The sequence below is a fragment of the Phalacrocorax aristotelis genome, chromosome 2, assembly GCF_949628215.1.
Source record: "Phalacrocorax aristotelis chromosome 2, bGulAri2.1, whole genome shotgun sequence".
NCBI lineage: Eukaryota > Metazoa > Chordata > Aves > Suliformes > Phalacrocoracidae > Phalacrocorax > Phalacrocorax aristotelis.
In genome coordinates this window covers 115,344,095-115,465,990 of record NC_134277.1, presented here as the reverse complement: position 1 = coordinate 115,465,990, position 121,896 = coordinate 115,344,095, and the positions used below count along the sequence as shown (strand labels likewise).

General features: G+C 41.9%; 2 protein-coding genes and 1 long non-coding RNA gene across 3 annotated transcripts; 2 read left to right on the top strand and 1 right to left on the bottom strand.

Annotated features, from left to right (window-relative positions):
- Positions 1–6,476: 6,476 nt before the first annotated feature.
- On the bottom strand, positions 6,477–59,225 carry YES1 (YES proto-oncogene 1, Src family tyrosine kinase). The gene is made up of 12 exons (XM_075084779.1): positions 58,986–59,225; positions 24,489–24,761; positions 20,052–20,151; positions 18,807–18,905; positions 15,680–15,783; positions 15,343–15,492; positions 14,992–15,147; positions 14,554–14,733; positions 12,071–12,147; positions 11,566–11,719; positions 10,857–10,988; positions 6,477–10,067 (listed from the first exon to the last, which is right to left on the bottom strand). Exons 2-12 carry the CDS (start codon positions 24,751–24,753, stop codon positions 9,859–9,861), a joined length of 1,626 nt encoding a protein of 541 aa, XP_074940880.1. The 5' UTR covers positions 24,754–24,761; positions 58,986–59,225; the 3' UTR covers positions 6,477–9,858.
- Positions 59,226–59,279: 54 nt separating this feature from the next.
- Positions 59,280–72,024, top strand: LOC142053323 (uncharacterized). The gene is made up of 3 exons (XR_012659175.1): positions 59,280–67,583; positions 68,143–68,193; positions 71,108–72,024. It is a non-coding gene; the product is annotated as an uncharacterized LOC142053323 (long non-coding RNA).
- A 31,601-nt stretch (positions 72,025–103,625) lies between these two features.
- Positions 103,626–110,156, top strand: ADCYAP1 (adenylate cyclase activating polypeptide 1). Its single transcript, XM_075084777.1, has 5 exons — positions 103,626–104,377; positions 104,626–104,733; positions 106,698–106,832; positions 107,345–107,440; positions 108,268–110,156. Exons 2-5 carry the CDS (start codon positions 104,633–104,635, stop codon positions 108,452–108,454), a joined length of 519 nt encoding a protein of 172 aa, XP_074940878.1. The 5' UTR covers positions 103,626–104,377; positions 104,626–104,632; the 3' UTR covers positions 108,455–110,156.
- Positions 110,157–121,896: the final 11,740 nt, after the last annotated feature.

The window sequence follows — 121,896 nt, the reverse complement described above, 5'->3', positions numbered from 1 at the left end:
CTGATAAACAGGGCTAGGAAAAATCTTTTCTTTCAGAAATGCCAGAGGTCCGACAAAATGACTCTGAAATGTTCTGACCAATTCCACCCCTAAGCACTGTGCAGTTGCTACAGTTTTCCGTCCTGCAAAAAATAAGCTTGTGCAGAGTCTCCAAGAACTCATCGATGCCTCTACTTTATTCGATATTTTAAAGCTAAATATGTGTGTAAATTACTGCTTAAAAACTGAATTTCCTTCTGTGACAAGGTTACCCACCTAGTTGACCAAAGGAAGACAGTCAGTGTAATCTGTTTGGATTTTGGTAAAGTTTTCAATACTGTCTCTCAGTATCTTCCTGGACAAAACGTCCAGCATATGGCTGGATAAACACGTAATGCAGTGGGTGAGCAGCTGGCTGATGGGTTGGACTCAAAGGATTATAGTAAATGGGGTTACACTGGGCTGGCAGCCAGTCACTAGTGGGGTTCTGCAGGGATCCATCTCAGGGCCAGTACTCTTTAATCTCTTCGTAAATTACTTGGATGCAGGACTCGAAAGAATACTGATTAAGTTTGCTGATGACACAAAACTGGGAGGAGCTGTTGACACTCTGGAGGGCAGAGAGGCCCTGCAGAGAGATCTGGACAGACTGGTGAGCTGGGCAGTCACCAACTGTATGAAGCTGAACAAGAGCAAGTGCCGGATTTTACACCTGGGGCACAGTAACCCTGGATGTACATTCAGACCAGGGCATGAGAGGCTGGAGAGCAGCTCTGCAGGGAGGGACCTGGGGGTTCTGGTTGACAGCAAGTTGAACATGAGCCAACAGTGTGCCCTGGCAGCCAAGAGGGACAACTGAGTCCTGGGGTGCATCAAGCCCTGCATTGCAGCTGGTCGAGGGAGGGGATTGTCCCGCTCTGCTCTGTGCTGGTGCGGCCTCACCTCGAGTGCTGTGGGCAGTGTTGGGCGCCACAGGACATTAAGGATATAAAGCTACTGGAGAGTGTCCAGAGAAGGGCCACGAAGTTGGTGAAGGGTTTGGAGGGGAAACTGTACGAGGAATGGTTTGTTGAGCCTGAAGCAGAGGAGACTGAGGGCAGACCTCATCACGGTCTACAGCTTCCTCACAAGGGGAGGAGGAAGGGCAGGCGCTGGTCTCTTCTCGCTGGTGACCGATGACAGGACTGGAGGGAATGGCAGGAGGATGTGCCAGGGGAGGTTTATGTTGGGTATTAGGAAAAGGTTCTTCACCCAGAGGGCGGTGGAGCACTGGAACAGGCTCCCCAGGGAGGCAGTCACAGCGCCAAGCCTGACGATATTCAAAAAGCATTCAGACAACACCCTCAGACACATGGTGTGAATTTTGGGGATGTCCTGTGCAGGGACAGGAGTTGGACTTGATGATCCTTGTGGGTCCCTTCCAACTCCGGACATTCTGTGATTCTACGATTTCCTCATAAGGTGTTCTGTTTCTGGCAGTGAGATAATGGCAGTTGTCGTCCAGCTGTTTCAAGTCCCCGAGATACAGGGCTGAGGCTGAAATCTGTTTTTTTCCAGTCCTACATACTACTACTCAATGTCAACATTTATTCCCAGCAAGGGTTTTTGTTAGGGTAAATCACAGGCAAATCATGTCTAGCAAACTGCAGAGTGTCAGAGAAAGGACAAACACAGAATGAAGGCTCATGCCAACCATCATGTTCTTTAGCAGCAAGGAATAAAGAAAGTCTAAAGAAATATGACACCATCAGTCCAAGTCTCTGAGGTCTCCCCCGTTTGGGGTATTTGCTTGAGATCTGAGAAACCAGTGTCTGAACCTCAGTTTTGTAAGAACCTTTTTGCGTGATTTGGGCTAAGATGCTTGTCTAGCCTGTGTCTCAGTTTCTCTGCTGTTCCTACCTGCACTGTGGGAGGAACATCCCATCCCACTTTCCTTGGATGTGATGAATCATGTACTACAGTGGCTGAGATCAGTCATGTATCTAGGCAGGTTGTACTAAGCACATTTCACTCATGATAACAGAATAGTGTTCAGCATCTTGTATTATAACAGACCAGGTGATACACAGACCCCAATCTCAGGCTGACTAAAGATAATTGTTTATCCTTAAAAAAGCTTAAAATAACTGAGTATGTATTTGCCAGATTGCTAAGTGATTTTTTAAAAAAATGTAGACTTTTCTGTAGGAGACAATTGCAAAGGTAGTTTGAAGGAGGAAAAGGCATGATATAATCAAACCACAGGTTTTGTGGGTGTTCAGCTGGTTGCTTAGAGGGTTTTGACATATTCAGCAGTGTCAGTGAAACACCGCACTTGAGTGGCAAAGGAGGAGTCACTCCTTATATGGTCTAGGGCACTGACTGGCTGAAAGGGCACTAGAAGTCCCTTCTAGAGCAGTGCTGCAAACCAATCACATATGGAAGTTACATCTGGTATGAGAAGGGAGCAACGAGAACTGCAGAGGAGCTCACACATGTGCCCGCTGGGCGCTGCTCACAGAACACCATCAGAGCCGTGTCCTGCTGTAACAAACCACTTTGCCTAAGAAAAACCTCCTGCCTGCCTGGCCGTGCGTACTGTGGTGTCTGAGACACGGCAGCCCAGCAAGCCGGGAAGGCGGATGCTGCTGACAGTCACTGCCATCCTCAGAGGCTGAGGTCAAGCAGTTACCCACATGTGGGCTGTCTGTGTGGTGGCTAGCTGCACCCCAAGGCCACCTCAGCTAGCCCCAGGCTGGGCATGCCAGGGGCTGGCAGGGTTTCCCAGCTCAAGCTCCAATCTGTCTGCACAAAAATATTGATACACTGGTTTTGTGGCAGCCAAATTGCTGTGCAGGGCCCACAGGGTTTACCCAGGTTTTTCCTTTTTTTTTTGAGTAGCTCAGGTGTTCATTGTGGGGCATAATGGGAAATTACTGCAGGCTTTCCTTAGGAAATCATGCCTCCATGCTCAAGGCCAGGAATTGAGGTTGGTAGGTGATGCTAAAAGCTGCTCGTCTGAAAGGAAATTCCCAGTAGACCAAACGCTAGATTCTGGCTGCTGCTTGGTCACAATCTTCAACTCGATCCTGGATGAGTCAAAATACCTCTTCTCCCCTTGCCTTAATTTGCCATCCAGAGATAATGAAACTGGTCTCATTTGTGAAGTGTTTGGGAGTGAGAAATGCCATATATTAGGTAATATTGGGTAAGAGGGCAGATACCTTGGAAACCCTGAAGGGAAATGCTGTGTATCAGATTTCTGCCTATTGCCTGCCATAACAGTGTCTGTCCTGGGATGAAGAACAAATGAGGGTTGTGCTATTTTGTTGATAAATCAAAAGCATTTGCACAAGGCAGGCTGGCCTGTCAAAGTGGATGTGTATCCCACTGTCTGCCTGAATGCCTTTTGTCATCCCCAAGCTGCAGAGAGGGTCATTCCTTCTTACCTTAATGGTCAGTTGAACTCAGGGGCCATATCTATTGCTGAGTATACACACACACTTGCTCTTCAAAACACTTAGTAGCAGTCTGAAAAGCCTCGGGCTGTTCTAATGACAGTGGCGCCAGAGATTATATTTAGCCTATTAGTAATCTACTTACCATAACCTTAAACCCACTGAAGCTATTGATTGAACTTCAGTTTCATATGGAAAAAGAAATCTCCCCTTGCAAATGGTAGTTTGTTGATAAAGGTGGCAAGAAGATTAAATGCGCAGATTTTGATGCAGTCACCTTAAAAAATAACATTGAATTAAAATGTAAATATGGAAACTATTTCTATTGTACTTGCAGTCTTTTAGAACAAAGAATATACATTTACGCTACTCATAAACCAATTTGAAAGACAGAACCATTCCAGAAGTGAAGAGGGTAATATAGAATGAAATCAAAACTCCAGTGAAAGTGATATGGATCTGACCTTGCTCTAATAAGGCTGCTCAATTTGTAAGGCATCTTCCATTTAAAAAAGAAGAAGAAAAGATATGATATGTAGGGCTACTAAAGGCTTCTAATCTTTAATTCTGTGAATTCTCATATGTGTTCATGCTATTACTGCACAGGCCGTCAGTTGTGGTGAAGAGCGAGCACCTAGGGTAGAACTGAGGGGAGAGGAAGATGGGTAGAGGGATGTAAGGGATGTAAGTAACCTAGTCACCAGCTTCCACTCTTAGAAGTGTGAGCCAACATTCTTGCCTTTTCTTGGCAACTCTTCACGACAGAACGACAGACTTGGCCTCCTTGCAGGACTGAACAGGGGCTGCAATCTAGCACTGTTCAACGACACACCTCGAGCACCTCCCTGAGTGGCATATTCCACAGTTGCTGGAGGAGCATGGAGCCATCCTCACTGTTCTCAGGTTGAAGCAGTCAAATGATCAGATGTTCTCCTTATTTGTGGCACATTTAAAATAGGAGCCACGCTGAACTGAGATTTATCCTTTTTTTGCTTTTGAAATAGCAGAAATTATTCCTTACCCGGCAAACACAACCCTGGTGCTTCCAAACACTGAGGCCGAGAGAAGGATCATCAGCCACGGAGCCCCTGGAAGGCTGCCCCAAATGGGAATAAATGTGGGGGTATTGAATGAATGGTGAATGAAGCAGCTGGCACGAGGGAAAAGTGAGTTGTCAGCACGCGTGGGGTTGATTTTCAGGGGCAAATGTAAGATGCACCGATCTATCTATTTCCCAGTATCAGTAGCCTCAGGTAGAGACTCAATAACCTAGCAGCAGGGCACACAGGAGAGGGGTGAAGTGTTCCTACTGGGAGCAGCCTTTTGATAAAAAATAGGAATTCTTTCACAGCAGTCAGCTTCAGTCTTGGTACATCACTGATTCATCAAGAGTGCTTGTATTCAGGTTTCTCTTCTAAATTTCCAGTCTGTTCCTCAGACCCTGCTGAGCTTAACTAGGTAACTGTCCTCTCTCCTTTAAGAATAACAAACCAAAAGCAACATGAGAGCAAACACACGTTTCTACTCACTTAAAGTAAATGAAATACTCAGAGAAGATGGACAATGTTCTGTAGAAGTACACAGTGCTATGAATACTTTTATCCCCCAACAACAGTGGTTATTGCAATTTGACAAAAAATATGCCTTTAAATTAAAAGAGAATGTTAAAAAAACCTAACGCACTACCTACGAGAAGCACATATTTGCATGCAGAACTAACAAGGAAAATAAGCTCAAAGAGTAGGACCAGTAAAGAACATGGGTCCAATGGGTAATGCCTGAACTCTGTTAAGTTCCTAGGCATGCAGTACCCACCTGGAGAGGTGGGAAATCCAACACAAAATTCTACATCCACTAGGAAAGAAACACTAAGCTACTTGCCAGGGTCTGAAATGCCATCAGTCTGGTTAGGCTTTCTGTTATAATTTTTTTTCCCTAATAGGTGATCAAGGTTCACTCTTACAAACGACAGCAGAAAGATGCTGGGGACTCCCCAACAAATATGAAGGTGCTGTGCTAGGAAACAGCCAGGGTGAGCTGACCAGAACTACCACAGAGCACAGAAGCAGCACTTGGCATTAGCCTTGCTCCATTTCCACTGCACACAGGGAACAGATGCTCCTCAGTTCCCCTGCGTTTCTACCTCCTTTTCAAAATACGATGGAGACAACAGATGACACCTGCTATGCCACATGCCTCAACTTGCTTCCCTCTGCCCTGTGAAGGAACGCAGAACTTAGTACCTCAGCTGGTCACCTCCATCCTTCTGTCTCTCTCCCTTTCCCTCCCCTAAGCTAAGGGAGAAGCAGGGAAGCCATTGATGTTTCTCCAGCTAACAATCTCCCTGTAAGCATCAGTAGGGAAGAGTGCAGAGAAAAATGGGAACACGGCTCTTCAGCAAATGCTTAAGCCTGTGGCTGTGGGTGAAGTCCTGCACTAGGCTCTGCTCCCCACTAGCAACCTTTTAACCTCTCACACCTAACAACCACCTGTAAAGATACGGCAGCAATCCAGGATTGTAGATCAGAACCCAGGTTTTCCACTCAAGGCCATTATAACAAAAGTAAATACAACCATCCCATTCCCATCTACCGCCTCTTCCCACCCTGTCTTGAAAAAGTGTCTGCCAGAGATGCACACGGTGAGGGTTCCCAGCCCTGCACTGGCTGCCGGCTTCCTGCAGTGCCTTGCAGTCTTGCTCCTGCATTAGGATCAGGCTGAGGTAGGAGCAAGATGTGCTGCTGCGAAGGCACCTACACTTCTAGGCGTTTGCACAGATGAGCCCAAGCACCTGCTGCACGAGACAACAACTCTGGGATGAGTCGCAGTTCTGGACTTCAGCAATTATCCACCCAGGCCTGCTTATGGTGTCCAAATCAGTTATTCAAATTTAGTCCTAAATTCCTTAGCAAGGTGTGAGAATTTGAGTCTCCTGTTTGCAATGTACCGCTTAGCTTAAGTGATTGCTCCTGGGGTTTAAACCCTATGTGACTGCACAGCTCTACAGGAAGTCTTGTGTGTTGGAGGAAAGTTGGCACAAACACAAACAGCTACAGCACCTTCACAAAAAACTTAAAAACCGGAGACGTTTATTGGATCAAAATAAATAACAAAAGTGGGGGCTCATTAAGTTTAGTTATATTCATTTATATTCATTCCAGCTGTGGATAATGTGTTTCAGAATAAACAGTATTGTAGATGACTAGGGGTAAGATAGCATTCCGGCTTGTTTCTACCCATCAGGTAAGAGAATTTTTATTTATTTTTTTTTTAAGGAAAACAACCCCAAACCCAACAAAACCCCCAAAAAACTTTCCAAGGCTATTTTTCAGTGGTAAGAGCTACCCATAAGCCTAGTGAAATGACAATTCAGTGGTTGCAAGGATAAGAACAAATAAGGTTCTGTTCATACTGCTTTATGCTAAAAGAGGGATGTATTTTATCTAAATAGTAGGATTGTATACATTTTTATGTTTGGAAGTTTACTCAAAAATAGTATGAAAATATTAAGATACTACAGCTTGAAACAACACGACAAACGATCTGCAGGCCTAGCATGCAGAACAGGTATCACAAGGTTCTGATGGACAACAGGGAGAGTACAGATTACCAGAAATTACATGATCGTTCTCATTAAAAATAGCAAAACATTCATTACATTACAGGAAATACTAAAAATACAGTAAACTTTGTGGTTTGTAGGTTCTGTAAAAGAACGGGTTTAGTGCTGTATTGGTTATTATTGAAACTCAAACGGTACTAGCTCCTTAATCTACAGCAGCACTGTATATACATGTCAGGATTTGTGGTTTGAGCTGTACTGGTCATTGAAACAGGTAACATTCAGTGAAGGTGAGATAAAACATCAGCTATCACACGAACAAACGTATAAAATTCCCTGAAGAACTGCACAGAAGTCAACAGTGGCTGCTAATACCAGATAAAGCAAGAGAGAGGAAATGTGTTTGCCCTACAGCGTGGCAGCAAACGCCAGCTGAGAGTCTACGTTGGACTTGCTCTCACAAGAATTCCAAGTCTGTTTGTCTGTCCATCACGGGGGCTAGTTTTAAGTCTAGACAGAATCGTTTTAGCCTACTGCTGCCAAGGACTTCTGAATTGCTCTAGAAAACGTCTCCCTTTTCACAGCAATAATGCGCCGTGAACTCAGCATCGTGTATGAAAGTACATTAAAACAGTTTACAGAGGATAAAAATACACGCAAAACTCATGAAGGTTTTATTCCCCTCCTTTTCCCCTCAATATGAAGGCTACTCTGCTTTAGTCCCCCTCCCGCCTTCCCTCCCCCTCCTCAAATAAGCAGATGCAATCAAGGAGAAATTTATTTTGAACGAATTCTGCAAAACAGTTCAACAATGCCATACTTTATAAAAATACTTAGTTACATAATTAAACTTATTACTATTTATATAAAAAGTGTGAATGTGAATTTTAAACTCTGTTAGGGTAAGAACCACATCAAGGTCTTCAGGTGAAACAAATAAATTTTCATAAACATACAAACTCTTTTGGAGAAGTCTTATAATACACAACCATTTACAATGAACACGTTCATTAAGTTAGTGTTTTATTCCTTTACTATACAAGTGTTATTACAATGAACTGTTCCATTCAGTAATTAAAAATCCAAACAATGCCAGTGTAATTTTTGGCATTTTTTGTTATAACTATTAATACATAAACTCATATGATTGTGTTATTAATTTTAAAATATTTAGAAAAATTAAAATTTCATTGTATTTTTGGGTTTTTGATTATTTTTGTTTGTGGTTTTTTTCTTTTTCTTACATAAAGCCCTTTTAAAATTTGATAACCACAGATGTATAGGTGATAAGCGATGATGAGGGAAAATGAAAAATGATGGCACTGTTCTTACAAAGATCTGTTTGGTAGATGGATTCAATGAAGTGTAAACCCATGAAGAAGGTTAAGTTTAGTACCAGAACTATATTACCAGCTTTTCTGAAATTCATTCGTTGGATAGCTTTACAATGATAACATGAATTCCGACCTGGTAGCTAAGTAAGAGTTTAGTGTTTCAAAATTGAAGTACATAAGCTTGATCAGAAATTCAAGAACCTCATGCAAGTTGTTCAGTAAAAGACATGATGTTATTGCTTGATATGTCAGTAGCCAAAGAAAATAAATCTAGGTGTAGTGTCAGCTGGGCTGAATGCCAGCAAATTTCAACGTCACTATATTTGGACAATATTAAATATATTTTATCCCTTTAATTTTTAAACTTTCACATTTTCTTTTGTTTATTTTTAGTTAAATAATTCTGTAGGAAGGGCAGAAATGGGAAGAGCAACTACGTGTAAGTGTGTCTTAATAGTCAAGAAAAGCAAAAGTGCAATCAAATCCCTGAACTAGTGACAGCTAGCATTTGTGGCACCCACCCTCGTTAACACATGTAAGCCAAGTAACAACAGTACCAAACCTGTCTCTGAAAAAGGACTAAAAAGTGGCCATTTACCAGCTTCAGTCTTGCTTTCCTGGTGAGCTTTGTGCAGGTAGTCTTTCCATATGAAAGCTCACTGTTGGATTGGAGCTTAAAAGATTAAAGGCTTTCCACCCCTGATTGTATTACATAGCTTCAAGTTCAAATATCATCATACCTTATCAACACAATTTTATAAGATATCACCTCCTTTTCTGGTTACCTCCATTATTCTTAATTAGCTATGCAGAAAGAAAAAAAGAAAAAATCTCTCATGCTACTTTCCAGTTATATTAACGCAAGTATTAACACAGTGCATTACGCTCTCTAATTTCACTATCGAGGTCTACCATTTAGATCAAGTTTGTCATTCACTGTTCCAATTTCCCTTTTAACCTGCCTACCCTAATTAAGTCCATGCAAGAGGAAGCTTAAAAATCAAGACTATATATCAAATACAGTTGTACCACCTTTTTTTTGGGGGGGTGGGGGAGAGTGGGGGGCGTACACATGTAATTTTGAACACAGGGAGTTTTACAGAACTGGAATAGAATTGCTTGGTCCCACAAAGTTCTTCTGCTTTAAAAAACATCTTACCCCAAGATCACTAATTCCAGACAATTCCCTTTTCAGTAGAATGATTATCAAATGTTGGGAAAATAAAGGATTTGAAACATTGGTTTTTCTGCTATTGTTCACACCAACACTCATTTTTCTACCCCGCATTTTTGGTAAGCTTCCTTTGGACCCGGAAAATAAGTTGGGAAAGAGGAAAGAAAAAAAAACCAAAAACATGTCATTGGTAAATTAGATTATAACACTTTAAAAGTGGTTTTGTGCAACTGCATTATGAAATTCCAGTTTGCCATTAAGAGCATGCAAAGTAGCGAAGATTTTCTTTCCTTTGATTCCTTATAGATGTCAGGAATTCCTTGCAAGTCTTTTACATTTGGCAGATTTGTGCACGTTATATAGACTGGTGGCTTATAAATTGTCTCCAGGCTGGTACTGTGGTTCTGTAGCAGTAAAGTAGTCCTCCAAGAAAGACTGTATATATTCAAATGTTGGTCTCTCATCAGGGTCCTTCTTCCAACACAGTTTCATTAACTCATGGAGAGACTCTGGGCAGCCTTGTGGGCAAGGCATCCGATATCCACGCTCCACTTGTTCCAGCACTTCCCGATTCACCATCCCTAAAAGGAAAGCACGTTGCTCTGAATGACATTACGCAAAGGACAGCTTCCCAAAGTTTTTCAGGTGTCTCCTCAGCCGCAACGCACGTGAGTCGACCATAACGGAACCTTTAACGAACGCACTTTATAACGAAAGAATTTTTTACATTTTGCATTAAATACACTTTCTGAAAATTACTTCTTTACACTGGTAATTCCTCAATACCTGGTCCTCCTTCCATTTATATACTTTCTCATTTGTCTACTTTCCCACTCCCTTAGGCCTGTCCTTTCAAAAGGGAGACTCAAGCACAAATACCTTCTGCCTTGCCTTAGTTTCCATTCAAGGACCACTTCATTTGAAATCGGGCCAAGAAAAAGGCATTTTTTACCTAACAGAACTGCCTTACAAATTCCAGTCACGGCAAAATATCTGACAAATTATATTCCATATGTTTAGTTTCAAAAACTGGTCTGGCAGGTTCACTCTACCGGTGCTCACTGTAGCCTGAGAAAATGTCAAAAGTAGAAATTTCAGACAGGAAAACATAAGGATACCCACTGATCTGAAATGAACCATGAGTCACATTTGCAAATGCTATTATCTTAAAATACTTTAAAAAAATATATAATAGTTAATCTGTAAATAAAACAAAGTAGCTTTATGAACAAAGGAACTAGTGAAGCGTGACTAAGTTTTTGTTTCTGCTTGTCAGCTGCTGGCTCTGAATGAAGGCAAAAATACAAAAGGTAACTTCAGAAACACAGAACACAATAAAGAAAAGAAAAATTATTAAATTTTCCTCTTACCTGGATATGGCACTCTCCCCTTTGTTACCAGCTCTGTCAGTAAAATTCCAAATGACCACACGTCTGACTTGATTGTAAACCGACCGTACAATGCTGCTTCCGGAGCGGTCCATTTAATTGGAAATTTAGCTCCTACAAACATTGCAAAGACAGATACTCAGATCCCCCTTGCTTATGCATCACATGCTTACATTTTGAAATATTTTTAAAAGAATACTGCACTCAAAAAATTTTTACAGTTTGCTTTGTTGACAAAATTGGAGGTGGGTTAGTATTCTGCTATTTCAAACTGGAAAGCAGTTTCAAACTAGGGCAGCAACTACTGGCTGCGATTTTTGGAAACACTTAAGACATCTGGAATTCTTAATTAAGTATGTTTCAAAAAGTGGGATGATCTTCAGAATCTGATGAGCAACCTCTCTAGAATCTCACCTCTTTTCAAACTGTAGCAAAGTTGTACACAGAAAAAAGTAATTTAAAATATTTTTTGAAAAGATAAGCAAATAGCTAGATAATTTTGAACATTAAAATGTTTACTAAAATTACAGTTAGGCAAGGGAGACACCTAAACATAGCTGTGAAAGCACACTTACATGCATAATACTTATTCATGTGGACAGAATACACGGATACATTCTACTAAATGTAATTGTTCTAAGTAATTTGAAGGTAACTGGTCTTATTTATTCAGTAAGTGCATTGGTCTTACCTTGTCTTGCAGTGTACTCATTGTCCTCTATTAACCTTGCTAAACCAAAGTCTGCTATTTTACACACAAGATTGTCTCCCACAAGAATGTTAGCTGCCCGGAGATCCCTGTGGATGTAGTTCATTCTTTCAATGTAAGCCATGCCATCAGCAATCTTAAAAATAAAGTTTTATTAAAGATTATTTTTCATGACTATGTACATTTATCCCAAGCATTATGCTGTACCCCTTTATTTTAGCTCTATTTTCATTGTATAAGTGTAGGAAGTAGTGCATAGCAAGAGCTTGTGACAGCACTGATGAGAGTGTGTCTGGCTATACAGTATTTGCCAGCTGGGAACTGGACTGTTTCTTTTTGACAATTTACAAGCCTACAACAGAAGATGTAAGGCAGAACAGCTCACAATAGCCAGAGCATTTGATATTTACATTTAGTTGATATCTCATATAGTTTCAAATCTCTTCTCTAAGCACAAAATACAGTTTTCTTCGTTTATACAATGTACCTGAGCAGCCATGTCAACCAGCTGTGGGAGTTTTAAGTATTTCCCTTCTCCTTCTTTAAGGAAGTCTAGCAAGCTGCCTGTAAAAGATGACACATTTGGGGCGGGGGGGGAGGGGTGGGGGGGGTGGGGTGGGGGTGGGGGCGGGAAGGAAAAAACCCCAAACCATTAATTTGACCTGAAAACAAAAATGAGAATTTTTTTCCTAGACATTATGATTTATACATTCATCTTCCAAAACCTGTATTTGAAAACCTACCATTTAACAGAATACATGACTCAATGACTGTGCCTGTAGCTGACTCTGCCCTAATAACTAGTTAGTGCAAGTTTTATTCAAGTGTTTTAGAATCCATTTCAATAATCCAGATAACTGAACGCTAATAAAACAGACTGCCGCTTGATGACTGCATGGCAATATGTATTCTTCCCAATATTCCTGGTACTGATGCCCTTCTTAGTTGGACTTTTTCTTCCCACAGTGAGATTTATAATTTAAAAAACAAAAAACCTCCTATCCGTTACTTAAGTTTTTCTGCCAGCTCCAATTATATACTAGATAAGTTATTTTGAAATGGTGGCTTTTATTTTGCTGCTTTTTCTTCCTTACAGGGGAAAACAAAAGTATCTTCCATTCTTTATGATATATTATCTTCTCCCATTCACATAATGCAATCACGTCCAGAACATTACAACATAAGTAGTATTTGAAATCAGTTCCAAGGGCCTGCACTCCTTTTAAGACAAAATTTTACCATGCATGCAAAGATTTCTGTCTCTGACATAACAGCTTTCCCTATAGGTGTTATTATGCCATAAGGGTATAGGAACATGATCTCTTTCTTAAGGAACTGGTGAAGGCTGATAACTAATCAGTCTCATCACAATCAGAATTACAATGACAAAATCACAAGTTTGGTGATGGTGTGGGAAAAAAACCAACCTAAACCACTGAACTGCAGATCTTGCAGTAGATTCATGGCTGTAGCGCCTTGAATTGGATACCTCTGATGTGGCTTTAGTCACTTGCTGTATTTTTGCATTGAAAGTAAAAGCATGGCAGGCCAGACCCACACGGCTGCTAAGGTTTGTTGTGTGCATTTGGACGGACTTTTTCCCATCTTGGTTCATGAGCTCAGAGGGCCGAAGAGGAGCAAAAGATTTCACACTGACCTCCAGTAACCTGTCCACATTGGAAAAAATTTTGGGTACTGTGCAGCTCTTACCCACCTCTTTTCCTTGTAAAAAGGGAAAGAAAGAGAGGAGGAAAAAAAATTTGTTCTGCTAACTTTAAAGTATGCACCACCCAAGAGGTTTTATGTTTTTTGGTAAAAGTTTTTCAAATTAAAACAGAGGCTTCCAACGGCATTTTGAATCCATCACTTAGACAAACATGCAATTGCTTTTCCAATTCTTTACTTCTGCTTTTGCAACGTAACATCCCAGTTCTGGTTTAGTCTTTACTTTTTCCTAGGCAGAATGCTATAAATAATTTCTTTTTCCTGATTGCCTTGCCAAAACCTGATTTCTGAACAATGAAAACTGATTTGGCATGGCAGCTTTAAGATCTGACAGAGAGACTGTCTAGTGTTATTTAGGAACAACAAGAACACAGAAGGAACTTTTTATATTTTCTATTTCTTTCTAGCTTTTCAAACTTGTACAATGCTTAAAAACCCCACCTAAACAGGGGAAAAAAACCCCACATATTCGTGACACAGTACCCTATACAAGCAGCCACCCTTTTGGTCTTGTAACATTGTTTCTATTTCTTACCAGGATAGCAAAATTTCTGTCAGGTGAACAGAAGTCTGTATTTTCTAGAACTGGAATAATTTACTTGAAAATCTGCTGCTTCTTAACACTAATATGCTTATGATGTTTATTTCTACATTCAGTCTAAAACTCTAAATCTCTTTTTCAGAAGCAGAGGGATGGGAAAATAATATAGAGCAAGGGAAGAAGGATAAAAGACCAAAACCAAGGAGATAAAGGAGGGAGTTTGGAAAAAAAAACCTCAACCTTTTCCAAATTTACTACTACACCGCTAGAAAAGAAAAACTAAAAAAAAAAAAAACAAAACAACAAACCACAACAAAAAACCACAACCCCAAAACCCAACTGACTCTGTCACTGTGTGCACTATCTGCCTACAGGCAGGCACGTTCTCATAATAGCATTCCCAGCTCTACTATCCAATTTAAATGTAACAGGCAGTGCCCACTAAAAAATGAGGAGAAAAAACCCCAATCTTGTACTTGGAAGATTGGCAAGGGTGACACAGATGTGCAAAAAAATCATGCCTCCACTCACCATTTAAATCAGAACTGCTTCAAGTAGGTCAAGTGTTGCTCATTTTAATTTAATCAAAAATACCACTTATACTCTAGTCAGCTTAAACCTAACATTAATTAAGCATTTAATTTGTTGCTGCGGTCTTAAATAATATTTTAAATGTAGTATCTTCACACTCTCCTGTCACACACCTTTTGTCATGAATTCAGTGACGATGTAGATTGGTTCCTCAGAAACAACGGCATATAGCGGAACAAGTTTGTCATGTCGTAACTTCTTCATGATCTGAGCCTCCTGCAGGAAAGCTTCTGGCATCATTGTACCAGGTTTTAATGTCTTGATTGCTACTTTTGTGGTTCCATTCCACGTTCCTAGAAAAACAAATTGGATTTTATTCTCCCCTTTAATAGTAAAGAAATCTTCTGCTGAAACTGTTCTGCTGCTGCTTTGTTAGCTAACAGTATAATAATAAATTAGAACTGTATTGAATATTGTTTTTACCTGTGACTGTAACTGGTACTTTTTCTCTTCTTTATCCGATAGTCTTTTCAGGTACCAATACTGATTTACTTAAAACACTATTAAAACATTCACATGAACAACTGAAAGGTGTTGCATTAAGCTCTTACCCATCCATACTTCACCAAAACATCCTTGGCCCAACTTAACTTCCAGCCTCAAAGATTCTCTAGGAATTTCCCAGGCATCTTTCGCCAGTCCCTGTGTTTGCGGTTTCACAGTGGGACACACAGTTGTTAGCTTATGACACAGCCCATCGGCATGTTCTGGAAAATGGAAAAAGTAAGCTTTGTCATTAAACAGGGGTAAGACTAACAAAACTAACATCCTAATGTTGATAAAAAGAACGAGTTTGAAAAAAAAAATTTATAATTGTGAATTCAAAAAATAAGCTATATATACAATTTTTCTTCCTCATGATAGGCACAAGATAGCATTGGGACACTAGAACAAGGACTTACCTCTGTAGTGTTTCACCAACTTCTGTAGAGACTCAAATTGTGCTCTGGTTGTGATATAGTATCCACCATTGTCAAGTTTTCTGATTTTGTAGTGTTTCACATTATCTCCTCTGACCTCATCCCAGTCACGTATGGAAAGGGAGTAAGCACCTAGGAAACAAGTCATACTTGGTTCTTCACCAAAAACTTAAAACCATATTTAACATATCTCCCCAACTATCGTTATACACACACATGCATACATAAAATGTGACAGACATATAAACAGTCATTATGTCCACCTTGGAGGGGTGTGGGGGAGATGGGAGAGAGAAGAGATATACATAAATATCTATACCTTTAGTGGTTTCGCTCTCCCTTACTAAGAAAATACCACGCTGGTTCCCAGGATTTAAAAGTAGCCTTTCTGCATCTTTCCTGCCCATCTTACCAAAATACCACCTAGAAAACGTTAAAGGAAACACGTAAGTAAAAGCTTCTTATGCTTTGGTAATTATATAAATACAAGATTTAGAAATCTCAAGCACTGACTGGACTACTAATATCCTAAAGCAGTTACAGATCAACAAAAGTAATGACATCTGTATAATGAAAAGATTAATATGACTTGTTTCTATTGTTTGCAAAATACATGTAAAGAGGCCTCGATCTGCAAATACTGTGTTTTTCTGATGGTTTAACAACGGACGTCAACAGTAGTCATCATCTTCTAGTTAAGAAGTTCACAGGTCAAGCTGAATTAGATGACAATGAAATACTGTTAGTAGCACATTCAAAACACTGCAGCAGCCGAAAGTACCTTCTCTAAGAAATTTCAGCCAGATGTTAAAAACCAATATTTAATGCAAGTGGATGTGTATAAATATCATCAGATCACAGGCTCATTCAGGTTGGAAGGGGCCCTTGGGAGGTCTCTGGTCCAGCCTCCTGCTGCAAGCAGGGTCAGCTGTGAGATCAGACCTGGTTGTTTAGGATGTTCTCCACTCCAGCCTTGAAAACCTTGAAGGATGGACGCTACACAGCCAACCTGGGCAACCTGTGCCTCTGCCTGGCTGTCCTCGGAATAAAAAGGGTACTTCTTATATCCAGCTGGAACCTCCCCTGTTGCAACTTCTATTGCCTCCCGTCCTTCTGTACCTCAGTGGAGGGAGCACTTTTTTCTACCGATCATTTAGAAACAACCCTGTGGTAGGTGTCACTTGTCTCTGAGTAACGCCCCATCTTTGTCACATCGTTCTGATACAGAAAGTATGCAGACGTTTTAAAACGCCTGTGTTTTCTTCTTTCCTTAAGTTCTTTCACAAAAGAAATTTCTTTTTCTACGCTCCTGAAGTTGCTCACCCTGATGAACCCCCCTGCACACAGATCTGTCCTCAGCCAGTGATAATTTTAAGGTCCACCTCCCAGCGAATTCCCAGACTTTGGAATAACACTTATGTCTACCTATATTTTGTTTTGATTGTGTACCTCAGAAGTCACAAAATGATGCAAAGTGTAAATTTCAAACATTTTCATTTGGGACTGTCATAGCATCAAGCAAATCTGGCTTCATGAGTGTAATGGTTTTGTGGGTGAAAAGGGTAGGTAAGGAGTGATCATTTTGTTGGCCTGCGAACAGAATGGCCTGCGCAATCACTTGCACAGGAATTTGAAACTTATTCTTACTTTTTATTGTATTTGAAGTTTGACTGTTTAAGTAGATATGCATAGTAAGAATTGGCTACCAGAGTTACCTACACCTGAGACAATTTGAATGTAACCTATAATCTTACTGACGCAAACTTGAACCCTGGAAATTACTTCACATGAGAATGCCTCCTACCCAGACTACTATGACAATTTACAAACTCTACCATGACATGTTAGTTTATTTCATTACCTATAAAATAATAGTACTTGGGGGTTTTTGTTGTTTATTTTTTGTTGGTTTTTTATCTTTTTAATTTATTTTTATTTTTAAAATGAGCTTTAAACATTTATATTATGACATAATTCTAATGCCACATGGATAACATGGATCCTGTCACACAGAGTTTTTGATATAAATGCCTTCAGGCTTAGAAAAGAGCACTTAAAGAAAATCCTAGCAATCTGGGGCTGTGTATTGCTTTTGCACTTGCAGCTTCAATTGTGATCATAACAAAATCTACAGACACTATCAAAGCCCAGGACTAACGAACCAACTTTAAAGCAAATGAACTCTATTCCAAATGCTGTAGTTATATTTAATAAAATTAGCACCAGTTCTTTAAAAGAGTTTAAAAAAAAACCTTCCTCACTCATCACACCTCAGTCTTACCTCTAGGCATCACATAAACCTGTGACAAATCCCACCAGTCCATTTTGCCTCTCTTTAGAAGCAATGCTTTCTTTGCAGAAACATTGCATTCTTAGTTTGCAAAGGGCTATCATTTCCATTCTACCACTACTGCTGCTGTAATGACAAAATGCTTTTATTGCATAGTTAAAAAAAACCAAGACAAAACCCAACAAAAACCCAAACCTCAACTTTTTTTTCAAAGAATCTCAAGCCAATAATTTTTTAAGCAGCTGAAACTCAAGGGCATAAAATAACAGTGCGTCTTTGATGCAATCACTTTTCAATACCAAAGAGACTGGTGAGAGCAGCAGCAAGATGCTAAAGTCTCAGCTTGAGATTCAGGAAACATCTTGGAAATCGGGCACTTTTCCCAGAAGTGCAGTAGCAAAAAACAGAAGTGCCCAGATCATGCATCAGGGAATTGCTTATTGGCAGTACCATGCCTGTATATTGAAGCAAGGGCTGCGGAACTCTGTATTTCTAGTACCGCAAATACAATTAATCCGTTGGAACAAGCATCACCTGAAACTGTACCCCAACCCACAGTCCCCACAATAGTTTTATGTGATTCTGTAAGTGGTCTGGGATATTTGTAAATATATGTAGGAAGTACTGGTACTCAAAGCAATACAATTTTCCCAATTCATAGTAGTCTTAGTGTGCCTAACAATTCTGTCACCAAAAAAGTTGTTATAGATTAATAGATTAGCAATAACTATCCACACAAATGTTTTTTTAGAATGTAAGATTAGGTGCTACCAACGATATAGCTGATCCTGAATTAGCGTTTGGCAAAAATATGGATGAAAATCTAGAGTTGGTGGTATGTGAATTCTTTAACCAGAAAGCCTCCATTTTTGCTTTATGTGAAATTCCTATCTTAATTATCACATTCTCCATGCTTTTTGCTTTAGCCCTACATATAGCAAGCAGGCATAAAACATTTGCATGAGTGTCCACCTCACACTTAGTAATAATTATACCTTTGACATCATCCAAGTAGCACTGCTATGTTTTAATTAGTAGTATTATCCTACTTTACCCTTAAATGTTACATATACTGGATTAAAGGAATAGTATCACCACAGGGTACAAAGTATAGAATAGCTAAATAAGAACAGATTGACAGGATACAATGTCTTACTCTTCTGCTTGAATGGAGTCTGCAGGAGCTACATAATTGCTTGGGATGTAGCCCGTTTTTCCCGTAGCAATGGATCTGGCTTCCCACCAGTCTCCTTCCCTGCAATGAAACATCAGTCATCTTTTCCACATATAAACAATACATCATTCCCTAGCATCTACAACATCCTCACATATGAAAGGCAGGTTAAATTTAGGTAACGCATTATTTTCATTACAAAGGCAGCTAAAGGAGTTTGTGCTGCACATAAATATATTTTTCTTTTCATTGTAAAGCACCACGAGTGCCTTTTAGTTGTATTTTGCATTTTAAAGATTTGGGGTTTTTATTTGTGGTTTGGTTGAGGGTTTGTTTTTTTTTTAATGTAAAAGGAATTTATCAATATATGCAAAATGTGAACCTACAACAAAACGTTTTATGGCAGAGGTGTGCAAATAAACTTCCCAGTTCTGTAGCCTTCATCTGCCTCTCCAAGATCATTCTGCCTGTACGCTGACAGTGAGCAATAAAGGCAGCAGGAAGCCAGCTAATAAAATTAGAGAACTGGACGAATGAAAACTGCTACATGTATGAATTAGAACTATCACCGCAGCCAAGAACTGTGTGTGAAGAGATCTCCAAGGTGAACAAATTACTTCCTTTTCACTAGACTTCTAGAAATCAGGCTGTAATACTGTAACGCTGCTGCAATTGAACTAGAACATCAAACTACTCAAAGTATCTGAGCACAGATTTACCGTGGAGGCCAGCTAGACGCACTTCCACAGCGAGATGCCCCTGCCTACTGGCAGTGCACTTGCCTCTGACATTTGCAGTGCAGTGCTGCCAGCTGCACCCGCCTCCCCGTGAGGTATGGAAACCCACCAGAGAGAACCTGCAAGGTACAGGGCCTGGGATGGGACAGTACGTGTCTCCACCTCTGCTGCCCCGAAGGCGGTAGCTGTGCCTCGCTGGAGCAGGGAGCGGAAAGATGCCAACCAACCAGCTGAGGAAGAGAGGCTTGGGGCCTCCAGTCACTACAGTTCCACATCTGCATCCAAACCCTGACCTCAGCCTGAAGGTTATTGTCTTACCGGTGCCAGTATTTTAACCCCGTGCTTGTTGAACACTGCATGCATTCGGGGAGGGGGGGCATGGAAATCAATCTACTCTTCACTCAAATAGGATGCAGAGATTTCAAGAAGAGTTGAGGATTTATTTTTTCCCAACAACCACCAAGTGAAGTCTGTGAATGAGAACACTTACGTGTTATTTATTATCTGGAACCGTTCACCTTTCTTAAATGAAAGGTCATCTGTAGTTCTAGCTTCATAATCATATAAGGCCACAAATACAGTAACACCACCTTAGGAAAAAGAAAAAAATGCCATATAATATAGCAGTAACAATACTTGATTTAAGGACTTGCCTGTGAAACAACTCACCAATTTTGATTTGGAAGCATCTAAACACTCTGGGTTACATCTCATTTTGGAATCTGGATGAATAATCAGCTCATTTCTTAAGGGAGAGGAAAGCCTATAAACAGACACCCTAAAAATAAGCTTCCACACCACAAAAGACAGCTAGATACATCACTGGAAGTGCATTAATAATTAGAGCACTGATCTACAGAAACCTGCACAACACACCAGCAGTAAAAAAAGCTAGCTTCTTTATTAAGCTAGCCTCTTATTAAGAAATGCAATTCTAGAAGATCCTACACCACCAAAACTGTGAAACATCAGCCACTAATTTTTACACAAGTAGTTTCCTGTTGAACTTAGCTATAAATAAGCAATGTGTTCCCCAACTTTCTGAGGTTACACATCAAGATCTACTCAAGGAATTGAACCAGAAATAAAAGTATTCTGTTGGGGACAAAGACATTTCTCTGCTTTACGACTGATCATTTTTTTAATTCCATCATATCTCCCCACCAGTGAAGCAGACGCTTTCTGAAGACGATCCATAAATGTATTACTCTAGAGAACAAGATATGTGCAGGACGAGCAGCTGCACTCCTCCAACCCTAAGGAATTTGCTTCTCCATCCCACTTTCGGTATAGGGCACGTTGCTGAACATGTATGTCCCACAAACAGGATACATGTGTGAGAGATGGATGGTAGGGAGGCTCCTATACTTAGGTTAGGAAAACTTTTTTCTGTACTTAAAAGAACTAATCTATAAAACTTGGCTAAAAGAGAAAGAGGGAAAGGAGAACAGGCTACATGAAATGTACAAGCTACAAGCAAAAATAAATAACTATGCAGTTAAAACAGAAAACTGCAGACGGGCAATTCAGAAAGACTTTATAAGCTCTAGAAAAACTGTTTCACAGTCTAATGCACATTTAAGAAGCCTAATGATAGCCAAAGAAGTAATTTATTTTTAAATGTGTAATACTACATCTCTAACATGCACATATATGTGCCAGGATATACATGGAAGACCACTAACGGAAACAGGTTGCATCTAATTTTAGATCTTACAATTACCATGACAGTGATCTGAAAGGAAGAATACATAACACAGCGGGTATTGTCTATATCTAATATTCTTTTGCAGTGTACACTTTCTGATGCAAGAGCTCCTAATCACTTAAATATTTTCATTTGATTTAGAGTCTTCCTGTGATTACAGTCTCTCAGCAGGCCTCAGCTGGAAATGAATTTATAGTTCCTCTAGGAAAAACAGAACAAAAAATCCCCACAGGAGGTTAGAGTAATTGAGGTTTTTTTTTTTTTTTTGAAGTGTGATTTATGAACTGAAAATGAATTAGAATATTCCCTAGAAGTTCCTAATCTAAGTTAAAAATCAACACAGTTCTACCAATTTTAGCCTGCGTTACTATGTTACTGCATTATTTTGATGACACAAACCGCTACACGGAGAAAGAAAATTGTGGGGATACATACTATATTCACACAAACAGAAACCAAATGTTATGGAAACAAACCATCCCCACAGAGTTTTCAGCAGATGAAGAAAATCAATATCCTCAAGTAACAATATCACAAAAGTTTTTAACTGCATATAAAGAAACTGGGAGACTCCAAGAACTTTGAAACAAACTGTACAACATCTAGAGAGATACTAACATGGAAACAAGAGAGATTAATTCCTCTAGACAGTGTAGCACTAGCCAAAGTAGTGGATTCAAATGTAAACTGTGCAATATCAAAATTATTAGTAATCATGAAATTTTGTGTACTCTATTTTTAAAGAAAGGATTGGAAAAGCTAACATATAATCCCTGGAAAGTTTTTATTTCAATACTTTAGCTACCATAAAACCTCATTTTAGTCTCACAAGGGTTATTTCATAGCAAAGAATAATAAAATACTTAAGAACAGCATCCGCACAGAATGTTTTAAATAAACAGATATCACAATTGATTTTTGAAGTCTCTTGCAGCTGTTTTCTTTGTGAATCACTGCAAGATGATCTAGTTTAGCTGTTCAAGCTATCTGAGGTCATAACATTTCCCTTAAAGGTTATCCTTTCATTAGGTCAGCATTTCTATCTCTAATCTAGGACTGGTTTACTTTCCTGTTCAGCATGAGGATTACGGAGCACTAGTGCTTACACAGCTTCAAGGAAGACAAGAACAGCGGCCCATTTTTCTGTTTTGATTTTCAGTAATGTTCTGGGAATTCTAAGCATCTGGTGACTGAGAATGTGTAATACAGAAGCAGTGTGGCTAACTCAGATTTATTCTCCTTTTCTGCTCTAGAGGAGTAAAGGACGGCTCAACTGTTTTCAGCCTCACTATAGGCCACAACGACAACCATATCATCCTCTTGTCAGACATCACTGATGGACTGGATAAGTACTACTGACACTTATGTCCTGTTTGACAAGCCCATCTATTCTGCTCTCCTGCGATACAAAGGGCCACAGAATGTGATCCAGTGTTTTATTCATCACAAATACAAAAAGCTTACAGCCAGATGAAGCTTGTCATCTTACTTGTTCACAAAAACAGCCAATTTGATTGATCTAAAAATCAGTACTGAATGTACCAAACAATTGCTGGCGCATTTTATTTATTTATTTACAAAGTGCATGTGTTTGCAGATAGGCTGGTTTTACAAAATGAGGAGAAATAACTACATACGCAATATCATTTTACCTGATCACAAAATGATGGGAGCGTTCACCCAAATAAGCCTGCCTGCTGGTAACTGAACTCACACTCATAAGATATTAGACTATCTTTTAATGAAAAATCTCTTCTGTTGACTCTGGTCCAACATATAACATGCTTAACTACCAGCAGGAACAGGGACAGGCAAGTGACCCTTCTGGTCTCTGCAGCAAAGTATTTGTGGTACCTGGCGGGGGGCTACGTCCTTCATGTCTGGTAATACCCAGGAGTGCCTCCATGCACTGCTGGAGAATCCCATGTGAACAAAGAACCAGATCTAATAAGAAGAAATACACAGAGGTTCTCGGAGGAGATAAGCAAGATCAGCTTTCCTCAGTGGAGCCAGCGGATAAAAAGAAACACTGCCCTTGTTTCATTTCTGCATATGTTCATCCAAAATGAGGATTCAGAGCTGACTCAAAAATTTTGAGACAGGATAGACGTTAATTTTAATTATTTGGTTTTTAATGAATTTCCCAAAAGGAAATATGAGGTAATCGTTACCTGACCAATTCATATTTGGTTTCCTGAATTGCTTAATGTCAAGGTCACAGTGGGTTTTCATGGATCTCAAATTTCCTGTGTTTAGAAGATTTTAAATGACACTATAATGGCATTTAAGCACTGTACTTGTGCCAACATTAGAGGTTTGTGGGAAAACTAGAAATAGGCTAATAAGGAATTATTTACTGTGTTTTTGAAGTGTCTGTGCAAAGTTTATTCTAGAATAAATTATTCTTTCCTCTCTCTGAAAAAAAGAATAAGTTACAGCTCAAAAATACCCAGCAAAACTACTGAAATCAGCCATGTGCACAAAATCGATATTTTTTGCAATGAAGTTTTAAGATTTTTGATATAAAGGTGGTTTTAAAACATCAAATGCGCGTGTTGCTTTAAAATGTTCTATCTTCAGAGGCTTTACATCTCAGCCCGGAAAGTCTCTGCACCTGGTAAATTCTGTTTTTACATTTTCAACTTTGGTTTTAATATGACCACCAACAATGAGAATTCTGCTCAATATGTTCATATAGTAAAGCACACAGAATATACTGCATATCCTGTTTAGCTTTATAAATGAACAGATTCAATGTTGCATTAATAAGTAACTTACAGCTAATCAAATAAGTCTGAAGAATCAGTTTAAAATACTAATTTCCTGAACTTGAAGTTTTTCGTTTTGCACCTCTCTCCAAAAGTTTAAAGCCATTATCACATGTGCATCTATCTCCAACAGTTTAGAACTTAACACAATTTTATCAACTATCGCCATTACTGCCTTTAGTAAGCCTTAAATCTCTCTGTGTTGTGATCGTAACCCAGCCCCCAAAAACAAGAGCCAAAACACCGAAGCCCCAGTCACTAGTGAGTATAAGCTGAATTATTATCTGAGCAGTAAGGATACTGAAAATCAGAGAAGTCCCTAACATGCAATTTATTTTAAATTTGTAATTTATTTCTGTGTGGCAAGGGTATTTTTTTTAATATGACTGTCAGCTTTAATAATAATAATAACAACAACCACAACAACAGCACTGTTTTATGTAACACTCACCTGTTAAAGTACTAGGATATGGACTTGGCACAACTGAAAATGAAGATGATGCTCCCCCAAAGGGTGTCATTCCTGAGGGCCCTCCAAAAGGAGTCATGGAATGACTATTAAAATTAACTGCTGATCCCTTTACTGACGGCGACTGTGTTGCTTGGCTGGAGTCTGATCCATAATGGCTGACATGGGAAATAACAGGTTCTGGAGTATTATCAGGTCTGTATTTCATGGCTGGACCTTTATCTTCTTTGCTTTTAATGCACCCCATGGCTGCTTCTGTGAGAATGAGAGGGGAAAAAAAGAGTTCATCTCCATGTTGTGTCTTTTGATAGTTCACACAGAAGATTCCCCACAGGTCACCAAAAATGCTGGTTTATTACTGTTTAAGGAAACCAAAACAACCCCCAGCATTTGCTACCACATGCAGACTTCAAACTCTGACGAAAAGGTGTTCTGGAAAAAAAAAAAATCTAAGCCATTCCCAGACTATAGGAGACCTAATTATTTTCCCTTACAACATCGCATACTAACAACACATTTGGATTATTCTTCATCCCTGTTCCTTTGTGGCCTGTAAACGGTAAAGAAGAAAAAAAAAAGGGGGGGGGGGGAGGGGGGGAAGAGAGAATTGGGCAAAAGATGAAGAAAAAGACACCAAAGACTTCTATAGCAGGGTGGAAGGGTAAACAGATGTGACAAACCTAGAGTCAATTACACAAAGCAAATCCAAAGCAATTATATGAAGAGAATGAGTGGGATATTTCCGCTTGCTTTCTTAAGCACCTGTGCAGTAAGGTCCTGACCTGCTGGTGGTATTACAGCTAATCTTTAAAGATGTAGAGAGGTCTTCATCCATTGCCAGCCCCCCAAATACAGCTCACAAACAAACCTGGGATATTCACGGCCACAGGATAGGGTTAAGCTCTAGAGTCTAACTAGAATTAGAAAAAAATTTAGAAGGGTAATTACAACATCCACAGTAGCTTAGAAACCGAACTGCACCCAGACAGGTGGCAATTTATAGCTCTGATGGCCCAAGACTGCCACCAACTCCCACTAAAGGCAGACTGTGGCACAGCTGTTTACCAGGGGACACCTATTACCTGCTGATGGAGGTAATCAGAGAGGAGACATGTCACCAGTGATTAAAATGACTGCGTCTTAAGAAGTCACCACCTGCCATTTATCAGGTGGTGACAACTGATAACAGGCATTTTCTGGCTTATCCCAGCTGAGAAACAAATCAGGAAGAAAACGGGAGCCTCTACTAAATGTAGCACTTGTCTGGCATGACAATTCCTGTATTCTGGGTGTGCGTGTGTTAAAAAGCTACTTTAACTTCAAAAGTAAAAATCTCCACAAAAATAGGAAATAAGCTGCTTCACATTTTCTAATGAATCAGTTAAAAATGAACAGCAGCAGTCTGAAAGTATTAAAAATAGGTCTTTTGATAACTACAACAGTTCCATGGACAGTGTTTCCCATTGTGTGTCTAACTCTTTTTTACTTTTCAATTCTGTCTTACCTTGTTAACTATTAGACACAGAAATAAGGAACAAAGTAAATCTTACTAATCAAATACTGCCTTATTATAGTCACACTGAGAAAAACTAATTCCCTCTGTATAACTAAGCATTACAATATTAAAGACACTGTAATTTCCTCAAGAACCGTGAATCAAAGTTCCTGGAAAGAAGGCCCATAGCTTGTGAAACACCGTATAAAATTTACTGCTCATAAAAATTTAAGAAAATTCACCCTGTCAATTCCACCCCTAATGCTATCATGTCATACAATTACTGCTGCAGAAACAAGCAGCGACAAAGCCAAATAACTGCATTTTTACAAATCTCATCTAAGAATTTTACACAGAATAATAAATCATCACAAAAGCACACCTCATCCTTTTTCCTACTTCTGATATTATCGCCAACTTATTGATTGTCCACAAGTGTTAATAGAGCAAGACTCAAATACATGCATGAAGAATGTGTCTAAATACCTTACAAAAGATACCTTCCGATCAACAGTAGAAAAGCCAGTTATTAATTCACGATACAAATCAAAGTCCAATCACATCCTTTTAATTCTTCTACCACTGCAAACAGACACTGTAACTTGCACCACTTTTTTTGGGCCATGTGGCTGCCTATTGTGACTTCTTGCCTTACCCTCAGGCCTATTTCTTTGATTCTCTTTAAAAAACTGCAGTCAAAGTTTTCTGTTAGCACTGAATAATAGTGCAATCACCTTTGCAAAAATATCTTTGCTAATAAGCACTGATTCCCTGCCTTTGGTTGAAAGTTAAGCATCATACACAGTTCAGAAGTCCAGCACATTACTTAAGTGAATAAAGTAGTCCAAAGAAGAAAGGTACCAACATTGGTATGATCAAGCGTAAATATTTTCCTCTGTTACTTCTGGGATTTGGTTAACTTGTAACAGGCTGATAAGACTTCAAGACTGAAAAAAAAAGTCAGAAGCCAATTTACCAATTCTAGTAAAACTGCTAGATTCTGCCCATGGTGTTGCTGGTTTGACCAAATGGCTGGTGACAAGGCTACCCTGTATCACCTGCTCACGCACTTATACTGTGGTTAGCAGCAAGAAGTTACCATTGGTATAATTGAGTCTGCAAAGAAAAGCCCTTACTGAAGACTTGTATTTATTCTAGAGACAGCCTCTCCCTGCTTCTCCCCTCCCCACCTACTTCACTGTTAAGGTAATCTTCTTTTGGGGGTTAAAGAGATTAACAACAGAGATTCAATCAGCACTTCAAAGCGAAAGACATTCAGAAATAAACAGACAAAAATTTAAAAGCTCTGCTTTTATAACTGCATACCCAGAAAACAAAATTAAGGAAGCAAATTCCTTAGCTTTTAAAAATCAAAAACATAGGTGGAACTTACTATAAAATATTGTGCATGTATTTATGAGAAGAAATTACAGGAACGAGGGGAGAGAAAATAACATAAGCCAAGAGTGAGTAGTAAGGAAGAGAAAAATGATGTCCCACACTACGGGGAAAAAACCCCAATGACTTATTACTCTTTATTCTTGTAATAAGTTACTGGATAAAGAAAAAAAAATCCCTAAGCAGCTGGTATGCAATGTTGGATTTGTTTATTCTGGTACTGTATTTGTTATTAAAAATGTATGTGACTGGAATAACTTACAACTGTTTTCATCACCCTTTGTCTGACCAGCAACAAAACCTTAAGGAATACATTTCTGTCACAAAATTCACGGTGCTCTTTCTGAAGCACTGAACTCTTTTTAGAAAGAGATACAGATGATAAGTTCCTTTTTGCTCTGTAGAAGTCCACCTATTCAAAGAAATGCTGACCCAGGGTATGTTATTCACAAACCACTAATCCATTCCTATTAGTTAAATCATTTTAGATCAGACCGGTGTCTGAAGCAAACTACTCTAGTATCTTCAGCAGCCTGTCTTTCTTTGAAACAAATACTCTCCTCTTGGTTGTCATCAGCATGCCCACACATTTGGTGGGTTGGTTAGGAGTCAGGTCTGTCAGGAGACCATGTTTGGAAAGGTATCGACTAAAAGCACTGATGCTTTGTTCTGCTTTCTAGATGAAACCAATCCTGTGTTAGAATGTTTTCAGGAAGAAATGGAAGCTAAAATGATTACTGGAAGGACTGCTGAAGGTTAGCAGGGTGCCTGCAAAAATCAATAGAAGAATGAGCGTACTCCAGGAAGTAGTCATCAAATGATATTTCAGTGACATCTAATTTGACTTGGGATTTTTGGAGAATCATACAAAAGGCAAAAGTTCATTGTGGTTTAATACTCTACAAACACCTCAGAATGACAGAGGACCCTTAATAACCGCTCTGCCAAACAAGAGAGCTCCAAGAAAGTCAATACTGCCTTCGTATCTTCCCAACTCCGTTTCATAACAGTGCCAGATCACGAGGAAAGCTTTGTTCAACAACAGTTGAAAGGTGTGGAAAAAGAGTTCTTCCTTAAGAGACTTCATATTCTAGGATACTGACAACATGTTCCCTCAGGGAGTCTGCAGCCTTGTCCGCCCACCCCAGAGAGGCGGGTGTCACAACGGAACCACTTATTCATCCCATGTGTCTTTGCTCCTTCCAGTCGATAGTTACAGAAGTTATCTACTCGTTGTTCCTTGAGTCACAGGATTCTTGGGTATGTTTCAAGAAAGGTCTCCTACTGGTGTGAAGGAAGATGCTAGAGCTTTCTTTGAAAGAGGTGATTTTAACACATCAGGTGAATAAACTGACAATCTGTTACAGCTATCTGCCTCAAAGCAAAGCAGTCTGCAGATGCCTCTAAACTCCAAACTAATTCCCCCGCCCACTCTACTCATCAGCACCAAGATTTTGAGGGCCAGAGATTAGCCTCTGAAATGCCAAAGACCAAAAGCCAGGAAAGCCTCATGTTTGTTTCACTTGCTGTCACTGATTTGATAACAAAAACCACGAAAAAACGAGGAGTTTCCTCTTGGGGCCAACTGGAGTTATTCTTCTGATCTCTCACTTGTTACAATTCAGCACTTCCTAAATGCCTTCTGGAGACTTCAGCATGACGTAAGGCTGTGAAGGACAGCCGCATGGAGCCATTCTGACATGCTGCAAAGGGCAAGACACTCTAGGGAGTTGTTCTCTTTTCAACCTCTAGACTAAACCGTGTACTATACCTGTACAAGAACTAATGCAAGAGGTAAGGCAAAACAAAAATCACTATGGGGAAGGGTGGACTGCAACATTTCTTTTTCCCATTCCTTTTGATTACTGAAGTTGTTCATACAGCCAAAAAGATCACACAAGTAATTTTTCACAATGAAGATACAAGTTAGAAGAGCAAGCAAGTCAAATCTCTTTCCAGAAGGATAAAGCAAGACTGCAAATATCCTCCTGCCTTAAAACAAACAAACAAAACCCCACCCCAAACCAAAAACAACCACCCCATGCTACCTAACATAAAAAAAAGAATTGAGGTTCACAAAATGCTACTGAAAAGACAAAAAATTCTAGTGAATATTTCCACTTCTACTCCATCTTCACAGTGTTAGAAAAAAATTGTTTCTGTTCAGAAAAGAAGCACCTTCATTTCTCAAAAGTAAAACAAATGTCTTACAAAAAGATCCTCTTAACTTTCAACTAAAGCAATGATTTAAAGTTATTAAAATTTCATGCAATGATGAAGACAGGATATTCTGCAGAAAGTTCACTAATGGATCCATTAGCCGACAGCTGACTGTTTGCTCAAACATGTGCAGAGCTGACTCCATATGTCACTGGAGACATGCAACTTATACTGGCTTTTCATATACTAGGCAAACAACAGAGCATCCGCCAAACAGGTGGTTTCAGCTGGTGGTATCGAAAACTCATTTATTAGAAGTGACATAGACTGAAAGGAACAAAGACAACCAGAAAAGAGGCTAAAAACCCCTTTGGCCAATATTGTAACATCCAACTAATTCACTTCACCTTTCAGAGGTCACTGCTTTGGTATGAAAATATGAGCGAGCTGCTTTTTTTGTCTACAAAGCAATCCACCATGTTTGTAAAGGAAAATACACTGAAGAACACGTGTGTTCTTTGCAAAGTATAAGTGATTTTTCAAAATTATGCCATTTTTATCATGTGATATAATTTATATTTTTACAAGCTGTCAAATTGCAACGTTTGCTTATTTTACTATGAAAAACCCATGGCATTTCAAAGAATGATGTTCTACTGGATTCAGTTTTATAATTAGCAATAACATTAGCATAACGAGACCTTAGACAGTCTGTATCATTATGCATTTAAAGTGCAACTGACATGACCTTGTAATTAATGATCTAATAAGGACCAAAAAGTGAAGATAAAGGAAGACGCATTAAAAAAAAAAAAAAAAAGACACTGAAGCAAGGATTTAGGTTACTAGAATTTCAATGTTTACCACATATCTACGTGCAGTTCCATCCAGACAAATAACTCTAAAACAGCACTACTAGACTTTAGGTTGCCCATACACTAAAAAGTAAAGAAACAAAGAAACATTGTCTTCATTACTGACTAACGCAATCTGAAATTTTTGATCCTAATGTTTCTAAAGACGAAATCCTGCGTTCAACATGACCATACAAACATATTCAAGGAAAAATTCTGCATCTGCTGTGGTAATGCTTTTCATAGCATTTCCATAGATTTCATAGAAGCAGAACAAATCCCAGCTTGTTTGCTAATAAAGCTACAGCTAGCAAAACCAGTGTAGCAAACAGAGGATGCTGCACAGAGAGAGAAAACAATTAGCATAAAATTGCTTATCCAGTTGGACATTTTGTATTTCAGAGTTAAAAGCTCTTTGAAATGCTACATATTTCTGTTCTAGCTCATGCTTTTTAAAGAAATCAGACTTTAAATTTGCATTAAATTAATGATTGAGACTGATCCTTCTACTGGAGGAACTAGTTACCTGGCTGACAAGATCACTACAATGACTGTGCTCTGAGGGAATACCAGATCTCAAAACACTACCTGGAAAATTTTGATAATCAGGAATTGTGTAAAAAAGAATCAGGTGTCTCAAACTTTCATATCATTCCATGATTTCTTGACCCTTTTTTTGGAATGGAAGGCATGAAGTTTGATGGAAGTGGGCTTCGTCTGAGGTTTGAATGACTTAGACATGGGAGACTTGCTCAGATGTATCAGCCTTTGGGCACAATATCTATGAAGGAGACTGAGGAATTCCAATCCTCCAGTTTGAATGGTCTCAGACAAAGGCTTCTCTCCTGAAGAAATATCTACTGTCTTTGTTGGAACTAACAGGTAGGAGACAGCTGCCCCAGCAGGCCGTACAACCCTCATCCCAATGCACACCAGGCCCCACCATGCAACTGCAAGGTCCCACTGGATGCCAGGTTACAAAGTTGAAGGAAAAATTAATTACTGCAACAATAAGTTCTAATAAATAATGTGGAATGAAGGATTATCAGTGAGGCAAAGTCAAGAGAGATGCGAGCACTCTTCAGTTTTCCCTCTCAGTCACATCTTCCTTCTATCTGGACCAAACATAGGATCTCCTCCCACTCACTGTGTATTGGGACAGCTGAATCTGCAGAGGCGGTCTTTAAAATGAAAGACAGGCAAAGGCTGCAGGAGCATATTGGAAAAAATTATCATGTCAGGGATGACACATGGCTGGCTCTGCAAAATACACACTCATAAAATTGTGTTTATTTATAATCAGAGTTTTGTCTACACTCTCTGTGACACTGTAGGCTTCCTTTGACCAGATGTTATACGCAAGCATAGCAAGAAAAGGTGGGGTTTCCAAACAAACTAGTAAGGTTCAGGGAAGACAGACCAGAGGGGGGAAGAAAGCAAGGCTACTGTAATTTTGAAGACAATTCTAATCAAAGAAGATGTAGTTCAGTATACTGACTTCAACAGTGGCCTTTGCTTCTATCCAGGAGCTTCGCCTTCACCATCAGCCTGGGCACAGATTTGGACAACAAATAAGGTTTTCTCTTTGCAGAAGGACCAGCAGCAGATGCCTTGGAAGATGCGAGGTACAGGATGAGCACAGACTGAGACTTCCCCAACCCTCACCAATCTACAGCTCAGAAAGTACACAGTCAGTTGGAGACTAAGGACTCAGCTACACCAGAAGAATCCTAGAGGCATGACGTGGCTTATTAATTTAAACTAACGTAGCTATGTTGATGCAACATCTGCACAGGATTTGCATTCCCATATAAGTATGTCTTTACTGGAATTGTTTTATACTTCCTGGTTTAAGTCAGAATAATATCATCTAAGAAAATAAAAATAGTTATTACTATAATGATGTAGATTTAAACATTGTAACTTTCTGTTCTAGACAAGGCTTCTGAAAGCCCACAGGAGGCAAGCACCACAGCCAAGACCTTGACTGAGATCTTCCAACTGCAACTGTAGTGGCCTGACGTTTAGTCTGATACACCTCAGCAAGGCTTCCCTGTTGAAGCTGTTGAAGCACCTGAGGCAGCACACTTCCATCATCGACCTCCTTGTCTTCCGGTTGCTCATAGGAGCAATCTCTGTTCAGCTGGAAGCTGCCTACCTTGTGCACAACAGAACAGAAAGCATGAAAGAAAGAAGATGCCGGATGGAAAAAAACAAAAAAATTACCCAACACCCTACCCACAAAAGTAGGCACAAAGCCTAGCTGGGGATACTCTAGCTGGGGGCACCAGCCAGAGGGAGTCACTTCTAGCTTCCACAGCACAGAAAATATTTATCAGATTTAAATGTTTAAAGTTCGTGTTAAAAAATGTACCAATTGCTAAGTAGAACTTCTGTTTTAAGGAAGTTTGTTTTCAGGATCCATGCTGAATTTTCAGTGGGTTTTCAAGTATATTGTTCATATCCAGAAAGAGTAGAAAAAAAATTGTAGGTTTTTTTGTACATCCAGCAAAAAACCTGCTGACAAACCTAAGGCAGATGATGCAAAATGGGTACACAACACTGGTGAATTAATTGTCTTTACTCCAGCAGTCAAGAGCACAAGGGAGAGATTAACTAAAATATCAGAATTGCAAAAGCAATTTTATGTGCTGAAATACATCATACATATACATGAGACCTTTTTTAGAATTTAGACTTACAATGTCTAGCCATACAATGTCAAGCCTTTACTACACAAAGACATTTTCTCTGACAACAGATGATACCACAGACAAAACAACCAATATATTGTCTAGACAGCATTACTAGCAGCATTACTGCTGCTCCATTGTCTTGAACTTTAAAGTACATAGTCAGTAAATTAATGCAAGCAGAAAAGGACAATTCAGCTTTTTTCAGTGTAATAGCTATTTTTATTAATTTGTAAATAATTACAATTATCTTAACAATTTAAAGCCTGATATATTCAAGAAGTCTGGCCAAAAGATTGTTTCAGATTACAATATGATGCATGTCATACTCTGTCAAAGCTGTCTAGCCTATTTCATAAAGGATTTAGGAAATTATTTATAAATAGAAAGATTTTTTTTTTTCTTTGAATCCTGTCTGGAAAACAACAAAAAGTATGCCTGGTATCACAGAACCTTTTTATACATTCAGTTCTCTATTTAAGTATATTATTTCTGAAAAAGATGCCTCTGAATTATTTAAAAAGCAACTTTTCAATATAGTTTACTAAAGTAAACCAATGTTCTGTTTTCTGGATCTCTCAGCAGGAAGCATGCAACTGCTTTCCCAGGGGATGTCTGCATTACAGAAGTAGTGAAGTAAAACTTACATGGTACAAGAATTTGCAGCACTTTTGTTCTGAAGAATTCTATGAAAATTTAAGAAGTCATTTCTTTCAAAGTTCAACTACAAACTACATTTGGAAAAATGGACTACAAAATTTGCAAGCTCCCAGAAATTCAGAGACACTAAAACTCATATGAATTTATAGTATTTTTCATCTTCCCAACTGGGCATATGGCTGAAGTACCAGTTACATTTTAAGATGACAGAGGAATTCTATACCAGCAAGAATCCAGTTGCAACTTCATTTGGTCTCTGTTAGTCAACTTAGAAATATAAAGAAAGGAACAGTAACAGTAACTTAAAAGATGAATTAAAAAAAAGACTCTATAACAAGCAACTGTTATATCCACCCAAATTATAGCACAGGAACACTGTTAGGGAGTCTCATGGAACTTTAATTAATTTGGTACGTGTTTGACAAACTGTTACTTTTACACTTGCACATACCTGCTTTGTAGAGATGAACTTTCCCAGCTACTGTTTGCCAAATGTCACCCTAAGTTGAAACCAAATTCCCCCTTATTCTCAAGCTATTTTATCTGAATATAATTCACATGATTAGCATGTTAACAAAAATCAGTAATTAAAGTATTTAAGTTCAATTACTGGCAAAATGTTGCCACTCATTTATCTGAGGGCCACATACCCAGATCTCCTTCAGCAATTAGTTCTTTGCTGAACAACAGGAATTTCAAGAAGCCAGCTGGAAAATATCAACCTTTTGACTAAAACAAAAAGTAAAAGTATGTATAAACAATTACAACCACACATGTACACTGTTCTTCATGATTAAATAGCTTGTTTTCCTTTGTACATAAAAACTGAGTGAAAGTACAATTAAATTGCAAAGAAATTAAAAATTAAACAAAAAAGTAAGATGACACCTGCTAAATAATACCCTTATTAAAAGGGAATAGCTGGATGATTTTTTAACTAAACAAGAATTATTACCCTAATAACTATCATTACTGCTGTTATATTGCTTTCTATACTGACAGATATAATGGTGTTCATAGGCAGGAAGGAAAAATTATGTTAACTAGCTTGTCAGCCGTCTTGCACAATAGAGGCTATAGGGCTGCCCTGAATGAGTTTCTCTATCATTTTGAATGTACACACATGCTCAAATTCATTCCAAGTGACCTGTTATGGAAAGTCCACCCACACTGGACAAGTCCTAAATTTTAAACACAATCAACCACGAAAAGTACATGCCTCACGTCCCATCTGAATTTAACGCCAACATCCAGCCAGCAATCTTGTTACACCTTTGCCTTGGAGCCCTACCAACACACCACTTCTGTCCCCTCTGTACCTAAGTCAATCACAGCTCTCTTTAACCTTCCCCTTGGCAAGACAGATGCAGTCCCACTAAACTCCAGTCTAGTAATTGGTCTTCCAGTCACTTCAACCACCTCGTTTCCTCCAAGGTTGCCCATTTTTTTCTGTGCCTCCCATTAACTGAGATCACCAGGAACAGTCATAATATCCCAGGTAAGGTGTATTTCTTAACCCTTCTTTCATAGAATGACAGAATTGTTTGGGTTGGAAGGAACCTTTAAAGATCATCTTGGTCCAGCCCCCATGGCCATGGGCAGGGACCTCTTTCACTGATCAGGTTGCTAGAAGTCCCATCCAACCTGACCTTGAACACTTCCAGTGATGTATAATCCACAACTTCTGTGGGTAACATGTTCCAGGGTTTCACCACCCTCGCTGTAAAAAATTACCTTCCTTGTATCTAATGTAAATCTACCTTCTTTCAGTTTAAAACTGTTACCCCTTGTCCTGTCGCAAGAGGCCCTGCTAAAAAGTCTCCATCTTTCTTATAAGCTCCCTTTAAATATTGACAGGCCACAATAAGGTCTCCCTGGAGCCTTCTCTTCTCCAGGCTGAACCACCCCAACACTCTCAGCCTTTCTTCAAAGGAGAGGTGTTCCACCCCTCTGACCATTTTTGTGGCCCTCCTCTGGACCTGCTCTAACATGTCCATGTCTCTCTTGTACTGGGGACCCCAGAGCTGGACACAGCACTCCAAGTGGGCTCTCTCAAGAACACAGCAGATGGAAAGGATCACCTCCCTCAACGTGCTTCTTTTGATGTGGCCCAGGATAAAGTTGGTGATATGGCCAGCAAGTACACATTGCTGGCTCAGGTCCAGCTTTTCATCCACCAGCACCCCCAAGTCCTTCCCTACAGGGCTGCTCTCAGTCCACTCATCCCCAGATCTGTACTGATACTGGGAATTGCCCTGACCCAGGTGCAGGACCTTGCACTTGACCTTGTTGAACTTGATGATGTTTACACGGGCCCGTTTGAGACTCCAGCATTTATTCTGGCAGCAGCCACTGTCCCTTATGATACTCAGGTCTTTTTCAGTACTGCCTTAGAACAGAAATTTCCACATCCTGAAAGCATGGCCCACATCCTTCTTCCTAGAAGTACAACAATATATTTTGCTGTATTAAACAGGCATGACTCTCAACTAATCCTGATTACTCCAATCATAGAGCTGCAAGATAAATTTGGAGGGAAAAAAAACCAAAAGTGTCGCTCATCTGAAAACAGGCAACAAGACACAGCAGAAGCCTCACCAGTACCCTATGCAGGGCTTCTTACACTTCTCTCCAATACTCCATTGCCCCGTTCATCATCTACCCTACGACCTCCTGGCATTATGTTTTGCAACGTGCACAGAGCTCAGCCACACAGCAACTCTACCTTTCAAGCTCATCTGCTTCTGCAGAAGCAAGACATTTCTGCTGCATATCAGCAAGCACACCTCAGAAGGAAAGCACCCACTTTCCCCTCGTCTCGGGAGGCTCATTTGTAGGTTACAGTCACTTACCCTAGGCCACGGTTGGCTCCTGTAAAGTAGGTGTATCCTCTACCTTCAAAAATTTTATTCCAAATGTGGGCATTTTGCTAGCGATTTTGTGAGCCTGCTACCAAAAAAAAATTTTAATCCTTTCCTAAACCACTTTCCCTCACATTCGTGTTGTTTCATTTGCCTAAGGAATCAAAATGCTCAACTCTTCCCAGCTCCAGACTAGCAATTAGAGTGACATGTATGGAGCATACCAAGCCTGCAATGATGGCATGCAATGGGAAACCACATAGTGTTCACTTCCCATTCCTTGTTGGTTTTCCTCTAGACTCATCTGCTGATTTTTCCTCTACCACTTAAAACTGTTGAAAGGGCTTTAGACACAGTTCATAGAAGCATTTCTGAAAAAGATGTCAAAGAAAAGACAAACTTTTCCTGAGGGTGTTCTTATTCGATGGAGTGAAATAAAGGAGAACCACCTCAGCATGTCTTGTGATGGGGAGGTTTATCAAAATACAGCTCAAAAAATTGTGAAGTCTTCAGACACCTTCTAAGGATACATTAAAGATGACATCAGTTTTCTGTTGATCTTTTTAAAACATTTTCCATATTAGGCAATGGCCTTCCCTCTAATTTAACATTCTCCAGCTCAAATTACTGCCTACCATGCAGGCAACACAATCCAAGCGTGAACTAGCCAGCAGCATGTAGAATAATACATTATCAGTCACTACTTTCTGAAGATGTGGAAAGTGAACACAACTGATAACTTCAATAAGTTAGCCACTCTAGAGGACAGTAAATAAAACAGGAATAGATGAGAGAAGGGTGTGAAGAGGATAATGAAGAGATACTAGGGCAACAATTACAGTGCTATGAGTTCTCTTCAGAAAAGAAACAGAATATTAGTAATCAAAAAAAAAAAACACAAAGAAAAGAGCAATAGAAGATAGTTTAGGCATATTTCATGTAGACAAATACCATCAACCTACAACAGGGTACACCACAGCAAAAAGACATCCTTCAGTTTTTATTGACAGATTCAGATAATGCTCTTCTTAATAGGTAAGTAAAATGCCTTGGCCATTTTGTGTTCTCAATCATTCTGGTGCCTTGTTTTCGGGGGGCACAATGTGTATTTAAAAATTCTCTTCAGGCTAAATAACTACTGTTTAGAAGCAAATTTTCTTGTTCCTAACAAGCAAGCAGAGCTTTTAGCAATACTCTTTTGACTCCACAAGTACTGCCAGAAGGAAGGACAATTTCCATTTTAATTAAATGTTAAAGGTAGAAACACTGAAAGGTGGGGGAAAGATATTAGGGATTCGGCAGAAGTGTGCACGTCAAGAAACTTATTCCCCGGTAACTTCCATGAGTTATTTAAATTCTGGTCACAGGTCAGAAGGATTTAAGTTATGAGTAATGATGAAGGAAACAACAAATTAACAGTATTTAAAAAGAATTAATACTGCCTAAGACAGAAACATTGCAGTGGCAGAACTTGCTTATCTTCAGAAATAAGCAGCATGCTTAAAAGAGCTGAAATATGTACCTTGCTGCAGATTTTACAAGCTCCAGCTAAAAATGTCAATAAAATCAAGTATTTATTGTATTTTTAAAATTTGTTTTCAAACATTTTTAAATAATTCTATTTTATCATCTTCCCATAAAACAAGAGAAAATGAAGAAAGCTTTGTTCTATGTCTCTCCTGGAAGGTGGCGGAAAGGTATTTTAAGTCCATATTTTAAGTATGTGGTTTTCTTATTAATTTCAGGGTTCTGGTTCTTCTCATACTGATCTAAACCAATGGTTTATAAAATACATAAAATCTCATATTTTTTTCACTTCTCATAAGCTTAAATAGGAGGCTCTGAGACAAAGTTAGAGGTGTTTCTTATCCAGTAGAAATAGGATTTTTTTTTGCTAAGCCTCAAATCTTCTAAACTTAAAAAAAAATGCCTTAAGTCCTCACCAGTTTAATGCTTCTAAATGTCATCTTTCAAGCAAGAAGCAATATAATGCTATCATCCCACAGGTTAGCTTTAAGAATCGATTTTGCATATTTTTAAACACTGTCTTCTAGACTAAACACAAAATGAATCTGCTGAAAAACAGGTTCTGCTGTTTGGAGCAATTTGTGGACTGCTCACTGCCAGAATCCACTGCCACTCACAAAGAATGATACCAGGAGTGATAACCCCGAGGCTGAGCAGTATCAGTAGACATAAACACCTGTACCTTCAGCCACCAGGAGTGGCATGGTTCACTGGTGACTGGTCTAAAGACAGGTAAGATCTCCACAATACAGCACTAAACCCCGAACACACAGTAAGAAAAAAGGAAAAACCAGAAGGGAATAATGTCCTTGGAACAGTCTACAGGGAAGGTGTAGGTAGCACTTCATCTTTCTACCAAATACTGGTTGTAACTCACCATGAAGAAGGGATATTGTCCCCAAGCAAAGTCTTACTCAATATCAAGTGGAGAGCTCAGCGATTGCTCCTTATCACACAAACTGCAGGTTTGCATTTCCTGCTCAGACAACACCTAGCATTAAATCGCCAGACTAAGGATGGAGAGAATTATCCAGCCATTCCCAAGTGGTAGAAGCTACTGGGTTTTTTTATGTCCCCTCTTACAGGGAAGGCATTTTTTCTCTAGGAGTGCCTGACAATTCCTTTTTGACAAATGCTCTGCTAGTGTTAAGGAAGGACTGGTGATGTGCTTCATCTGTCCTCCTATCTTCCTGTAGCATGTCTTAGCTGCGACTTCTGACTTTTGCTATTTTTATTAAAGAGAACTGTTTTACATCCTTGTTAGTACAAGAAAGGAGTCCATACAATATCTTCACAGCACCCAGTTCTCCCAGTTAGAAACCCCAATAACCCTTCAGTTCCAAGCTTCCAACCAGTGATTTCCCCTAAGCTCCTAGCAAGGAACTCCTCTTCCCCTATGTTTGTATCTGGTGGAGGAAAATGTTTGAAGAATACAGGTTTCTATGACATACCTAACCTGAAAAGTTGTTGCAAGTTATTTTCTAATCCCAAACTATTTTTCTAGAATATTCAGGCTGATGTAGGAAATAAAAAGAAATACTCACTTTAAGGTAAAAAAAACCAAAACAACAAACTTGACAGAGATCCATCAGCCTTTGATATATAACTGAACATAAGTACAATTAATAGGATAGAAAAATAGAAGTGGTACAATAGCAATGAGATTGTAATAACTTCTAATTTTTGGTTCAAGTATAAGGATGGAGTCTGATGACAGGATGCGATCGGTGTGATAAAGAAGATAAAGTTGCCACAAATTATGACATAAAAAGCAGAGTTCCCAGACAGAAATCAAGACTTCTGACAGGAAAAAAGAAGGGGGAGGGGGTGGAAATGACGAGTTTTCAAGCATGGCAGAGTGAGCAACCATGGCACAGCATAAAAAGTACTTAAAAAGGATACCAGCCATTCCAAGTGTCTGCTCCAGACAAACAGAAACAAAAATTAAGGAAGGTATCTGCACTGCATACCTTTTGGTCCTGAAAATTTGAAGGCTGGATCACCTCACACAGGCTTCCTGTACAATCAGTGGAGAGATATAGGCTTCTCTAGAGCAGCACTGATTTTAAGGACATGTAAATATTTTAATTTTTTTTTTCATCCCTAACATTTAACAGAAAGAAAATTGTGTTATATGCCCTTCATATGTATTATATGGTCTTCTCATTACACTAATCCCTGTCATCATCCCTCCCCTTCCCCCCCTCCCCCCAAATCAAACCAGTTGGCAACAAGACAAGCCAGGTAGCCTTGCAGAGCTAGATGCTTAGAAATCAGGCAAAGTGAATATACCCTACTTGTTAAGTTTCAAATCTGCCATAAAAGCAGAGCAGCTTCAAATGACACAAAAAATGGAACAGGCTACAGAGTGCTGATTTTAAATATCTGAATCCTAATTCATGGAAGAAAACAAAAGACTGCTACTCAGTTGCTGTGCCAGTCAAGCTAGTGTCCTTTTAAATAATTTCCTAGTTTAAACTAATGACATTTATATTCAGTAATGGACTTCAGGTGGAATTCATCTTCCAAATTTAGCCATCCATCTGGGGGTGAGATGAATCATACAGTGAAAGTGCTTATTTCTCTCCACTGACTATAAAGGGAGCCTACAGAACTAGCTCACATAGAGGCAGTCAAATCTGGCGTTCACCAACCTGTCTCCTGATAGCTAATGCTCAAGTTTACGTCGCATACCATGCCTAATGGTCATCTTCTATGGCAGTATCAAAAACTTAGGCTAGAAATGTTTCAACAAGGTGAGAAGCAACACTGCCCTAAATTAGCATCTGGAATTAGATTAAGTTGTATGTAAACATTAGCAGTCACTATTTTCCCTTTGCACAACAGTTAGAGGTCTGTGGAAAACTAAGCACATCTTTCGGATAAACCCCCTACATATCTGACATCTTTGTACAAATTTTAACACCTGTTGAATAGGAAAGAACTATTTTAAAATAATGCAACCACATTTAGCAAGATCTCCAGAAGCCCATATACTCATAAAATGATGCATATCTGGATGAAAATATATTACTAAGTCTACTAATTGCCTAAATTCAGCCTAAACTTGAAGAATGTTTCTATAGAAAGAGGGGACTTATGATTCAAAAATCAGTGACACAGTAAATCATACTACTAAATCAAAATAAGCTATTAAGATTGAACCAAACAGTAAAAATCTGTGACTGCGCAGCTGCCACCTTAACAAAAGGAAAAGAGTAGCTATATTAAACAGCAGCCTCTTGGTTCAAATAGCATGAATCTCCTCAAATGCAGTATTTCTGTCCAGCACAAAGTCCTCTTAATATTACTTCTCCATTTACAACTAGAGAGGTCCCTTGATTATGTCAATAGACACTACAGACAAAGAAGTATATATTTATTGATAAGCTGGTCACATACAACAGAGATATAGGGGTTAGCATGTCTCAGGGAAGGAAGGGCAACACAAAATCACTGCAAAGGAGTCTGAAGGGAGAGCAGAAATAACCAGCCTACAGACAGCCCAGACCATACCTTTGTTCGATCAATACCCTCTCAAAAACGCTTCTTCCTTAAAACACCTCTTTCCCTAAAGGGCCTCTATTGTGTGAGGAGTGCATGGTAGAAACATCATTGGAAGTGCATTCATTACATTACATTACCAAAAAAGTACCATGCAGCAGTAAGAGGACAAAGTCATAGGAAATAAAGCCAACTGACATGTACCTGCAGACCTAACCCTGCCCTGGACATGACCCTTGCTTCACGGAGATTTTATATTTTGGTGGCAGATACAAGGTCACACAAAGAGAATAATATGTAGCCAGTTGCCCTAAACCACTACCTAAATAAGTTAACACTCCGTTTTGGGCCAAAGTTTGAGTCCTACTGGTAGAAAGGACTGTGGAAAACAAGAGAAATTAGTGGGGGGAAAAGAGGGGGAGGGGGCAGGCTTAACAACAAAGAAATGGCTGTACCAAGAATGACCCAAAGGTCCATGCCCATTCAAATACCCTCTCACTAAAAGCAGCTAATAATAGACACCAAGTGAAGCGTGTAAGAACACAAGAAATACATAGTAGCACTTCCCCAGAATAGTCCAAGCCCCCAACCGTTTGCAGAAGCAGGATTTCCTGAACAAGAATAGGTATTTGCATTTGATGATTCTTCTTCCATGAAACGGCAGTTTCCCTCTGCCCTGATGTAATGTTTAGCCTCCTTAAATTCCTGAGGCAAGAAATTCTATAGCTTAATTACACGTTCTGTTGAGAACCACCTCCTATTGTCTGTTTTCAATTCATCAGCTGCTAGTTTCATTAGATACCTCTTAGTGTGCAGGCACTAAAAAAAGACAGTGAACACTCCCTATTTGTGTCCCGTTGGCTACCGAACACTTTATAGGATTCTGTCACACAATTTTTTGTTGCCATTTCTACCGCAATGAATTCATTCTGCTCTTCTTTCAGGAATTTTTTAATATTTGCTCTTCCTTAAAACTTCAACTAAACTCCTTTTGAGAGAGTGACAGGGTGAGGGGTGAGGAGGCAGAACTATAATAATTCAATTGATAAAATTCTTTTTCAAACAGTATAATAATTTTTCTCCCTTTCTTTCCTAACCATTTCTAGTGGCAGTAGTCAGCTCTGAGCTCATCTTTTGAGATGTGAAGGTAAGCTTGCTCCTCCCCACCTTCAAATATACCACATGAAGCTATTTATGGGAAATTTCATCTGCCATTTTAACGTTTGGTTGCTGAGCACTGTCAGTGCCGGCGCTTACAAGGACAAGCAAGTCCTTGTGCAATGCTAGGGCCTGCCTTTGCACCTACCACCCACCAGTAAAGTCTGAGAGTTCACTTATCCTCTATATCCTTTATGAACTTGAAAATTCTCCATTAACACAACCCTGGAGAATTGTTACCCAGGACCCCTCTCTAGCCTATTTACTTCAATTCTCCATTTCTTATATTTTAGTAATTAATTTAACCACATAAAGTCCTTTTCCCCTATCATAGGGCTGCTTAGTTTCTTCAAAATTCTATGGTGGGGGTCTTGTCAAATGCCCTTTGGAAATCCAAGTAAACTGTTTCTGTCAGATCTTACTTATTCATGTGCTTGCCTTCAAAAGACCTCCAGTGAGTTTGCAAAACATGACATCCCTTTATAACAGGGTCTGAACTCTTCCTCAGTATATCATATTTATCTATGTTGTCTTTATTATTTTGACTGATTTACTTAGTACAGTTGTCCAGCTTACTGATCTGCAGTTCCCCGGATCTCTACTGAAGCCTTTTTTAAAAAAAAAAAAAAAATCAATGTCATGCAGATTAAGACATTACAGATCATACATAAATAAATGTGTATCTTAACTAGATGTTGTATTTGTTGCTTACTGTCTACAGTACAATGATCCTCGCTTGCTTGCCATCTGGAAAGCTGTACTTCCAAGTGCACCAGCAAGCCTCTCTAGAGACATGAGTGTTGGGGTTTTTCTTCCTTAGAAAGTTTAAGCAGTATTTTTGGAAGATCAGTACATGATAAAGGCTTACTGTAACAGTAATACTACAAACATTTAGCTGCATCAAAAGAACTCTCTTATCTTTCCAGCCTGTAAATGATAGTTGCACAAATATGTGCTCCTGTGCAGTAGCATCCATTCAACAATTTAATAGCTGTCCTAATTACCAGAAAACACAAATGAGCTTGTGAAAACACAGTTATTCAGTTGCAAATGAGATATTGTTCAAAGGGAAGTATAACTTTTAATGTCTTGCTAAAAGACTGGAATTGAGAACTTCTGCAGAAATTACAATGAACAACCAGGCGACTTGAGGCAAGGACTAAACCAAGCCAATTTTCAATACACACAAGTATTTTTATCCTCACCAATTGTGTGAAATTGCAGTTTTGTTTCACAAGGTTTCTAAGCGCCCCCTAAATTTCAATTCCAAGTTCACCCAATTTTTTTCAGCATAGTCATGACTGTCATCTAATTTTCTATTCACAGGCCCAAAGACAAAGACTTGAAAATGAACAAGTCCCATCTTAATAAACTGATCAGGGGCCCTTCTGTGATGCAAGCTCAAATGCTAGGTTTCATTGTGACCATATTTCTATTTGTAATCTGTTGTTAAACATAATAGTGTGTTTAAATTAAACTGTTTGTTGCATTTAAATGTAAATCTGCTGCAGTTAAATGCAACTGTTTCTGCTCCTTTTTCACCTCTGTATTTTGTATTAGTCTAACAGAAGTTTGTAGCTCTAACACCAACAGAACAGCAGCATGGATTCATTGGTTCAGTATATTTAGTCAAATATAGGCAGAAAACCAAAACCAACACCTTATCACCATCAGTGAAGAGACCATTGGAGCAAGCGTAGCATTCACATTCTAAGTTTTTGCAGTGTTAAGAAAGACCAAAAAAAAAAATTACATTATCACAGATGTTGAAAAACAACCTTTCAAAATATGAAATTAAAACATGTCCTTGATTTAAAAAGCCTCTGGTGCTGCTCAGCCTGCCAGGCAGCAGAGAAGTTAACTGTATCCAGCTCCTCACCACCACTGCCATGGGGGTAGGGAGAGGACACAACGGACAATAAAGCCATATACAGACTTGATATTAATAGCAGAAAGCAAAGAAACCCAAGAGAACAATGCAGTTGCAAAGAGTTATCTCCCCTCTTCCCAAGTTGTCCTGAGAAAGCTGGTAGAAACAAAACCCCAAAAATTTGGCTGCCAAAACAAACAAAAATATTCTGCCTTTCAACACCTGTGTTTTCTTTCATTTCAACTACCACACTTACTGTTGTGGCCCTCTTAAATCCTTTCAGGAAAAAAATCACAGAACAGCTGAAGCTGGAAGGGACTTCTGGAGGTCATCTACTCCAACTGCCCTGCTCAAAGCCATGTCAACAACAGCAAGTTGCTCAGGGCTGTGTCCAGCTGGGTTTTGAGTTATCACCAAGGTCAGAGACTCCACAACTTTTTTGGACCACCTGTTCCAGTGCTCCATCACCCATTAAAAAAAAAAAAACACAAAACTTGCATTTTTTTTCTTACGTTTAAATAGAATTTCCTGGTTTGCAATTTGTGTCCATTGTCTCTTGTCCTGTCACTGGACACTACTGTGAGGAGCCTGGCCCTGTCTCTTTATTCCACCCCATCAGCTATTTATACACATAATATTCCGCTAAGCCTTCCTTCTCTTCTCCAAGCTAAGCAACCTCAGCTCTCTCAGGTTCTCCTCATAGAAGAGAAGCTCCAGGACCTTAGTCATCTTAGTGGCCCTTTGTTGGACTCACTCTCTCCACTATGTCTACTTCTCACTTGTACTGGGGAGGCCAGAAGCAGACATAGCACTCCTGGTATGGCCTCACCAGTACTGAGTAGAGTGGAAGGATCACCTCCTCGACCTACTCGTAACTCTTTTCCTAATGCATCCAGGACACCACTGGCCTTCTTTGCTGCAAGGGCACATTACTGGATTATGTACATCTTTTCCACCAGGACCCCCTGGGTCCTTTTCTGCCAAGATGCTTTCCAGCCAGGCAGCCCCCAGCATGTACTGGTGCCTGGGGTTGTTTCTCCTCAGGGGCAAGACTCAGCATTTCCCTTTATTGAATGTCATCAGGTTCCTGTCAGCTCAAGCCTCTGGTCTGTTGATGTCTCTCTGGATGGCAGCACAACCCTCTGGTCTATCAACCACTCCCCACAGTTTTGTATCCTCTGTAAACTTGCTGAGGGCGCACCTCTGTGTGACCACCTAGGTTAGCAACAAAGGTGTTAAGCAGGACTGCTGCTGGGGTACATCAGTAGTGACTGGCCTCCAGCTAGACTTTGTGCCACTGATCCGTCATAGAATCATAGAATTGTTAAGGTTGGAAAAGACCCTTAAGATCATCAAGTCCCAACCGCTAACCTGTCACTGCCAAGTCCACCACTAAACCATATCCTCAAGCACCACATCTGCCCTTCTTTTAAACACCTCCAGGGATGGAGACTCCACCACCTCCCTGGGCAGCCTGTTCCAGTGCTTGACAGCCCTTTTGGTGAAGAAGTTTTTCCTAATGTCCAACCTAAACCTCCCCTGGCGCAGCTTGAGGCCATTTGACAACCCTTTGAACCTGGCAGTTCAGCCAGTTTCCAGTCCCCCTCACTGTTCACTCACCTGCTGTGTACTTCATCAGATTGTCAATGAGGATGCTATGGGAGACCATGCTGAAAGCTTTAGTACTAAAGTCAAGATAAGCAACATCCACTGCTCTGCCGTCATCCACCCAGCCAGTCGTCTCATGACAGAAGCTGGATTAAGCATGATTTCCCCTTCATAAATTCATACTGTGCTAACAACTCCCAATCACCTTCATATTTGGAAGTTATTCTAGCTCTTGTTCTTAATCTTTTCCAATCTAATTTTTTTCCTGACGTATACAATACACTTACTCATTAATAGCTGCATACCTACTAATTGGGATGTCCACAAAACAACTAACAATCTCATGGCACTGCTTAACAAACTACTTATTCCAGTCAGGCACTGAAATAACAATGCCTCTTTCTTCTCCACAAATGTATCTAAACTAGTAGCAATGTTAGTGCAGCTGTAATGGCCTAATGATCTCAGAGAAACAAGGAAAACACCCTCCTCCCTGCCCCCAAATACACTCACTACCATCCGACCACCACGCCTGTAAGAATTTTTCTCTCCTTTAAACTCAGCATTTTAACAGCATGCTTTCTACACATCTAGTTTAATTCCCATATTTTGTCAGGCACTTGACAGAAGTAGCTCCTTTTCTCAGATTTCCTGGCCTCCCTGAAACAGAGACATCAGGAATTTCAGGGAGCATCTTCTCCATGTGTTTTTTTCTTAAATTTTTTCACCTTCTCTCTTCCATTTGGAAGTGCAGTAAAGACATATCAGACCCCAAACTATGCTAAGAAAAGGGTTGTGCTTACACTTACTGGTGAAGAAAGAACGGTCAGCACCAAACCCTCTGCATTCAAGTGATGATGTACCTATAACGTAAGCATCCTTTCAACTTCCACTAAAAATGCATCAAAAATTCTGGCCAGCAAAGCAGTGATACAATTTTCTTAAATTCTGTCTGGTTCAAATGGATAATCCAGTAGCTGGTTTGGCTAAATGGTTGCTCAGCTCTGAAAGTCTTACAGTAATGGCAGGCTACAGTTGTGTTTTTATACTGTATTATACATCTGACAACATGTTTCAAACACGTGCTGTGGCATTAAACTGAATTGGAAGAGCAGATTACAACACAAATCCTGTCTTCTTTTACCAATTTAGTGATGTACTGCCAAAAAAGTCCATTTTAAAAGCCGTGTTGTACATTTGACCAGGACACGTCCGCTGTAGTTCCGACAGACCAAGGATGATCGTCTGACAACAGTTTCTGGGGTACTAATGCTCTCTGAAGCCAAGTGGTTGACTAAAATATTTTAAACAAATTTGGACATCCTCCCAGTCAGATTATAACAATTTTCAGGCAGCTGAAGCCCTGGGCCAACACTAGTTGACAGCAGCCATTTAAAAACTCTTTCACACTTGTGCAAAGTTAAATCAACTTGGCACCCTCTCTGGTAGGCAATTGTCTCCTTAAAGTATGAGCACTATTCATCCAAGTGAATTGCTGCATTAAGGGGACAGTTGGCTGGCATGGGGAGGACGGGACTGATTGACAATGTGCCTTAGTCACAAAGAAGTTGCAGCAAGAGTTTCTGAAAACTAAAAAGCAGTTAAGTCTGTGAATAGATGAAGCTAGCTGAAGACAACAGAAGTACAGGATGTTTCCAGGAAGATGCTGGTGGCTCAGTAAGCTTCCTAACTATGACTAATCTTAAAGTGTCTTGTTTTGTAAATTTAGCACCTCAAGTGTTTCAGAGAATTTCAGTTTACTACTTAAACCCTTAACACCAGCTAAATATTGCAGCAGCAGTTATTTGTGGATTCTTTTTTTTTTGCAGACCTACATATATTAAACAGCTAAGAGGATCTGCATTCTTCCCAGGGAGAGGGTTTTATTTCACATGAGATGTTAATATAGAAACACAGAGCAGTATGTAAGGACTCATTCTCAAAGTATTCTAAGATTACAATGTTCCAGCCCCCCTTCCCTTTGAGAAACTTCAAAGGGAAAGTACAAGAAAGCCATACAGTGCTTAGGTCAAAATAATCACACGGACTGTTGAATAAATTCATGATCCCAACAGACACCAGAAGCACTGAAAGAAAAACTTGATACGCAAGAGTGACAAACGATATGTTTTAGAAGTACTGTAGCAGAGTATTACATCAGTAAGTGCTATAGTCGAGTTCATTTTTCAAATACTATCCCTCCATTGTTTGTGTACACAATACAGATACCTTTGTGCAAAGCATAAAGAAAGATGCCAAAGGTGCTACTGTCCACTGTGGAAGCCACTGGGATTACTCTGGATTCCACTGGCAAACACATGGGATAACATCCAGTCCAACTTTTGGTGTAAGTGAATTGCCCTCCTCCCACTTCAGCAAGACTACAGGAAGCGACTCGGGATGCCAGCCTGATGCTGCAAATACAAACAAAGCTCCCCAAACTCCACCCAACTAGTCACATAAAGCCTGTTAAAGTTAAACAGTACGTGGATCTCTTTCAGCTACTTAAGGATAAACTGCTTGAACATTTGCTAACAGTTTTGAAAGTGTTTGAGTTTTCTCATGGTAATTCTTATGCCACATAGACAAGAGTTCATAAACAGACTCTAGCTTCTGTAAAATACTTGTAGGGAAAAATAAGTGACACCTTATTCACCGCTTGACGCAGTGAATTAGTATAACTGTACTATCTAATCGGAAAAAGGAAAATTCCTTTGATTCAACTGCTAAATTAACCTAGCCGTTCGAGCTAACAGATCCCATTTCATTGCCTGTAAAGGCAGGCAACTCTTCTTTGTTTTCATTTTATATTCCAGTGTAGTTTACTTCAATAGAGTTGACTCCACTTATCCCAGAGGACAATTTGGTCCTTTTGTGTAAAGCTAATCCAGCTCTCCCTGAAGGCAAGGGGAATTTTGCACTTGACTTCAGTGTGAAAAAGGATCAGGTCCTATAACAGCAATGGTAAAATTTCTGTGAATCAAAATAGGTTCAGATTTTTCCACTTCCTAATGAGCTAAAACCAACAAAAAAACCCAACTGATTTGATGAACAATTTTTAAAAATGGAAAAAAGTCTAATTTCCATGTCAGTTTAAAGCATGTGAAAAGTTGCTTTACATGGCAAGGTTTTTTCAAAAACAATACAATCCCATTCAATTTTTCTGACTGTAAAACCATACAATCGAATGCATCTGCCTCGTCTTTTCAGTTTCAGAGGAACTGAGGGCGAGTAAGTAACAATCCCTCAAGTCTAGCAAAAACTTGGATAAGCAACAGTTTAATAGCATGGTTTCCAGGCTGTAGAAATCATGCAGCAATAACACATAAACTTTTCAGTTCCCTGTCAGTGCAGCTAGGGTTTCCTCAGGAATGTCTTGCACTGTGATTAGTCCACTGGCTCAAAAGTTTTGGCAGGTTTCTCTGTCGGCCTGAAGATGACTTGACTCAGACACCTAAATTATTTGGTTACCTGGGTACACTATACTACATATAATGCAGTAAATCAATGTTTACTTCTAAGTATTTCTATAACAGCAAAAATAAAGTACAACAGAACTGAACTACCAAATTTAGTCATGTGCTAACTGATGGCACACCATGTTATAATGGAAAGTTACCCTTCCAATGCCATTTTTTAAATATTTGAAGTGGAGAAGGAAATATTTTTTAAAACTGTAACCTTAATTTATATTAAGACCTAAATTTACTGCAAGGATAATCTATATGAAATTTAAAAATTATTCAAGCTATGTTGTTAGCCACCAGTACTTTAAACAAATGCAAACCACCAAACCAGTAGAGGTCATTCATAATCACCTGGAATCAGAATTTGACCACCTAAATACCTACAGTAACACAAACTGTTACAAGTGTATAAGATCCCACTGCTGATTAATATTATGTAGATACTGGTTCATTAGAATCTGAGAAACATTTAGGGAAGATAAAGTGAAAAAGAGAGGAGAGATTTTTTTTTTCATATTTTCAAAGAAAATAAAAACTTGCAAGTATGAGATCTATTAATTATAACACCTTGGAGGTTTTGGTGACCAAAATTAATTAACAAATTAAAGCTAACATTCCCTTTTGTAAAAAACTCCATCAGATTTAATACAAAATGTGCTTTGCACTTAGAATTATTGCCTTCTATATCCTTACCCAAAACGCGAAATGTTATTAACTTGTACCTTAAAATATAACGCTGGTTATTTATATGAATTCCAATCAGAATTTCCATTCAAATGCCACTGAACACAAATTAGGAACAACAACAACAAAAAGGCTTGCATGTAATTTGGGCTTTCATTGCTTAAATAATTACATATATAGCTTAAAATAATTATTAAGACACTTTATTATTACCTTACACACACACAGAAAATCCATGCCTCTGGCAGAAAGCTAACAAGATTAGTGTAAACCTAATATATAGAGTCAATGTATTTTACTGACCAGTAAGACTCAGCCTCTTTCTTTGGGAAAAGAAGAAATGCGCACAAAACTAAGTTAAAATAATAGTTTAAAATAATCATATAAAATGAAGATGTCATGCTTGTTAACGTAAGTCACTTTTTATTAACTTGACTATGGTTTCACCATGTATGCACCAAATTTAAATAGTATTCTGAAGGTTCGTCAGACCTAAGCTAAGGAGGAATGGGAGGAAGGTAATCAAAGAGCCCTAGATTTAATAACCAATGCAAATTAATTCCAGAATATTTAAATGTTCATACAAAGTAGGTGTAAGTCAAACGTTTCCAGGGAAATAATTTTTCATCTATAAACTATCACTTGTCTCATTTTACATATACATGATAGCCTGAATCAATCAGTTCTACAGGTTTCCACAGCATACAAGCCAAGAAATATTTCCTAAAATGAAAGAGGAGATATCTTTAGCAAATTACACAATATATATGATTATTCTGCAAGCTATTTTGAAAGCTTATAACTTTAAATAACCTCAACCCCTATCATTTATGAATTGTGTTTTAAGTGTATAACTGTACTTAAAATACACTACAGAACTGTACTTGAAAGTAAAAAAAAAAATGTATCCATATTACTATTGCATCTTAGCCTCTAAAGCCATATACAAGTTCAGCATTTAATTTTTGTCTTCTGAAGTTGAGAATTTTGTACTTGCATTTTGCTTACTCATTTGAAAACCACAGAACTAAAAAAAAAACACCAAACAAAAAAAAACCTCAAACCAAAACCCAAACCACAACCCTTTTTTCACCCCCTACAGAATATTAATACAATACTCACTTTTCAGGCTTGAAAAAGTGTGGCTGCTGAGAAAAGGAATTTTACTCAGGAGAATTTCTTCAACTTACTAGTAGTAACAGCTCAGGAATTATCCTGGTTTTCCCTTCTCTTTCCTCCATGGGCAATTGTTTTCAAAAGGAATAGTATTTTACTCTATTCAAGAACACTTACAGCACAGAGCATTTAACTTTACTATGAAAACAGAACTAAACATGGGTGTCCACAGTGAAACTAGTATACTCTTTTTCTCTCTCCAATGTGTGATTTTCAGTTAGGTACAGATGAGCTAATCTGGCCAATACTATTATAACCTTTAATAATCCTTCAAACAAACATTTAACATCAGTGTCAGGTAAACAAACCCCTCCATTTCTTTGCTTTCAGGACTTTGTCATTCTATTAATGCATCTTCTACTAGAACTTATGGGGGGACACACACTTAAAAAACACAATGCCAAAGAACATACTTTGGCAAAAATCCCAGATATCATATGCTTCAGAAACCAGAGAACATGCTTACATTTTAAGATATTACTGCTGGAAGAAAACTGGAATACTTTTTATTTAAAACAGGCAGAATCAGAATTGCCATCTGTGGCCGAAAGAACACATTCTGAAATGTTCCCTTTAACTAAACTTCCAAAAACTTTTACTTGATACATTAAGAATTTCTTCTGAATTGGGGGGGGGAGAGGGAAAGGAAGGAAGAGATTTTTTTTAAAAAAAAAAAAAAATTTGCCTAGATGGACTTCTGGTCTGATTCATGACAGCTGTTCTTTCAGTGGGCTTTACTTAATGAACATACGCATCAAAGAGGAGAAGCACTGTTAAGATTTAAGATAAATACAAACAAACATGAAAACCACAAGTCTTCCATCTCCATACAATATGGGACAGCTGTCTCACAAGAACGATACACAACTTATCCGGGCTAGTCATCACGCAAAGTAGAAAACGGTCTTTGCCCTACAGATCTTATCTAAGCTCTGCATACATTCGCAATAGGAAAAAACAAAAAATCCATATTTTTCAGGTTCGCTTGTCATTGATGCACTGCAAGATCTTCTATTAAGAGAAACTACCTACATGTGCATAAGATGCGCTATTACATGTGTCTGCAGGTTCATAATAGCACCAAAATAAGTGCATACCTCTAAGGAAACGTGGAGTACTTCAACTGAACTACTGGAATCGGAGCTAGTCACAAATATTAAATGCTATGTATCAAGAAAAGCACCAGAAGTAGTAAAATATTCTGCTGGCACATACTGTTTTCAGCTCAAGAAGTTATGGGAAAGGGGCCACAAAACACTCACTTTTATCACCATAAGCTTTTCTCCCATTTCATCTCACCCTTGCTTAGTCCCCACATGAATATAAATGCCACATCTTTACAGATTTTTTAAAATGTGAAGTTTGCTATTAGGTTTGGGGCAGATTTTAACTTTTTTAAGGTGTTTGGAGACCACTGTTCTATACAAATTTCAGACCTACATGTCAGACTTAATTCTCTGTTTCTCGCAAACTTAACCTTGTTAAGCTTTTAACTGAAACACTACAAATTTTGCCTGTTAATATGTTTCTGAAGACCTTCGTTTGGAAATCAGTAAGGTAAGGTTTTAATCTCAAACTGCAGACATTCAGAAAAAACGTATCAGAATCAAGGCAAAGAAAGGAAATAGAAGAGAACTGAAAAAATAACATGGAAGATATACTACTAAACTTATTGATTTGTTTTAAACACTTTACAATGAAATACAGAACTTCTGTATTTATGTTCAGATTTCCTTCCTCAACCACAGCTCTTTGTTAATTTTTCTTTCCCACAGTTTGGCAAATGAATGCTAGTTTCAGATAAATGTATATTTTGAAAAGAAGAATATTTTCTAGACAGTAATTCTACATTCATTTTTCAGTGGAGCATGCTTTGACCCAAACCTTAACAGCATTGCTCATCTCTGAGGCACATGTTCATTAAGTTAAGCCTATTGCAAGACCAGCTGTTACAAATCAGACAAATAGTCCATCTAGCCCAAATACCTCTGAGTCAGACCAGAGATCCACCACCGGTCCCCACCGTCTGAGACACCGGGCGATACTGGATGCTCAGGAAGGGAGCCCAAGAACCGTGAAAGCCTGTGGCCATGCTATCCTTGCAGAGTCTTTCAGCTTCTGGACTTTGGGGTACTGTTGCTGGCAAAATAGAGTATTTGTGTTAAACAAGCTAAGCTGGTAAAAACCAATCAGAAATAAGAAGAGTGTGGAAAAGAAGAGCAAAGTATACGGAAGGACTTTGGAGGGATTTTTTGATTCTTCTATGGTTACAAGTGTCGGTCATGATTTTAGTTTCCAATAAATTGTTCTTGAAAAGCAGGAGATACACGTAACAACTCAGACCTACTTTTTAAGCATAAATATTAATTTTGTTATCTAACCATACTTAAAATAACTTATTAAAACAGGACTGTTCCGTATTAATTTGTTTTAAGTCTTCTTTTCCTGGCTGACTGCCAAAACAGTTATAATGCTATACAATTGCAATACACAAGAGATTCATACCACCCTCTAATTACTCTTCAAATACCTCGCACAAGCACTGCCTTTTCTTACAATCGTGAGGGCATTAAGTATAGTTGGAAATTTCAAAACCTTTAGCCCATGCACTGTATTTTTCTTCCTGAAGCTGAACTTTACATGCACCATCAGAAAGTTTGCCTGAACTACGGGAAAACGTTTGGAACAGGACTGAACATGAACACCGTCCTCCACACTGATCCTTCTTTTGCTACAGGGCCATCAGTCCCAGTAAGCACAGCCGAGACCTGGCTGCATTTATGCTCCATCATTCACACCATGAATAAAACACTATTACTGTCTCAGTTTTGCAAGATTAGAAGGTGCTTTGGGCATGTGCAAACAAAGGAAATTAACTCTACTGAACCAAAGTCTTTCAATATGAAGACTGACTTTACATATCTGATTAATGCCACAAAATGCTCCTAAAAGTTTCTCCAGAAACAGGTTAAAGGCCCTGGTCTACAAAAATTTACCTGTGTGGGTGTGTTTACTCAACAACTTCACTATCAGTAGAAGTGAAGTTATTCACTTTTGTAAGCCTGGTCTAGCTGATCCTAAAATCTGAACTGAAGGGATGGCTCAAAGCTTCTGAAGAATCATTTATTTTCCTGAGACTTCTCTAGACTTCTGGTGTGAAGAAAACCACAGAAAGATGTATCTTAAGACACAGAAGCTTTTCATCCCCCTTTAGTACCAATTTGAAAGACAAATTATTTGAAGTTCAGTAGCACCTTCAGCATTCAAAATTTACGTAAACATTTCAGATACAAAGGTAGTTAATATAGATACTTATTAGTCTCATATAACACTATTATAATAGCATTTGCCTTCCAAAAATATAAAGACGAAATACAGCCAGGTTAACAAAAAAAGTTATCTAAGTTCCTATGCATCACCGTAGTGTACCCAAGAAGCTGAAATACAGACACTGCCAGTCTGAGATTTTAGTGGTCATTACTTCCTCATCACTCTCCAACCATACCCTGAAACACTACCTAACCCTGCAGACAAGAAAAACTGAAAGGAAACCCCAGTCTTGGCCACAACAGTCAACGTGGCCAAGGATCCGCTTATTGATGATCCCTATAGCAGTACCCCGCTAGGCTGTGGGGCTCAGATACAAGCCAGGGCTAGGAGTCATTGCAGGAGACCCTCAGCTCAGAGGCTGATTTTCTGCTGAACGTGACTGATCCACTGACCTTTGGGACACAGCATGAAACCTGGTGTCTTATGCAGGTGCCCACCCCAAGTGACAACAGAAAGGGTATTTCCCATCCTATTTCCAGTTATCCTTTATGTTTTTAAAGAATACACATTTAAATCTAAAGGGAACAAAACTAATGCATAATTAATAACATTTACTTACTTAACTTCTAGCATTAATGTTACTACCATCTTGATCTCTGATCTTGCAGTCAGCTGTGCATGTTAACTTTACCTAAGGGTGCAGTTCCACTTGTTTCCATAACTTAACTTCGGTGCCAGTTTCTGCTCTTACGCACTGGCACCATTAAGGATAAATCCCCATTGGTGGAACTGGCAGTTGGATTGACCTCTTCAAACCTAAAATTAAACTTGCCCTACGGTTAGCTGACAGCATCTTTTCAGTATGACTTTTTCCCTACTAAATTCAGCATACACATGGGAATTTGTCCAGGTTTGCCTTCAAAACCTGGCAATTGATAATACAATCTGGAACCCTGCAGCTCTAAGTCATTGGTTTGAATGCAGCCAGGGACTGTAGTGATTGAAAGAAGTTACCATATGGCAACTGTAAAGCAGTTTGTATTAAAAAAGAAAAAAATTAGTGGCTGCCACATCATACAATCCACCACCATAAAGCAGCATCCTACTGGCATTCTCACGGAGAACAAAAATGAAATAAATACCAAGACTGAGCTATCTACTTGTATTCAGAGGTGGTTCCTCCAGGACAAAAACTAAACCAGATGGTTACAGTAGTTGGATTATTGAGGGAGAAACGCAGTTTCTAAATCTGTTCCATCAACTTGCAGAGGACTTCCAGTACTAGAAGCCCAAAACCTTTCACGAGGGCTTCACAGAAGCCACAGACTGTGTATGTATGCTGCTTGATGTGACGCAGCAGAATAAGGAAGCATTCTTTGTGTTAATACTGACACCAATTTTTAAATTAAGGTAGCTAACTCAAACTGCGATCAAAGTACAAGGGAAAACAGGTGGAACCAAGTAGGGAATACAGATGAAAGAACGTATTTCTTTTCACTAACAGTTTGAACACAAGGAATTATCTATTGAAAATATACAGTTTTTGTCCACAGACAGCGCAAATAGAAAAGTAAAACCTTGCAGCTTTGTTCATAAAGTAAACTTTGATCATATAAACTGACATGCGCCACACCACAGACTTTCGCACCACTGTCACATGACGGCCATCATTTATTGGAGCGAACAGCATGCCAATTTTATTCTTCAGGAGCTGCAGGAAGTAAGCAAAGCTCAAAATAAAGAATATTCCTGTAGTGCAGAAGCATACTGATAAAAAACCTCAACTGTGAACTGCAGTTTTTCAATAATTCTGTTACACAGTATGCAGCACACCAAAGATTTATTACATATTTTTCTAGCAATTTAAAATAACATAGCAATTTAAATATACTATTTTGCTCATTTGTTTCATAGCCGAAGAAATGCTGTTAGGTAATAAATATTCCCCTGAAAATCTCTCTTTATAATATGAAATACAGATTAAAGGTACTACTCTCAGTCCAAATGAAGTTCTTTAGATTTCAAACAGCAGTACTGGGGTCCAGATATTAAAAAGTTATTGAAAACAGGACAAGTAGTTCTGTGAGCAGCAAAACCAGAGAGGCCCCATTTCCTGCATCAATTTCCAGCTTGAGATAAGTGTTGTCGTGAACTCTCTGGTGTGGAGGTTAAGAGCTCTTTTTCTACCTGGTTTCTTTACTTTCACGAATTTTGTAGGAATTGCTCACCTGAGAGACCTTGGTTGCCAAATTTGTTTGAAATCAGCCAACAGCCAGAAGAGTTATTAGAGGGACTGACGGGCACACAGGTGCTGCAGTTGCACTTGAGCTGCACCTCCTGAGAAAATAAAGCTAACAAAACCCGTGGAATAATTACTGACCATCTTTACCAGCTATTGTCACTGTTTTACACGCCTGGTATCGTTTTACACGCCTAGTATCATTGGATCTTTTTTGAAATTCAGCACAGTGCCAGCGCTGCTGTCTTTCTGTTCCTATCGCTGATGCCACCTTGTCCCAAAATTAACCCCAACACCCTGGCTGTGCAAAACACACCACCCATAGCCTCTGCTCTATGTGGCAGGAACCTCCTATAGCTAAATTTACAGACATGCATAGAAACAGGAGTGGAAGCGGGTTTTTTGTTTGGATAGGAACAGTTCTTACATCTACGAAGCCTGCAGAAACAGAGTTATGGCAAAAGTGTACTGCCTACTGCGAGAGATACTGCAAGCGTAACTGACACGGCAATTTTATTAGAAATCCCTCTTCAAGGGCATACTTTCCAAAAATGAAAGAAAAAGACTATGAGGTAAACTTTTGTATCTTGCTTCCCTGAGTAAAGGTCAATTTCGCTTGCAAAATTCACCTGAAATTTCATTCAGTTGTCTATAAATTATTAAGAGAAAGACAACACACCTTCCGCGGCAACATGCTCCAGGTTTTAAACTGGTTTTGGATCATCCCGCCAGTTTAAGAAAATAGAAGCATCTATTTTTTTAATTAGCAACCAGCCTCTGCTTAGGGTTAAATCCAGCAGGTATGCCCGAAAACACCTTCTTAACAACCACAGGGTTCGGAAATATTCATAACCTAGTTTTCCCAGCGCAAAGTGGCCCGTACCCTGGTGCACACCAGACACCTGGAAGGGACCGTTTCGAAACCAAGGCGATAAACCAGTGTATTTGTAGCACTGTGCGGTGGAGAAGACACGCTAGCCCTCACCCTGCGGGATGGGCGCACAACTTCACGCAGCGCCAGCCTGCGGGTTCAACGCGGCGCAGAAAGTTGCGCGCAGCCTCCGCAGGAACGGGGGCCTGCGTGTGTCCAACGCGTTCTTTCTTTGAACCGTAAGGAAGACGAGGAGGCTTGATGAAGTGCGATGACTGAACATCTAAATTAATGACTCAGAAATGTAAAGCAGTCGTGTTCCTGCTCGATGTAGGGATACAAACCAGAACAGCGAGGAAAAAGAATATTATTAATAGAAAATGATTCCACGCAGGCCAAGCTACAGGCGACTCGTGAAGCAATTTCCTGAATTTCGCCCCTTCTACACCCTGCGGCCGGCTGTGCCGGCGCCGGGCTGCCCGCGCCCGGGAGCCGAGCCGGGACCGGCTCACGCCGAACACCGAGCCGGGCGGTGACCGCCGCCACTGGGGACGGAGCGATCCCGGGAGCCGGGCGGGAAGGGCCCGGGAAGGGAGGGAGGCCGGCGGAGGGGGCGCGGCGGCGGCCGCCTCCCCTCACAAACTTAGTTCCCCTCCGTCCGCCCCCCACAGCCAGCCCACCCCGGGCACCGCGCAACGCCGCGGCTCCCGCCCGCCGCCCCCCGACCCCCCGGGCGGGGGCTCGGGCCCGGAAGAAAGTTGCCGATAAAGTTTCTGTAGGGGAAGGGGCCGGGGGTGAGGGACGCCTCCCCACCACCACCACCTCACACCCCACCCCGGGGCGCGGCGGCGGCGGGGCCGCCCGGCGGGGAGAGGCCGGGGGCGGGCGGCCAGGGCCTAGCGCCTCGGCGGGCGCTGCCGCCGCCGCCATCGCGGCCGCCTCTCCCGCGGGGCGGGGGGAGCGGGGACGCGGCCGGGTCCTCACCTGCCTCTCTTCGGCGTGGCGGGTGGGAGAAGGAGGGGGGGAGGGAAGGAAGCAGGGAGCCCCCCCCGCTCCTCCCGGAGCCGCGGCGACCCGGGGAGGGAAGGGGGGGAGGAGGGGAAGGGAGGAGGGACGAGGAGCAGGAGGAGGGAGTCGGGCGCTCCGGTACGTGCGGGGAGCCAGAGCCTCGCTGCGGGAGGAGGAGGAGACTCCCCGCCCCTACGGCCGGGCTCTCCGGCAGGCACGGCGGCCCCTCCTCCGCGCTTCGCCCACGCCCACGCCCCCGCCCCCGCCGCCCCGTGCGCTCCGGGCCAGGCTCGCCGCGCCTCCCGGCCGGGGTAGCGGCTCCACGCCCGAGGCGGAGACCACGAGGAGGAGCCGGGCGGTCCCCGCGAAGTGGGGCTGGGGGTGGCGGACCCCGCAGTCCTCCTCTTCCTCTTCCTCCTCCGCGCCGGTGCGCACGGAGCCAACATGGTGGAGGCGAGCGGAGCGGCCGCTCCCCGGGCGGCCCCGCGGTGCGGAGGGAACCGGGGCTTGCGCTGCGTGGCGGCTTCGGGGCCGAGGCGTGGGCCCGGGCTCGGCCAGAGCAGCCGCCGCCCCCCGGCCCTGCCTCCGACGCCTGGACCCGAGGGGGTCGTGGGACCTTCGTCGGGGTAAATGGGGGTGGGGGGCCGAGCCGCTGAGCTGCCGCCGCCGTTTCCCGCCGTGCCGGGCGGGTGAGCTCGGTAAGCCTCTCTCGACAGAGAGAACCTGAAATATTCTGGCAGCAGAGCGCTTCTGCGTGGCGCGGCAAAAGCGAACACAAATTACTTTAAAACTCCTCAACCGGGTATCTCCAGGTGGGCCGCGGCTTAGGCTCGGTAAATTTGATTTCTTCGGGTCAAAAGAGAGGCAAAGCGGTCCTTCCGACGCGTGGGCGCTGCGGGGGGGCCGGGCGCTGCGGCGGCGGGCGCGGGAAAGCCCGGTGCGGCACCGCAGAACGAACCTGCCGCCCGAAGGCTGGGCAAAGAGCAGGGCTGTAAATAACGCGCCACTCACCCCGTGGGATTTTATGTTACGGGTTTCCCGCTCGCTGCAGCTCCAGAAATCAGAGTTTTGCATTTTAAGTAATAAAAAATTGGATTTGTGTCAAGGTGGGCTTCATGGAGGAGGGTCGCTCAGATGCATCTGGCCTTCAGAATCGCAGACTGCAGGATGAAGCGAAAGAAAAGAAAAAAGAAATAATCCTGAAGTTTACACGGGCAAATCGGCAGTTCTCATTTAGGATTATCTTTGACTGTTTTCAGCTCTCTAGTAGCCAAATTCGGCACTGGAATAGCGTTTACTTCTCTTGCCTCTTTATTTGGTTCCAAGGCTGAACATAAAGCAGTAATTGTATTGATCGCTAATGGTAATCTAATCTAATATATATTTAATATTAAAAAAAAAATCAGAACAGAATGTCCAATTAATCTTCCAGGCAATGCTGTGGAGTAAAGCCATTTGTATTTTTAATTTAAGATAAAGCAAATACATGTATTTGCTTTTACAGGACCATAAATACACTGAGCAGTTAACAAAATATAAAAAAGCAAGAGTGTTTTAGATTTGGAGATTCGTTACCATAAATCATACTCATGTAATCCTGTTAGAGTGGTGGAGTTTATCATGTTTCTGTTGTGTCAGGAGCCTAAATCACATTATACAGAATTGATTTTTAATTTAGAAATCAACAGCGAGTTTTACAAATTGACCTGGGCGATGAATTACTTACCCGAGGAGGAGTGTTTGCAGACTGGTCAGAGCTCTGGGTCTGCCACGGCTTCACGGCACCGGCTGAGCTTACGTTAGTCTTGAGCGAGAGCAAGGTTTGACCTCCATTATTAGTTGTGGGGTTTTTTTATACGCAGGCAAGCATTGCTGCATGGCTCATTTTACAGTACAATGGTAAAACTTGCATTTCTGAAAAACAGAATGAGCCCAAAGTGTGTCATCACCTTCATTAGGTTTCAAAGTTACTCTTTTTTCTTAAGAAATTTTTCAGCATTGGGATAAAGCTTTATAGTTGAAGGAATATTGGCTCTTGCCAGCTGTCACCGTAATTTGACTTCTAGGTTTCAGGCCCAGGGTTGATGGGTGGGATTACATAGCTGTCCTTTCTCCCAGCAGCTGGCTGTGCCTGCATGGTACTGAAAGGTTCGCTGGGATTCTCAGTCCATTGCAGCTCTCCCATTGCTTTCTCTCCTTTGCACTAATATAAGGAATAAATTGGTGGGTTTCTGAAAGGCTGAGTTGTTAACCATGGCCTCTACTTGCTGTTGTACGTGTGCTGTCGGCTGCCACTGATAGTACCGGGGCTGCGCCAATGATCAACTTTGGTCAATAGTGGAGAGACCAGCGTGCTTAATTCCATGCACAGTGTGATTAAAATAGCAGAGCAGTTGGGAAGAAGACGAGATGGCCAGTCTCATAACTGAGCACAAGCTCAGACCCACACCATATGGGGGTGAAAGAATAGATGAGGGTTTGAGTCTGGAGTCTTAGAGGCCAGACATGCTTTCATCGCAGTGGAAAATTTGTCTGCTTCTTAAATTGTCTTGCACTTGTTACTGACAGTCTGAGCGTTCCTCATTTTTGTAAGGAAACGTTGAACAGGTGACTTAAAACCATCAAACTGCTGGTGGTTCAGTCCATTTAACCCTGCACTGGAGGGGACTCGGGGCAACATTGCCGCCATCTGCCTGCAAGCCAGCCTGCAACCTGGCACCACAGTTTACCCCGATAGAGCTCCTTTACGCTGCTGCTCTGCTCTAACAGTGGGTTCCCAAATCTGTTGCAGTGCTGAGAGTGCTATGAGCCCTGCAGGTGGACTGACACCGCTCAGGAGGCATCAGCTGAAACTGGCACCAGTCTGAGCTGCGAGTCAGCTAGGGCCAGTGCCTCCTTTTAGGAATTTCCCATCCCTTTTATTCTTTTTGTTTGAATTAATATTTTTGACTTTGTCCAGGAAGGGGAGGGAGGAGCTGCCCTCGTATGCTTTGGCATGGCTGGAATATGGTGTGAGATGCTACTGCTGTAGGGGTTCGTTGCTCCTGTTTGCTGGACAGTTTCCCAAATAGCCCTTCAGACAGGCTCAGCATTTACTAACTCCTCAGCTGCATTGCGTTTTTAGCTGACATTAACATAATCTTAAAGATTTGTGCAAATAGTATATGGAGAACTCCTTCCTTGATGTAGGCTATCTTTGAAAATTCTCATATATTTGAATTAATTTCTAAAGAAGGTGATAATTTATACACTCCTTAATGTTTTTTTTTGGTTCAAATTACTCAACGATTGGTAGGATCATGTATATATATTATGCCAAATGAAGTATTTTTAGGGTTATGGGGGGAATATAGGTATAAGAGCAGAAAGAAAGAAGGAGGAACAGAGGAACAGAGATGGACGAAGGCAGACCGAGATATTTCAGGCATTGATACGGGTTCAGTGATTTGTGATTGGGGAATAGAGGACTTGTATCCTGAGATTTTGAAGGAGATGGACAGACTGATTTTCTGGTGAGCTTTAACAGTACATGCCAAAGGTTAATCTATGGTACACATTATAGTAACTTGGAAACAATGAGACGTTGTTGAAAACACTTGTTGGGATTCTACTCCAATAAATTGGAATAAACAGAAAAATATTGTGGTGTTTCATGGTCTCCTGCAAACAATTTTTTCTTTTAAAAGAAATAAAATGTTTTGCTGGACCTAAATTCATTCCTTTATTTTGAGAAATAACTATGGTAGTTAAGGTCTCATCCGAGCTGTCACTTACTCTTTAAAAGTGTGGATAATAATGACATTTTATAGCAGCATCTCTCAAAAATCATGGGCCAAGTTCCCATTGCTCATTGTGTTGTGTGATCACATTACAAAAAGTGGTTCTTCTTGGAATTAATTAGTATTAGTCACATGCTTACTTCTAAGCACTTGCATAAATATTTTTAATAATAGGGAGTTCAGCAAATCATAGATGTTTCTTTTGAATCTGAATATTCTAAGTGCTACTGGAAAAATATGGGTAGTTTTAGTCATGTTAATTTCTTCAAGTGACACTATTAATAAAATCATTGATCTTTAAAAGTGAAACATCTTCCTTGGATATAATGCAAACTGCATATGAATATAGTGGTTCAGTAAGGAAATGGAGTGCTAAGCCCCTGCATTATGGATCTGTCATTGTTTCCTGTTCTGAAGCAAGTATTCTGTTCAAACTTTATGTTAAACTTCAAAACATTTTCATCACAGATGTCCCATTTTGCCTTGAAATGCTTCTGCATTTCTAAATGGGCAGGATCTTTGTGTTTGGTGTGCACACCTATTTGCAAGATTAAATATTCCCTTCTTTCTCAAACAGAATTTCTGTTTGATCTTGTGTAACATGACTCATCACTTGGGCATATAACACTTTTAGCAAGTGTGTGGAGGGTTATTTTTTTAAAAAGTTGATTCAAATGGTGTTTTTGAAATCATTTAAAGTTACTTTTGAAAGCATGCTAGGCTTTATCTTGGAAAACTGTCTACTTCCAAACCTGTTGCTATTTACATTTGTGTCACATCCAGTTATATCAGACACGCTGGATTACATTGTATAATGAAAGCCGTATTGCTGTACTCTAATCTTTATCTCTTTATATCCGATCGCCTTTGAATTACACATGAGTATTGCTTATGGTTACTTAAAATAACGACTGCTTTTGTTTCAAGGGCAGTGCTATATATGATGAATGCTTAACACTCAACCCTGCTTTGGCAGCAGCTACACATCCTGTATCTCTGGTTCTTGCATGATTTAATTTGGAAGCCGCACAGATATGTGCATTTTTTAATTTTTTCATTTAAATTTCATATTTGAAAAATCTGAAGCCTGTGAAATCATGCAGGTCCAGAAAAAAATTAATGCATTCACTTGGGCCGCTGTACTCTTCTGAGAGATTTGGAACATATGCTCTCCTCCTCACAAAGCAGGTCATGTACTTTTAGTCAGAAAGGAAAGGGACAAACAGTAGGAGAAAAAGAAGTGCATGTAAGTAAAGCTGGCCTGAACTGACTTTGGTTTTGAGATCACTGCCTGAGATATTGCTGTGGAAGAAACGCTTAATAATGTTGTTAGCTGCAAAATCCAAGTTAATAGAGCATATAGGGAGCGCTGCTGGGGGATTCTGCATCAAAGTCTCCTTTTTCCAGGGCACCCTGAATTTTAGCTGTTGAACACACATGCTGTTGCGGTGCTTTTTTACATGACTTCATAAAATGGAGCCAAGTGAAACATAATTCAACAACTTTCTTTTTACAAAGACATAGCAACTATATATGGAGTCTTAATGTGGCCCTGTGGGATCAGCCTTTCCTAATCAGCCTCCTCTTCGTCTGCACCATCATTCTTGTCGCTGCTGTATTCCCGCATCTTATTCTCCTCATCGTCATCGGTAGTTAGTTCTTATGTTAAGCCTTGCTTCAGACTCTGTATGGTCCTTTCCTCTGAGCTCCCACCCTGGCTAGAGATGGACAAATTCCTCAGGCCTGTATCCGGGCCCTTTATGATGCATTAATGCTTAACAGATCATCTGAATTTTCCATGCCAGGTTGTTATTCTTGCCCTAATGCTTTGAGGATAATTCTCTGTCACAACCCTGGGTACCAGAAAGCCTTCCTTCTTAATTTAGAGATGAATGTGATGAAGTTTATTACTTTGGGAATAGTTCCAGGAACAAAATCATCCCCTCAGTCCAGGATGCCAGGCAAATCCTTAGAGCAGAGCTTCAATCAGGATGGCGGTGTTCACCAGTACAGGTGGACATAACTGTTGTGCACAATTTAGAGATCTCAGAAAACCAGACAGCCATCAGATGTGTGGTTTTTTTCTCAGCATGCCTCTATCTCTGTTGTTTCTGCCCCATCGTCCATTTTCTCATCACCATTCCTTCAGCTGGAGGTTACAGTCCCCTCAGGTCTGCTGGCATAACTACAACTATAGTGTTTTTTTCTAGTTTTCCAGATCTGCCACATGACCTTAGTTTATATCCTCTAATAGTTTTCTAAAAACCAAGATTATATTGATGCAACTTTGCTAGGGAGTAATATGTATACAGTTGTGCTCACTGATCAAGGAAAGAGGTTACAGGCCAGGGAGGAGACCAGTGACTTCTTATCCTACCTCAGCTGCAGCCAGAACAGTCTGAATTTTCTGAAATTTCATTGTTTAGGAAAATGTGACTGCTTGATAGATGAGGAGAGAAGAGTGGTGGTGGGGAGTAGGAAAGACTAGGTGGCCGTTTTCCTGGTGTTTCACTGTTACTTTGCATTCATCTTTTTCAGTTCCCACCTTGCTCCAGGCAAATATCCTTTTGTTCCCTTATTGCTTTCTGCTTTGCTCCCCTGAAGCAGCTGCAGTCTCTTCCATTCTTCCAGTAGAATCTGCACTGGGGTGAATGAGTGAGTCATGAACAAGGCAGGCGAGGTAACAACTACTCGAAAAGAGGCACCTGTGGAAAACCTGATTTTTAAAATCTGAAAAACGTTAGAAGATGGAAAAAGCCTGGGTTTATTAAAAGCAGAGCTGGTACCCTTTCCAGTGGTTAATGACCACTAGTACTGTTTGTAAGAGTTTTCAGTTGCCTATAACCATCCAACTTCAACTTCTTAGGCTAAGATTGCTCTTGGCAATTGCCTGCCTCACTGCTCTGATGCTTGCAATGTGATAATCTGCAGCTTTCTCATGTCAGAAGGAAGCAACTTTGCCAGCTGATTTGTAGAGAAGCACCTCTATTTCCAAACTGGGGGCAGTCATTTGAAATTTAGCAAGTCTCTCATGCTGATGTCATGGGTATGCCGTTTGTAGTATTTGTTAATAATACATCCATGTCTACCTGGCGGTAAGTAAGCCTCTGCACTGTCTTGCTTCACATGTAGGGGCTTACTAGATCTAAGGTGAGTTCTCCAAAAACTCTATCTGCATATCCTCCCACAGGTCCTACTGGCGAAGGAGGCTGGAGATGCTCCGTTCCAAGGCTTCAAAGGCTAAGCCAGCATTTCTTTGCAATTAGGTAGGAACGCAGAGCTGGAATGGACCTCCCACCACGCAACAGCTATTGTGGGAAAATGGTAGCAGCTCTTCCCTTTTCCACCTCTTGCTTAAAAGGAAAAAACATACAAGAATTAATAAGTAAGGAAAACTACTTCCAAGTTGCTCCTCTTTTTGTTCCGCATGCTCCTGATTTGTCCTGCTGTTTTATCACCGTGCTTCTTTTGCATCTGGCTCTCGGGGGCAAAAAGGAGCAGAACAGAACCCAACCTAAGCCCCGCTCCATGAGTGTGGAAGCCAGTGATGATATATTACAGCTGCCCAGAAGCTTTTTGTTCATACTCTTCAAAAGGGGAAAAAAGGCTGCTATAAAGGTTCAGGAGAACTAAGTACATGCCTTGAATTCAGAACTGGAAGCTATAAAAAGGACAATTTATACTTTTTTTTTTTATTACTATTTTGAGAACGGAGAGTTTTACCAACATACATTTCTCTAAATTTTGAGTTGTTTTAAGAAACAGAGCTGGCAAGTATTCCTTTTTTGTCTTCTTTGTATATACAAGTAATTATCCTGTTGTTTCAGAGAATTCTAAAACTTTGGAGGGAATATAAAAATATTTTAATTTTTTTGAAAACTAACATAATATTTCACTATTTTCTTATGTATCCTACGTTTCATTAAAGAGTTTGGGGAAGCCAGATAACATTGCAAATCTGCTATTTTATTTCTCATGGAATAAATTGCAACTGATGGGATAAAAAAATACATTTATCATTCTTATAATAATGGGGCAATGCTAGTTCATACTATACAGACAAATGTAGCTAAAGAAAAGAAGAAAAATGTTAGCTAAAGAAAAATACATGGCATTAGAGATTACATTAGTATGGCTCATATGCTTCTTTCTTCTGTTTGTTTTTCCTTTCACTTTTGGTTAAAGTGGGATTTTCCAAAACACAAGAATATGCTTATCCTACTCCTCGTTCCTTCAAAATAGAGCCTATTGAAAATCAGACTGTGTGTTCTATATTGTCCCATATTTTTGCTTTTGTTTTCTAATTGGGAAGAAAAAGAAAATATGGAACGTTCCAAAATGTTTCGGTTTTAAAATGTGGGCTTGGGGACATCTTTAATGCATCATCATAACACAACTAGAAGGGACTCAGTTGTTCTTCATGGAAAATGTAATCCATTCAGGAACCCCAGATGACAGGGGAGAGAAATGAGAGACCTAAACCATGATAAACTCGTGATGAGTAACAACAAACCATCCCAAAGAAAAATATTTAGATTCGCTTGGATAGTTCAAAATATTTTGGATTCTTTTTTATTTTCCCAGAGGGACATTACATTGTTTTGGCATAACCAACTTTTTCCTGTGTAAAAAAGTCAATATTACAGGAACCACTTTTCTATTAAAAACCATGAACAGAAAATTCTGGAGCAGGAATAGAGGGAAGCAGTGAAGCCAAAACCAAGAACATTTGAAAATGTCCTCCCTAGAGAATGTTATGACCATTCCAACCTAGCCATAAGATGTTTATATGAAGGTAAGTATATTTCATAGACACCAAACATAATGTGATGAAATCCTTGTGGCATGATTTAGTACGTTTCAACACATTTAATATATGATGTTTCACAGAGGCACTCCAAAACTCTGTTTAAATAATGTGAAAGAGCTCTGGTGGAAGGCTTGGGCCTTTGAGGTGAAAAATCACATCTGAGATTGCACAACTGTTTTTCACAACTGGGCATTTTTAAAAAACTGAATGCTGCTTTTTTTTAAAAAAACCTCTGTCCACCAAGCAAAAGCCTGTATGTTTAGAAACATATTTTTAGCTTTAGAAACATACAGCAAAATTCAAAGTTATTTAATATTTAGAAATGTACCACTATGGTTCTCAAAAATGGGCACAAACCTCTTCCTAGCAACAGCAGCAAAGTGTTTTGGGGAAAGATATGGGATGAATTTTTAGGATACAGGTAGTTTAGGAAACAGGTAGTTTATACAGTATAAAAAGCCATTTTATAACTTTGGCATTGTAAAAGTGGCTGTGAGTCACTGACTTCCTAGAATTAATGGCCATCTCAATGTCTATTTTTAAGGGTAACTTCTGCGTTAAATGTGACAAACTTTGTCCTGGCTTCTGTATCACGGTAAGCTTCATCTTGACAATAGTGAGTAGAAGACAGAGCCTGTTATTTCCTATTACCCAAATTAATCACATGCTTTTCCGAGTATAATAAAGGATTGGTTCACTGAGCTTAAGAGCAGAAGTGACCAACAGACCAGCCAGTGTCTCTGAATATCTATCACCACCTCTCAGAGACCAGTCACTCACTGGTGTCAGACCAAGGTGTCCTCTGTTGATGAGAAGGCACTGAGAGGTGAGGAGTGCACAGGTTCGAGTGGCGTGGGCTTAAGGGACCAATGAGCAAGAAGAGCAGAGCAACAAACCAGATCAGGACCTCAATGGGTATTTGAAGACAACTGCTGGCATCATGCCTGTTGGCACTTGGGTGGTTTGGTCACCTAAGTTATATGATCTTTCACTTGGTTCTTGCAGTCACATATGGTTTTTTTGTTCTTCGTGTGCACTGTTTTCACAATGGGATGCTGGTCCCCATGGTGGGTCTGTTAGGTGCTTTCATAATAAAAACTGCAGTAATATAAACAACCCTTGCTAGTCTGACATGCAAAATGGCCACTAAGAGCTCTGAGCTTCATTACACCCCAGGGAATGCAGGGTTTGCTATTGAAGGGTCCAGGATTGTTGCAGATTTATGTTGGTAAAAGCAGAAAATGCTCTACTTGCTGCATGATGTTTCTGGGGATGTCTGGGAAGTCAAATTAAAATGGAACAGTGGATTTCAAAGCTGAGGGCTTCCCCTTGGAGCACTTGTGGCTCTTCACTAGCTTAAAGAAAATAAATTACGAATGGATTCGGCTGAGGTTTGAAAGGTATTTTAAGTGTATTAGGCTTTTTAGTCAACATCACCTGACAGTGTTGTTTATTAATACATTCAGTGTGTTTCAATATAATTTTTCTCATCTTTCACTGCTTTTGATGAGGATTTTTTTTTCTATAATGGTTTTGTTAGTCATTTTCTGTAGGCAGCTAGGCAGCTGTTGCTGCAATCCATTTATTAGTTGCGGTTGGCTCTGGATTTAACAAAATGCAACTGCACCCTCTTGTGGAAGCTAGTAAGTAGATTATTTTGGTTTCCTGGTACCATCAGGTTTATTTTTTCTAAACAAGTCAAATAAAAACAAATAGCAGAAGTGTCCTGAGGCCACACAGCAACAAAGCTTCCTGGAGAACTTAAAAAAAATAAGCTGCAACTTTGGAATGTCTGAACTCGGACAGCCTTTGAAGACAAAATTCTGTGGGGAAGACTTTTAAAGGCACCCTGGGAGACCTTCCTGCCCTTGGCTTTTGTGGGGATCCCTATCATAATACATTCTTCAAGAGAAACAGAGTTGGTATGTCTATATGCTTAGAAAAGGTACGTTTACAACTAGGTCTAAGGACAATAATTCAATATGAGTATCTGGCATGGACCTGAAAAACAGTTTATGCTCATTCTCTATATGTACAAATCCATGAACACAGATGTCAGTCTCCCTGTATTCGCTAATGGAAATACTGCACTTTCTTGAAGGCAAATACGCTCGTGAAGGGAGTAGTTTAGGCTGCACATTAAAGGTTTGACTTTGGACACTTGTAAATCTCAACATGTCAGCTTTTTTCGTGACTTCTGTGGACACTTTATTTAAAATAAGTGCATTTAAATTCATTAATGCATTTATACTCTGGTCTCTGAGGAGCAGCGGCAGGGGAAGCAAGAAATCCTTCAACTGGTGAAGCAAGTGTACTGGCATGTCCAACTCCTGTTCTGCAATATATGGGCTTGCTGAGAGAGGCTCATACAATATTTCCCTTACAAAAAAAAAAAAGGAAAAATTGTTCACAAGAAATTAATTTTTCTGCAAAAAAAGCCTCAAATTTCTTTTTTCACTGTTAGTATGAACACAAGGGTCTTCTAACTAAGATAAAATGAAATACAGATTTTTTAAAAAACAGTAATTCATCATGTCCTCCATAAACAGACACTCACTGATAAAAGGGTAAAAGTGCCCCAAAAGTAACAAGATATTTGTGAAAGTATCACTTTCGATGAGTACATTTTAAAGAAATGATACTGAAAAATTTGACATAGTTTTAATACACAAAGTATTCAAATGCATTAAACTTCCATGTAAGCAGCAGCTGGTGTTATGGGCCAAAGCACTGCTATTCTTTCTTAGAGCAAAGAATTAACCAAGAGCCTGCTCCGATGTCAATGAGAAAGCTGGAAGAATTTGTCTTGCTCTCTGCAAATGGTAAATAAAAAAAAAAAAAAAAAGAAAAAATTTAACTGTTATACAGCATTTGATCCCCTATGTAGAATATAATGAGGTGAGTTGGTTTGCATTTTATTGTCTGAACACGTTCTTGCACTGCCAGCAAGCATGTCTCACTGAGCGATGAAATACAACCTATCGACACCTCTGGGTGGGGTAACAGAATGCAAGATGCTGGTCTGAAAGTCGCATTTAAGGAGTCCTGGTCCTATACTAACATTGCTGTACCTGTGACAGGGCTTCTGCGCTTTCTGAAATTCCACAGCAATCATCAGAATGTTTAAAGTTTGTATTTCTACTTGTTTCTCTGTTGTGCTTTTGCTCTGTACTTTAAAGGGCCCTTTGCCATCCTCAGACTGTATATGTTTCTGCAGTCAGTAATATGGTATTTTACCCCAGATGAGGATATGATCCTCATTTTAATATCTCTATTGGATATTTGCACTTGTTCTGTACACTGTATTTTGTGTATTTTCCGCAGAGCAGCGGTGAGCCTGGCGCCATGCCCGCTGACCCAGGAGGAGCAGCTATGGTTGCAGGTCTACAGAGCGGGTGGTTTACGCGGCCTGGACGGCTTTGGGCTCTGTGGGCTATCACAAAGGGAAAGAAACAGGTCAAGTAATCTCGTGACTGTTGACATTATAATTTTATTACGTCTTTCCACAGGGCATGCAAGTACGCACAGGTGGATGGGCAAAAAGAGTTACGAGCACCCTCATGTATGGGAAAGCTGCTTCTTGGACCTCAGCGTAGATTGCTTCGTGCCGCCAAATGCAGAAGGGCTCCTTTTATCATGGTTCAATCATGGGAGCTTGCTCCTTCTCTGAAGCAAATATGGATGTGAAGTTTATGCAGCTGCATCCCTCTTTCATGTTAATTATATCACTCCAAGCGCTTCAGCTATGATCCCACACTGCAGTGCCTTGCGCTTGAACCAGCCTGCCTATTTCCCTGGGCGGCTGCCATGGAAGTTACCTCCCTGCTGAAATCCTGGCATGTTACCTAGTCCTCTGTAATCTGAGTTTCTTTCAAGCTCATGTACCCGGGATTTGCCACTGTAGCCATGCCTCATGTCTCTGCATGATTTCAGCTGATTTCCCAGTCTCCCTTGGGGAAAAGAACATGTCCAGTCTCATTTAAAAAAAACCAAAACATTGCTGAAAACCAAGGATCTGCAAAGAGATTCAACATCTAAATCAGTTCCCGTGTGGCTAATAAATAACGAAAAGCAATTTTCAATTCCTAGCATTGATGCCCCACTTTATGATCCTGAGCAGCTCTCAGATACAACCCCACATCCCTGGCCCCAGGCCCTCATCCCATACTCCAGATGCAACACATTTCCAACCCTAGCTTTAAACAGAACTTGACTTTAGGCGGTACTGGGCTTGCAAAATGCAGGAAGCAAAAATTTTCATTCCTTTCCACCCAGAACCCATAATCTCTGCCGTAGAATAGCTACAAAGCAGTGGCCTCCATTTCTCATTATAAATCCACTGTGCCAACAACACTCGTCATCAAAAGCCTTCTGGCCTTGAAAAATCCATAAAGAAACACAGATCTTCATTGACAGGCAACCTGAATCTCACCAAATATCCTGTCTTGCCCTCCAGCTTAAACGTTAACCATGGATCCCCACTGGTGCTCCAGTTAAGGTAATTGGGTGTTCCTGGCATTAGGCTTTGCAAAACTCAATGGTCAGCAGAAATCAGCTTTTCAGCTAATTTCTTCTGAAACCCAAACTGAGATATTAATCATCCCCTAATAGACGCAGCCTTCCCAAACCTTGCACGCGTCACTCAGCCTTCCCAGCAGAAGCTTTTACCTAGCACCATGCACCTTCCAGGGACTAGGAATGAATGCGACTTATTGGTCTCAGCATCGCTAGTGAATTTAAGATCTGATTGTAATCCTGGCTGCATCACAGGCCCAATCACCAACTCCTGACATCTAAACATCGTCCTTTCCCACAGTAACCCCAGCCCTTCTCCTCATGGATGCTGCAGGATCCTGATGAATTTTTTCATTCCTTGCTGTCACAAAAATGGGACAATGGCTGGGGGTGGTGGGGGTGAAAAGAAAAGGGCCAGTTTTGAGCCTGGAGTTAGGATGGGGATAAAGGTTTGGGTTTTGGAAAAGAAAGCATGAAAATCTGTTTATTTTGTGTTCCTACAAGAAGATTAAATGTAGAATGGGGACTACTGCTGGTAGGGGACATTTCAGGGTAACAGGACAGGAATGGATGTGGGTCCTTGCAATGAAGGCTGGAGTTGCAGCTGTGGGTTCAGAGGGAAAGGGCTGACCCAGAAAGGTAGCAGGGGGTGGAGATGCTAGCCACAACTGCAGATTAAACTCTGAGCTCTCATTAAAGCTGGGGCTGGAGTTTGGCCCTAACCCAGAGTTTAAGAGGGCTGAAGAGTCAGATGACTGCTGGATCCAAGAGGCACATGGCGTTAAGATGCAGACTGACCCTGGTAGAGGAAAACAGCTCACTGTTTGGGCTTGTGTTGGAGGGGATTGGTAGAATATATGTAAACGCTGTGGTTGGGTTAGGCATAGTATTAGGGTTTGTTTCACAGGGGTCTGAAGAATTCAGTAAAGCTCATGATCTTCTAAGACCTGTAGAACCTTGATGAGGAATGAAGCAAGAGTAGGCTGAATTTAAGTTCAGAGTAACAAAAGCTAGGTAGCTCGATCTATTCTGGGATAGCATAAAATTAGTTTTATATCAAGGATTTGAGATGAGGTTTGGGTTCAGGAGAACAGGAACTGAAGGGTTCATTTTACTGCTGAATTCTGCAAGACATACAGGAAAAACATGATCCCTGCTGGCAAATAGTTTATGGCTCATTAAGAGTCAGTTAGGAGTTTCTGGATGATGGTTAAGTGTAAGGGTTAGGACACCAAGGGGCAAAGCACCAGTTTACTTCAGGTTAAGTGCGGCAGCTGATTTCGAGCAAAGAGATTACGCTTAGTTCTACAGTTACATTTAAGGTTAAGTACAGAAGGGCTTAATTTCTTGCTACTTTGGTACAAAAGAGTTTGATTTCTTGCTCAACCTGGTAAGCGTAAATGCTAAGATGAGAAGTCAGACTGGTTTAAGATTATTTTGGTTAGTGCTTGCTTCTTTCTGTATCAGCTCTGACATGGGAGGCAGAGACCTTCTAATGCGAGTTCAGCTGTTGTATTTTTGGGGAAGGAGACAAAGCCAATTTTGATGAGTATAAAGCTAGAGCTGGTTCTGCGTGAACATAGTTTGTGATTCCACCAATAAATGTGGAAGTGTTCAAAGGTTTTAGTCAGATGTCAGGTATGCCGGCTAAGACCAGTAGGAAAAACAATCACACATACAACTGTATAGAAAGTGTTTGTGCAAATCAAACATTTACCAGCATTCTCAGGGTCCCATACAGGAAATACACACACATATATGTATATACACACATACGGTTAATTGTATGGGCTCCAAGAAAATTGAGGAATTGAGGCATCACTGTGAGAAGGTTTCAGAAAATCAGAATAGTTCAGCTCAAAGCCCAGCTACAAATTTTAGCACAGACAATGGCTGCTACCCAAGTAAATTCTAATTAAGTCCTGTAGTTACCATCATGGAACTCAGGCAGTAGTAATTAACAATTTATTTATGCATCTTCCACAGTTAATTTGAAGTTAAAACACATTCATCCATTTTTCTAAGGATTCTGAGTTACATCTCCTTTCAACAATGATTCATGATGATAAGTATCATACATCGTATAATGTGCAATCATAAATCGCATAGATTTACGATCATAAATTGCATAATGCATATTGCATAGACGAATGCAGTAGTCTATGCACTTACACAATAAATTTCATGGCTGATTTGGTTTGGTATTTATAGGAAATCCTAGTGGCCCTTCAAAATTGTTGCATCAATATTTCAGGAATAGAAATTTACAAGAGTGCTTAGAGCAATTCTTTCATATTATAATATTTAATGGTACACTGTGGAGGTATATATTCAATTTCACATGACGACCACAAATCAGTTTATGTATTATACCTCAGAACAGCCCCTGGTATCATTTAGATTTCTTACAAACCCTTTATTCAAAAGCCAATAGGCTTTTTGGGTAACTGCTTATATTCAACAAGAGATGAATCCAACAGCCTGTAAAGCAGTCTCACCAACCTCAGTGGAGCTGCTCACAAAAGAAAATGTGGTTGACAAGAGCAACAAGGAATGTAACTTTGAAAGCACTGAGATGAAGTTACACCCTTCTCCTCCTCACTGCAACAGGCACCTTTGCCTTCAAATGCATCATTACAGGTATTGCATGTGCTTTCCCTGTAGAGCTAAATAGCAGACATGCGTGAAACAGAGAGGCCCCTTTAACGTCTTTAGATCTGGAGTAAGAAGCAGCCTATTGCTCGGCTGGGTGCTCTAATAGTAGCATACAGGGCTTGTGAAAGCGGGGAACAACCTAGCCTCCTCTCCGTCTGTGGTGGCTCTAGTTTTAAGCACAGACTTTAGGAGTTAATGCTGCAGGCCACCATCCCCAACAGCTGCCTGTTCCTTAAGGCTCCTTCCCAGCAGAGCTTGCTGTCTGAGGAAGAACCATGACAACAGCCCCGACACTGATTTCAGGTGGGAAGCCTGATTTAGAAATCTGTGCAGGTCTCGATCTGGTACAGCGTCGGTAATCCAGGGAGCAGGGTTTCCTCCCTGCCTCCCTCTCTGTGATTTGCTTAGGTCAGAGGAGTTCTAACAATCTTTATGATGCAATTAATATTACTTAATTTTTTTTGCGTGCCTTTGTGCCTTACAAGCTGCAATTATAAATCATAAATATGAATTGAATGACACACTTAAAAGAGTCTGTTTTTTAATATAACAGACAGTTTTGATTTTAAGAACTCGTTTCAATCCAAGTTTCTTCCAGCCAAAGGTAATTGATGAAGACAAAAGCATAGGTTTTGTCAGAAGATCTCTAAAGATTTGCCCAGTTTCTTTTAAAAATCTCCCCAGCTTCAAGATGAAAAAATATCAACAAATAAAATGTTTGGGTTTTTAAACTAAAATGTGCTGAATTTCTAAAAGGGGGGAGGGGAGAGAGGGGGGCAGCGATATTTTGCATTCTTTTTTACTGGAGCGTTTTAGAAACAAATATTCTCAGGCATTCTGACTAGCTCTAACTTCAAAGTGGACAATTCAGTTAGTTACATTACAAGTTACGGCCAATTACATTTCTAAAAGGAGAACCTACGCTAGAAACAGAGCAGTCCAAGGGCAAATCTGCTCTTTAATGCGGATGAAGAAATGCATTAACTAACACATTGGCTACATGCTGAGGGCCTCGCTGGACACGAGAGGAAAGGATGAATGCAGGCTACGCACACACCCGCTCCACTGTGGACCGAGCCAATAACCAGGATTGGACAAGCTTAAAAATAACTCCGCTAAAAGAAAAGCCTAATACTCGCTACGTTAGTGCAAATGAATTTGTGCCTGTTCTTGAAGCTTCTATCCTGGAAATGTTGCAGTTCTCGGAAGTTCTGGTTTCTGTGCACATCACTTTATCTCACAGCTGTTTCTCAGCTCCTTCTGTATGTCAGTCTGTTGGTCTCTTATTGCACATAGGATGTTTATAAACTGTCTCTGTGAACGCTTACAGATTGTTTCAGTTAGTCTGTCGCTCCAAGGAGAAGCCTAAGTAGATTTTCCTTCTTCTTAGAAAGCTGATCTGGCTCACTGGGAGGCTATTCTTTTGGGTGGGAGAGGGGACACGCGTTGGGAAGCTCCACGCAGGCGGTTTCCTGGAGGCTGCTTGTTGTGATAAGCTGTCTTTTTGCTACTACCACACAGGGACTGAAATTTTCATAACATTTGTGATTTTTTATAGAAAACTAGTATAAGGGTTAAAATAAATTTTAAAACCCTTTCCATGCACCAGACCTCGTGTTGTTGGAATTGCTGGAACAAGTGGGATGAATCTGAGACGATTTTCATACTACACAGGTGTAAGACAAACGGAGCCTAGGTGCCAGGCGTGCGCATTGTGCAATTGGCCACCTACCCGCCCGACAGCCTTCTGCTATTTCCATGGTTTGCAGGAGACATCTTGTGGTCAAAAAGCAAAATCACAGACCGTGCAGAGTAGGCTTCTGTGAAGGCTGAGAAGAATAATCAGACTTCCACTGCCTCCCAAGCATTTAGTTTTCTTTTCGCTGAGAGGGAATAAGGGAAGTAGAAGTTATCCATCTGTCTGAAGGGGATTTTTGAACTAGGGGAGACTGGCAGGGCTGGGGCAGAAAGCAGCTTTGAGGCTATGGCGGCAGCCTGCCATCTAGGGAGGACCTACGAAATCTACTGTGGCTTGCTTGGAGTCAGATGTTTCTAGGATGAGGTGATGGCCTTGCTAACAAGGTGTTTGCTGGCTTGCAGCTGCCTCTCTCCAGCATGGAGCACTGATGCAGGATGCTGCAGAACATAGGAAACGAGGTGAAGCACAACAAAGAAGAGTGCATTCTTATTTTACTTTAGTACAATATTTTTTTTCTGTTGCACTGTGACAATGAACATCATTCAACCAGTCACCTAAATCTTGATTAGCACTATCATCTGTCAAATTAGGGTGCTACCCAGCGCTCATACCAGATAAACACAGTGGGGAGAGTTCCACAGAGGGAGCCTCTTATTTGGATGTATCTGTTTAGAAAAAAAGGGGATTCAAAAAAGCATGAAGAAAAACAACAGGAAGAAAAATAAGACCGTTACAGGGAAGTAGAAAGACAAGGCTGTTTTAGATGTTTTCTTGATTAGTAATAGGTATCTGTCTCTGATGATAACTGCAGTTATTACACAACTACGTAACAGCATTTCTCAGCTGGCCTGGCCTTTTACTGTGGAAGGTGCCATTCAGATACACATAGAAAATGGCTGTACTTGCCTCAAAGAGAGTATCAGCTGTAAGACAAGATAGAGCAGAAGAATGAGAAAAATAAGTGGCTTGTGATGAGGCGATGGAAGATGTAGTAACAGTAATAAAAGGACAGGTATGATTCTAAACTTATCAACATACCATGCTGTGCTATTAAAAACCTTGTGAGAGAGCAGAGAAATAATGAGTGTCCATGCTAGGTGAGTTGGGACAATAGCAGCAGCAAAAGGTAGATCCTAGAAGACGGGTAACAAAAGCTGACTACAGAAACCATTCAGTAGAAGCTGTCCCAGGCCAGGCAGTCTGGTAATGAGACTGTATAGTAATCATTTGTCCCAAGCTGCTATTAGCCATGGTGAGCAAATTTGATTCTTGCAAGAGTGCAATGAAAAAATCATGACCTTCCAGACCCCATGAAGACACGGTTTATTAATAGAGCCTTGGAGTAGATGGAAATTCCATTTGGCAAAGGACTGGCCACTTGTCCTTATTAGCTATAGCACCAGTAGCTTCACAAATTCTATGCAGAAGGGTATTTCATAAAGGATTAATGTCAGGGCAACCTGGATATTTCACTTTGAGATGTGGACATTTTAGATTTTACAGAAAAATATAAAACTAAATGAACAGTTCTTTAAAAAAAAAAAAAAGAAGAAGAAAAAAAGGAAAAAAGAAACCTCAGAATGTTTCCACAAGTGACAAAAGGGCATTCTGCTAAATTTTCACAACTTCTCTCCCTTTTCTTTCTCCTTTGCTGAATGAAATTATGGAGAAAATTATGCCATTTTGCAAATGTGTCAATGATAATGAAAGTGAATTATCTATTCCAACATTGTTTTCCCAAAAAGCTCTGTTAACCAGCTCTCACTTGTCTTTCTGAGCTAAATTTTGTCCCCTTCCTTGAAAATTGAAACAATTAATACTTGGCCCAGCAGTATACAGCTGTAAGAGCTCTGCACACACTGTCTCAAAAGACAGCAGCCCTTCTGCAACCGAATACAAACTACACATGTGGGAGCCACTGCATCTCTGGCAAGATCTCCTCTTGGAGTAAGACTGGGAAAATGGCATAAATATGGGCTGGTCCTTCTAATCTCCTTGGAGCTTATTGTGGCCCTACATGCAGGGTAAGCCTGCCGTGATTTAAACCATAGAATCACAGAACCATAGAACAGCCCAGGTTGGAAGGGACTTTGAAAAGTAATCTGGCTGAACCTTTTGTGGGAAAGGGAGCCTCAGGGAGATTATCTAGCACCCTGTCCAGTCACATCTTGAAAACCTCCAATGATGGGGAATCTACCATGTCCCTGAGGAAGTTGTTCCAGTGATTAATTTTTCTCACTGTAAAAAAATTCTTTCTTATATCAAGATGAAACCTTTCCCAGTGCAACTTGTACCCATTGCACCTTGTCTTCTCCATGAGGGTCTTGTGAAGAAAGAGCCTCCTTCCTCTTTGTAGCTGCTCTTTAAGTACTGGAATATGGTGGTGAGGTCCTCCTGAACCTTCTCTTCTCCATGGAGAATCATAGAATAGAATCATAGTATCATTAAGGTTGGAAAAGACCTCTAGGATCATCAAGTCCAACCATCAGGCCAACACTACCATGTCTCCTAAACCATGCCCTGAAGTGCCGTGTCTACACGTCTTTTAAATACCTCCAGGGATGGTGACTCCACCACCTCTCTGGGCAGCCTGTTCCAATGTCTGACCACTCTCTCAGTGAAGAAATTCTTCCTAATATCCAATCTAAACCTCCCCTCATGCAGCTTGAAGCCGTTTCTCTTGTTCTATTGCTAGTGACCTAGGAGAAGAGACCAATACCCACCTCACTACAACCTCCTTTCAGGTAGTTGTAGAGAGTGAGAAGGTCTCCCCTCAGCCTCCTCTTCTCCAGGCTAAACAACCCCCGTTCCCTCAACCTCTCCTCATAAGGTTTGCTCTCTAGACCCTGCACCAGCTTTGTTGCCCTTCTCTGGGCATGATCCAGCAACTCAATGTCCTTCTTGTAGTGAGGGAACTGAAACAAAACTGAACACAGTATTCAAGGTGCGGCCTCACCAGTGCCAAGTACAGGGGCACGATCACTTCCCTGCTCCTGCTGGCCACACTGTTCCTGATACAAGCCAGGATGCTGTTGGCCTTCTTGGCCACCTGGGCACACTGCTGGCTCATGTTCAGCCGGCTGTCAACCAACACCCTGAGGTCCTTCTCCGCTGGGCAGCTCTCCAGCCACTCTTCCCCAAGCCTGTAGCACTGCCTAGGTTTGTTATGACCCAAGTGCAGGACCCAGCACTTGGCCTTGTTAAACCTCACACAGTTGACCTTGGTGCATCGATCCAGCCTGTCCAGGTCCCTCTGCAGAGCCTTCCTACCCTGAAGCAGATTGACGCTCCCACCCAACTTGGTGTTGTCTGCAAATTTACTGAGGGTGCACTAGATCGCCTCATCCAGATCATCGATAAAGACATTAAACAAGACCTAACTCCTTCAGTCTTTCTTCATGGGGCGGGTTCTTCAGCCTTTGATCATCTTTGTGGCCCTCCTTTGGACCCTCTCCAGTCTGCCTATGTCTTTCTTGAATTGTGGGGACTGGAATTGGACACCATACTCCAGGTGTGGCCTGATCTGTGCTGAATCTGCGCTGCTACTAATGACCTGTGGATGCAGCCCACGATCTGATTTGCCTTTGTTGCTACATTGGCACACTGCTGACTAATGTTCAGCTTGTTGTCCACCAGTGCCCCCATGTCCCTTCAGCCAGGCTGCTGCCCAGCCAAACAGACCTGAGCCTGTACCGGGCTCGTTAGTTATTTTAAACCTGTGCTGCATTTGCCCCTCTTGGTTGCCGAAACAGCTGGGAATGGCTGACATAAAAGAAAGACCCATGCAAACCCAAATCTATCTATTCTGAAATATTGTTTGTGCTAGGGGCTCCAGCTGAGGATGAGCTGTGGCCTGAGGGCTTTTCTTTTGTTTCATTCCATGTGCCTCTTGGCCATGGCCTTCTTTCTAGTCAGCATTAACATTGAAATGGATGGCCTAATACATCTGAAAGGCTTGTTCAGCCCTTGTTCTAACCTATAAAACAGTGGACAGATCCACATCAAGTCTGGGCCTTCCAAGGAGTCCTTATAAACTATAACAAGTGGATTCCTGTGTCTCAGAGATGCCTGTATGTGCTCCAGCATGGCAGACTTGTCAGCATAGAGCAGGCACAATATACTACTCTGATGTAAAAACTGAGATGTAGCTCTTTGCCATTCCTATTGCTGGCTAGCCCAGAACTGAACAGAGGAGGAACATAAACATGGCAAGCACTGATAGTCCAGACTACTTTCTTTTCTTCTTCCTGACTCTGTGTAGAATGGGTATAACTTTTCAGTATACCATATTCTTTGTGAAGTGAAATAGTCTCTGTAACAGTGAAATTGTCCCTTTCTTACTCTTCTCCATAAAGCTCTAAGAATAGACCAAAAAAAAGAGATGCTTAATACCCATGTTGCATTCACAAAAATGATGTTTAAATAAAAGAAGTCTTCAAAACTAAGAATATCAAAAGTCTTTACTCTTGGCTCCACTAGCAATAGTAGCCTGTGACTTAAATACAAAACTTATGCCTGCTTGTCAATGTAATGGATTTTGTGCTTTGGTCCTAAGATCAGCAAAGTGACCAGAGAAACACAGTCCTACATGTAAAATGGAATTATAACCAATACAGCTTAGGTATTCATACGGCAACTAGTCACCTCAGTGCAAGCCCGAAGCTGGGCTTCAAAGTAGGTTGAAAGTAGATTCTAGGCAAGAAAGTAGGTTGGCAGCTATGTTGCTACATTGGTTCGAAAATACATAATATAGACAAGCTTCTTGGATTCAGGATATTTTGCTTCAATTTTCTACACCACTACAGTCTCCACTAATCTACACCAAGTCACTTGGTTTCTGTGCTACACAGCTATATAGGTGTAAGATAAATATAAAACTAAATAATGTATAGTACTTAGGTGGAGTAAAAATAGTGCTCTTCTTTCACAGCAGTAGTTAATGTGTAAATTAATATTTTGTAAATATTTATATGTAAATATTATAAGCTACTCTATTGACTGAATTTTACTTAAAAACAGGCATTACTGACACAGTATTAACTGAGAATGCTAAGCCTGATCAAACAATTAGCTTATCTCTTCCTCTTGCCTGATAAGGAGGGTGTAGCCAAAATCAGTGTGGAAAGCTTGGACATTATCTGATTTGTTATTTCCCATCTGCCTCAGTAGCAAAACTGTAGCTTAAGTTAAACCTACTTGGCAATAAGTTCTGAGCATGTTTGTCTTCAGGCCCCTGCAGGGACCCTGGCACCAGCTTTTGCAGTACCCAGTCTCCAAGCTGCACCATGGACTCCGGTGATATTTGAGGGACAAATGAATAATGCTAATAATATGCAGATGAAGAATTTAGTTGTCATCCACAGAGGGTAATTTTGTATTGCCTGTATACCAGAGCATCACAGCAAAGGGGTGAAATGAGCAGAAGTTCTGGTTTATGAAAAGTGTTGAACTTTGAAATTCTAGTGACATTAGATATGCCTTTGAAATAAGGTGAGGGGGGCAGGGGAAATCTTGAAATCCAATGTGGAATAGACACTTGAATAGGCACAACTCCTAATTAAGCTGTGAAACTCATTTCAAAAATCTTATTCAAGTCAAAGGTATAAAACAGTTCAAAAGGCAATCAGACACATTCATAGGAAAATGTTAAATGAGGACAGAATATCAGAATGAGGATACAATTAATAATTCCTTAAGCCACAGACACACAGAACCTGTAAGTGCATGAGGAGAATAGAGGCATGCCCTGTTCTTGTATTCTTTCCTAAGCATCTGCTAGGAGCTGCTGTTGGAGGTAGGCAAGCAAGTTTGATGGACCACTGGTCTGGGACGATACAGCAGTTTTTATGCTCTTATGTCTCCAGCTATGCTTGCTACAGCTCTTAGGTCTTGTAGTCCCAGGGACTTCAATCTGAGTGCCCTGCATGACAGACACTTCTAATGTGTGGCTGTATGCATTTTCGTACAAGTATTCTAAGCAGAACAGCTTTCATAAGAAAACACAGAAAGTTATAGCATCTCTAAGGTCTTGTGCAACTCCTCCAATGTCTGTACAAGCAAATACCAGAGTGCTCCTAGAAAATCAGAGCAGAGTCTCAAACTTATATCTCAGCAGGCTGCTATTAGTGGCTGCTATTAGCGTTTCTGCAATAAATTCCTCTCACCAAAACTTCGTTTTAGAGTAGGGGAGAGCTTAGATTTTGACAGCTGCCATTTTCTGTTGATGATTCCTTAAACATGTTAATTGCAAACACACCTGATATAGTTACTTTCAAATACATAACTGACAGTGATCACATAAACATAGTGAAATTTCTGCAGCACAGTTTTCTCACAAAAGACCCATTGCTAATGTAGCATAAATACTGCTAAAAACTGAAGGCCTGGGACTGCGTAGATTGTACTAATCTTGGTGAAAATTCATTTTATGGACTTATGCCTATTAATCCCAACAAAACTGTGAATCCAAAAATGGGAAAAATGCTAAACACTGCTAAATACCAATTCTGCAAAGTAACAGCAATATTGTGTCTATTATGGGTGTATGGAAAAGAAGCCAGGTGATTATTGATATTTTGCCTGAAAAAGAGACTATAGAGGGACTAATTTCTGGTAATATTAAACATGGTTTAAGTAGATTTGACCCCCACAGATCAATTGCTGTTTTCAGAAACTGAATACCACATGTGACATAAAAGCATTCCCACAGGAAATCTATTCTTCTCTACCCAAATGTCATTATCTAAAAGTGGATAAAGATTATTTGCATAGAGAACGTGAAGAAGATATTTTTCAGCTATTACAATGCCGCTGGGATTAGCACTTTCAGAAGAGATGATTTCTTCTTCCTTTTGTTTTTCTTTTAAATGGAATAATAAGTCAAACTCTCACTCTGGATTATACTTTGTTGTTAGTTTTTTGCAGGTAAGCACCAGCAAAATTTTCTGCTTTCAAAATTCAGTTTTAATGCAAAGGTTTTGAAGACAATCCTTCTTTTAGGAGTGGGAAAAGCAAAATATGGTTTTGTTTCTTTTTTTTTTTTTTTCCAGACTGCCACTGGGGCTCATGCTGCAAAATACACAGGTGGTTAGATGCTGTGTAAGAAATATGGATAAGATACTGTTCATAGCTCTATAGTGCAAAAATACCTTGCTTTTAGCAGGAGCAGAAATAGAAACCATAATGTGCTAAAGACCTCAATAAATCATCTAATCTAATCCTTTGGTGAAAAGCATCAAGTATATCTAGGCCACTGGCAAAGATGTTTGTCAAATTATTCCTAAGTGCCTTGAGTGAAGAAGGTCCCTCAGCATTTGTCTGCCCTTTTGTCCTGAGCCTAGTCGTCATTCCAGTTAAGAAGTCCTCCATATATCTAACTTTGCTAACCTTTGCTGAAAATCAAAATGATGTCTTCTTGACCTTCTTTCAATGGGTTAACAGCACTCTTGTTCCACTGAACAGGAGTTCACATCTTGCCCCGTACTCCATGCGCAAATGTATCCTTCCTTCTTGGGAAAGTCAGCAAGTCCAGAAATAAGGCTCTGCAGTCACCTTACATTGGCACAGTGATGCTGCCTCAGTGCCACCAGCTCCATGAAGGGCTTGTCAGCCAAGGCAGGCTCCAGCCCTTGCAGAAGCACCCATGGGGACCAGACAAGCTTCCTGAACTCCATGACTACTTCTTACTTCTGCCGTAGCCTTGGGGTACCCATGTGTTCATTTTAGTCAAACAGATTGTTTAAGGCTTGCAGATACCAAAAAAAAGCTCAAAATCCTCTTGCTTCGGAGGAACTGGAAGTGTTGGAGAAGCAAGACTGGGCTCGGAGGGTCTCCAGCTGTGGCAGATGTCACACTGCTGCCACAGCAGACAATGCTGAAGCAGCAGCACAGGAATACCTGAAAATCGTTCACCTCGGGGGTGTATTGCAGCTTTCCTCAGGGAAAACTGCTGGAAAATCCAATCAGATTTGCACACGTTGGAAATCCCAACACATCTGCCCGCAGCTGTACAGATTATCTCCCCTCCTGTTGGGCTGCCACAGGGGCTGGAGGCTCCCCAGGGACCATGGGGGCATCTTATGAGGACAGTCAAGGCAGGGCCTGGCAGCCAGGGCCAGTCCTACCACCCCAGCCAGGAGCAGGGCAGCCAGCGGGCACGGGGGCAGCCCCAGCCCCGGGCATCAGGCACCTCTGTGGGGATGAGGCCAGGCTGAGGCCAGGCTGGGTCATGGGCCCGCAGGTGGGCCCAGCTCGGTGGGGCCCAGGGCCAGGCAGGGCATGGCTGTGGGAGCTGGAGACCAGCCCAGTTGCGGTGTCGCTGGGGCAGGGGCTGATGACCCTGGGGAACTGACATGGGATCCTGGGCTGTGGGCAGGGTGGGGGGAACCCCAGGAGGGTGGGCAGGGACAGGCAGGGCTGGCGGTGCCTCAGGGCCATGGCATTCCTTCAATTTTCAAACTTTCCCACCTCTCCATCCTTCTCAACTAGTCACATTTCTGGCACTAAAAGCTGGTGGATACAGGAGTCTGACTTTAAAGCTCTTGAGATTAATCAGTTTGAAACAAATCTTTGACATGAGTTCCACAACTAATATGCTCTTTTTACCTACGGTTTGTGAGGCAAAGAGCTCAATTTCTGTGAGAGAGGAAACACAGTCCCTTTTAGTGCAGAGTTATCCAACTTCGAAAACATGAGGGACGCTTGTTCCAAAGCTCTTTCTACGTGTCACAAGATATGGAAGGCTGAAAAATGTCACACTGGTAAAATATCTTTATAACCATATTTTGTCTGAGGTGGGTCACATTTTAGCAACATGCAAAACACTGAAGCAAGTGGCTCGCAGCATATGTCCCAAGCACACCTGAAGTCATGACACTCACCTTCAGCTCAAAATTATCTGTGTACTATTCATGTTTTCTCCTCCCCGTGTCTTTGCATGGAAAACGGTTGAAACTAAGGTCAGATGAGGAGTTCTTCAGGTAGTAAGGAATGAATCCCATCACATTGCCTGGATCATTTTCAGGTGTGTCAGATTTCTTTCAAGGTTTTGCCAGGATCATTGGGAAAAGTCATGACAAAGAGACAAGTTTTATATTCCTGAATGTCTTCAGACCAAACCCAGGGGCTTATCCTTTTCTTTCACCAAACAAAGTGAAGTTTGGTCAACTCATAACTTATTTGGTTCAATATTTGACTAAATGAGACTGAAGAGGTGAAACTAAACAACTGAAATCTTCCTTCTGCCGTGAAATAAAAAAAGTTAAAAAACATGGATCAGAACTGCCAAGAGCAGTGCCGCAGTTCCTCCTGCCCACCGGTGTGGGTATGAATCACAGTCCTTCGTTCTCTTATAAAGTGGGGGCTGAAGAAAGCCACTTGTGACTATAGGAATACAGCCCCCTGGGTAAAACGGGGCCTCTCTCAAAACTTGGTTCTTAAATTTCCAAAGTTGCAAATCAAGGTGAGATACTGTATACTGTCAGCTGACAATTACTATTTTTTGCTCTTATCTCTAGCTTTGTTAGTTGAAATGAACTGGGAATTGTCTAAACTCCAAGCTTCTTGTTTACATTTACTTGAAAATAAATATCTTGCCTTTAGAGACTATTATGTGTCTGCAAAGAAGTCTATTTTATTCCTGATGTCGCAGAAGTTATTTACCAGAATAAGATAATTATTTTTTTTTCCCGGAATGGTGGTGCTTAATCATTTCAAGCAAATGTGGGAAAGAGCTGTCATATGTCCCTTGCTTTGTAAAGAACCATTAAGCTTTGGACCGATTAGCTTGTGTTTAGAGGTTTCATTTGTCACTCTCTGTAGTTATATAATGAAATATTTATTGAAAAAAGGGAGTAACTGTTAACTCCCTTCCATCAGTAAACAAGTGTCTCCTTCACCTTGTGAAAATGGAGGATGGACAGTTCTTCAATTAAACAACAGTGGATGCATGGGTTTGCTGAAAATATTTTATATGAAAAGCGGAACATGTGTTCTGCCACTCAGATTTCTTCAAGGAATTCCTCTTTTAAGCTATCACAGTTTTACATTCTGCCAAGGATTTTGTTTATCACTCTGACACATTCAAAATTACTAACCTGAGGTCCATCCAAACTGTACCAAAGTAACTAGGGTAGATGAAGGATTTTATACTTGGTTTCCTATCTCAAAGTTTGTAAGTATCTGTTTTCCCATAAGTAAGTGCACAACTTACATAAGTAATTGCCTTGTGCCCTTTCTCATCAGACACATACAGAATTCATTTGTGAATAATGTCTCACTTCCTTTTAGGCGTTTCTGTTTTACGATTCTTTACATCTTTTTTTATATGTAGCTTCCATTCCAGTATTAACTGAAGTAATGTTTTATATGCTTTTATTGTGCAATTAAGATAAAACAGTTAAAAAAAAAAAAAAGGAATGCTAACTTCTGACAGTTCAGATGCTTAAGAGAATCACAAAGGCTTTCAGCATGTGCCCATATCAAATTATTTCTCTAATAATGTGTTATGGTTTATCTTTTCTGACATATTGTTTCTTCCTTATGTCATTGAACATATCGATTTTCAACTTCTTACTAAGAGACAGATTATCAAAAGCATTCAGCATCCATCTGCAAAAAGATAAAGGTTTTCAAGACCTTAAAAACTCACCTTTGCAGTACTTTAGTCCAGATTTTCAAATAAAGCTGGCACCCAAATCCAAATCCATGAAAATCTGGGTACCTTTTCTGATGCCCAAGTAGGAGATTGGTATTTCTGAGAGTCTATTCATATGCACTGTTCTTTGACATTAGGTTCCTAAAATACAGTGTATAGCCCTGAATAAAAGATGACTTACAATATTAAGTTAAACACAGTCAGAATAAGTCCCAAATTCCATTTAAAAAATATGTTCCCACACATGGGAAACCCCTGAAGCTATGACAGTCTAAGCCTGTTTTACATCTGTATCAGAAATCAGTAATATTAACCTTTCATTAGACATGGCAAATGTGTCTATTTTGTAAACTCTGACTCTGGCAAAACACCTGAGCCTGACCTTTAAAACACCTACCCAGTTGTGGGTCCTTCTCAGCATTACCATCGATGTCACTATTTGCCTTTCTAACTTTCATCATCCGTCTTCATTGCAAAAGTTTTTGGCTGGGGAGAAATGGGAATTGAAAGGTAAGCTGGTTGGGGATTGAAGAAGTAACCCAACCAGAGACACTCCTGATCACTTTGGGGAAGAATAGTCCAATAGCACCAAGTTACATTCCTTTCTTTGCCTACAAAAAAACCTACTTCACTTTCTGCATCTAAGGACTTTGCTGTACTCTTTAATTCATACACCTCGACTAAAGTTTCAAGACATGAAATATGAGTAGAAAATTCAGCATATTAAAATTTTTTCTTTTTAATATTTTAGAACCCTAAAGCAGATTCCAGGTGGTCTAAATGTGAGAACTGGGACCTCTTCATTTGTAAAGCATGTGGAGAAAAATATTGATACGCTCAATTCTCAGGTTAAACAGAGAATTTTGCAATTCTGCTTGCTTAGCTGTTTTCTCTTCCCCATTCTCAGTATCTGCTGTCAGTAATGAAATTAAGTGCCAGTGGAAATGATACGTCTGATCTTTGAAGCACACTGTAGAGAGAAAAATCTTCTTTTAAATGAGAATGTACTGCACTGTCATCCCTTCCTCCTCTTCCATCATGTTTAAGGACAGCTGATTTCAAACTGCCTCAGTCTGTAGTCTCTAAACGATCGTTTTCTCAGGAGAACAGCAAAATGGTGACTGGTATAATGACATTCATTACTTTGGTGGTATTGGTTAAATAGGATTTCTGTAAGCATTTTATTCATCAGAAATTTGCAAATTGAGAGATAGCACCAGATATTTACAGCTTCATAAATGTTATTCTATTTCCTGATCTCTCTCATCGCTGCATCTGATCTTTTATTTTGCTTACCACCCACCGCCTCTGCTCTGGGTACAGCTACCCATGCGAAAGGTCGTTCAGCTCCCAAACCTAGTTTCATATATCAGTTAACCACAATTTTTGTCTTGGTCAAAACACCATACACTGAAGATCTGAAATGAAACATGTGGAGCTGGATAAAAGCAATTTGGAATAGGATTTCAATTGTGTGGAATTCATCCACCTGTACACAGGCATCTCTAGAATCTCCAAAAATAAATGATCAATTCTCAGAATAATATCAAGCTTTTACGACAGCATAAACACGAATATTGAGAAGGAATTGTTGATGCTCTCATTCACGCATCTGCAAATGTATTTTCTTCCTAATTTTACCCATACGCAGCTGCATGTTCTCCTTAATTAATGAATTGCCCTCAGGTTACTCACCCAGACACATCTAATCTATCTCTGTCCAAAACAACTAAACTCTGTCCTGCATTAAAGATGTAAAAGGCCACACATCACTTTCTTGGTCTTTCCAGCTAGAAGATCACTGCTTACTGAATGGCATTCTCTCCATGTGGCATTCAGGGTGATTTCGTCACCTCAGAGCTGAAGCTTTCAGTAGAAGTGAAGAAAAACATCTACTGCTAAAAAGTGTCTCAGTTCAGATTCCAGTTCAACAGAAGAAATGCTCGCTTCAGGTTTAAGCTTATAATAATGCCCTGAATGCAATAAAATGTGTAAGTATGCAGTTCTTTCATCTTTAAAGCACTTTATAAATATTAACCAATCTTTCCTGAGAACAGTTTCCAGCCAAAGTTATTTGATTAAGATGAATGTTCAACATATTGTTACAGAAGGGTATTTTTTCCAGACCTTGTAATAAAGTGTGCAATTAGCATATAAAGTGAAATATGTATAAGTAATGTCATCTTTAATACCAGCTGACCTCCACTGCAGTTATAAAAATAAGGATATACGCAATTTTCATGTGAATTTTACTGTTCTTTTCTTATATAACTTGATATTGTTTCCTCCTTAAGGCCTCCGAGAGGATTTACAAGCTCGTAGGTAAAAAAAAAATCACTTCATGTTCTTCTGTCTGCTCTGAAGTAAAACGTCAACAGTACTCGGTAGGCTGAGGACTTGGAAATGATAGTGCTGAATGTGAATTCCCCACAGGAGTGCAAGCAGCAGGAATGCTTATTTATCAAAGTTGAAGGGAAAAAAAATGTCCGTACAATTTGACCTCTGTTTCAAGTGTGAACACCACAAGCGAAGCAGTTAACACCACAGTAATAGTGTGGGTTAGCTAACAGGCACAAATTTGGTCAGAGACGTTGGGCTTGCATTTGTCAGAAAACATTCCCTGTGATCTCTAGGTGGAATTTGCCAGTGAGACCAAGCCTTATTAGACCCCCAAACCATAAAAAATAGAAGAGAAAAAAAATTAGTTCTGTACTGCAAAGTAGTGTGGTGAAAGGCAGAAGAGCAGACTTGGGAGATGTGGAGTTCATCTCCCACTTGGAGACCAATTTCCCTTTATAAATCACAGGGAAAGCAATCTCTCTTGTGCCTACAGTTTCTCATTCATGCCTGTCCTCTCTGTTCAGATTGTGAAGCCTTTGGATGAGAGGCGTTTCAAACAGGTGCGTACAGTGCCTGGCATAATACACTGCCTGTACTAGCCGGTACATCGTGATTTGATCATAATAAGAATAAAAATGTGAGGGGAACAATGAGAAACTCTCTGCCAGTGTAATAAGCTAATATTGGAAGAACATTTGCTGTTCTTTGTTTGTTTTAGAGTAATGTAAGTTAGAAATGTGAATGAAACAAACCCGCCACCTATTTAGAATGCTTAAAGGCTTTTGCTGGTTTCAGAAATTTACTTTTCAAGCATCCTTTGATCAAATCATGTGTGCACGACAGAACTAGAACTTTTTATTAAAAATAGATTAGAAGAGAATGAGTTCTGGTGAGATGTACTTTGAGAATATGTGCTTTTTTTTTTTTTTTGCATTGGAAATAACTCAAAAAATTGCCCATTTGGGAGAAACAGATGTGATACTGCAGTGCTTTTCTAATTGCTGAACTTCTTTCCTACTCCTTTTGTAAAAGGTGCCTTGAAAATCATAAACTTGACAGCTGCCATGCTAGTAGCCTTGTTTTGTTACCCCTCCTTATAATACTATTGTTACTGTATGCAATACTGTATGCTGGTTACCACTGTATATTTCTGCTTTTCTAATTATGTTTGGATTTCCGAGGAATAACTACAGTGTAAAGAATTTTGGACCTCTACCAGTCACCCATATTTAGGACAGTGTAATCAACCTGCCAGGAAGATAATACAGGAAAGCTTGAGTCCTGGTGCCAGTAGTTTTTCTTTTCCAGGTCACGGCAGAGGGTGAGGCCTGGATGGTGGGTATTTTCTATTTTGTTTCTTTTTCTAGTCATTAAAGAGGCCAGCTTAGTCATGTCCCTATTTTAGATGTTTCCACATGATCCAGAGTTTATGTTCCTCAGATGCAGAATGTTCCATATGGACCCTTTATAGTCTTCAAAGGTTAGGATGTTGCAGTCCTTGTATAGTTCTTCAGGGTTTATATTGCACCAAGATGAGGAGGTTTTGCTTGTTCTTTGGAGACATTATTTTAATCCTCAAAAAAACCCCAAACCCCAAGTTGAATTTTGTATCATGCATTTTGAATTTTTTATAACTATGTCTTAAGAAAGATTATTCTCCAGTGATTGTCTCTGAGTTCATGATATAAGGTCAAAACATTGAAACCGTTTTGGGACCCATTACTGCATAACAATGCAAAGTAACTGTTATTGACAGGTGTCAGGGTCGGCTGTCAACCTGAGCTCCAAAGTCTTCACAGACTGAATTGTTTCTGAACATCTGAAATTTCATTTTTACTAGCTGTCCAACCAGGTTGGCTGCTTTCTGATTGCCAAGGTGTTGATGCAAGCTGTGGATTGCCCTCTTGTTAGAGATTATAAATACTTTGCAAAGCAAAAGCTGACCCATGGTTTTATCACTTGCATGATTATTTCTGGAAGCAGGATATTTTGGTGCAGGGAGATTAATTTTTAGCTATTAACATCTTCAATGCTTCCTATTGAATGAACAAATAAAAACCTTTTAAACACAAAATAAGCTGGTGGTTGGTACTATTGCAAAACAGTGGGCTATTCCTACTGTAATATTAGTTTCTCTCAGTACAAAACCTGACTGTAGCGCACGATTCCTTCTCAGCAGTACCAGCACTAAGACCTATGAAAGACTGGTAATTTATAAACTAATTGGCTGTTTTGACTTGCAAATTCCTATGCTGAAATTGCTCTATAGGAAGCATTTATACAAGTTTTATGGTAATGAGGTGATCAGAATGAGAGCCAAGGGAGAAGTTTCAGGAAACAGAACTCTGAGTGCACACCCCTTTTTAAGAAAAACGACTTCTCTAATTGCTGAGGGATGAAAGGGGTGAAAGTGGTGGCCCATCCATATGTCTTCCCAGAGACAGCAATGGTAGCACTGTACTTGAAGTATACGAGATAGGCACGTTGCTCTCTGTGTGGCCACTCGCCTCTTAATATCATCAAAAGTGGAGAAAATCTGTGTTAGAAAAATCATCTTTGTGCATCCTATCATCCAGTGCCAGGATGCTGATACATGTGGACGAAGGATAAAGGAGAAGAGGAAGAAAATTCAGCAGAGAGTATTGACCACTTGGTAATGTGCCCTGGGCCACTGGCACCATATGCTGATGGGACTTGTAATCCTCTCAATATCTCTGGTAAATTTTCCCTACAGCAGTTTTATACTATTACTGAGGCAAAGATCCATGTATTTGAATGTCCATTTTGTGAAGAATATGTTTACAAATTGTTTTAAAAATGGTTATGGGAATTAATCTCACAATACATTTTCTTACTCATGCAATTACAGAAGACATTTCTCTGAAGCTTGAGAGCAGACCAAGTCTGGAAAATTAAAAAAAAAAAAAAGAAGTGTCTTTCAGAGTTTGAAGACTCAAGTACTTTTAAAGGCAACTGCTGTCAATGTTTGCTTTTGTTGACAGAATCCTTTTAAAAGGCTTTGTGGTGCAAAAAGCTCCTTTTAGTGGGTTTTCATAATGCACTGGGAGAGAACAAGAAAATGTTTTTCTCACCATGGCCAGCCATGGAGCTTAGAACATCGCGTACCCAAACGGGGAGGCGATTTTCTGTGTGGCTCACGGGCAGAGCCAGCAGGATCGGCACTCGTGTCTGCCCCTGCTCACCTTGGAGACCTGTCTGCTTCTTCCAAGTGCTCCTCAGGATAACTCAGGCCCCACAATGTGCCTGAAGGAGATACCTGGGGTTCGGGCTCACACCCACCCAGAAGTGATAGGTTGTCATCCCCATGGTTTGCAGGATGCTTTTATTCTAAGAGCGTGCCTATGGAGCAGGAGGAGGGGTGGCATCACCCTGTGCCAGCTGCAGTCTAGCAGCCACAAGGTGGCACGACGGCTTTGCACTTCCTCTGCAAAACGTCTGCCATAAAGTAGCATCTGGCCACGTACTCCCACTGAGTGCTGATCTCCCCCAGACTGCAGAGCTGTTTATGGGGACCCTAAGGATTGTTGTGAGTAAAAGCCAGGGCTGCTGTGTCCTTGGTGCTGCTATTTCTCGGTCTGGTTAAATAAAGACCAGCCTGGGCATACACCTACTCTTGCGCAAATCCTCCCTTCCTGTTGTCACTCAGGTGCCCTACAGGAGGGCCACTGCTTTCTATCTTACAGGGTCAATGGCGTCTGAAGACACTTTGCAAAGCAGTAAAATGTCAAGCCCTTGGCTAAGTTAACCAGAGCTGCAGTGTCTGCTGGTGTGAGCATACCCTGTGCCCACAGTGCCCACCTGGCTACAACAGGTCTTATGCAGTGGGCGTGTGAGAGCCCGAACAAGCAGCAGCTATTCCCAGTTCAGCTCTTCTCCTATTGCTGCTCTCCACCTAATCTGTAACAGTTCTAACAGCAAGCAAAATGAGAAAATCACTGACACAGGAGACTGTAACATTCTCCGGCACCGCCACCTTGGTGACACTATGGTAGGAGTAAATTTGGGTTTTTCTCTCACAGATAAACCCCTCCTTGGTATATTCATGATACCTCTGTCATATATGATGCATCTGTGACATTTAGCAGGTTATGGCTGGCGGGGGTGGACAGAACAGGGTGGACGGGACAGGATGGATGGATGCATCTTGTACTGCTGTAGCTTTTGCCAAAGTAAAACTGAGTGATGAGGATGTGATAGAAAGGGAAGCTGGAGCTGGGTTATTAAAGAGTGCATCACAGGGCTTCTTTGAAGTACATTCATATGAACATTACTGTTCTCTGTGCAATAATGCTGCATTCACAGCCAGGGTTTTCCTTATAACATACTTTCAGGTGCTTCGTACAAATGATGTTTAGGAATTTCCATCGGAGGTAAAGCTTCTGCTGGTCCCCTTGGGAGAGTAGTGCAAAACCCTAGAAAGTTTTCCTTTTACCCCTGCCTTAACATTTCACTTAGAAGACAATCTGAAGGTGTAAGATAATGTGGAAAAAACCATGCAGGTGCCCAGTCCTGAGGGAGGCAAGCATTCAACACTCCCATCAGTTGTATTTACGTATTTAAAACTTGCTGCATGTAAGGATATTAGCAACAGGTAGTATTTCACTGGGAGGTGCAGGTATGCAGTGCTCAGCAAAAGTAAGGCAGTAGCTGTGAGTTAAAGCAACTGTTAAGTGCTTTCCTCATAGATCTCTGTGGAATTAAAGAGCCGTACCCGACTTCACTCCACTTCGCTCCTTCCACAAAAACATCTGAAAAGAGAAACCCACAACCCCCTCACCTTTTCTCCATTTCTTAGTAGTTCAAAAAATTTGAATTTAATATCTCTGTGACCTTTCAGTTTTATATCACCTAACTGGAGCAGAGAAGCTATTTTCTTCTTCAAGATGAGCTTCCCTTTCTTTGCAGTCTCATTTAAGCTTAGGACTAATGTAGCACAGCACAGAATACCACAAGGATTTGATGTTTTGCAGCGCTGTTCCCAGTTAACCATTCCTAAATTTTATAACCATGAATCATGCATACTGGGGTGGCTTGTCTCCCATCCTGTGGTATCTATCGAAATGGGGAGGAATGATCCTGAGAATGTATTTACTCTAGGTTTAACTACTTAAACCAAATGCAGACTTTGAAAACAGGAGGAATCATTGGACATTACACTTCCCTTCACATCCAAACAGCAAGTTTATGCATTTAGTCTGTGGAACAATGCTTGGGAACTTTTGTCATCTTTCTAACACACTCCAGTGACTGTGCTGACATTACCTGGTGCTGTGTTCCAGAACAGCAGTGTACACTGCTTCTCGTCAAGAAAAAAACATATGAGGAAAATGTATGATTCAGCTTTCCCTACTGCCTTTTCTTCCCCCAGGAAAATCAAGGAAGGACACCAACTATATTGAGTGTAATGACTGGCAGTATTGTTCATTAATCAGCATTGGAAGATGGGGAAAGATTTCTTTTGAAGGACAGCTTTTGCTCAGTTGCAAAGTCTCCTTTGATTACCTTGTTCTCTGAGGATGAGTAATGTGGTTTTAATTATTTTTAGTTTAGTTCAAGGTTATTAATCATCTTCAAACTAACAACAACTACAGGAATTCACCAGTGTTTCGTGTCATTCACTGTACATTTTCTTTTTTGGAGGCATGGTTTTCTTTGCCATTGAAGTGATGCTGATTTCTACATGCCCTGGTGGAGACCATCCCCCAAGAACTACTGTTTTGGCGGGTGGGACAGGAATTTCTTCAACTAAAATCACTCTTCATAGACACTAATTGCTAGACTCCCCTGAATCCATGGCAGAGCTCATCAGCAGATATTTACTTTATAGATCAATGTTGTTGAACGTTTGGAGGCACGGGAGGTGTTACTCCTGTGTAGTAAACCTCCACCACTGGCAAAAATTTGGAGTCAGATTACCAAGAGTGATCATCTGAACCCACTAAAGTCATTAGGATCTTTGCCTTTGACATCAATGGAGTCAGGTATTTTTTTCAGAGCTATTCTTGTTTTTAGCTATGTGCTCCCAAGGAAATCACTGCATCTGCTGTATTTCATACTGTACTGGGTAAAACAAATGTAATATATTAATAAGTATATGCCTTATAAAAACATCGTGAGATTAGTAGTAATGCCTTTGGATTAAAGTGATTACATAATTGGAGCATATTTTATCAATATGAAGAACCCACAGTAAGTATGTGCGTATCATTGTCAGACCACTTGCAGCTCATCTTTCATCTGGGGAAAAAAAAGTTTTTTCCTAAATCTATGACGTGGGGTTTTTAGCAGAATTTTCTCAGTACTGAACAAATATTTGCCCTTTCATAAACAGAACTTTATGCCCATATTCCAATATTTACCTTGTAATTCAGGCTCTGGGATAATTACATAAAAATATTCTACTTTAGGAATGGGAGTAAAGAACCGGAGGGTATGTGGAAATGAACAGTACATCAGAAGCAATCCCTGGCTCAGAACAGAACTGGTAGAACTGACCTGAGGAGATAAAGTCAGCAGATATATTCAAAACAGAGTTATTTACTTTCCATAGAAGAGAGGTTTGAATAAATAATGTTCTTGACAATGGCTTTCTTTTGAATGTGATTAAAGTTTTATTTTTCCCCAGAGATGTAACTAAATACATAAAAGTATCTCCCTGTGGAGTCCTTATTAAAAAAAATCAAAACAAAACTAAAACCCAAAAGCCAAACCACTTTTAACGGTTAACATTAGATAATAAGATAATGTTATTTCTATAATTCCTTGCTCATACTTCTTGTCTATTGTGTTTCAGAGCAAATTCTTGTCACCCTCAGATTTTGAATCAGAGAAGCTAACTAAAGTTCTTTATCCAATGTCAAAACATTCATTTCAGGTAGTTAAAACAAATATATACAATTTAGAACAATCTCAAGTGTTGCTGAGACTTAGAAGAAAACTGGTTTTGCTGTGGAGTAAAATATGTCAGAGAATTACCCCAAATCATATGCAATTAACTACTTTTTTCTGAAAACCCATATGCAAAGTCAATAATATACTTGCATTTGGTAGTAAGAAAGCCCCAGGAAAGAGAATTTCTCTGCAGTGGAAAATACTATATTAAAGGTTCAGGGTTTTAAACATACCTACAAAGTATCACAGTTTAGTATTTTGTTGTTACTCTTGACAAATCCAGTTATCTCTGGAGATTCAACACAGATTTGGGGGTCAAAAGAGAAGGTTCAGTCCTGCAATGTCCTAGCAACTTCCAGTTGTGCTGAGCTCTGTAAACTCGTATGAAATTCAGAAAGGACCAAAGGCAGCAGTATTTACATAATGAGCTCAATAGACATGTACCTGGAGTTATGAAATCACATAGGAGTTTCTGCAGACAATCTTCATTCCTAATGAGAAAGGTCAATAAATCTGGTGCAGTTCTGTCTGAAATCAGTGAGAGTCTTTCCTGTGGCATTACAAGGGTCAGAGACCGACTTTTGACATTACAAGAGGCTGTTACAAACATCCAGTCTGACCTTTGCATAAAGCAGGGCAAAGAATGGCTCAATAGCTTGGGATCTTTTAGAAAGACAGCAAGCCTGACTTTAAAGATTTCCAAGTAATGGAGATTGTAATCCAATTCTGTTTAAGTGATTAATTGCCTCAGCTGTTACAGAAATACATTTTATTAGAGGATAGAAATGCATCAGGCCATAAGGCCACACACAAAAAATTCTTTGTGCTATCTTTAAATATAAAAGCTAAGAATCACCCATTTCCCTTTAGGCTAAGTAGACCCAATATTTTATTGAAATTAAATGAATTTTAAAAATGTTTTAAAACAGTGATGCTGTCTTATAATAACAGGCTTTGGCCCTTAAGCATCCCCCAGTGGGTCATGTCTGCAGTTAGATATTCATTTCATGCTGTTTGATTATGGCACGTTTCAGAGCCCGGGAAGCCCAGAAACCGGCAGTTAAAGGCAATCGGGTGCTAAAATAGACCCTGGCCCACACAGCCAGAAAAGTGGCTGTTGGTGCAGGCTGCTGATGGAGAAATCCAGCCCACGGCCTCGCTGGTGACAGCCACTGCGCAAATGCCCCAGTGCTTTCTGCGAGCCCAGTTACGGCAGCAGCCAAAAATAATTTGCTGGCCTCTGTCCCCGCTGCCTGGCTCGTGGCCCTAGTGTCTGCTGTCCAGTCAACTCCTGGCACAGAGGCCAACAAACCCAGCTCCCTGTCTCACCCCTCACACTTTGTCTTTCTGGAGCTATGCATCTGGCTGAGCAGGTGCCCTCTTGCACCACAGAGGGATGCGGGAACTCTCCCTGTTGATCACTATGCACAAAATGGGGAGCTAAGGCTTATGAAGGGATCTCACGCTCAGGGCAATTTTGGCTGTCGCCAGCGTGGACTGCAGCCCCACGAGGCAGATGCTGCACCTCAGGGTGCACAAGCCACCGAGGACAGGCTTCTATGCTCAACCAAACATCTTTTCTCTTTTCCTTAATGAGACAGACTTCGTTATCCTCTCATCACGATATGCAGTTCTGATTGATATTTACTGGGCTCTGTGTGACCCGTCTCTGTTGTCTTTAGCGTGGTTAATTGGAATTATTGAGCGGTGCCCGGCTCTAGCAGGCTGGGATTCACCCCTGTCGGGATGGTCTTCGCCTGCCTGCCCTGGCCTGCTCCTGCGCAGCCTCGCTCCTGTCAGGCTGAATTAAGCTGCGCTGTCAGGAGCCAGGGACCCTTCAACAGTTTTCCAGCACAAGCAACACCAAATTAGTGTTTGGTAATAGGCTGCACACTGTTTTGTAATAAGAAAATATGGATGATTCTATTTATTCCCTCTCGCTCCTGGGATGATAAGAAATGTTCTAATTCATTATTAATTTGTTCCAACTATTTCTGGTAAATCTAAACTATGAATAACTTTAGCTATGCCATTAGCAATACCTCAGAACTACAGATGGATTTTAGTTTCTGGACACAGGCACGCGGCAGTCCCACTGTTTCTAAAGGCGTACCCAAATTTCTGTCACATTTGGGTACAAAACCAGTTCTTGCCGTTCACCCTGGCTTACAGCTGCATCTAAAGCAACCTGGAACACAAAGATATCGTGGCCATTATTTCTGCAGTATAAATTATTGTAGCTTGGCAGCATTCTGTGAAACTTTGTATATTAAATCTGCTTAAGGATTTACCCTCCCCTGAACACCAGACCAAATGGAAATGAGAGTGGGAATAGACCTAGACCTGCTGCCAGGGCTAAAGGCTTTTATTCTGCCCTGTGGACTAGCAAGATCTTTAGTGGCATTTTTTAGGTTGCTGGCGTTACTGTAGAGTAGGCCTTTGGAATATTAAATCTTTGGAAGGTGATTTTTTTGTTGTTGCTGTTTGCCTTATGTAGTTTATTTCTCTCCTTTTCATATATAAATGATCAAAGAACCATTGTCAGAAAACATCAAGGAAAGTTTTTTTCTTCTCTTGTAGAATACGAATTTACTTGGGTGAAAGATGAGAGATTATAAATGTATCTATTGGTCATCCAAGGAAATAATCTGTCCCATGCATGGCATGGTGGTACTGCATTGTGGAACCGAGTCCACTGTTTGGTCTTTCATTCAACTAGAAACTGCTTTTCTTGCCTTTGTGTTTGGGTGGGAATGGTTCTTCCTTTGCCTCTGTGTTGTCGCAGTCATTTGGCTTCATTTACTGAAAAGGGAGAGGGGGACGCCCACCACGTAAGATTGAACACTGAGCTTCTGCGTGGGCAATCCTGCAAAACACTGGCAACCCGCTGGCCTTGTCTCCCACCATGAGCTCCAAGCAGGGGCAAGAGTGGGATCACTGCACTCCTGGTGCTCCCACACAGCTGCCCTGGGAAATATGTCCTGCCTCCTCACTTGGAAAGGAAAGGAAAGGAAAGGAAAGGCAAAAGGAAAGGCAAAAGGCAAGGGAAAAGAAAAGAAAACAAAAGGCAAAGGAAAAGAAAAAAGAAAAGAAAAGAAAAGAAAAGAGAAAAGAAAAGAAAAGAAAAGAGAAAAGAAAAGAAAAGAAAAGAAAAGAAAAGAAAAGAAAAGAAAAGAAAAGAAAAGAAAAGAAAAGAAAAGAAAAGAAAAGAAAAGAAAAGAAAAGAAAAGAAAAGAAAAGAAAAGAAAAGAAAAGAAAAGAAAAGAGAAGAGAAGAGAAGAGAAAAGAAAAGAAAAGAAAAGAAAAGAAAAGAAAAGAAAAGAAAAGAAAAGAAAAGAAAAGAAAAGAAAAGAAAAGAAAAGAAAAGAAAAGAAAAGAAAAAAGAAAAATCCCAGCCCTTTTCCTCAGAGTGCAAAAAAATTGTTTTTAAACAGTTTGCTTGGATATATAATTAAAGGGATAAGAGGGAGCAAGGAATTATCTGGAAGATTCTCACAAAGGCTTTGCTAACGGTTGGTGGTCACCTGTAAGGATGCTGGCAAGGGTCCCAGCCACCAGGCAAGGCTTGCCTCTCTCATGTCTTGAGAGAGTTACAGCCCTGATACTGTCCCTTGCTGCTGCTCTCTATTTTTTCCATAATTTGTACCTCCTACCCAGAACACCCCTGAGTGTGGGATGGGTTATAGCATTGCTTCTTTGGTCTGTGACAGACATGAGGAAGCACGCAGATATATATGCTTTCCACAGTGCACTGAAGCATACTGCTGCTTTTTCTTAAAGAAGAAAGCACAAGAGGGGAAGATTTAATTAAAAAAAACCCCGACTTTGCAAATTAGATGCTTTAGCTTACTCTGTCCCTGAGACAATTGAAATATAGCCTCAAAAAGGAAAGCTGGGCTTTCCCGCCTCTGCCACAGGTGCCGTGTCTCAGCTGGAAGTGTCAAAATGTCCACCAAGCCCTGGCGTCCCCTGCTTGAGCTTTAATAACTTCTGTTCTTCTGCCAGGCGATCCCCAAATAAAGTGCTATCAGATGACGACAGCTACACCTGAGTGACTTCATGGATGAGTTAATCTCCCCTCTGACAAGCCCATCCTCCCTAGGAGCTAGGTCTTGGGGAGGAGGAGGCTGGAAAGCCAAGAAAAGGTGAAGGTCAGTGTTATGTTCATAAAGCTGATGCAGACATGTACTCATCGGCAGGCTGGTCTGCAAGGGGTTCCCTGAGCCATCCATTAAGAAAGGAGGCTGTGGAGAGATAATAACAAGATAGATGATACACCCAGTGTGTGTGTGTGTGTGTGTGAGAGAGAGAGAGAAAGAGACAGTTGGGTTGGCAGGTTTGTTTACTTTTGAAAGAGAAGAATTCATCCTTATCTATATTGGCAGAAAAATGTGTGCCCTTTCATGATAAAAGTACATATTCCGGCTCTGTCAACCTTCCAGTTTGCTTGTAAAATACACAGCTAAGGTGGGACATACTCAGAAAATATGAATATAGTGGCTGGACATCCAACAAGTGTGCATGGGATATCATCCAGCATTATGGACCAATACAGTTCCTGACAGTTTGATAGATTATTGGTGGTATTTTTTATAAAATGTGCACAGATATGCAAAAAAGGGGTTTGCTGAGGAGTGGAAAAGGTACCCATCATGGTACATGATGAAATATCTTCCTTTGAATTAAACCTATGTCAGTAAGTTTTAGAGCAGTTGGTCCCGGTCAGGCTTAACAAGGCTCAGAGGATGTAAGCTACCCTAGAAGTATCTATAGAATTACAATGCTCTAGTTAATAAAGTAGATATTTAAAATAGCATGGTCAGGTAAATTAAAAGGTCTAATTTAAGCTGGTAGGAGAAAGATGAAGGAAATTCTGCCAGTGAAAAAACCTACTTTTCTTCAGATGCTGCCTTAGGAGTTTGCCTTGGAGGCAAGTATTATAAATCTTAAATCTCTCTCAGCCTTTAAATGACAATTATCTGGTAATGTACTTATACATGGAGACCAGATTTAAACCTTTACTTGTTCAGCCTAAACTGCAATCATGTCATATGTGTATTCACGTTGCACACACACTCCCGTGAAGTAGACTGAGATGCTCTGAGACTTTTATTGGCATGAATCACGGGTGAGTTACTCACTCACCCTAAATGAGAGCTTAGAAGCTGTGGGGTGTTTTTTTTTTTGCAAACCATCCTGACATGGCCTCTGCGTGCGCAGTAGCACCGGGGTGGCACCAGGCCCCTGCGTGGGGTCTGGAGGTTCAGGTCTATTTTACAGGAATCTGTATCTCTGCACTGCTGATGCCAAGTGTTTCAGGCACCCTGGTACTTTCTGTAAGGAATAGGGGGGAACGGGGAGGGAGGAGAAGAAATGAGGCAGTGTAAATAAAAAGTAGCTGAAAGTATGTTTTCTAAAAAGCAGCCACAGCTTAGAAATGTATCGCCCGTGATTCTGGTCTCTTTGGAAAGAGGGAACATTTCTTTTCCACTGTTCAGGCTGAACGTGTGCTTCAAGCCTGGAAAGTCGCTTATCCACATAAAATCCCTGCTTTCTTCTGGAAAAGAAAAAGAAAAAAGGCGGCCAAAAATCTCCACCCTAAAACCCAACAGCCCCCAAATCCCCGGCGCTGCCCGCGCGGTGGCGCCCTCCGCTCACGGACGATCCGCGCTGGCGCAGCTCCGCGGCCGCGGAGCGGGGGAGTGGCGGGATCTGCGCCAGCGGCTGCCGACGGGGAAGCCCATCCCTACGCCGTTCCTTCTCCTGCCGGGACCCTTCCCGCTCCAGGCACGGAATGACAACTGGGGCAGCGTGTCCCAAGTCCTGCGTGTCCGTGTCCACACACACCCCCCCTCCCCCCCCGCCCCGCCCCGGCATCCCGTCCGTGCCCATTTCTATGGGAATAATTCATTCACGTTAAACTTCCTTTATCTCCGGAAAATCTCGAAACCTTAAATGACCATAATAGGAATGTAATTGTATGGTGTGTTTTTTGTTGTTGTTGTTTTTGAGAAATCGATTTGGGCTCAGATAACTCATCTAAGCGTATTACACCAAACCCATTCAAATAGGAAACAGGAGAACTAAATTATTGCTGCTTCCTGAACTCTCTGCTTATGATCCCAATAATTAAAATGTGCAGTAATGGCTCCTGCAGCCTTTACTTCTTTGGGTGATTCTCGGAAACGAAGGGCTGATTTTCGGCAGCGGAGGGAGGAGGTGGGCGCCGAGACGAGCGCGATGGCAGCGGCCGGGAGCCCGCCGGTGGTCCGCGCCCGCCCCATCGCTTGGGGGAAAATAATCCCGGCGGCGGGGAACTCCTCAGAGAAGGGATTCCCCTCCCAGCCCCTCCGGCAAATCAACTTTTTTTTTTCCCCCCTTGTTTTCCTTTCTCTTTTTTTCCTCCTCCTCTCATGGCGATCCTCTCCCCTCCCGCCCTGCTGAGCGCTGCGAGTGGCACATCGGCTCCTACACAAGGCGGGAGGGGGAGAGGGTCGGGCCAAGGGCGGGGGGGGGGGGGGGAAAGCCACCTCTGCCGCCCCCGGATCGCTGCGTGGGACCCTCCCCGCGGGGAGACCGTGGGGCCCGGTGTCCGGGCCCCCGCCGCTGCGGAACAACACGCGGAGCGGCTACGGCGCTGCTGGCTTCCCCGTGGGGAGCCTTGCGTAATGAGAACAATGCTAACAATACTTTAAAAAAAAAAAAGAAAAAGGAAAAAAAAGAGGGGGCTCGGGGCGGGGTGGGGGGGCGGAAAGGGCACATCTATCCCCAGATAGGTGGAAGTGGGGGTTCCGCGCCAGGGCGGCTCCGCCTGCGCCCTCAGGACCGGGCGGCTCAGCGGGGTGAGCGGGCCCCTTGGAGGGGCGCGGAGCAAAGCCGCGGGGGAGCCCCCCGAGTCGGGGGACCCCCATCCAACACCAAACCACCCTCCTCCGCCGCCTCCTGCTCCCTTCCCACGGCAGGTAAAACTTGACCGTGGCCAGCATCCTTTTAGGTTTGTGGGGTAGGTTGTGGTGGTTTCTGTGTGTTGCTGCTCGGTTGTTGGGTTTGGGGTTTTTTTTCCCCTAATTTTTTTTATTGGGGGGGGTGGGTTTGGGAAGCGTGAGTTGGTGTTTATGAGAAGCTTTATGACTCCTGATAAGCTCATCGTTGAGGACGACACAGAACTGTGTTCCTTGAGGAATTGGGGTGGTGACGTCTTTTCTGATACCCGATTATTACGTGACTGGGGGAAAAAAAAAAAAAAGGCATTTGATTCATGAATAAAAATCCGGACACCACCACGGGGGCAACAAACAATATTGCCCGTCCTCTAAGGTAACAAGCAGGCAAATGTTTACGAAGAGGGCTCTTGCTGAAGCGGGGTGTTTGCAAAGATTTTGTTGCTAATTGCGTATCAGACGGAAGGCTGCGGAAGGCTGGTCAAGTTTGGAGCCACCGAGCAGGAAGAGAAGAAGAGGAGAAGGCTGAAGGCTCTCAGTGAGGGGAGAGATCTGGGGAAGACAACATCGCACGCAGCCAGCCCGCGGCTCCCCGCCTCCGCTCCCTCCCGGGCTCGTTCGCTCTCTTCCCCGTTCCCCTGCGCTCCCTTCTCCGGCGGCATCTCGCTGCATCCCTCTTTCTCCCTTCCCTTGCAGACTCCACTCCAGATCTGTGCTGCTACCTGCAAACTTTTTTCCCCTCATCTTTTTTTTTTTTTTTCTTCTCCCCCCCTCCTCTCTGTCTCTTTTCCTTTTTGGAGTGGATTCCCCTAAAACCAGCAAACAACTAACTGCTGCTTTTGCGTCTTCTTCATCCCGCGGGTCCTTCGCCCATCGGAAAGGCAATGCCACAAGGGGTTTAACTCCTTTCGGCCGCAACCTGGGAGACAGCTCTATTTTTACCCCCCACCCCCCTCCATTTTGGGTCCTTTTTTATTTCCTTTTTTTTTTTTTTTTTTTTTTTAAAGACCTCTTTTAGTTTCGCAGCCAAACGCTCTTAGTGCCGGGTGTTTAGAGTTTAATGGTAAGGACACGAGGCGGCTCGCTGGGCCTTCCCGCAGCGCTCCCGGGGCGGGCGGGCGGGCGGGCACCGACGGGGCGGGCGGGCGGCGGAACCGCTCCGCGCCTCTCCGCGCCGGCACCCGCCTGTCCGGGGCGCTTGGCCCCAGGGGCCGCGCTTACTCGGTGGGTCGTGGGGTGGTGGTTTTTTTTTTTCCTTCCCCCCCCCCCCCTTTTTTTTTTGACGGCGGTTTTCCTTTCCCTCCCGCACAGAGTGGCAATGTGTAGCAAAGCGATCCTAGCACTCCTGGTCTATGGCATAATAATGCACTGCAGCGTCTACTGCTCACCTGCGGCCGGACTTCAGTACCCGGCGCTCAGGTAGGTCCGATCGCCGCCCAGGGGCTCTGCCGGGACCCCCTCAGGCCCCGGCTTTGCTAAGGGCAGAGGAATCTTACCGGGGACGAAAGTAGAAGGGGACGGGGGAGCGGGGTGTGTATGTGTGTGGGGAGTCACCAAAGGAACCCCATTCCACTCCGGCTGTGTGCCCACCCGCTCCGCCCCAGGAGAGGAGCCGCCGGGAGGGTCAGGCAGGGAGGGGGTTCCCCCCCGGCTGCAGCACCGGCTTCCCCCAGGGCCGCTCCCCGGGATCCCGGCTCGGGTAACTCACGGCCTCTGGTCCCCGGGGAGGGGGGGCACTTGCTCCGCTGCGCGTCGGGGAAGGGGGCTGAGGTCCCGGCCGCATCTCGGCGGGGCCCAGCAGCTCCCCCACCCGCCATACACGGGCCCCAGCCCCTTTCGGTCGCCCGCAGCTCGCCCAGAGTGAACGGCGAGCTTCGCCTGCCCGGACCGGGGGGAGCCTGGGGGGGGCGGACACAGAGGTGCGCCGCTGGCTGCGAGCATGCGAGAGCTGTCACGGTTCGGGTAGCAGCGCTGGAGTTGAGGGGGACTCAGTCTCTTCTCCCCTTTACCCGTCTGTATACGACCTCCCTTCTGGAGGGGGAAAGCGGCTGGCTCAAGGTTGTTCGGCTGTCGGTGTCTGTTCGGAGTTGTCTTGCGGGGCTCCAGCGCAGGCTGATGCCTGTGCTGTCCGTCCCTTTCCACCTGGGAGCCGGGGGGCGTTTGGCCCCCGCGGTGCTTGGGGCAGGAGTGGGGGACACCCAGAAGCGTCGGCACAAGCGAGTTTCCCGCACCGGGCCGTGGCTGGGGGCGCAGGGTCGCCTCTCCGGGACGGCCGCCGGCAGCCTGGTCCCACCCTGCTTGTAGCCTGCTTGGGCGACCGGTGTTGCTTGGCTTGGGGGAGTTTCGGGCTCGGTGCTGTTTTCCTGCCCTACCGGCGCTTGGCTCTTTTCCGGGGTGCCCTACGGGGGACACCGCCGTGCGGTGGGTGGGGGGCGATTCCGGGCGCACAAGGAGGGTGTCCTTTTTGGGGCTCCGTGGTGTCCTTGCACGAAGCGGGAGCCCGTCGGGGCTGGATGAGAGCAGCCCCCTTCCCCTCCCCGGGGATGCAGGGCAGGGGGCTCGGTGGCCTGCGCGGCCATTAGCCGGCAGCAACCCGGCTGTCTTCATTCAAGCGCCTGAATTAGCAGGAGTGAAACACTTTAGCGGCATCTATTATTAATACCTCCGCTAAAGCTCACAGACAAAAATAGCTGCCTGTAACGTACAATGACCTACATCGTACTGCAGAGAGGGAGGCAGAGAGCGGAGGGGGGTTTTGGGAAGGAAACAAAACTGACGAGATCTCAAAGGCCAGAAGCACCATTCAACGAAAACCAAGAGGAGGCGAAGCACCCCCCGGCCCGGCGGGCGCTGCGGGGAGGAGCGGGGCGCGGCCCCCAGCCCCAGCCCTGGCCCCGGCCCTGGTGGCTGCCGCTCACCGCCCCGTCCCCGCCGGGGAGGCTGCTTGGCTCCCGCCCAGCCCCTGGCACACGAATGCGTGTGTGTGTGTGTGTGCGTGCGTGTGCGTGGCAGCCTGCGCGCCTGTGCCTGCGTGCGCTCCGCTCGGGAAGCACCAGCCGTGGCTGTGGCGGAGAGGGGCTGTTTCTCGGGCCGGGGCGGGGGGGGGGCAACGGGAAGAGGGAGCGTGTGTGTGCATGTTTGGGGGTTTTCTCGGAGCACGTCTGACGGCGGGTGTGTTCCCTCCGCCGTGGTCCTGCCCCGCAGAGGAGGCGGAGGGCGGGGATGGGGAGCGGGCGGGCGCACGGAGGGGATGGGGGCAGGCGGACGGGGCGCCCGGGCCGGCTCTGCCGGGGAGCGGCCACCAAGGCAGCCAGGAGCCGGGAGGGGAAAGCCCCGCGGAGCCCGGCTGATTCCTTCCTTCCCCTTGCTGCTCTCGTTGCCAGGCTGGAGGATGAAGTCTACGACGAGGACGGCAACACCCTGCAGGATTTCGCCTATGACCACGATCCCCTCGGTATAGCGAATCCGTCCTCCATGATAGGCGAGGTGTACACCTTGTACTACCCACCGGAAAAGAGGTGACTGCAACTCGCGGGGTGTCAGGCGTGGATTTTGAGCCGGGAGCAAAACGGGTCTGGCTGAGCCGAGTGGGGGGAAATAGTAATAGCCAACAAGCCAACAGCAACCCCGCACCCTACCCCCCCACCCCCAATATACATAAATCCCGAACCCAAACAAATACCATGCCGCCCGGGTGCCGGTGCCCAGTTTAAAGCCTAGAAGAAATGGAAAAGCCGCCTTACCTCCAGCAGGGCGGGGGAGGGAGCGGGGAGCCGCCCGCGCCGGGGAGGGCTGGCGATGCTCCCGCAAACCCAGCAGAAATGCCCAGCCAGCGCGGAGCCGAACGAGCGCGGCGGGGAGGGGTCTGGGTGGGGAAGAGGGGTCCCGGGGGACGCGGGGAGCTGCCGCGCTCCTCTCGTCGGCGGGGAGGGACGGTCACCACCACCGCCCGGGTTCCCGCACCCCGCCGCAGCCGGCTGCCGGGCCTCCGCCGCTCATCCCTCATCCCTGGGCTCTTCCCTCCGCTCAGGCACGCCGATGGGATCTTCAACAAAGCATACAGGAAACTCCTGGGCCAGTTATCTGCCAGGAAATATCTGCACTCCCTGATGGCCAAGCGGGTCGGGTAAGGGTTTCTACTCTTTCATTTTCCGCGGTGGGCGCTGGTGCTGCTCTAGCGGAGGCGCTCAAAAGGCCGCTGCTGGAGGGAACAAAGCTGCCCTGGCCCGGGCTGGGAATCTGTTGCACGGGCGGTGGGGCTGGGGGAGCCCGGCTCCCCAAACCTCAGCCGCCCCCGGCCGCAGCTCCAGCCCGCTCCCGGCGCAGCCAGAGCCCGGCTGTCAGCGCGGGCGGTCGCGGGGGTTGGTTCGGTATAGTACGGTACGCTGGGGCATATATATATATATATGCGTGTACACACGTGTGTGTGTATATATTTATATATGTCTCTATAATTGTTTGCAACCGGCTTATTTAAAATTAAGAAGTTGGGCAGCATCCCCTGCCTGCTGGGGGGGAGGGGAGCGGTGAGCGGGGCTAGGCTGAAGGGGGGGGAACTCGGCTGCAGCCCCCGCTCACCTCCAGGGGCCGGGCGGGGCTCTGCGGGGCCCCCCGCCGCCAGCAGGACAGGGGCGAGCCCGGTGCCACCCGCCGCCCTTCGGCAGAAGGTAACACGTTAATAAAGCCCCGGGGAGAGCCGCTTGCCCTGCCGCAATGAATAATTCATGGAGGGGAGATATTGTCTCTGCTGCCGCCGGCTCCTGCGCGCAGGGAGCGGGGTTTCGGCGGCGCCTTTGTCTCCCCGCGCATCTTCCGCGCAACGTGTTGCGCCCTGGGGCAGCGGCCGCCGCGAGGCTGCGCAGGGCGGGGGTGGGGGGGGGGCGGCGCGGAGAGGGGCGCGGAGGGGGGCGGAGCGGCCCCGCCTGATGCAGCTGTGCTTCTCGGTGCTTGCAGCGGTGCCAGCGGCGGCCTGGGGGACGAGGCGGAACCGCTGACCAAACGGCACATAGACGGCATCTTCACGGACAGCTACAGCCGCTACCGGAAACAAATGGCTGTCAAGAAATACTTAGCAGCCGTCCTGGGGAAAAGGTATAAACAAAGAGTTAAAAACAAAGGACGCCGAGTAGCGTATTTGTAGCGATGAGTAACCAGCCACTCCTGTGTATACAAAGTCCTGAGAGAGAGAAAGAAAGAGAGAGAGAGAGAGAGAGAGAGAGAGAGAAAGAGAGAGAAACCCAACAACAACAAAAAATCTAAACAAAAACAAAAGTCATTTCCAAACTGACTGAACAATCACCGCTCCTGTGTTATCTAAACATGTATTTATGTATGAAGTAAAGCCATTAAATGAATATTTTGATAATAATATTGTTTTTCTTTTGTACAAAAGCACTAGAGAAACGCACAGATCTACTTTGTGGACCAATCATTAAGTTATATATAATATATAAATATATATATATAAATACTACTACGAATACTAAAGAACAATTCTTCATATAAAGCCTGCAAAAGAACAAGAATTCGCCTGAGCTGTTTATGTTTTTATATAAAATAAATAGAAAAAAAGAGACAATCATTGTTTTGAATATTACTCCTATTTTTGTAACGGAAATTAAAAGGATAGTATTTTTATCCGCGACAGGGTCGAAGACATTAATTTTCACCTTTTGCTACTGTACATAGAGAAGGATGCCCTGCTCCCAGGGGATTATGAGGAAAAAGATTTGGGAGAATTGGTGAAGCAGATTCTTCCCCCGGTGAGTCTCAAGGCAGGCTCCTTTGCCACTAGCCTCTCCGAAGGGGCAGCGTCCCCTTTCCTCTAGATTTCGATATTTTTTTTCTCCCGCTTTCCTTGATTCCAGTTGTATCTGTATTAGCGTCTCCTCAAACAACGAGCTTAGAGGATAATTCTCTTGCGAAAACAACAGCTCGATCCAAATTGTGCATCTCTGTTGCCTGTTGGAGGGAGAAATAGTTTAAAAAAAAACAACAGCAACAAAAATTCAAACCAACCAACCGAACAAAAAAAAGCCAAACCCCAACCCCTAAATCCCGAACCAGCAGCAAGGATAGTAAGTCCGAAGCCCCGTGCACTGCTTTTCTGGCTGGCTGGGCAGGGTTGCAGAACAAAGCGAAAGCGGAGACAGGACCCTTTTGGGAAGAGCGGGGAAGTGAGCGGGGGCGGCCCCCGGCGCCCCCCGGGGCCGGGGCCGGCGCCGGGGCCGCAAGGTCGAGGGAAGACGAGGCGATCCCACCTCCGATCCGCTACCCAACTGCCCCGGGCAGCTCGGTACTGGACCTGGATGCAAAGTACAGTGTGTTACTCTCCAGTGCTGTCCATGCTTCTCATCATGTATAACGAGCAGGGTTCTCGCCTTTGCTTTTTTTTTTGTTTGTTTGTTATTTTATTTTTTCGGTCGGAGTTGCTCTTTTCTTTGATTGTTTTTTTCTTGTAGACCCCCCCCGCCTCTCATCCTCTCTTCGCACTTTTCCGAGCTCTGTTTAACCCACCTGAGTCACCTTTTTGGGTTATGTTCTTTTTGGGGAAAAAAAAAAAAAAAAAAGATTGTGAACGCTCTCTCACTCCTTTGTTCTGTTTTATGCAAGCTTTTATTGTACAAGTTTAGGAACCCCTGTTGTAGCTACCACTAAAGAATTATGCACTACTACGAAAGTTTTTGTTCCTTGTTTATTGAGTTTGGAGGTAAAATGTATTTTTCTACATTCTGGCTTATTGCTTAGTAAAATTTATTTCATAAAACAAACTTTTGTCATAAAAGAATGTGTAGTGTTCACCTGTGGTCCGGTTTCTAACGAGATAAACCATTTTCACCTCATCTCTCTATGTACGGACTCCTATCTTACCTTCCGCCCGGGGGACAGTAAAGCAGCAGCGAACCCGGCCGGGGGCTGGCCCCGTCCCTCCGCCCGGGCAGGTGGCGAAGGAGGACACGTAGGTACCTGCTTCCTTCCAGCTCACCACACAAACCTTAGAGGAGTCTTTCCAAAGACACAAAACGAGCCCCGCATCCAAGACTGCTGAAAGCAACCCCCCACCCCCCTCAAAAAAAGAGTAAAAAAAGAGGGTAAACCCCTCCTTCTCCGGCCGGGAAGAGCCGCCGGGGAGGAGCGAGAGGCGCGGGCAGAGCCCGGCGGAGGTGGTGGGGGGGGGAGGCGCTGCCGGCACCGCTTGCCCGGGCCGCCGGGGCTGCCTGCAGTGCCGACCCCGCTGCCCGGACCGCCCGGGCCGCCCGCGCTGCTCGCAGTGCCGGCAGCGCCCGCCCGCGCTGTGGGCAGCGCCTGCCCGGGCGGCCCCGGCAGCCCCGGCCGCCCTCCCGCCGCCGAGGGCTCCTGGGGCGGGGGGGGCGGACGCGGGGCGCAGTTTGCAGCTTTCGTGCCTTCTCTTCACCTTGTAAATCGCCACGAGTTCACGGATGGCTATTTAGTGGCCCTACGATGCTGCAACACATCGGCTTGCGTTTTAGTCGTACTTCTTCTGTTCTTTGGCAATGGGCAGAGTTTGCTGTGTTTGTGTCGGCTGTGGTATAATGACATAGGGCTCTCTTGACGTTTTATTTATGACCTTATCCGTTAGAGTTCAGTGGCTAGTCGCAAGCATTATGAAGTGATCACCTAGGTTATTATCCTTTGTATGATTTTTATTTTTCTTTAGAAACGCCAACAGCCTTACCAAAATTCGAGCAGATTTGAGATGCAGTCACAGTTTAGGTAGATGTTAGTCTTGGAGAACTTATTTTGTGTGCAAATGAATATAAAAAGAACTTAAACAAAGTATTATTACACACATGATATCTATAACTAGGACTTTGATAACTGTTATATAAAGTGTGTAAAGTTTGTATTAATAAATTTTTGTAAACAATGCAATTTCGTCTAATGTTTGGGGGAGAGAAATCTAGAACCTAACAGTGAAAGCTGCATTTCATTTACACTTTTTCTTTTTTTAATTAGTCCATTTTTAGGCAGCATTGTTCTAACTTTTCACGCCTGGGATATCTTTTTATTAAGTCTCCACATTTTATCATCAAATAACCTCTAACATTTTTACCGATGGTTACTCCATTGTTCAAGTAAACTAACAGAACGGCTGAAGTAAAGAGCCTAGTTTCTCATACACCAGCTCAACAATACCCTCTAAAATATGCAAACCAAACCAGTCGGTGCCTATCGTCCATGCCTCTAACAATTCCTGTGCTTAGAAGCCGTTAATTTTAAGTGGAATCGGTATGTTTGATGAGATCTTCACCTAATCCGCTTTTAATGAACATTCTGTATGTGATAATGCGCTTCCCAGCATCATCGGGCTTGGGCAACGGCAGCATCCTTCTTTGGATTAAAAATGTACTGGGCTGTCCTAAAAAATGATACTGCAACACAACAAAGAGTTACTTAGGTTTTACAGGGTAATAGTTGGCTACAACGAAAAAGCACAGACAGGGTAATTTATTGGCACCAAGCGGAGGTCAGGATAACCAACCTTTAATCTTCACTTTAGCTATGCAATAGCGGCTTATGTTTATTATTTTTATTGTAGCTCAGGGACTTTACTCAAGTACGTTGGAAAGTAACAGCAATTTAGTTTAAACTAAACTCTATTTCCTTCTAAGATCATACAATTAAAAAACAAAGCACAGGAATTAAATGACAATTTCCTAGCAATTTATTTTGCAAAACTCTAAGTCCAGGATTTGAAACAGACTGGTCATATCATCTCTGCCATGAATTCACCTTCCAGGCTAGTTTCAATAACAGCATTTTACTGACCAGCTGGAAAACGCTGAGACAACTTAGAAAGCTGGCGGTCTCAGTGGTAGGTGTTAGAAATTATTGCAAGGGGAGATAAAAGTTCTGGTTAAATGCAGATTGGGTCAGAGAAGAATACAAAAAAGAAAACTATTGGGAGGAGGGGGAGTGGACAATGATTTCTCAGTCTGATAGCATAAGAAAATCAAGTCGCTTGTTGTGACTTGTTTGTGTGGTTTGTGAAATGCAAGTTCCCCAAAGGCAGGATACAGTGAAAAACTGCTGTTTAACTGATGAATAAATCAGTAATTATGCAGTGCTCACACATACAATCACACTGTATTCCCTGCCCTTCTAAACTGAAAATGTGCTTGAGACATCCACACCGAAGACCTTGCTTTGGTAGTTAGAGGATGAAACTTGGGATTGGTCCACCTGAAAAGTAAGGGCTTTTTCACCAAGTCCTGGCACTTGTTGAAGATGGGCAGAAGAGGGAAATCCTGCTATAAATGGCATAGAGATGGTCCTAGCCTCACTCAACTGAAATTCCTCTTTACCAAATCAAATATGATTCCATGAAATAGCTCAGCTCCATTCCCGGTGATTTAAACCGCCATTTGAATTGGCTCACTTGGAAGATGCGCAGTACTGAGTCTTAAAGCATAAGTTTTGTGGGGATTGCTGATGTTCTGTATGCTGCTATACAACTAGCAGCAGAAATGGAGAAAGCTGGCTGCGGAAACAAGAATGACTAGACAAGACATGATTTTGGAGCCTCGCATTGTAATAACCTCCTGACATTAAGTCAAAGTGACAAACTCGCTAGTTAGTAAAGGAGGCTGAACAGAGCAGGACAGACTGCTCTAGATTCCAGCCCTCAGAAACATGGTACAACACCACATCTGCCACAGAGCTACGTCGATGATCAAAACTAGAAAAACCTGAAAGAACCAAATTCTGTAGAGCCCTGGTATAAACCGAGCTGTGGCCAGCATCTGCCTTTCACAAGATTTGCTTGTGAGGGAGCTGACCTGCTCTCCGTGTGCCTCTGGAGCCTTTCAGCCTTCTTCAAAAAGCAAAGTTCATCTATCGGCTGTATACATTTTCACCTAGAGTTAAGAAAAATAGAAAAAATGAGAAGGGAGTTTGATCTTTTAAGGGGCTTATTATTTGATACTTTTGCAGCTTAATTTTCAGTTTCAGGCTAAATCATTTAGTCTTTCTTCAGGAAAAACTTTCAGGGAAAGCACATCCCTGAAAATTTTAAAGACCTCATGCTTAGCCTCTGGAAGTACATGTCCTCTTAACTACACTCATAGATTTTTAAGACCCGAGGGGACTCTTATGATCATCTACTCTATCTTAGATAATGCAGGGCATAGGATTTCAGGGAGTCCTTCATTTAGCATTTAATTTCTGAGTAAGCTATTCTGTATGACAGTAGTATTGATTGCAAGGCTTGCAGGAATGGCAAATTTGCTGGATAAGTTGTTCCAAATGTGGCAGTTTAGCACTCTGTTCCTTGTTTCAATTTGTCTCAGTTTTGAGTCCAAGAGATTTGTAGACTGCTGAACAATGTCTAATACCTGTAGATTTTCCTTTCCATGTAGGTAGTCTCACTCTCCTCTATGCCCTATCTTTGAGATAGCATGGTTGATCTTTAAGCACTTGCCATGAGGGAGGTTTTCCACAGATGGCATTATTTCTGAACTAGTTGTATTTATTAACATCCTTGCTAAAGTGTTGAGACTAGAAGTGGTTACGGTACCCAGCAATGACCGCCTCAAGGATGTGGTAAAAAGTAGTAACATTCTTCTTCTTCAGGTGCTGCTCATTGCTAACAAGGGTCCCATTTGCTCTCTTGGCCATTTCTTCATGCTGGGAGATCACGATCTGTTCATAATCCTTTCCCACACCTAGCTTCTTTTCCGGGTGGTTACTTCACATGCACAGAAGCCCTGGCCTGGAAGTGATGTCATCGTTCTTGGTTCCTATTTTGTGCATTGTGTTGTGTTAAAGCACTTTTTCAAAAGAGTTTACCTTACTGAGCTCACTTTTCTTCCTGCACAACTACCATGTTTTATCATCTCAGCTCTCACCTGGCACCCATTCCTGTCACCTTTAGAAAGAGTAGACCCATTGCAGCAATGTCATTTGTGTATTTCTACTTTGTGATACATGGGCCCACCCCAGCTCTGGTGCAGATCTGTGTAATAATGCCAGAGAAGGATTTGGCCCAGTCTAAGTGCAAATCCCGGGACAGTGCAAGTCAGAGAGACTTGTAGCAGGCCGCTGGAGAAACCTCCTTTTGTGTTTGGGTTCCTAGAATCAATCGCATCCTATCCAATCCTGTTCACCCTAAACCTGCATGGGATGTCTGGAAATACTTTTTGCTAAAACTGACCATGGCTCGGTTACTTATCTGGAACCCACAAAGAAGAGAATTAGTACATGATATATTAGAGTTAATGGGGTTGAAATGCTAAGGCAAAATAAGTGCAAAACCTAACGCATCTTTTGCAATAATTAGTTAACTGGCTGTTGATAGGGTTTATCCAAGCCTCAAAGTGGGATTTAGTTTTGAACAAGGATATTTAAGAACCAGAAATATGCCAATTTACAAGCAGTGGAGACAAGCATCCTATGTTTGCCATTTATACAAGAGTTTTTGTTTTACAACTTCAATAATGAAATATCTAAGATAGAGGTACGTATTGATCTCTAAAACAGTATAATTACTGCATGTGGATCACAGAGAGAAGACCTCTTTCTCTTCAGGCTCTGAGATGACTTTCAGATGTTCCACTTGGAAAAGAACTTCATGGAGATTTATGGCAGTATGAAGTGGAGAAGTTGGACAGAAAAATTGCAATCGCTTCTGATTCTTCAATGGTGTCCTCCAGCGCCTCAGTATCAGGGTATGAGGAACTGCGTAGGTATAATTGGATGGGAAAGGACCTAGCATGAACAAATATCTCCCAGCTGACATCCCCAACATGGAAATGGGATTGGAGAAAGGAGAGGGGCATTGAGAATGAACAGGTTTACAAGAAAGGGAATTTCCCTTGCCATCTTCCACAGATCCCTCAAAACAGGCATTCAGGATGGAGCCTGTTTTTCTCATTTGCTGTCAACCACTTAGGAGTGAAGGGCCCACTGATTTCTGAAAGGAGTTAGAGGATAGAGACATTTAAAAAAAAATGTTACTCATTTCTGAAAGTCTCGGGCTTTGCCCTCTGACTCTTTGCTCATCTTAAAAAGGTTGGGCAGCCTCATATCCTCCCCTTTTTTGTAGGATTATTATGATCCTCTGATAGTGTATATCCAATGTGGTATGCATATTTATAGGTGGAGAGGGCAGACTGAGAGAATAGTTGCCCAGGCTAAAGAGTTTACCATTCAAATTTTGACAACAGATCTAAATATATATTCATTTTGGACAGATTAGATTAGACTCAGCCTATGGCTGATCTCTGTTTTGACATTTATCTCCATGGTGAGAAGAATGGTTACTTTTGAGTGGTAGAGTGATGAATAAATGACTGCCTTTCCCTCAGGAGTGAAGATTAGTGTCACAAGAAATCAGCCATCATGTATGTTATATGCCGAACGTGTACTCTCTCAGCTCCCACCGCTTGGATAGAATTGAAACTTCCCTGACAGTTTGAGAGAATGAAGAGTGCTTGGGCGGTGTGCGAATCAGGCTGCTCTGAAAATGGTTAAACTTTTAATCAGTTGTGAGCTCTTATGTCACCAGCAAAATAACAATATATGTAAATTAGATTGTAAAAATAGCACAAAGAAATCTTTCTCTCCCTTGCTATGTATATATATGCATATGTGCTTGTATATACACATATTTCTAAATCAGACAAAAATGATAACACATTAAAGTTCCAATATTTATGTATTGGCCATAGCTAAACTTAGACACAACATCTAATTTACACTGACGTCTTTCTTTAACAAGTTTTGTAAGAGGAATGATTTAAGTTCAAGGAAGTGCAGTGAGTCATCTGCACGGTGGGCCAGTGGCTGAGCTAAGTTTAGAATCAAGGGGAAGTTTGGATCTTCTGGCTCCAAGTTTTTCCCTTTACATCTCTGCTTTTCTCAAACATTCTCAGTCCTTCGAAAAAAAAAAAAATGGAGAAACTTTCTTCACAATTTCTTTTCCTTTCTTACTTGATTTTTAAATGTATCCTTGGTTCTCTGGTCTTGTATGGTAAATCAGCGAGTTTAATTTAATGATCTGATCTGAGATTTTAAAATCAGGTGACCTGATGACCTTGCAAATGTTACCTTGTGAATTCTCTGTTTCAGGAGAGCTGAGATTAAAAAGCATAAATGAAAACTGTGAGGTCTGTTCAAGTCATATCTGAGCAAAGGTGTGTTCCCCAGTTGCAAGGAAACAAGCCAGGTGAAGGCGAGACCAGCCCAACCCAGCTCAGCCAGGCAACCTCTGTTGCTACCTGTCCACTATAAAACTACACATAGTCATTCTCTTCGTCTCTCTTTCCTTCCAAGGCTTTCCGTGGGTCAACGACTTTCCTGGCAGAACAAGGGAATTGTGCAGGTTATGGGGCATCACAGCCTCTGTGAAATCCAACTCATTCCTCCTCCAGGAGGTGCCTCTGAAAACAAACTCACCAAGGGAAGACCAGTGCACTTTCTCTGTAAGCGGGCTGCGGCCAGGCCATTCCCAGCAGGTTACGAGCCTGCCTCCTCTGCACCAGGCCCGGGATGCTCTTCTTGTGCAACATGGGTTAAAGCCTCGCGTGTTCCTCTCCACTCTCGTGCCATCTCTCCCCTGCAGTTTGACAGAAGGGTATTACAATGCACAACCCATCTCTGATAAAAATCAAAAGGTTAATCTGCTTTCATACAGCTTCAATAGATTTTATCCCTATTTCCCTTGGGCCAATAAATACACAAAAACTAAGGAAGACTGGCCAGACTCTTTAAGACTGTGCTTGTTTAATGATTTCTGGATTCCCAAGCTGGTTGGGTGCATTGCTGTGTTTTGCATCAGAAAAGAGTCATGACACAGCTAAGAGGTGATTAAACCGGGGACTTTGTGTAGCATGCTGTATGCAGACAGGTGGAACATTTATACTTAAAGGAAGCAGTTTTCTGATTGTGTTTGACTTTGCAATAATAAAATGTAGTTATGTTTTATAACAGTTTCATTTCATTCTAGTTATACTGCAATGACAGCCTTATTACACCACTGTTTACGTTTTTTTGCTAAGCTTAGTCATTGTTTAATCCTATAAACAGAAAGCCAGCTTCATGCCCGATAGCTGTTGCAGTTCACACTCCTGAGCCCTCCTGAGCTGGAGGTACCATGGGACAGGGATGTAAAATCAATTAGATAATGTGGTCATTATAAGAGTACTACCAAGGTAACCCAATACTGTTGTTACTGTCCAGTGGAGCTGGACACTCAGAGAAAATAAAAATATTGAAATGTATTGAATCAATTGAAATCTGTTAATTATTGATTATCAGCACCCAACAGGAATGCAACAACAGTCACTGTTGGTCAATGCTTTACTCAGCCTTATTTTACCAATAATGATGGTGTTAATGTCAGTGGGGCCACAAGCAGAAGGAAAATGCCACTCAATGTGACTGAGCTTCATCACAGTCTGACCCTGTCTTATTAAAGATTACTTTTTCAGCATGTGCAGTCTTCTCATATACCAGATCAGTGGTTCCTAAAGGGTGGGCTTCAGAGTCAGAATATCACAACACTTCCTTGTAACTTCACAGTGAGCAGCTGTCATTCTGGTAAGATAAATGCTTCCTTTTATAAACTGCAGTTACTGCTCACTTTTCTCTACTCTCCTCATATCTCTTCTTTGACCTAATCTGAGTCATTCTCTGCATGGAAAATGTTTCTTCCTGTGGGCATACAGATGACTGGGGCTGTGTACTGATGAAAGGGGTATAATGTGTCCTCTGACTCTGCAGTGAAATGCTTCTGCCTGGAATTAGGACGCTTGGTATCACAGTGAAGACACAAACCAGCAGGAGTTTGTTAGTTTCCCCTGCTATAGGTAGCTGCCAGGTGGAAATAAATCCTTTAAATAGCAACAAGCACCTTGCCTGTGCACCTGCGTGGGGACCAGACGGACACAACCTGGGAGTGTGAGGCAGGAGCAGAGGGTGTCCGAAGGCTATGTGGTACACACCATGCAGAGACCTTGTGAAGGCACCAAAGGGGGGGAACTTGGTCCCTCCACAATTGAGTTGTGAGAAATAGGGACTGCCTAGTTTCTTAATGGCAAAAACTTTAAAGCATCCATATGGACCAGGCCCAGCGCTAGCCCAGGAGCCTGTTTCTGATGGTGACCAACAGTTTAAGAAGTCTACAAATTAGGGCATGTGGAAGGACCATCTTTGCTGAAATGAGCATCTGCGTCACTGAGACCTGGTAGTGCTGCTTTTCGTGGCTGAAATCCTTTCAAGTACAGAACTCCCTCTGGCTTTCAGCGTCTTTCTGCATGCAGAGCAATCAGCACAGGCTCATTGCTGTAGGAATGTGAAAGGGGCAGGGAAATGCTGCTGCCTTTTTCTGACCGCTTGGAATTAAGATGCTCCGCATCGCAGGGAAAGACATAAGCCAGCAGGAGTTTGTTAGAGTCTGGCTGCCTTAATCAGAAAAAAAAATCTGGTGAGCTGAAGATGTCCAGATGGGTTGAGAAAGATAAAAATAACAGGCTATGTCCTTCGCCCTTTGATGAGAAATAATTCCGTGTCAGTGATGCTTCCACAACATACCACCTGCACTGCCATCAGGGCATGTCCCATGGCAAAGAGCCTCTACCGGTTACAGGCGACAGTGAGCGGGACTCTGTGAATCCAGCAGAAGCTCTGTGCTGTGGCTCAAAGAGAGAAATAGTGCTGCAGAACAAGAAGATACCTCCAGGAAAGAGGAGTCAACCCAGCCAGCAAAATCTGTCGGTGTCAGCACACAGGCAACATGGCCAGGGATAACTTCAGGTAATGATTTGGACCGGCAAGGAACTGTGCTTTAGCATTGAGGTCCATTCTTATAGGGATGCACACAAATTCTTGTGTCAACAAATCTATCACTTTGTTGAGTACTTTATACCAACCATGAGGAAGCCAAGCTGGCCACAGCGTCGACTTCCTTCTGTAATGAATGTATAATCCTGGATGGAAAAGAAGGCTGAATTCATATCAGATGAATCAAAAGTGACACACAGATTGAGGTTAGATTGGGTGCTGGAGTTTTGTTATGTTCCCAAGCCAGCAGAAAGCCAGCAGATTGTTTTTTTTAAGGAGCTGGGGAGCATTTTCTCAGAAATTTTAGCAGGGAAAGGAGGAAATCTGGAAACATTCTTGGTGGATCAGTGCTGCAGGGGTGACCCAATGCCTTTGTCAAACACATAGAGGGAGGGTGAGTGGCTCTTTGGTAAGTTATGCTCTGCTCAAGAGGAAAGATGAGGAGTAACCAAACTTAGCCTTACAATTCAGGTTACGTTCGACATAAAGTTAATGCAGAACACACCTGTACTGATTATTCTAACTATGCACAGACTGCACAGATCCTATTTTAGATCTTGATTTTTAGGCTTAGTATATAGTATAAAGGGCACAGATTTGCTGTTAACAAACAACTGGTCTTTTTGATCTGAGTGAAAGCAGGGACAAGTTGCTGGGTAGTTGTTGCTCCCAGATCATTGTGCTTGTCATGATAAATTTGCTTTTTAGTTTGGTGGTAGGTGTGTCCTAGGGTTTGACATTGAGGGCTGGAGCCACCGGGAGAAAGAGATGGCTTGGTGCCTGAGACAGCACTGTGTTCATGTACCTGCCACCCAGCGGTACAGATGTTTGAAGTTCATCAGTGTCTCTCTTTGTCCTGGTAACGTACATAAGTTTTCTGTGGGCAGGAATTCACTTGGTTGCCTAATGTCCTGACATAACCAAATGTTTGGCTGTTTGGCAGGATCCACAGCCAAATGTTACCTCATCTACTTACTGCTCAAGATGTCTGCTAGACATGCTTAGGAGGGATGTCACCTCTGCACGACACAGCATCAGGCAGCAGCCAGTGATGAAGCTCTGAGCTGGGGAGATGGGGGTCACATCCTACTGCTCCCCTCCTTGCATATTTGGCCACTTGCTTTCCCATGAAAAAGTCAGAGTGATCTTTAATAACCTGCTGTCCCCAAAGGAGCAGAAAAGCAGAATGTCGCTTTGGCTGTGTTGAACTGCAGGTTAACTTTTCTCCCATGTAATGTCTTCTTTCAAAGGATGCTTTTTTAGGTTGTAAAGTCATATTACACTCTACCTTTGTGCAGAAGTGAGTTGGAGGAAAGAGTCTTCTTTAACCAGATGATTTGGAGAAAGGCAGGAAAAATATATGTTGGGGTTTTATTTTTTTTCATTTCCTGTTTTTCCATGCGGAGGTCTTCTAAACAAAAGAAATCTGAGAGAAAGCTGAAAAAATGCTATTTATTATTATATTGCTGCTGCTGTACTTTAATTCTTCAGAAATGCCTTCTGTAACTAATAACTGTTTCAGAAGTTGTCACTTTATTTTAAAACTTGCAGCAGTAAGCAACTACAATTCCCATATGCTATTGTCTGTGTTTCTTGCTGGTCCTTAGTCCTACGTAGTTAAATATATCACAATGAAGATACATAGAGTTATTGACTTCATTTTTCAAGGTTTGTCTTTAGAAATACGAGCTGCTTTTATATCTGCACAGTATCATCAGGTCTTTGTATCGTCTCTGAGCCCTGTGGATTTAACCTTCCTTTCTGTTTGCAAGCCAGTAATGTTTATAGTAGCTATTTTTAACCTTTAATTTTTCACCTATTTTAGAAATGTGTCAACAGGCAAAAAGATACTTAAGCATTTCAATGACCAGCGGCTATTATTAGGTATATTTGTCACTGTTCAAGAATTAAAGTTTATACTTCCTTATTTTATAAATATACCTAGCAGCAGTTTCTGTGAGGTAAATGCACACACATGTGCACATATCTATTTATCTCTTTATGTACTTATGTATCATTCTTATTGGAGTAAATATAATTTTGTTTCAACAAAGAAACAGATCTGCAGACACTTCGGATTTCACAAATATTTGTTATTTTTCCTGCAAAACAGGAAGAAACCCTGCTGTTTTTCTGCATGATTTGAATTTCTAGAACGCTTATGTCCATTTACAATGGAAATGCATATTACTACATTCAGAAAAAACAGAGAGAAATCTCATAATATGAGGTTGTTCAAGAAGCAAGAGTTCTGCAGTACTTTCAGGTATGACTCTTGATTTACAGCTTTATGTTGCAAAATTATATCTTGGCTGGATAAGCTTAATTCTTCATTATATGATAAAGAAAAATATCCTTTAAAGTCAGTATAAATGCAAATTATACCTATTTTTTGGCCTTCTTGCACAGTCAGAGAAGTGTAAAAGGTTTTTTTTTTTGAATGAAACATTGCACATTATGGTATTGTAGAGAGAAGCCCATGAAGTTACTGTTTGCCCTTCATATCTGCAAACTCACCAGTCTGGACATCCCTGGCTCTAGGACACTCTGTCTTCTCCCAGGCACACCTCTGATGACAGAGAATCGGAGCCATGACCAGCACTGCCAAAAAGCTGCAGCAATATGTGGTAGAGCTGCATTACCGATTTGTAGCATGTATAGGGCATGACATCATTAACAAGTGTTTTGGGGTACCCCAGTGTGGAAATACTGCTCAGAAACACTAAACTGTAGGAAGTGTTGTTATTACTATTCTAGAGGACATGCTTACAAAATCAGAAT

Excerpts from the sequence above, each read along its gene's own strand:
- YES1 (XM_075084779.1), bottom strand. The coding sequence starts at position 24,753 with ATGGGGTGCATTAAAAGCAAAGAAGATAAAGGTCCAGCCATGAAATAC. Across the intron at positions 20,152-24,488 it reads ATATCCTAGTACTTTAACAG|GTGGTGTTACTGTATTTGTG; the intron begins GTGAGTGTTACA and ends CTTTTTCCTAAG. Across the intron at positions 12,148-14,553 it reads CACTGAATTCATGACAAAAG|GCAGCTTGCTAGACTTCCTT; the intron begins GTGTGTGACAGG and ends CATCTTTTACAG.
- ADCYAP1 (XM_075084777.1), top strand. The coding sequence starts at position 104,633 with ATGTGTAGCAAAGCGATCCTAGCACTCCTGGTCTATGGCATAATAATG. Across the intron at positions 104,734-106,697 it reads CTTCAGTACCCGGCGCTCAG|GCTGGAGGATGAAGTCTACG; the intron begins GTAGGTCCGATC and ends TCTCGTTGCCAG. Across the intron at positions 107,441-108,267 it reads CTGATGGCCAAGCGGGTCGG|CGGTGCCAGCGGCGGCCTGG; the intron begins GTAAGGGTTTCT and ends CGGTGCTTGCAG.